Below are 144,179 nucleotides of genomic sequence, written 5' to 3'. Positions count from 1 at the left end.
ATGGTGGAGGAGGAAGGGGAGGGGGTGAGAAAGAAGGTGAGTTCTGCTGCGTTGAACCGGAGGCAATGTATGAGGAAAGTCAGTGATGGTCATTTCACTGCTGCTGTTAGGGTTTTGACTTCGCCGGGGGTTGCACACTTGCACCTGTTACTGAGGAGACTCTGCGGGAGTTAGAGATGAAACACCTAGATGCGCCGTGTCCGGTCCTGCCTCCCTTTTGTGCTGATATCGAGGCGGTCTCGACCCCTAAAGATGTTATTTTAAGCCGGATTCGTAGCTTCCCCAAGGGAACCTCCAGTGGGCGTGATGGTTTACGGGCCCAGCATGTTGTGGATGCGCTTGGTAAGGTTGTTGTTGCAATGGCTGATGACTTAGCCACCTCTTTTACTGCGGTGGTTAATCTGTTACTTGCTGGTAAGTGTCCTGCTTCTTTGGGTGAGTTTATTGCTAGTGCCCCTCTTACGCCTTTGCTTAAGCCTGGAGGGGGTATCCGCCCTATTGCTGTTGGAGGAGACTTGTATCCAAGGTCGTTGCTGTCGTGATCGGGAAGAAGGTTGGTAGTTATGTTGAGGATTTTCAGTTTGGGGTGGGTGTGCCTAACGGGAGTGAGGCTATTCTCCATGTTGTCAACAAGTTAGTCGAGGATAAGGGAGAGCTGAGCAGCATGTCTATGCTTCTGGTTGATTTTAGCAATGCCTTTAACTTGATAGACTGTAGTACTATGCTTAGAGAGGTCCGACGTCGATGTCCTTTGCTCACTCCTTGGGTTGAATTCTGTTATGCCCGGCCGGCTAGGTTGTATTATGAGGGCTCTATCTTGCTTTCTTCCCAGGGGGTTCAGCAGGGTGATACTTTGGGCCCTTTGTTGTTTGCGCTTACCTTGCATCCGCTTGTCCATCTGATCAACGAAAAATGCAATCTCGATTTCATGGCTTGGTACCTCGACGACGGTACCATTATTGGGGACACTGCTTTGGTTTCTTCGGCTTTGAAGGTGATCACTACTGAGGGTCCGGCAATGGGGTTGCATTAAATGTTGAGAAAACAGAAATTTTTTGGCCTACCCCTGATCCGAGGAGCTACGATCCCACACTTTTCCCTCCTAGTATTGCCCGCCCCAGGGATGGAGTCACGCTTCTGGGTGGGCCAGTTAGCTTAAGGGCTGCTTTTGCAGCCGCTTGATAGAGGACAGGGTCGCTAAGACTGTGGGTTTGATGGAGGCCGTGGCTGAGCTTAATGATCCTCAATCGGAACTCCTTCTTCTGCGGTGTTGTGTGGGAGTTAGTCGTTTGTACTTCTCTTTACGGACTTGTCCGCCGCATATGCTCGGGTCTGCTCCTATTTCCTTTGATCTCTCCTTAAGGAGGGTTCTTCAGGATATTATTGTGGATGGTGGTGCGGGCTTTGGAGATTGGCAGTGGCGGTGTGCCACTCTACCTTTTCGGTTGGGTGGTTTTGGGGTCTACACCGCGCAGGATTCTTCCTCATATGCTTTTGTTGCCTCACGTCTTCAGTCTCTTGATCTCCAGAACACACTGCTTGGGCATGGTGGTGACTCTGTTTTGGGCCTTGCTTGTGATTTAGCTTTAAATAACTTTCGGGATTTGTGTCATTTCGATCCTCTCGATCTCTGCCGTGTGGTACCAGCCCCCCCGTTTATGAAAAAGTTGGCTACTTTGTACTTTGATATGGTAGAGAAGAAGATGATGGGACAGCACAACCCGAGTTCCAGAGAAATTGGCTATACTCATTAGCAACCGAGCGGCACACTCCTTAGACTTCTTGAGAGCCCTCCCAATTGAGGGGTTAGGGCAGACGATGCACCCAAGACAATTCAGGTGTGTTCTGTGTTATCGCCTTGCGATTCCTATATTCCCTCCTGACTTTACTTGTCCTTGCTGCTCTTCGAAAATCATAGATCGTTTCGGGGATCACGCAGTGCATTGTGGTAATGATGTTGGCATGAAATTCCGCCATAACTTGGTTCGAGATGTGTTAGGGGATATATGTTCGCAGGCTGGGGTTGTTGTGAAGAAGGAGGTGCCTTTGGGATTTCTGTCTGGAGAAGGGAGAGATCTCCATCCTGCAGACCTTCTTGTCTACTCTTGGGACAAATGGAAAAATGTATGCTTAGATGTCACAGGTATCTCTCCCTTCACCGGGCCAGGAGTTGATGCTTTTGTTCTTGGGGTTGCTGTCGCTAATGCTGTTGCCAGGAAGAAGAAGAAGTATGAAGCGAAGTGCATAGGCAACGGATATGGTTTTATCGCTTTTTCTTTCTCCACCTTTGGAGAACTAGGGAGTGATGTCCTCGAGTTCATGTCTAGGGTCTCACGGGTTGCTCAGAGTAACACGGTTGTTGCTAACATTCGTTCTTTTCTTTTTCATCGTTTGTGTTTTGCTTTGAATAAGGGTGTAGTTGCCCAATTAGTGGCTAGGCTCCCGTCCAACTTTGTGTAATCACTTCTTTATAATAATAATAATAATAATAATAACAATTGTTAAAGAAATTGTGTTTAAGGTTGCTTGCAGATGTAGAGATTCAGACATTGCTTTGTTGCTGTATTAGGCCTGTTGCTGTCAGGTTTTAGTTTAGGTGGTTTTGTTTTGTTCCTGTTGGGGAACTAGTGCTCCAGTTGTTCTGGTGCTTGTAATCTTTGAGCTGTTGCTCTTTCCTTTTGGTTTATAAAATTTTTATTTGCCAAAAAAAAATAAAAATAATAATAATAATAATGAGAGTGATGGAGCTCTTAAGGAGGTTGATGTTGGGCTGACTAGTGAGAGTGATGGAGCTCTTCGTCCTGCAGATATATTGCTTTATTCTTGGGATGGCGGTGTAGATGTGTGTGTTGACTTGACTGGGTCTTCACCTATGACGCAATCAGGGTTGTCAGACTTCGTTCCGGGTCGGGTTGTGGCGGTTGCTGCGCAGCGGAAGCAGGTTAAGTATGCGGCACGTTGTAGGGCTTTGGGTTACGGTTTCTTTCCTTTTTCCTTCTCTTCTTTTGGGGAGTTAGAGAAAGGGGCTGTTTCGTTGCTGAAGCGGGTCCAGTCGTACTCCAGGGCTCAAGACATAGGGGCACGGGCAGCTGCCCACATTTTCAGCAGGATCGGGTTCGCCATAGCTAGAGGAGTGGGGGCCCAGATTGTATCTCGGCTCCCCACCAACTTCTTGTAGTTTACTTGATCTTTGTAGCTTGTTAAGCTTGTTACGTTTTGGTGGTTTCCCATAATAATAATAATAATAATAACAATAATAATAATAATAATAATAATAATAATAATAATAATATTGCTCCTCCTTTGCATGGTGTTAAGTTGCTTGGTGGTCCCGCTAGTTCCAATCCTGTTTTTAGTGGTGAGCTTGTGATGTAGAGGGTAATCAAGACCATTGGGCTTATGGATAAGGTTGCTCAGCTCGATGATACTCAGTGTGAGTTGTTGTTGCTTAGGGCATGTACTGGAGTTTCTAAACTCTACTTTGCTTTGCGTACTTGTCCCCCTGGTATTTTTGAGGCTGCGCAACGCACTTTCGATGAGGCTCTTCGATCTTCTTTGGAGCGTATTGTTACTGCTTCGGGGCCTGGCTTTGGCGATTGGCAGTTGCGACTTGCCACCTTACCTTTTTCTTTTGGTGGACTTGGGGTTTATTCCGCGGGTGATGTTCGGCATTATGCTTTTCTTACCTCTTCGTTGCAGTCTTTTGGTCTGCAGACACAACTTCTACGGCATGCTGATATTGTTGGCCCTGGTCATGCATTTGATGATGCGTTGAGTCTATTTAGTGGAACGGTGGAGTATGAAATTCTGAATAACCCTAGTGAGGTCGCTGCCCCAAAACTTATGAAGAAATTGGCAGATATATATTTCACAAAGGTTACTGCAACTGCCGAATCTACCTTCTCTTTATCGTCTCCGCAGTCGGCGTTGTGGAAATCGCAGCAGAGAGATCACACCTCTGCTTGGCTTCGTGCGGTCCCCATATCAGGTTTGGGACAGACGATGAATGCTAAGGCTTATCGATGTGTGTTGTGTTACCGCTTGGGGGTTCCTTTGTTTTCTGTTACGGTGCCATGTTCAGCTTGCTCTAGGGTCTTTGCGAGAGACATCTTTGGTGATCATGCGGTGTCATGTGCTGGCATCGTGGGTATTAAACATCGACATAATGTGGTTCGGGATACCCTTGTTGATGTTTGTTATCGGTCGCGGAAAGAGGTTGATATTGGTCTATCTGGAGGGAACGATGGAGCTCTCCGACCAGTAGACGTGTTGCTCTATTCTTGGGATCGGGGTTGTGATGTGTGTGTTGACTTGACGGGATCTTCTCCTCTGACACAGTCTGGGTTCACAGGCTTTTCCCCAGGCCGGGTTGTGACTGATGCGGCGATTCGGAAGAGGGCTAAGTACGAAGCACGTTGCAGGGCCATTGGTTATGGATTTCTTCCGTTCTCTTTCTCTTCTTTGGGTGAGCTGGATAAGGATGCTGTTGCGTTGCTAAAGCGGATTCAGAAGTTTTCTAGGACACAAGACATTAAGGCTCGTGCTGCTGCTCATATTTTCACCGGGATAAGGTTTGCTATAACTAGGGGAGTGGGGGCCCAGATTGTATCTCGGCTGCTGTAACACCCCCGATTTACTAACTTTAAATAAATAAGAATAATATAGACTTTATAAAAATTTGCGGAAGCTTACACCTAAATAGGAGGTATCACCGCCACACTTGACCACATTGTCAAGTGCTAAGGCTTACAAAGTCAAACTATTACAACTCAATTACTAGGCGATCTATTTATAACTGTACAACTGTCATAAAAGACTAAACGGTAACACTTGAGCTCCTTTAACTTCTAACTGCAATCCTTCACGATCAATCTGCTCCAGTCATCTTGACTGCTCACCATAGAGGACAAATTCCAAAAGGATCGTCGCAGGGCCACAATAAGAAAAGACATGGCAGCAAACACACATAGCAAATAAACACACACGTCAGCAAAAAGCTGAGTAATCACCTGTTACAAACAGAAACATACTAATATGTTAGGTTATGATACATATGACAAAACATAAATCATGCGGAAAAACTTAATGCTAGGAAACATATTATTTACACATAATCATTTAGCATAATTTAGGTGCATACACTTTGTAGCGTGCCCTCCGTAGCTGCGCCCGAACCGAACAAGAACAAGTCTTTAGGACTCCAAGTGTCGTCCCTCCGTAGATAGTCCACAGCACGTCCGGATCCGCCTTAAGCTTGGCCAACTAGAATCGCCCTTAAGGTTCTAAGAATTTCGGCTAAATAGGTTGCAAGTGTTTGGTTGATTTTTGCTTCAAAATCATACCTTTGAATACTTCAATGTTGTATATAAATTTGTGACCCTAGGCCCCTATTTATAGAGTTATGGAAAAGGACTTATAATCCTATTAGAATACTAATTTAGTTTAATTAGAATCCTGCTTGGACTCTATTAAATAAACTTTATCTATTAGGATTAGAATTTAATCATATGTCGAATCCCGATAGCTTTAGGATTTGTATAGCACGAACACGAGCATTGCACGAGCACCGTACACCCGCGCGCAGGCCTTGCGGCCCACGCTGAGCGCACAGCGCCTCGGCCCAGCTCGCTGCCTGTGATCCGCGCGCGCGCCTAAGGCCTTGGCTGGGCCTGGCCTTGCGATGGGCCTGGTCGAGGCTTGGCGTGTGGTTTGTTGCGTGTGGCTTGCTGGGCGACGGCCTGGCTTCGTGCTGGGCCTTCGTCTAGCGAGCCTCGTCGGATGCTAATTCGTACGATACGCTTCCGATTATATTCCCGATTCCGGAATTCATTTCCGATACGAACAATATTTAATATTTCCGATTCTGGAATTAATTTCCGTTTCGAACAAAAATCTGAGGGATATCTGTCGTGGAAGCACGGAGGATAGGGACCTAAACGTCCATGAGTTGATTGAATCAATGTCTGGTCTCAAGGTTAGTTCTCCTAACAGGTGTTATAGGATGGAGGTCCAAGAAACACATGTTCAGCTCCTTCGCACTAAACAGAGGGTAGGCGTCCCACTGAGGTTCCATGTGGAGCTTATGCTTTCATATTTTGATCGCCTAAGTCTGCTAGGAACACCAATAAGCGAAAGGATGGCAGTCTCTATCTTGCTCAATTCACTGCAAAGTGGGTTTGGTCGCTTCAAGCAACTATACCTAGGTGAACCAAGAGAAGAAACAGTTGCAGAATTTGTTCACCTTGTCAGAAAGGCTGAGATAATACTGGACTGTGAAGCCAAAGATTTACTCAAGGCTAAAAGGAGACCCTTCAAGAAAGGTGGAAAGTCCAAGGGCAATGCTAAATCAAAGCAGGACAAGTCCACATCAAGCTGTCTTTGTTGTGATGGAATAGGCCATTACAAAAGAGAATGTCCAAAGCTAAAGGAAGATCAGAAGAACGGAACAGTCGTTCCATCTTCAGCTATTTTCGTTATAGACTGTATACTTGCTAATTCAACTTCTTGGGAATTAGATACAGGTTGTGGCTCACACTTATGTTCCAATCCACAGGGACTAAGAAGAGGTAGAAGGTTAAGCAAGGGTGAAGTCGACCTACGAGTGGGAAATGGAGCACGGATAGCTGCATTAGCTGTAGGAACTTATTATTTGTCGTTGCCCTCTGGGCTAGTTTTGGAACTGGAAGAGTGTTTCCATGTTCCAAGTCTTACTAAAAACATCATTTCTGTTTCTTGCTTAGATGCTAAGGGATTTTCCTTTTTAATAAAAGACAATAGTTGTTCGTTTTATTTTAAAGAGATGTTTTATGGATCTGCTAGATTAGTCAATGGACTTTATTTATTAGATCACGACAAACAAGTTTATAACATAAATACCAAAAAGGCCAAAAAGGATGATTCAAATCTCACCTATCTGTGGCATTGTCGATTAGGCCATATTAACTTGAAACGCATAGAAAGACTTCAAAAGGAAGGAATTCAAGAACCATTTGACTTAGAGGATTATGGTAAATGCGAATCATGTTTACTTGGAAAAATGACAAAGCAACCTTTCTCTAAAGTTGGAGAAAGTGCAACTGAACTATTGGGTTTAATCCATACAGATGTATGTGGACCAATGAGTACAAATGCTAGAGGTGGTTTCAGCTACTTTATCACTTTCAATGATGACTTCAGTAGATATGGTTATGTCTACCTAATGAAGCATAAGTCTGAATCCTTTGACAAATTCAAGGAATTTTAGAGTGAAGTAGAGAATCAATTAGGCAAGAAGATTAAGGCACTGCGGTCTGATAGAGGCGGTGAATATCTGAGCTATGAATTTGATGACCATCTGAAAGAATGTGGAATTCTATCAGAATTGACTCCTCCTGGAACACCACAATGGAACGGTGTGTCGGAACGGAGAAACAGAACCTTGCTAGACATGGTTAGATCAATGATGGGTCAGGCCGAACTTCCAATAGAACTTTGGGGACATGCAGTAAATACAGCTACACTCACTATAAATAGAGCTCCGTCTAAAGCTGTTGAAAAGACTCCATATGAGTTATGGTTTGGAAAGCCTCCAAATGTGTCTTTTCTTAAGATTTGGGGATGTGAAGTATACGTCAAACGATTAGTTTCAGACAAACTTCATCCAAAATCTGACAAATGTATCCTTGTGGGCTATCCAAAGGAAACAAAGGGGTATTACTTCTACAATACATCTGAGAAAAAGGTTTTTGTTGCTCGAGATGGTATCTTTTTGGAAAAGAATCACATTTCCAAAATGACAAGTGGGAGAAAAGTAGACCTCGAAGAAATTCGAGTCGAACAACAAACTCTAGAGAATGTTTAAGATGACATTCAGGATGAAACTCGGAGATCTTTAGAAGTATCTGGTGAGAATCATGGTCAAACTAGAAATGTTACCCCGCGTAGATCGCATAGATATAGATCTCAACCGGAAAGGTACTTAGGTATTTTGACGAACGAGAGCTATGACGTTCTATTACTTGAAAGTGATGAACCTGCGACTTACAAACAAGCTATGACGAGCCCTAGCTCCAAGCAATGGCAAGAAGCCATGCAATCTGAATTAGACTCCATGTCTGAAAACCAAGTATGGGATTTGGTCGATTTCCAGATGGCTACCAAGCCATAGGAAGCAAATGGGTTTTCAAACTGAAAAAGGACAAGGATGGGAAACTTGAAGTTTTCAAAGCTAGATTGGTTGCAAAAGGTTACAGACAAGTCCACGGTGTGGATTACGATGAAACCTTTTCACCAGTTGCAATGCTAAAGTCTATTCGGATAATGTTAGCAATCGCTGCATATTACGATTACGAAATATGGCAGATGGATGTCAAAACCGCTTTCTTAAACGGCGTTTTAACAGAAACTGTGTTTATGACACAGCCTGAGGGTTTTGAGGATCCAAGGAATATTAAAAAGGTATGCAAGCTAAAGAAATCAATCTACGGATTGAAGCAGGCATCCAGGAGCTGGAATATACGTTTTGATGAAGCAGTCAGTGACTTTGGTTTCATCAAGAACGCAGACGAATCTTGTGTATACAAGAAGGTCAGTGGGAGCAAAATTGCTTTTCTAGTACTATATGTCGACGACATATTAGTTATCGGAAATGACATTCCTATGTTGAACTCTGTCAAGATTTGGCTTGGGAAATGTTTTTCGATGAAGGATCTAGGAGAAGCATAGTACATACTGGGCATCAAGATTTACAGAGATAGATCTAAAATGATGATTGGACTTAGTCAAAGCACTTATATCAATAAGGTGCTTGAAAGGTTTAAGATGGCAGACTCCAAGCAAGGCTACCTACCCATGTCTCATGGAATGACTCTAAGCAAGACTCAGTGCCCAAAAACACTTGATGGGCGTAGACGAATGAATGGGATTCCATATGCATCATTGATTGGTTCAATAATGTATGCTATGATATGTACACGCCCGGATGTTGCGTACGCACTCAGTGCTACGAGCAGATACCAGTCAGATCCAGGAGAGGCACATTGGATTGGTGCCAAGAATATTCTGAAGTACCTGAAAAAGGCACAAAGATGACTTCCTGGTCTATGGTGGAGATGATGAATTAATTGTTAAAGGCTATACGGACGCAAGTTTCCAAACCGACAAAGATGATTTCAGATCACAGTCTGGGTTTGTCTTCTGCCTCAACAGAGGTGCAGTAAGCTGGAAAAGTGCTAAGCAAAGCACCATTGCGGATTCTACAACTGAAGCGGAGTACATTGTTGCACATGAAGCAGCAAAGGAAGCTATATGGCTAAGGAAGTTCATAGGTGAACTTGGTGTAGTCCCCTCCATTGAAGGACTAATAGCCCTATATTGTGATAATAACGGAGCTATTGCACAGGCAAAGGAGCCTAGACACCACCAAAGAGTCAAGCATGTACTTCGTAGATTTCACCTTCTACGAGAGTTCGTTGAAAGAAAAGAAGTCGAGATAAGCAAGATTGGAACTCATGACAACATCTCAGATCCATTGACTAAACCTCTGCCGCAGGCGAACCACAACTCGCACACTGCAGCTATGGGAATCAAGCATATTGGATAATGGCTTTGATGTCCTTGTTTAATGTTTTAAAGTTTTAGAGTTTAATTCTTTGTAAAACATTATTGGTTAATCATTCACAATAAATAAATAGAATTCATTTTTCCATTTAATTTGTGGTTTATTAAATGATGAGTCCCTTCAATTTGACGAAATATTAAAGATAGACTGTCAGGACCAGTCCCGTGACTAAGAAATGTCTATCAAGTGAACTTGAATGTCAAAAGTTGAAAATGGTCCCAGGTTGGAATTTTCTATAAAGATGGACGCATAGAAAACGTTAGACGACTAGAATGCAAGATGACTAGTAGTTATGTTTCTTGAACTATGTGGACATGGTAATGTCGTAATCATTTGCATAGATACTTACTTTGGGAAGACTAGTATCGGACAGACCTATGAAACTTTACTGTAAGAGATGAAAATCTGTCATAAGTAAATTTCATTAAAATTATTAGACACTAAATCCTCAATACCTGAGTGATTTGAGATTACTTGTTTGAGAACTGCTTACTTTGATGTTGACCAACCGTCGCACCGTAAAAGCAGGCTATAAAGGCAACGCTCAGGTAATCACCTATCAAACGAAGTATAATCTCAAGATCGCAAGATTGGGATTGTCCTCCCATAAATCGGGATGAGATGCGGAAAGTTGTACAAGGCCACTCGGAGAGCTAGAAACTGTAAAATGCATGGCCGTGCTCAGATGAATCATAGGCTATGATTATCTGTTTATTTGATCAGTTGAACTCTGAAACCGAGAAACACCTCTGGACGTAATAAGGATGACAACTCTTACCTTATGTTCAAGAGCAAGCATCAAGCGACAAAGGAATTAGGAAATGCACACTTGTCCCTAAGGATAAGTGGGAGACTGGAGGAAATAATGCCCTTGGTCCAAGTATGCATTTAATGATAAGTCTAATAAATGCGGTTCAGTATTAATTGACAAGTTAATAATTCAGTGAGATCAAGTGAGCTGAATGCCTAGCTAGAGGCCGCTTCAGCTCAAGTGAAATTAATGATATTAATCCACACCTTACTCTTGACTGAACCCGTAGGGTCACACAAATAGTACGTAAATGGATCAAGTATTTAATGGCATTAAATACTCCATCTATGGATATTCAGAATCGACGGATCTTGGTTTCAGTGGGAGCTGAGATCGTCAAAGGTAAGAAATGAATACACCGGAAACGATGATATTGCCGGAAACGGAAATATGGATCGTATCGGAAATATAAATATTATCCAAGTCGTAGATGTTGACGGAAACGGAAACATGGTATGTATCGGAAAATATTATCGGAAATGGAAATATTGCCGGAATCGGAAATATTGCCGGAAACGGAAATATTGTCAGAATCGGAAATATTATCGAAATAGGAAAATAATTCCGGAAACGGAAATATTAAATATTTGTTCGAAACGGAAATTAATTTCGGAATCGGAAATATTAAATATTGTTAGTATCAGAAAGAATTCCGGAATCGGGAATTTAATCGGAAGCGTATCGTACGAATTAGCATCTGACGAGGCCCGCCAGACGAAGGCCAAGCACGAAGCCGGGCCATCGCCCAGCAGGCAAAGCGCAACAATCCACACGCCAAACCTCGACCAGACCCAGCGCAAAAGTCAGGCCCAGCCAAGGCTTGGGCGCGCGCACGGATAAGGCAGGCTGCGAGCGTGGGCCTCGCGCTGTGCGCTCGGCGTGGGCCGTAAGGCCTGCGTGCGGTCCTGCGGTGTTTGTGCGCTGCGCATGTGCGTGTTACTCGAATCCTAAAGCTACCGGGATTCGTCATATGATTAAATCTAATCCTAATAGATAAAGTTTATTTAAATAGAGTCCTAGCAGGATTCTAATTAAACTAATTTAGTATTCTAATAGGATTATAATTCCTTTTCCATAACACTATAAATAGGTGCCTAGGGTCACAGATTAATATACACAACATTGAAGTATTCAAAGGTAAGATTTTGAAGCAAAATCAGCCAAACACTTGCAACCTATTTAGCCGAAATTCTTAGAACCTTAAGGGCGATTCTAGTTGGTCAATCTTAAGGAGGATTCGGACGTACTGTGGACTATCTACGGAGGGACGACACTTGGAGTCCTAAAGACTTGTTCTTGTTCGGTTCGGGCGCAGCTAGGGAGGGCACGCTACAAAGTGTATGCACCTAAATTATGCTAAATGATTATGTGTAAATAATATGTTTCCTGACATTAAGGTTTTCCGCATGATTTATGTTTTGTCATATGTATCATAACCTAACAGTGGTATCCAAGCCTCTTATTATTTTCATAATCTAAATTGCATGAACATGGTTAAATTTTACAAATTTGCAAAGAATTAAAAGGGGTGATTAATTTTCGTAATTAATTGAAAATTGCGTTTATTTAATTATATGTACGCAGTTTTTCGGAAGAATATTTGTTACTCAACCAAATCGAGTGATTTTTGTGTCAATTTCGCATGTAAAAGGCATTCTAAAATTTTGACAAAAATTCTAATTTTTGCCGAAACCCAGAATTTCCAAATTCGAAGCCTAACTGTGACTTTTCAGAGGTTTTAGTTTTTCGAACGCAAAAGTTTGTAAATTTAAGATGTTAAATTGAATATTTGCGATTCTTGTTGATAAATCTTGAGTTTTTGATTGACCTACAGTATATGTTTAACAAATTTGAATGCCTAGACTTGTTAATTATACAACCTAATTTGTAATTATGATTAATTTGTTGAAATTCGAATAATTTAGAATTGATTTGATTTTCATAATTAATTAATGATTTAATTAGGTATCCATGATTAAAATCCAGCATAAAAATTGTTAATTTGTGTTAAATTTTAAATTTTTATGACCTAGATTTGAATCCATGTTAATCGGAAATTAATTGATTAATAAATTTTCGATTTTTCGCCCTAAAATTATGAAATTAATATGTTTTATTAATTTGTCATTAATTTTAAATTAAAAATTTTAAATTTTTTATGAAAACGCCCATAAATGTTGCACGCACAAAGCAATGGAACCTACGTGTTACCCTTAAGGGGTGTTGTATAGTGCGGGCACGCGACGACGAGCAAGGGAGCTCGTCGCCGTGCGGTACGAATGCAACGAGCAACGAGCTATGCGGCACGCAAGGCTCTAGGCCTAGGCGTGCGTGCAGGGCGATGGGCGAGCGCAGAGGGCACACAGCGCTGAGCACGATGCGTGTGGGGAGCAGTGCGCTGCGCCACGACGCACCAAGCTCGCCAAGGGGCAGCAGCCACGACGCAACACGAAGCTGCGCGCAGCGTAGCCCGCAAGGCTGCGTGTGTGCGTGGCATGGGGCGTGCGTGCGTATGGCTGTGCAGGCTATGTGCAACGGTCAATGGCACGGGGCATGGGCCTCGTAGCTCGATGGGGCTTGGGCGCAAGCCCAAGTGCCTCATCTTGCAAACTATTGATGCGTTTAAGTTTTAATTTTAAAATTGCAGTTCGGAAATAATTTTAATTAATTTTAAAATTAATAATTTAAATTGTTTTCTCGGATTTTTAATTTTGAATATTATAATTATTATAAATTTTATTTATACTAATTATTTTACTAAAATTAAACCTTGAATTAATTTAAATTTATTCAACTGAAAAATAAATTAAATAAATGGATTCGATTATAATTTTATATGAGCTTTAAATTTTAATTAAATTTGTATGTTTTCAGTTAGACTAGAAATACATTTTTATGTTTAAAATTAGTAAAGCATATAAAGTTATTGGTTTAAGTGGGAGCAATTTTATTCATAAACTCTTGATTAGGTCTACAAATCCTTTAAGGTTAAACAACTTGATTAGAATTAATAAGGACTGAATAATTGGTAGATTATTGGTGCCATTGATTAATTGCTGCAAATATTTATGTGATGCATACAACATGTTTTTACTAACCAGCTATGTGGGCCATTCATGATAATGAATGGGTGAATGGTATATATTGTATATGTACTGTTTTGCAGGTTATGAAGTGACTAGTATGGCCCAAATAGGATAGAAAATATGGTCTGCATACCATTAATTTGAATGTAATTGGTCTAATGCACCAAAGTTTGTTTTTTCAATTCAAATATGGTCTGCGTACCATCAAATAGTTGTAATTAGTTTAATTATAGCTGATCCTATTTGAAGAAAATGGCGCCTCCCACGGAGAAATTCAAGACGGAGTTTCCAATCCATTTTCAAGACGGAGTTTGAAGTTGAAGCTTCAAGATGAAGTCGGGCCATACTAGATCACATTTATCTTATGCATGCTTTAAGTGATTTATTGCTTTAAATATGTCTTAATTATGCATGAGATTATGGCTTGATTATGTTGCATGATTAAGGATTTTAGTTCACTTAAAATCTAACCAACATAGTAAGAGCCTTAAGTTCCAAACTTAAAAATTGAGTTAAAAGGTGCCATGCCAAAATAACACTTACTTGGATAACCTTTACATCAATCTAGCTAGTAATAGTTTTACGCTCAGCGAGGTGTTACTTATTGATCCTAAAGGGGTAAGGTACACAAATAATTGTGAGTACATGTTAGTTTTGGTGAAACTCAACGATATAAGTAAGGAGTCCTTTTATGTCGTGGCAAATTCGATAGGTTTACCTAATAAGCTCTTAGCCGTACCTATCGATCAACCAAGAGTAGTTTCTAGACTATTAGCAAAAGGCTTTTGCTTACCTAAAAGATTTTAGAATTGAGTCTAAATACATAATGTGCTTAATTCTTCAATGGTTTTAGGGTCTTGGAATCATTTTAATCACACCAGCCGGAACAATAAATTCGAATAAAATGCTAATAACTTGTTTGAATTGCATGATTGCTTTAATTTTCAACTTATTATTCATGATAAATGTTCAGACTTTGCATGCTACGAGGCCCATTGCCCCGTGTCATTGATCGTTGCCCATGGCTCGCACAGCGACATCACACACACGCCCCATCGCCACGCACACACGCAACCTTTGAGGGCTACAAATCTTACTCCCAAAATATATGAACCATAACTCAATGGCTGACATTTGCCAAAAGCTACACACGAGTATTCGATTTTGATTTCCCTAAATATGTAAACACTATTCCTCAGAATTCATAAATACTTAAACTAAATACCTAAGGAATCAAAATTACAACGATTATTAGCACCAATTCGGTCGATCGGTTACTAAAACAAATATGCTATCAAACATATCATATACAGAGTACTATCTAACACATAATTAGCATAACAATCATTCTAGTAAACACATAACACATGTTTTCATACAAATCTTAAATATAAAATTAAATATAATTTAACAACTCCAAAATAACGAGTGCGCGTGATTACAATAAACATATACAAATAACTTGAATAGACTAAGTGCGTGTGATTACCTTCCCGGATAATATTACCAAATAGTAAAGTTCAAACGAACGACTAAATTTGTATGGTACGACTGCTGCAAAATATTAATACAATGCGCATGATTGCTCTAATTTGGGCTTGATAAGGAAAATTAAATCCATGGTCATGAGTAATATATCATGCGCGATGTATTTTTTTTTTTTTTTTGACAAGTGCTAAACAAACATTAAGGAAAGAAAGCAAAAGAAATAGAAGTTGCAGCTGCAGAGGTTGCAATGTCGTGAGCACCTTGAACTTGATCTCGACCTACCTTTTGGATGCTGCACCAGTCGAACATTCTTCCCAGACGCTTAATCTCAGTTATGGTCCAAAGCAGGTTAATGTCAATCGTGCTTTGTTGGAGAAGCATTTCAACCAACATATGAGAATCCGTTAGAACAGTAATATGTCGAACTGTAGCTGTAATGCTCCATCTAAGTGCAAACAAACATGCAAGGACCTCCGCTTGAAGAGCTGACTTCGCTGTCCCTACAGAAGCTCCACCTAAGATCCTATCCGATGTTATCAGAGGATTACTAAGCACCCAACCCATTCCAGCTATCCGAGTATTCTTCTTCCAAGATCCATCAACCTGAATGAAAGACATTATTCCTTGTATCTCTGAGTCAGCAAGTATCACTCTAAAAAAACCCGGCGGATAAAGCGGATCATTTTCCGGAGGATGTAGGAAACGTAATGCAGGAAATGGATGATTCCTAAAGATTTCTTACTGCTTCAAACCTTCCCTGATAATAATATACACTGCGAGAACCTCACCCCTTTCATTCCTGAATATTCGGTTATTACGTGATAACCAAAGACCCCAAAGTGTTGCAATGAAATAAATAACCCTAACACTATTCTTCCCATCCTGGCATTGAAAAAGCCGGATAAAGTAGAGAACCCAGTCAATAAAGGAAAGGTTCTCATTGATTTCTGAATGGATCGCAAGTGATCCATACCTCCAAACGCGTTTCGCACAGTCACAAAACCTGAAAATGTGCTGAATATCCTCGTTATCTTTTGCACAAAAATCACAAGTAAGAGACAACTGAACTCCTTTCTTTCCAACATTCACTTTTGAAGCAATTCCATTGTGAAACAATTTCCACAAAAAAACCTTCCATTTTGGGAGGATCTTAAGAGCCCACAAAATCTTAAAAAAATCCAAACCTGGATGGGCCTGTGCCAACCCATAATCCTCCACTGCTAACATTGCATATGTTGTTTTAACAGTAAACTTACCCGACTTGTGAAAACGCCAGTAAAGAAAATCTTCAACACTAGTAGAAGGCAATTCTGTTGCCACAATTTCCCTGGCGTCGTTAAACTCAAAACAAGAATGAACCCGATTAAGATTCCAACCAGAACCATTAGGAAGAATAAAATGATTAACTTTCCATGTCGCTGCATTGAGTAGTGTGACATTTGATTTAAACTCAGGTACTCTTCCATTGACCCACCTATCCTTACCAGCCCAAACTTTCTTACCATTTCCAATTTTCCAATCACAACCCTTGAACAGAAGATTACTAGCTCGAAAGATACCCCTCATACCCCAAGATAACCTCCGAGAAGAAACATTAGTTATCATGCGCGATGTATTCATGTGGAAAAATAGGAATTTGGTGAGTAATGATGAAGATGATTAAAAGGAATAGCTTTTCTTCTTCGTCCAAACTAATGCCCCGCAAATTAACAACAAACGGCTGCCGCTAAAATAATTGGCACTCCGCGAGTATTTATAACTCCTCATAAGAGTCCGACTAATAATAAAATAGATCTTTAAAACTTTTTTAAAATATTAAAAGAGACTAATTAAAAACAAAAAATCATTTATTAATACTTATAACTTTATTTTCTCTATAAAATATATATTATGAAATCATAAAATATTGGAGTATTACAGCTGCCCACTAATCATTTGTAAAATGTTTGACTTTGTTAGCATTTGATAATAATAATAATAATAATAATAATAATAATAATAATAATAATAATAATAATAATAATAATAATAATAATAATAATAATAATAATAATGTCGTGTCTTGTTGCAGCGTGGTTATTCGAGCGAGAGTGGTGCAGTTTGCAGGGGTTTTGTGTACTCCATTTCCTTTGGTTGTCTTATTTATTTAGGATAACCTTTCCACGGTTGAAGTGCTTTGATATGGCGGCTTCCGTGGAGAAGTTTCATTGCCCTTTTGTGGGTCTTAGCGGGTGCCAGGATGGAGGTGGGCGTGGTTTGGTGAGGAGTTCTCTGATCACTCACTTACGGGATCGTCATTGTTGCACTGGTGTGCGGGATGTAACCCGTCATTCCCTTACTACCAATTTGCAGGTTTTTACTACGGCTGAGGTGACCTTTCGTCGTATGGGAATTTGGCTATGTGGAGATTGTTTCAAAACGCATACTCATCGTATTAGGTGTCGACATGGCAGTGGTTCTAGTACTGTTTTTGTGGACCCACCTGATTCTGGGGATGGTACTATTCGTTTTATTCTCTACGGTATTCAAAAACCACAAGCTCCTGCTTCCGAGCTGTCTACTTCTGATGCGCCTCGAGAACATCATTTTTCTTTTGATGTTGCTCTTCTAATCACTTTATGGTCTAAGCGGTTGCGTTCTGTGAAATCCATCCCTCCCAAATGTCGTTTGGGTTTTTCGCGAGTTCTGAAAGGGGCGCTTGAAGGAAATAATGCCCTTGGTCCAAGTATGCATTCAATGTTAAGTCTAATAAATACGGTTCAGTATTAATTAACAAGTTAATAATTCAGTGAGATCAAGTGAGCTGAATGCCTAGCTAGAGGCCGCTTCAGTTCAAGTGGAATTAATGATATTAATCCACAGCTTACTCTTGACTGAACCCGTAGGGTCACACAAATAGTACGTAAACGGATCAAGTATTTAATGGCATTAAATACTCCATCTAAGGATATTCGGAATCGACGGATCATGGTTTCAGTGGGAGCTGAGATCGTCACAGGCAAGAAAAGAATACTCCGGAAACGATGATATTGTCGGAAACGGAAATATGGATCGTATCGGAAATATAAATATTATCCAAGTCGTAGATGTTGCCGGAAACGGAAACATGGTACGTATCGGAAAATATTATCGGAAATAGAAATATTGCCGGAATCGGAAATATTGCCGGAAACGGAAATATTGTCTGAATCGGAAATATTATCGGAATCGGAAAATAATTCCGGAAACGGAAATATTAAATATTTGTTCGAAACGGAAATTAATTCCGGAATCGGAAATGTTAAATATTGTTCGTATCGGAAATGAATTCCGGAATCGGAAAATTAATCGGAAGCGCGTCGTACGAATTAGCATCGGACGAGCTTGCTAGACGAAGGCCCAGCACGAAGCCAGGCCCACGTCCAGCAAGGGAAACGCGCGCCACAACACGCCAGCCCAAGGCTGCGCCAGGCCCACCGCAAGGCAGGCCCAACGCGCGCCCAAGGCTGCGGCAGTCGTGGGCTGCGTTGCTCGAGCTGTGCGCGCGCGCGCATGGGGCCCCTCGTGGGCTGCTGTGCGTGCGTGTGTGTTTGTGTTCACATACGAAACCTAAAACGTACAGGATTCGTTTAATGATTAAATTCCTAATCCTAAAAGATAAATTAATTAAATAAGAGTCTCACTAGGATTCTAATTTAATTAATTCGTATCCTAGTAGGATTCCAATTCTCTTTCCATACCCCTATAAATATGTGGCCTGGGTTCACAATTTATAACGAGTTTTCAAGTATTCAAAGTGAGTTTTTGAGAGAAAAATTCAGTCACATATCTTGCCTAAAAGTGCCGAAAATTATTAGTACCTTAAGGGCGATTCTAGTTGGTCAATCTTAAGGCGGATCCGGACGTGCTGTGGACTATCTACGGAGGGACGACACTTGGAGTCCTAAAGACTTGTTCTTGTTCGGTTCGGGCGCAGCTAGGGAAGGCACGCAACAAAGAGTATGCATCTAAACTATGCTATATGATTATGTGTAAGTAATATGTATTCCTGGCTAAATGGTTTTTCCGCATGATTTATGAATTGTCATATGAATCATAACCTAACAGTGGTATCACGAGCCTCTTATTATTTTCATAATCTAAATTGCATGAACATGGTTAAATATTACAAATTTGCAAGAATTAAAAGGGGTGATTAATTTTCGTAATTGTTAATTAATTGCAAATTGCGTTTATTTAATTATACGTACGCAGTTTTTCGGCAGTTTCTTCGTTACTCATCCAAATCGAGTGATTTTTGTGTCAATTCCGCATGTAAAAGGCATTCTTAAATTTTGACAAAAATAATTTTTTTCTGCCGAACCCAGAATTCTCAATTTCGAAGCCTAACTATGACTTTTCGAAGGTTTTAGTTTTTCGAATGCAAAATTTCGTAAATTTAAGATGTTAAATTAAATATTTGCGATTCTTGTTGATAAATCTTGAATTTTTGATTGACCTACTGTATATGTTTAACAAGTTTGAATGCCTAGCCTTGTTAATTATGCAATCTAATTTGTAATTATGATTAATTTGTTGAAAATTAGAATAATTTAGAATTAATTTGATTTTCATAATTAATTATAATTTAATTAGATACCTATGATTAAAAACCACCATAAAAATTGTAAATTTATGATAAATTTTAAATTTTTATGACCTAGACTTGAATCCATGTTAATCGGAAATCAATTGAATAATAAATTTTCGATTTTTCGCCCTAAAATTATGAAATTAATATTAATTTATTAATTTGTCATTAATTTTAAATATAAATTTTTAAATTTTATGCGATTCGTTCATATAACTTGCACGCACAAAGCAATGGACGCTACGTGTTACCCTTAAGGGGTGTTGTATAGTGCGGGCATGCGACGACGAGCAAGGGAGCTCGTCGCCCATGCGGCACGAATGCAATGAGCAAGGGCATGGTGCACGAGCACAAGGCAGCAGCCCTGCCTTGTGTCGTGGGCTATGAGCAATGGACGAATGGGCATGGGCGAAGGCAAGGCACGACAGTCGCGTGTGGGCAGCAAGCGAGCTGCGCCACAACGCGCACTGCCTCGCGCAAGCGCGCGCAGCCTCCCGCGCAGCGAGCGCAAGCTCGCGTGCCACGAGTGTTGTGCCCAGCGTCGATGCCGCGCGCAGCGAGCGCTGGCTCGCACCAAGCGAGCGCTAGCGAGCGCGCACAGCATGCGCTGACGAGTGCACGAAGCGAGCGCTGGCTCGCTTGCATCGAGCGCTGGCGTGCACGCAGCGAGCGATGACTCGCGTGCATCGAGCGCTGGCGCGCAAGCAGCGAGCACATGCTCGCGTGCGTCGAGCGCTGGCGCGCGCGCAGCGAGCACCAGCTCTCGCGATGGCTTGCGAAGGGTAGAAGCAGCAGCTATGCGACGCAGCGCATGGGCTGCGCGCACATGGCCAGCGATGGCTGTGTGCGTGTGGCCCATGGGCGTGTGATGCGTGAGGTGTTTGCGTTGCGATTAGATCGTTTTGAATGTTTAATTTGAAATTTTCAGTTTACGTAATTTTAAATTTTAAAATTAATAATTTAAATTATTTTCTTGGATTTTAATTTTGAATATTGTAATTATAATAAATTTTATTTATTCTAATTATTTTACTAAAATTAAAATAATGAATTAATTTAAATACGACTGAAATTAAATTAAACTTTTGGATTCAATTATAAATTTATATGAGCTTTAAATTTTAATTAAATTTGTATGTTTCCGGTTAGACTAGAAATACATTTTTATGTTTAAAATTAGTAAAGCATATGAATTTATTGGTTTGAGTGGGAGCCCTTTTTAGTCATAAACTCTTGATTAGGTCTACAAATCCTTAAGGTTAAAACAACTTGATTAGAATTAATAAGGACTGAATAATTGGTAGATTATTGGTGCCCTTGATTAATTGCTGCAAATGTTTACGTGATGCATAATGTGTTTTACTAACCAGCTATGTGGGCCATTCATGATAATGAATGGGTGAATGGTATATATTGTATATGTACTGTTTTGCAGGTTATGAAGTGACTAGTATGGCCCAAATAGGATAGAAAATATGGTCTGCGTACCATTAATTTGAATGTAATTGGTCTAAAGTACCAAAGTCGTTTTTCAATTCAAATATGGTCTGCGTACCATCAAATAGTTGTAATTAGTTTTAATTATAGCTTATCCTATTTGAAGAAAATGGTGCCTCCCACGGAGATTTTCAAGACGGACTTTGAAGTTAAAGCTTCAAGATGAAGTCGGGCCATACTAGATCACATTTATCTTGTGCATGTTTTAAGTTATTTATTGCTTTTAAATATGTCTTAAAATGCATGAGATCAAAAGCTTGATTATGTTGCATGATTAAGGATTTTAGTTCACTTAAAATCTAACCAACATAGTAAGAGCCTTAAGTTCCAAACTTAAAAATTGAGTTAAAAGGTGCCATGCCAAAATATACACTTGCTTGGATATCCTTTACATCAATCTAGTAATAGTTTTCGCTCAGCGAGGTGTTACTTATTGGTCCTAAAGGGGCAAGGTACACAAATAATTGTAAGTACATGTTAGTTTTGGTGAAACTCAACGATATAAGTAAGGAGTCCTTTTATGTCGTGGCAAAATCGATAGGTTTACCTAATAAGTTCTTAGACGTACCTATCAACCAAGAATAGTTTCTAGACTATTAGCAAAAGGCTTTTGCTTACCTAAGATGTTTTAGGATTAAGTCGACAAACTGTGCTTAGTTCTTCAATGATTTTAGGATCTTGGAATCATTTTATTCACACCTGCCGGAACACATAACTTGAATAAAATGCTTAATAAACATTGAATTATGCATGTATGCTAGAATTTAAGTTTATTAAGAGAAACTGTGAATGGTTATTTATTTGTTTATTCTTTTCAATTGTAGTTTTTAATATGGCAAACAACAATTCATTCAACATTCGATCAATTCTCGAAAAGGAGAAGTTGAACGGGAAAAACTTCCTTGACTGGCAAAGGAACTTGCAAATAGTTCTTATGCAGGAAGAAAAGGAGTATGTCCTAGAAGAGGCGATGTCCGAAGCCGCAGGCGACGGGGTCACTCAGGCAGCCCTCAATCGTTGGATTGATGCCAACAAGGATGTGAAATGTCTAATGCTCGCCACCATGAGTGCGGATCTGCAGAAAACGTTCATCAACTCAGATGCTTTCACAATCATCAGTGAGTTGAAGAACATGTTCCAAGATCTGGCTCGAGTCGAAAGATTCGAGACTCATAGGCAAATTCTTGAGACCAAGCTTAAGAAAGGCGAGCCCGTAAGTCCACATGTTCTCAAAATGATTGGACTCATTGAGAATATGAGTCGGCTGGATCAGCAATTTTCTCAGGAAATGGCTATAGACACCATCCTCCATTCTCTTCATAGCGGGTATGATCAGTTCAAACTGAACTACAGTATGAATAGTCTGGACAAAACGCTCACTGAGCTTCACGGTATGCTGAAGATCGCTGAAAAGACGCTCAAAAGTGATAAGCAGGATGTGCTTATGGTGCGTGGGGGCAAGTTCAAGAAATCTGGAAAGAAGAGGAATGCTAAGAAAGGTGGCAACAAGGCCAGCCCAACTAAGCAAACTGGCGCCAAATCTGTAAAGAGGAAGGTCAGTCAACCCACTTCTGAATCCGAATGCTTCTACTGCAAGAAGAAGGGGCATTGGAAGAATGATTGCTTGAAGCTAAAGGAAGATCAGAAGAACGGAACAGTCGTTCCATCTTCAGGTATTTTCGTTATAGACTGTATACTTGCTAATTCAACTTCTTGGGTATTAGATACAGGTTGTGGCTCACACTTATGTTCCAATCCACAGGGACTAAGAAGAAGTAGAAAGTTAAGCAAGGGTGAAGTCGACCTACGAGTGGGAAACCGAGCACGGATTGCTGCATTAGCTGTAGGAACTTACTATTTGTCGTTGCCCTCCGGGCTAGATTTGGAACTGGAAGAATGTTTCCATGTTCCAAGTCTTACTAAAAACATCATTTCAGTTTCTTGCTTAGATGCTAAGGGATTTTCCTTTTTAATAAAAGACAATAGTTGTTCGTTTTATTTTAAAGAGATGTTTTATGGATCTGCTAGATTAGTCAATGGACTTTATTTATTAGATCACGACAAACAAGTATATAACATAAATACCAAAAAGGCCAAAAAGGATGATTCAGATCTCACCTATCTGTGGCATTGTCGATTAGGCCATATAAACTTGAAACGCTTAGAAAGACTTCAAAAGGAAGGAATTCTAGAACCATTTGACTTAGAGGATTATGGTAAATGCGAATCATGTTTACTTGGCAAAATGACAAAGCAACCTTTCTCTAAAGTTGGAGAAAGAGCAAATGAACTATTGGGTTTAATCCATACAGATGTATGTGGACCAATGAGTACAAATGCTAGAGGTGGTTTCAGCTACTTTATCACTTTCACTGATGACTTCAGTAGATATGGTTATGTCTACCTAATGAAGCATAAGTCTGAATCCTTTGACAAATTCAAGGAATTTCAGAGTGAAGTAGAGAATCAATTAGGCAAGAAGATTAAGGCACTGCGGTCTGATAGAGGCGGTGAATATCTGAGCTATGAATTTGATGACCATCTGAAAGAATGTGGAATTCTATCAGAATTGACTCCTCCAGGAACACCACAATGGAACGGTGTGTCGGAACGGAGGAACAGAACCTTGCTAGACATGGTCAGGTCAATGATGGGTCAGGCCAAACTTCCATTAGAATTTTGGGGACATGCACTAAATACAGCTGCACTCACTATAAATAGAGCTCCGTCTAAACCTGTCGAAAAGACTCCATACGAATTATGGTTTGGAAAGCCTCCAAATGTGTCTTTTCTTAAGATTTGGGGATGTGAAGTATACGTCAAACGATTAATTTCAGACAAACTTCATCCAAAATCTGACAAATGTATCCTTGTGGGCTATCCAAAGGAAACAAAGGGGTATTACTTCTACAATACATCTGAGAACAAGGTGTTTGTTGCTCGAGATGGTGTCTTTTTGGAGAAAGATCACATTTCCAAAATGACAAGTGGGAGAAAAGTAGACCTCGAAGAAATTCGAGTCGAACAACAAACTCTAGAGAATGCTCAAGATGACATTCAGGATGAAACTCAGAGATCTTTAGAAGAATCTGGTGAGAATCATGGTCAAACTAGAAATGTTACCCCGCGTAGATCGCATAGATATAGATCTCAACCGGAAAGGTACTTAGGTATTTTGTCGAACGAGAGCTATGACGTTCTATTACTTGAAAGTGATGAACCTGCGACTTACAAACAAGCTATGACGAGCCCTAGCTCCAAGCAATGGCAAGAAGCCATGCAATCTGAATTAGACTCCATGTCTGAAAACCAAGTATGGGATTTGGTCGATTTGCCAGATGGCTACCAAGCCATTGGAAGCAAATGGGTTTTCAAACTGAAAAAGGACAAGGATGGGAAACTTGAAGTTTTCAAAGCTAGATTGGTTGCAAAAGGTTACAGGCAAGTCCACGGTGTGGATTACGATGAAACCTTTTCACCAGTTGCAATGCTAAAGTCTATTCGGATAATGTTAGCAATCGCTGCATATTACGATTACGAAATATGGCAGATGGATGTCAAAACTGCTTTCTTAAACGGCGTTTTAACAGAAACTGTGTTTATGACACAGCCTGAAGGTTTTGAGGATCCAAAGAATGCTAAAAAGGTATGCAAGCTAAAGAAGTCAATCTACGGATTGAAGCAGGCATCCAGGAGCTGGAATATACGTTTTGATGAAGCAGTCAGTGACTTTGGTTTCATCAAGAACGCAGACGAATCTTGTGTATACAAGAATGTCAGTGGGAGCAAAATTGCTTTCCTAGTATTATATGTCGATGACATATTACTTATCGGAAATGACATTCCTATGTTGAACTCTGTCAAGATTTGGCTTGGGAAATGTTTTTCGATGAAAGATCTAGGAGAAGCACAGTACATATTGGGCATCAAGATTTACAGAGATAGATCTAAAAGGATGATTGGACTTAGTCAAAGCACTTATATCAATAAGGTGCTTGATAGGTTCAAGATGGCGGACTCCAAACGAGGCTACCTACCCATGTCTCATGGAATGACTCTAAGCAAGAATCAGTGCCCAAAAAACACTTGATGAGCGTAGACGAATGAATGGGATTCCATATGCATCATTGATTGGTTCAATAATGTATGCTATGATATGTACACGCCCGGATGTTGCGTACGCACTCAGTGCTACGAGCAGATACCAGTCAGACCCAGGAGAGGCGCATTGGACTGCTGCCAAGAATATTCTGAAGTACCTGAAAAGGCACAAAGATGACTTCCTGGTCTATGGTGGAGATGATGAATTAATTGTTAAAGGCTATACGGACGCAAGTTTCCAAACCGACAAAGATGATTTCAGATCACAGTCTGGGTTTGTCTTCTGCCTCAACGGAGGAGCAGTAAGCTGGAAAAGTGCTAAGCAAAGCACCATTGCGGATTCTACAACTGAAGCGGAGTACATTGCTGCACATGAAGCAGCAAAGGAAGCTATATGGCTAAGGAAGTTCATAGGTGAACTTGGTGTAGTCCCCTCCATTAAAGGACCAATAGCCCTGTATTGTGATAATAACGGAGCTATTGCACAGGCAAAGGAGCCTAGACACCACCAGAGAGTCAAGCATGTACTTCGTAGATTTCACCTTCTACGAGAGTTCGTTGAAAGAAAAGAAGTCGAGATAAGCAAAATTGGAACTGATGACAACATATCAGATCCATTGACTAAACCTCTGCCGCAGGCGAAGCACAACTCGCACACTGCAGCTATGGGAATCAAGCATATTGGAGAATGGCTTTGATGTCTCTGTTTAATGTTTTAAAGTTTTAGAGTTTAAATCTTTGTAAAACATTATTGGTTAATCATTCACAATAAATGAAGAGAATTCATTTTTCCATTTAATTTGTGGTTTATTAAATGACGAGTCCCTTCAATTTGACGATATATTCAAGATAGACTGTCAGGACCAGTCCTGTGACTAAGAAATGTCTATCAAGTGAACTAGAATGTCAAAGGTTGAAAATGGTCCCTAGTCGGAGTTTTCTATAAAATTGGACGCATAGAAAACGTTAGACGATTAGAATGCAAGATGACTAGTAGTTCTGTTTCTTGAACTATGTGGACATGGCAATGTCATAATCATTTGCATAGATACTTACTTTGTGAAGACTAGTATCGGACAAGACCTATGAAACTTTACTGTAAGAGATGAAAATCTGTCATAAGTAAATTTCATTAAAATTATTAGACACTAAATCCTCAATACCTGAGTGATTTGAGATTACTTGTTTGAGAACTGGTTGCTTTGACGTTGACCAACCGTCGCACCGTAAAAGGAGGCTATAAAGGCAACGCTCAGGTAATCACCTATCAAACGAAGTCTAATCTCAAGATCGCAAGATTGGGATTGTCCTCCCATAAATCGGGATGAGATGCTTAAAAGTTGTACAAGGCCACTCGGAGAGCTAGAAACTGTGAAATGCATGGCCGTGCTCGGATGAATCATAGGCTATGATTATCTGTTTATTTGATCAGTTGAACTCTGAAACCGAGAAACACCTCTGGACATAATAAGGATGACAACTCTTACCTTATGTTCAAGAGCAAGCATCGAGCGACAAAGGAATTAGGAAATGCACACGACTGAAGGAAATAATGCCCTTGGTCCAAGTATGCATTCAATGTTAAGTCTAATAAATACGGTTCAGTATTAATTAACAAGTTAATAATTCAGTGAGATCAAGTGAGCTGAATGCCTAGCTAGAGGCCGCTTCAGTTCAAGTGGAATTAATGATATTAATCCACAGCTTACTCTTGACTGAACCCGTAGGGTCACACAAATAGTACGTAAACGGATCAAGTATTTAATGGCATTAAATACTCCATCTAAGGATATTCGAAATCGACGGATCATGGTTTCAGTGGGAGCTGAGATCGTCACAGGCAAGAAAAGAATACTCCGGAAACGATGATATTGCCGGAAACGGAAATATGGATCGTATCGGAAATATAAATATTATCCAAGTCGTAGATGTTGCCGGAAACGGAAACATGGTACGTATCGGAAAATATTATCGGAAATAGAAATATTGCCGGAATCGGAAATATTGCCGGAAACGGAAATATTGTCTGAATCGGAAATATTATCGGAATCGGAAAATAATTCCGGAAACGGAAATATTAAATATTTGTTCGAAACGGAAATTAATTCCGGAATCGGAAATGTTAAATATTGTTCGTATCGGAAATGAATTCCGGAATCGGAAAATTAATCGGAAGCGCGTCGTACGAATTAGCATCGGACGAGCTTGCTAGACGAAGGCCCAGCACGAAGCCAGGCCCACGTCCAGCAAGGGAAACGCGCGCCACAACACGCCAGCCCAAGGCTGCGCCAGGCCCACCGCAAGGCAGGCCCAGCGCGCGCCCAAGGCTGCGGCAGTCGTGGGCTGCGTTGCTTGGGCTGTGCGCGCGCGCGCATGGGGCCCCTCGTGGGCTGCTGTGCGTGCGTGTGTGTTTGTGTTCACATACGAAACCTAAAACGTACAGGATTCGTTTAATGATTAAATTCCTAATCCTAAAAGATAAATTAATTCAATAAGAGTTTCACTAGGATTCTAATTTAATTAATTCGTATCCTAGTAGGATTCCAATTCTCTTTCCATACCCCTATAAATATGTGGCCTGGGTTCACAATTTATAACGAGTTTTCAAGTATTCAAAGTGAGTTTTTGAGAGAAAAATTCAGTCACATATCTTGCCTAAAAGTGCCGAAAATTATTAGTACCTTAAGGGCGATTCTAGTTGGTCAATCTTAAGGCGGATCCGGACGTGCTGTGGACTATCTACGGAGGGACGACACTTGGAGTCCTAAAGACTTGTTCTTGTTCGGTTCGGGCGCAGCTAGGGAAGGCACGCAACAAAGAGTATGCATCTAAACTATGCTATATGATTATGTGTAAATAATATGTATTCCTGGCTAAATGGTTTTTCCGCATGATTTATGAATTGTCATATGAATCATAACCTAACAGCGCTTGATAAGGTGATTTGCAGACCAGATGACATCGCTTGTTGGGTTCAGTTGCTCGTGTTACCTCTTTGTGTCCTCAAGACTTTTTCTCCGCGAAGTAATCGTGAGTGTTCCTCCGGTGTTAGGCGGCGACAACAGGAAGAGGGTATCACCTCTGCTATTCGTTCTTGGGGTGTGCCTGGTGGTTCTGAGCAACTTGTCATAGACACATTGGCTAGCATGTCTCCCCCTCTATTGGATGTTGACGAAGACCATGATTTGGCGGAGCGTAATATTAAGCAATGCAAGAGAAATATTTCTGACGGTCATTACACTGCTGCCGTTAGAGTTCTTTCGTCCTCAGGTCTTGCCCCTTACAATGATGCTACTCTTGCAGATTTCCAAGCAAAGCACCCTTCCGTTCCGGTCCCTACCTTACCGGATATCCCTGTTGATCATCACCTTACTGCTTCCTCCGCTGTTGTGTTGGAGCAGATTAGGGGCTTTCCGCGTGGTACTTCATGCGGTAGAGATGGCTTGCGTGCTCAACACCTTTTGGATTGCTTGGGTGGTGCTGCTGTAGCTGTTTCTGATGAGTTGGTGGATGCTATCACTCAGGTAGTTAATCTCTTTCTTGCTGGGAAGTGTCCTGCTGAGCTTGGAGGATATATTACTAGTGCTCCTCTTACGCCACTTGTTAAGCCTGGTGGTGGTATTCGGCCTATTGCTGTGGGCACTATTTGGAGGCGCCTTGTTTCTAAGGTCGGGGCTGCTTTGATTGGTCCGCGTTTAGGAAACTACTTGGGAGGTTTTCAGTTTGGAGTTGGGGTTCCAGCAGGTGGTGAGGCCATTCTCCATGCTGTCAATCGTTTGGTTGAGGCTCGTGGGGCCGATGTTGTCCTCTCTATGTTATTGGTGGATTTTCAGAATGCGTTCAATTTAGTTGATCGATCGGCTTTGTTGCGTGAGGTTCGGCTACATTGTCCTGCTCTTTCGCGTTGGGTTGAATTCTGCTACTCTTCTCCAGCGCGGCTGTATTATGGGGAGCATACCTTGTGGTCTTGTCAAGGTGTGGAACAAGGGGATCCTCTCGGCCCTTTGCTTTTTTCTCTGGTTCTACATCCATTGGTGTGTCGAATCAGAGACTCTTTTGATCTATCTCTTCAGGCTTGGTACTTGGACGATGGCACTATCGTTGGTGACACTTTGGTGGTTGGAAAGGTCTTGGAGTTGATTTTGGAGGAGGGTCCTCATTTAGGTCTCCTGTTAATGTTGAGAAGACAGAGGTTTTCTGGCATTCGGAGGACCCACGCAGTCGTCTAGAGGGTGTCTTTCCTACGGATATTGCTCGTCCTGCGCTTGGTGTTAAGTTGCTTGGTGGTCAAGTCAGTACGGATTCCTCTTTTTGTAAGGAGTTGGTTTCGCAACGTGTGTCGAAGACTGTTGTGTTGATGGATGCTGTAGCTAAGCTTAATGATCCCCAGTGTGAGTTGTTGCTTCTTCGTGCGTGTACTGGAGTTTCTAAACTCTACTTTGCTATGCGCACTTGTGCGCCTCATCTTTTTGAAGCGGCCCAATTATCTTTTGATGTGGCTCTTCGGGCTTCTTTAGAGCGTATCGTGACTGCTTCGGGACCTAGGTTCGGTGACTGGAAATGGCGTCTTGCCACCTTACCTTATTCTTATGGAGGATTGGGTGTTTATTCAGCTGGTGATATTCGGCATTATGCTTTTCTTGCATCCCGTTTGCAGTCTTCTGGTTTGCAGGATTCGCTTCTTCGGCTCTCAGGTGTTGATGGTCCGGGGCCGGCCTTTGATGATGCTCTTGGTCTTTTCAATAGGACCATGGAGACCGACCTTATGAGTAGCCCTACTGAGATCGCTGCCCCCACACTCATGAAGAAATTGGCAGACATATATTTCACGAAGATTACTCCTGATGCGGAATCCGCCTACTCCTTATCTTCACGTCATGTTGCCCTATGGAAATCACAGCAGGGGGATAACTCCTCAGCTTGGTTGCGGGCAGTCCCCAGCTCGGGTTTAGGCCAGACTATGAACGGTAAGACTTATCGTTTGGTTCTTTGCTATCGGTTGGGTATTCCGTTGTTCTCTGGTTCGACGCCGTGTTCTGCTTGCTCTCGGGTTTTCGATGGGGACATTTATGGGGATCATGTCGTGTCTTGTGTTGGCATTGTGGGTATTAAACATCGACATAATGTTGTTCGTGATACCCTTTTGGATATTTGCTATCGGTCGGGGATTTCTGCTCGCAAGGAGGTTGATGTTGGGCTGACTAGTGAGAGTGATGGAGCTCTTTGTCCTGCAGATATATTGTTGTATTCATGGGATGGCGGTCTAGATGTGTGTGTTGACTTGACTGGGTCTTCCCCTATGACGCAATCTGGGTTGTCAGACTTCGTTCCGGGTCGGGTTGTGGCGGTTGCAGCGCAGCGGAAGCAGGATAAGTATGCGGCACGTTGTAGGGCTTTGGGTTACGGTTTCTTTCCTTTTTCCTCCTCTTCTTTTGGGGAATTAGAGAAAGGGGCTGTTTCGTTGCTGAAGCGGGTCCAGACGTACTCCAGGGCTCAAGACATTGGGGCACGGGCAGCTGCCCACATTTTCAGCAGGATCGGGTTCGCCATAGCTAGAGGAGTGGGGGCCCAGATTGTATCTCGGCTCCCCTCCAACTTCTTGTAGTTCACTTGATCTTTGTAGCTTGTTAAGCTTGTAACGTTTTGGTGTTTTTCCATAATAATAATAATAGTAATAATAATAATAATAATAATAATAATAATAATAATAATAAAAAAAAAAAAAAAAAAATAATAATAATAATAATAATAATAATAATAATAATATAGTCATTTCGATAAGAATATTTATTCTATCCAAAGAGTAACTATATCATATAGAAAAGTAACTTTAGTTGTAGAACAATTACTAATATTATAAAATAAACAATATGATATAGACGCTTTAGAGGTCATATAGTAACTTTTTCTAATATATAGTTACTATTGTATATCACATAATTCTTGAAATAAAAAAGAGTAAGTATATCAAAATTAACATTAATTATAACTCTTGAACATTAATAAAGATAACATTAATTATTTTTTTAGTTGTTTTAGCTACGACATTTTAATTATATGCATCTATTAAATAAACCATGTTAAACTCAAACTTTTTTGAACTAAAAAATACTAATCAACACGTCCACGCCTCTTTTACGTCCTTTCCTTCCTCTATCACGTCCTTGGTTTCCATTGTTGTCATGTTTTCTTCTTCTCCTGCTTTTATTTTCCTTGCAGAATTTATTCTTTGCACGACTTCAATTCTAGGTGCATCATCTTTGTATTTCTGAATCAATAATATTTAAATTAAGTGAACATTTAAATATGAAAAATAACATAGTAACTATGTTAAACATATACTTTATATTATGAATCATATAGTAACTCTTAGAATTAACGATGGTAAGAAACTCGCAGAATTGCAGATATAGTTACTGTCATAATATAGTCACTTTTATTACTAATAACATAGAAAGAACATAATGATAACATGGTAACTATTAAAAACATATAGTTACTATATATTATACATGATATAGTATCTTTTAATATTAATGATAGTCATATGAGCAGGGTTGCATATATAGTTATCGTTATGATCATAACATAGTAACTCTTATTATTAATAACATAGAGGACAACAAAGAACGTAAAATAACATTATAATATACATAAAAAACTACCAAACATATAGTTACTATAATACAAGATATAGTACCTATAAATATTATTGGTGGGCATTTAGTCACAGAGTTGCAAGCATGGTTGGTGTGATAATATTATAGTAGCTCGATCCATAATATAGTAACTATATCACTAAAATTATAGAATAAACATAAAAAACATAGGAAAAATTAACAAAGGCAGTCCCAACTATGCACGTTCAACTTTAAAAGGGTCCAACTATGGATTATTCCTAGCAGGTCTCAACTATATGGGGTGTCAACTTCGCGTGGTCCCATTGTGAAAATGACCGGCTGGAGGAGGTAAAAATGATGACGTGTACGGTGAGTACCACGTATCACGTTCCATTTAAAAAAAACCACCCGTTTAATTAAAAAAACCCACCCATTTAATTAAAAAAGAACCCACCCGTCATTCTTTCTTTTCTCCTTTCTCACCCACCTGCTCCTTTCTCTTCCCTCTTCCTACATTTATTCATTATTTGTTCAATCCTAATCATCTTCCCCACTTCGTACAATAATCTTCATCATCTTTAGTTAATTCAATTTATGTTTATGTACATTCAATTTCATCTTGGTTCCTTCAAGCTCTAATTTTGCATATTAATTTCAATTGGGGGTTTGTTCTAATTTTTGGGTTTCCCACTGAAATCATCTTGGGTTAGTTTGTTTTTTGTTTTCCCCCGATAAATTAACTTGGGGTTAGTTAATTTTTTTTGTTTTCCCACACGATGTTGGTGATGGGTAAGCTGCTAGGAACTATGGGTGGGGAAGGCTGGTTAGGATATTGCGGAGGGAAGGTGGGTAGGGCGGCAAGTGGGTGGGAGGGGAGGGAGGACCTGCGGGTGAGAGGAGGCGAGCGGTGGTGGCCGAAAGTTGCGGGTGGTGGTGAGGGTACTTTTTGCAGAGGAGTGAACAGAAGAGGAATGATGGGATGAAGGAGTAATTAATGGAGGGTGAAGAAGGGTGGTGAAAAGGAGAAAACACTTCACTTACTAACTTTCCCTCAAATAATTTGGAAAAAAAGGTAAAATAAAAAAATCTATCATTTTAACTTATTTAGCCGGTTATCGGTTAAAAGACCCACGCAAAGTTGACACCCCATATAGTTGAGACCTGCTAGGAATAATCCGTAGTTCGACCCTTTTAAAGTTGAACGCTCATAGTTGGAACTACCTTTGTCAATTTTTCCAAAAACATACACATAACATAATAAACTAACATAGTACGTGTTTCAAACATATAGTAACTATATAAAACATACAATAACTATTGAAGAAAATAAACATATAGTAACAAATCATGATAAAATAAACATAGTACCTATTTCAAATCTATAGTAACTATATAAAACATATATTGACTATTATTATAATATAGTAACTATTGTACACATATAGTAACCATTATAATCATATAGTCACTATCTAAGAAGCGGACAAAAACGTACTCTAAATAACATAGTAAATAATGTAATTGTATAATAACTATTATGTATCAAAAAGTCACTATGAACTGTTCATAACATAATAACCATCTTAAACACATAGTTACTGTTTTAAACTTATAATAACTTTCTTAAAAATATAGTAACTATTTTAAACAAATAGTTACTGTTTTAAAGTTATAATAACGTTTTAAAAAATATAGTTACTATAAAAACTACTACTAATATAAACACAACGAACATTCTAGTGACTATTAAAAACACTATTTCGCAACATAAATTAAAAGTAACTATATCATTTATATACTAATTATGTGAAACACTAACCCTAATTTCAACAAAACAACAAACATTTCAAATCACTCAACAAATAAACAATAAAATAAGTTCTAAAACATACCAGAAGTAGGCACAACAACTAAATTGTTGTAAAACAATAGATCAGACAATGTAAATGAGATCTTAAGATACCTTCAAAGCCGGGTGGAGGACTGATTGTCACCGGATCTATCGTCACACCGGCAACATCGTCGTTTTTAGGACCGGTAATTACCATTTTTTCCACCATTGTAACACAAATTCGAACTACACAGTGAATTTCGAGTAATTGGTTGACTTGATTTCGCCGCAAAACCTAAAAATTATTGTTGAAACTGAAACAAATACTGAAATTAAGAGAGCAGTTGAGAGAGGAGAGGAGAGAGGAGAGAGAAGTTGAGAGAGGAGTTGAAAGAGGAGAGAGAGAAGTTGAGAGAGAAATTGTAGAAAATGAAACCACAAAAACTGAAGAAAAAAATTTAAATGGTTTATATATACTTGAATAAAGGCACGTGACACTCCCATCATAGGTTATTTACTCCTCTACCTTGGTCCACGCTAAGTTAGCCTGGACCAGGTTTATATTAGTATAAATAAGGGATCTTTTGTTATCTTTTCGGCGTAGTATCAGGTTTTGGGTGGTCCCTTTTTTGTTCATACCACTTTTGTATAAAATAATATTCAAGCCTCGATCGTTAGTATAATATAATTTCTCTGGTTCTGCGTAAAAATATATATATATATATATATATATATATATATATATATATATATATATATATATATAATGGACAAATTTATTTTAAAAAACCCTATTTTGATCAATTTTCGTCAATTATGCTAAATTTCATTGATATTTTACTGAAAACAAAATCCAAATTCAACTCCAACAAAAAAAAAAAAAAAAAAAAGAAAGAAAAAAGACAAGCGTGGACAATCTAATCGTCGGTGCTGAACTGCTGAGTCGCTGACTGCTGCCTCTTTCCTCCCTGTTTCTCTCTCTCTTACACCCTACCACGTTCCTGTTCTTTCCTCAAATCTCCAATTTCACTCCTTTTTCAAACTCTCTCAAATACCCATTTCTCCTTCAATTCCTTACAAACGATCCATCCGACAATCCCCTTTTAGATCATTTTCTCTCTCCTTTTAATCCCCATTTCCGCAAACATGGGCCAAGAGGGTTTCACGGCCCAGAAACGGCCCACAGCCGTCACCGGCGGCGGAACTCTCCCGACCACCACACTTTCCTCTGGTGCCGGTGGGGGTAACAGGTCACGGGTCTTACCCAGAGGGCGGCAAATCGCCAAGACGATGAACAACATAAAGATCACTATTTTATGTGGGTTTGTGACCATTTTGGTTCTTCGAGGAACCATAGGGCTAAATCTGGGAACATCGAAGATTGATGCGGAGCGTCAGCATCTAGAAGAGGAAGCGAGACGGGTAATTGAAGAGATTCGGACTGACGGGGCTGAAGCCGATGATGAACCTGATTATAACCTGAATACCACCTTTGTTTTCGGGCCCAAGATTGCAAATTGGGATCAGCAGAGGAAGGAGTGGCTTGAGTTGAATAAGGAGTATCCGAATATTGTAAATGGGAAACCTCGAATTTTGCTGGTAAGTGGGTCTCCTCCTAATCCTTGTGATAACCCAATTGGGGATCATTATTTGCTTAAGAGTATTAAGAATAAGATTGATTATTGCCGACTTCATGGGATTGAAATTGTGTATAATATGGCTCATTTGGATAAAGATCTTTCTGGGTATTGGTCAAAATTGCCATTGATTCGCCGGTTGATGTTATCACATCCAGAAATTGAGTGGATTTGGTGGATGGATAGTGATGCATTGTTTACTGATATGGTTTTTGAGATTCCTGTGAACAAGTATGAGAATCATAATTTAGTGATCCATGGGTATCCTGATTTGTTGGAGAAGAAGTCTTGGATTGCTTTGAATACTGGGAGTGTTTTGTTTAGGAATTGTCAATGGACATTGGACTTGATGGATACTTGGGCGCCTATGGGTCCGAAAGGGCCTACTAGGGATGAGGCAGGGAAGGTAGTGACTGCATTTTTGAGTGGGAGACCGTCTTTCGAGGCTGATGATCAGTCTGCGTTGATCTACTTGTTGATCTCGCAGAAGGATATTTGGATGAATAAGGTGTTTGTGGAGAATTCGTATTATCTGCACGGGTTTTGGACTGGTTTGGTGGATAAGTATGAAGAGATGGTGGAAAAGTACCACCCGGGTTTGGGTGATGAGAGGTGGCCGTTTGTGACCCATTTCGTGGGTTGTAAACCATGTGGGAGTTACGCCGATTATCCTGTGGAGAAGTGTTTGAAGAGTATGGAGAGAGCATTCAATTTTGCGGATAATCAGGTGTTGAAGTTGTATGGTTTTAGGCATAGGGGTTTATTGAGTCCCAATATTAAGAGGACGAGGAACGAGACTACGACACCTTTGGTGTATGTAGATCAGTTTGATATTAGACATGGTGGATCAAAGTCATGATATTCAACCAGATTTTGGTAATACAAGCTAACCATGTTGGGTTCTGCTGATTATACCCATGACTAGGGTGGCCTTGTATGAGGCTATTCTATTCTGTTTTACATGTTATACGATTGTCCCGGGACTTCAAAATCCCTTGACAGAAAAGAAGAGAAAGTTAAATGCTTACAGAGTTATAGTCCATATATTACTTTCTCTGTCAGGGATATGTGGAATGGAAAATTCATGGTTTTGACTGACGATCGATATTTATTCTCAGTTTCTTATTCTTTACTCAAATTGTATTCATATTTCATGAAACGAAACAGTTTTTGTTACACATTCTTGTAGTTTGCTTATCACTTTTTCCGGAAAGAAATTTATGACTTACTACTTACTTTACTGGGTTAGTAACTTGCTATTTTCTCTTCTTAATGTACAATTCCTGTAATTTGATCTTATCTCGTCAGCTGGTATATTTGGCTCTGCTGTTTTTGTGATCATTGCCTTATGTCTCTGCATTGGTTGATTTTAGGTGCGCCCGCTGTGCCATTGCGATTTGTTTTTCTCTTTGTTTAGCTCTGATCATGAATCTGGCAACATTTGTACTTTTGCTTGCTTTAGTGTAAAATTTTAAGCTGTTCTGTTTTCCCATCAAGGGCTAAAAGATTATTGTTCTTAACAAGTGTAGGGCACGTAGATAATACATGCAGTAGTTACTTTTGAACAGAATATCATTAACTTTTATTGTTTCTCTCATAAATTCAGATTTATATTGCGATTGTTTGTGGAGACAAGATCTACAAACATAATGCTTTGTTTGCTCTCTTTCATACAAATGTGTATATATATGTATTAATGTATATACTGAAGCTGGATGTGGAGAAGTATTCTACAATATTCTACTTATGTATTTCCCTGAATTCTGGACAATAGAAGGCTCAAATCCAGAGAGGTTTCGCTTGCATTCTGCAGCATTGTACATTGTACAGACAGATAACAAATGCCTCTTAAACAAATAGTAGCTGATCTAGTATGTTTGAATGCTGACATTGTTCTAATTTATTCGCAAGACTGGAACCTTGCGTCGTGCTGACAAGATCTCGTTCATGTGAGCTATCTGATGCAAGAGCTGGCTGATTCTCTGCAGCAACAGCAGATCAGTGTGAATTAAAAGGTATTAGTGATAACTGAACACCACAACTAAACTAAAACTATGAAGGAATTGAACGAAGCAATGACCCTAGTAACTCCCAACGTGGCTACGTGTATTTAAGATGGGGTTTTAACTTTTAGAATTGTCAATACATAATCAAAGGTTGAACAAATAAGAGGTTTAATATAGGACGGATGAAGTATTTATTTACCTGATCTTTCTCTCTTACGAGAAGCAAAAAGCGGTTCCGCCACTGCAGAATCTTTACAATAGCAAATAATGCCACCATTAACGCTGCAGCAGGGAATATGGAGAAACACCTAGTGCTATTACTGCAAAGAAAAACCTGAAACAGCCTTGTTCCAAATGTGAACATTCTGGTTCCAATCTCATTCATCATGATAGAAAGTCTCGAATCAGGTTTCATCTTCTCCTCCTCCAGTGCACCTGTGTTAGAGCCTGCAGATGGCAACGGTGACTGCAGCGAATCAGAGTCTTGTTCTCCTACAAGGGGCAAGTCCTCATGCTCACTTGGTGGGAAGATAGAAGAATTATCATCGTAATAGTTATCTCTTATTACTATTTCGTATCCCAGTAGCTGCCCTTGTGGTGGAGGCGAAGACGCCCGATGATCAAATGGATGTTGAATTACTTCCCAATCACTTGATTCTTCTGAAATCTCTGAACTCCCAACCATTTTTCAGATTTCTTCATGTACCAATATAACAGGATGTGTTCTTATTGAACCAAAACTTGCCTTTCTACTTTTTTCTTTTTCTTTTTCTTTTTCTTTCTCTTTTGGATAGAATAGATATTGTTTCTTCTTCCTTTTTCTGCAGAATAATGATTCACAGAATTTGGATAGCCTTTTCATCAGTTAAAAAGGTCGTCAAAAGAGTAAGGATCCTCTCCATTTCCTTTAGAAATGGAAAGATGGTCTATTTCTTAAATCAACGATTGTGAATGCACGGAGAGAAAAATATGAGGAAACACGAGAGATGGAAGGTTCAAGACAGCTAAAAAGAGCATGCTGCCAATTTTGCCATAACTATGTCTTGTTCTGTAAAGATCTTGTACACTCATCTAATCTAAAATATCGTTGGTCAGTCGAGTATTGTCACTTTCTGAGTGTCATTTCCATGGGCCCTTCCTAACCAAAAAAATCTGGCAAATTCTTTTGCTAGCCTTTCAGCATTTTGTTCAGTTATTAAGAGGCGGCAACTAAGTTTTATCCCAAAAGGTTATTGCTAAGGTTACCAAGGAAGTGAAAAACGGAGAAAAAGACGTGCACTACCAGTGCCCAGTGGTAACAGGATCATTTCTCACTGTATTCGCATTTACAAAGGTTTCCTTCTTGACCAACCTGCCCAAGTGTTCCCGCTTTTCCTTGGGGAGATGCCAAGATACTCTTGGGCGATACTGTTTCATACTAATTTATTGCGAGACATAAAAAGTTAATTATCTAAAGATAAAGTAAGAATTAACCTCTAAAATAAGTAAAGTTACCCGGGTTATACAGCATATCATTGTGGTTGTGAGCTCGCCTCATAAGACTACCTAACAAAAACAAAAAGATGACACCGATCACGTATCTACAAGCCTACAACTGTCGGACAAATTATGTACCCACAATTGCAAGTCTGAAGGGAAAATTACAACCGGCTACATTTATACAAAAAAATTACCAGAAACATTAAATATATAACGACATGGAGATATGTAATCAATATAATAGATGTCTTCTACCTCAAAAAATGAGAGGAAGACAAACATAAAAGAGTTTTGACTTTACATGCCATACATGTACACGACACACTTGAACTGAAAACCAGAACAATCACAGTGCATTCGTTAATTCGATTTATTATATACTCCAACTGAGAGGTAAACTACTAAACTGTATACAGAAAGCTGTCAAATTGACATCACATGTGAGTGTGAGGGTTCATATAAGAAAGTGACAGGGAGGAGCTTCAAGTGACTTGTTTGGACTGTTGAAGCTCCTCTATGATATCCTATTAAAGTGGTCCGTTAAAACCCGTTCATAGTCCTGCATTAGAACATGATTAGCTGTTCCTCTTACGAGCTAGATCACGCGCCATTTCTCGCATTTCCTCTGGTGATGGAGGCCTTGGTCCCTCAGGTGGATAGACAACATAATTACGCTGCCCACAGTAAATAAGAAGAAATGTTTAGACTCTAACAGGTACGGAAATAGAAAAGCGGAAAATAAACCAGTCTTCAGAAACCAAAAAATTGCTTCCAAGTGGAAACATAACACACAAGTGACAGAGAGGTCTCAACACAACACAACACTCTCAGTAACCTTAAGACCTTAACAAGTGACATCAACACTCAATAGCTTCCCTCAGTTGATTTATTGTTTCATAAGAGTTTAATCGATTATAAAAACAGTAAAACAATTCATCCGAGTGTCAACTTTAGTATTTGATGAAAAAAGTAGAAGCAAACTTTTACTAGACTTTCCACTTTCAATTTCTGTAGACAGGTTGTTCTAATGAAAAAGAGCTAGTAAAAGCTAATTAGGGGATATGTTATGAACTAGTATAATTGGAATGTAATAGATGGAAGAATTAAAGAAAGAAAATGACAATTGGGATTAATATTCTGAAAAAAAACAGAACAATCGATTGATACACAAGCTTTCAAGTGGCTTGTTTCACTCCCAAATGCTAAAAGAAACTAAGATAACAATTCAATATTCTGGATATCCTCTTCTTTCACTACTCTCTTATTTATAGCATTTCTGATTTTCTCTTCCCAAACTCAACAAATATCTTCCTCTTTAAGCTACCTTTTAACAGACCAATTATGGAATACCTACACTGCCCCTTCCTATTAGGCCAGTTCATTACAGGATTACTAGTCACTGTTGAGTAATATAGTGTTTTGATGATTCTCGATCTAATGTGCGTATTGTTGAGATGTGCATGGACAAGTAATGAAGGTCAATAAGGATCATTTAGTTGGAAGATTGTGAAATATACGCAAGAAGAAGTAAAGTTTCTGAGAGGAACTCCAGAAGTGAAGTTCCGTAGAAGAGAAATCTAATTGTATGAGTTTACTATCAGACTTAGAGTTAGTGTTCTTAACTACTATATACTTGGTTATTAGTTTAGCTTTCTTCATCTTGTTTGTATTGGTTGTCATCAGCAACTTTATGGTTTTGATGATAACTAGCAAATGAGTAACCTATGTTTGAGTTCCAATATATATACGAAGTGAAGATAATGAAGAAACAAACATGAAAAGTTCAAGTCAAAAAATCAAGTAGCAAATCAGCAGCAAAGATCCTTAAACTTTATACTCAGTGTTCCTCTTAGGATCTGCTGAGTTTGTGTTCCTTTAAGTTAAAGGAGCACAAACTCAGCAGATCCTAAGAGGAACACTGAGTATAAAGTTTATGAGTAGGAATAAGCCATGCAGAAGTTCCAGAAGCGGAACAATCAACATAAGGCTCTTGAGTTAGAGCATCATGGAACATAAAGAAGAAAATAAGAGTTTATTTTCTAGAATTCATGTAAGTATGTAGAAACTTGAACAATTTAGAAACATGGTACTAAAAGGAACTTGGCGGGACTTTTGAGTTATAAGGTCAGTTTATTTTCCTAGAATACTCCTACTCTTAAGGTAATTTTTAAGTGTGAAAATGTGGCTTTTAACACACCTAGTAGTTAGGAATTTACCTTTGACTCTGAGTATTTATCTCCTACTAAAACTATATTAAGTTAAGTCTTCAAATTAAAGATAATTTTTATAAAATCTTATTTAGTTTAGGATTCTGATTTTAATATCCCTTACTTATTTATTTATTATTTAAATTTCGTTTTTAATAAAATCCTATTTAATCTAGGATTTGTTTTAAATATCTTTTTGGACTTTTATGTGTTTAAATTTCGTTTTTAATAAATAAATCACAATTATATTTTTTTTAAGAATAAAATCTGATTTCTTAGGTATTTTATTTTCAATAATGTTTATTTTATATTTTATTAAAATCAAATTCAAAAGGTTTAATTTTAGAAAATAAAAACATCGTTTTGTTGTTTTGAAAAACCTAGTGTTGATGGAGAAAGAATAGGATTTCATGGAAAACCTCATTATGCTTAGCCCTCACTCCGATTTACTCTACTAACTAAAGTCATGGGATATTGCCTTAATTCTAGGCCTTGGTGGATGTTAGTGAAGGAGATTGTGGAGGAAGTGGTTAAGGTTCCTACCTCTACAAAAGGAGAGCTTCCTCATTCATTCAAGGGTTTCCTTGTAAAAGCTCTCTTGTATTATTTCTCTACTTGCTTAAGTTCCTTTATAATTCTGCAACATTGGCTAATAGGTTTCATACTACAATTCACCCCCCCCCCCCCTTCTTGTAGTGCCCCATTCGAAAGAAAATACAGAACAAGCTAGTCCTAAACGATTACAGTAAATAAAATATACATCTTCCAAAAAGGTTGCGCGTAAAAAATACTTTTGATTATTTTGATGGAAGGGGGATGCGGTAAGATGCAGCCCATATAAGGCCAATAAAAGTAAAAAAGAGAAATCAGCATGCTAAAGCTTACTATATGACTTCAACAAACAACAAGGCTCTATTTTCGCTTTCCTTAATTTCCTGAGTGAAAACAACAGGAATCACAAGCTTTATTACCCCCTCCCTAAAAAACATGACACTGCATCCTATTAAGACCAAAATGCATTCTCCTTCTGGCCTCAGAATATTTAATACATGTCATAGAAAAAAGAGCACGAGGGAAGGAGAAGGCCACTTAGGCACTTATACTGCTTTTGGCAACAGAAGATACAACCAAACACTGACCAATCTGTAATAGAAATCTATAAATTATAACATATCATGGAGTAAATGTTATTGATCACATTTTATTGCATCTTAGAGAAGTCCAATAATGAAGCGTCAAAATAGAAGCACTCATCAACGTTGTACAATCTACAATTCTAAAACCTCAAAACCAAAAACATTAGTCCACAAACAATTGCTAGTAGGTTGAAATGTCGTAATCAACCTCTTTTCCAACCAAGTCAAATTCCACATGTGAGTGTATGTCTGTGTGACGTTTTGTTCCCTCTTACAGAACCATTATACTTCATCAAACTGATACATCAAAGTGACTCAGAGTTTTGAAATACAACTCTATCCAGTTCTAGCCTTCAAGGGAGGAGCCTATGAATTCACATTTTATAAAGAATACCGGTCTTAAAGCTCATAGTAGCCATCATCTAAAAAGGGTTGGGTTTGCACCACCTTTTCAGGCCTCCATATTGCAAGCATACCTTTTTAGTCATCCAAGAATACCCTAAGTCCCTAACATTCTGCTAAGAAATAGATCATAATTTAAGTAATGGCGCTAATTTGTAGGGAACCTAGGATCAGTTTATTCAACCCAATTAAAAGGTTGCCACTCTTAAAGGGGTAGTTCCTCCCAATACAAAACTACTCAAATTTCCAGAATGATTCTCTCTCACATATGTTTCCCTATTATTACATTCATTTCCTCAGAAGGCATGTTCCTCACTCCTCTTCTAACAAACCATTGAGATAATACCTTCTAAGAAACTTTCTATGTACTGCCCTGCCCTTTATCAGAATCTGCGTAATCAACTCTTTTCACAATTCCTTAATTACCCTCCCTTCTAGAATACAGAATATATGATTGTACACCTACGTGGATGTGTGGCACATTCTCAATATCCCTAGATTTTTCTACAAAAGTACGTTAAAAAAACTCACTAATCAACATCATAAATGTTATAGCCAAACAGGTGCCACAAAGGATTAGGAACAAACCTGTAAATATAATGTAAGAGAAATAGCAAAATAATAATAAAAAAAGAAATGAGGAAATTTGTATTTCCTCCCCTCAAATATTATTAATTTTCTATAAAATAATACAATAAACCCTCAATTGATGATTCCTCTCAACAATGTATTTTCCTTCTTATTTTCTAGCTAGACCTAAACCCACTTTTATAGGCTAAACTAGAAACCCGTATCTACTATGCTTGCTCCTCTAAGACCAAATAATTCTAGAGATTATTACATACCAAATAAACTATCTAGTTTCCTAACAACAATCATAAATCTAAGAAACCATAAAATATCAAACTAAATAAGTTAATTTCCCAAAGGACTATGGAACTTGTCTTTGATACAATGCCACGCATATTATTGACACATGGAAACATGAATTCTATCTCAAGTGCACCACCGTGTAATATACTGTCGTCCAACAAATAAGGTCTCCGTAACCAACTCTTAGCTTGCTTGACTTTAGGAACGACCCGACGGCTTTGACCCCAGACTTCGACACGAACGTTTACCGGTTTAATTAAATTGTGTTTAATTCCTAATGATGAAACTTACCCATTTGAGTCAACCTCTCCCTGTGAACATGATTGAGTAAACCACGTGAAAGTAGAAACAACAATTTGTACAACTGGTACAAAATTCATCAGCTTAAAGAAAATGGAATTACCACGTAACCATTCATACATGGTACAATCCGTAGCATGGAGGGTATGAGAGATGATAGATGATAGAGCACCAGTCAGGTGCTGAAGCAGAAATTTTTGGTTTTCTCTTTCTTGTAAAGAGTACTTGTTCAGTTACTCTCATTCTTCCTTTCATGAAAAATTTCATACACTTTCTCCTTCTTAAAGCTTGGAACAAGGGTAACCTCAGGGAGACTGGAATTTTGAATAAAGTTGGTGTGGTTACAAACAGAAAAACTTTGGGTTTGTTAGGTGAAACTCACCATAGTTCACTTAGGGTTAATCCAGGAAAAATCAGCTCACCAGAAAATTCTAGACATTAGTCCCTACTTATAGCAGAAACTTGGAACCTACGATCACATCAATGAGGTCATACAGCCTATTAGCATTGCGCCATTTGCATAGATATGATAGATCATCAACATTTAAGCTCATTTATATTAAATATAGTAGCAAATTAGCAATACACACGAGAAGCTAAGAACTTAAATCCAGATCATTAGCTATTTAGACTAAGTGATTCAGTTACTATAAACTCATTTTTATTTAAATCATGGGATGACTTAAAAAGTAAAATATGTTCCCTGAAAATCCTTCAATTAATTTTTGGATAAGTTAGTTTGTGAGATACTGCAGCAAGAATTAGAATGTTGACTACTGAGTCCTAAGGTTTGTAACTGTTCATACTAGGAGCAATGAAAAATATATTCCGAGAATATAAATGACTAATATATCACAAAAAGAATGGCTAATATAGTGTTAGCTGTGTAGGCGTAATTCTAAATGGAGGTCCAGAATGAGTTTAACCATATCTGCCAATGAGGAAAAGACCATATTTAATCTTGGCATTATCAACTACGCTACAATCGTTCATTTAAAGATAAAAAATTTCAATCATTAAGCACAAAATGGGAATAATAGCACGCCTAAATTTAAAGTCCTAGGAAAATTTGGTTTTAATAATCCAACCTTTGGGCGTTTCGCTTTTATTAATCCCACATATGAGTATTTTTTTTTATAAATCCTAACTTTTGTAGGTACTTTCTCTAAATGGTCTTTGACCTGTTGCTACTAGTAAATCAGGTAAACCATGTCACGTGTCACTTTTTGATTGGTTTACATTTTTTATTTTTTATTTAAATTAAATAACAATCCCTCTACCCCTTTCTCTCTCCTCCTCTTTAACCTTCAAGCCTTAAACAATGGCGTCAATCAAATGACTCAAGAATCACCTCTACCCCCAGCCACGACAACCCCAAGCCACATTAAGTGTTTCCGTCGACCCTCCTCTACTCTCTTCTCTCTCCCTGCTCCTCTCTCACTCATCTTTCTCTCTCCTCCTCGCTCGAAACCACCACAACCTCCAAGACCGCCGTCCCCCCGCCCAAACATCAACCAACCACCCAGCCCCAAACTGGTAAACCAAGTGCACCTTCAACTCCCTCTGCCCTTAGCAGTTAGCACTTTTGCTCATTTTTCATCTTTTTCTTCCTTCATCAATTGCAAGCACTGTCCCGTTTTCACCACCTACAACCACCCAAAACTAATCCAACGCAACCTCAACTCCCCCTTATTTCTCTCTTTTTTCCTTCGCTGACAAACATGTAAATACTTTTTTTCTTAACTTTTTTTAATTTTGGGTGTAAATAATTAGAGGAAACAATTTGGGGGAAGATGAATAAAGGCACTTGAGATTGATGATGATGATGGATGAGGAAATACGAAGGAGAAAGAGGGCGGTGGTGAGATGGTCATGAATCATGATGATGACCGAATAAGATGAGGGACGAGAAAGAGTAATTATTCTTAATAAAAATGTATCAATGTGACCTTTTAAACCGGTTACCATATGACTGTTAAAGCGAATGACCATAAAAGTTTGGATTTATAAAAAAAAATCATATGTGGGATTAATAAAAGCGAAACGTCCAAAGGTTGGATTATTAAAACTAATTTTTCTAAAGTCCTAACCATAGAATCCTGTGAACCCGTGTATAGATGAAACATTAGAACGTAAGGTATTAGAGATATGAAAGACAACCATAGATAGAAATCCTCTGTTTCTAACCCTCTACATGTGTCTTAGTTAAGACTTTATTTTCATTCTCTATCGTTTCCAGTTGTATATAGCTTGGCACATAATATCTACCAGGAAATTTGATTAACAACAAAAACAGTGGGGAAAATGGGGACCTATCATTTATGAGTCCAGGGAGGTCATGACGTATACAATCGTATCCCTCAGTTAGTTATAGGATGATTTTTTGGGACATTTGTGGATTGTGTACGTGGTTTCATTAATACTTCAAAAAACACTACTAAATAAAATCAGACACCTATAATACAAACATTTTTAGAAAACATTTTGTTTACTATAAGTGAAATTTTTTCAGCTCTCTTGTCTGATTCAATTGCTTAAATTGTTTGTATTTCTCTCAGTAAAGCTACATTTTATGTTACAACAAACAAAATTTTCAGTAACCCGTATAACAACTCCCACAGCTTGTTGCTGAAAATGCTCTTGCTTTCAGACGAGGGGTGTTCCCGATTCGTCTTGTTGCTAGATCCAAAGCCGGAAATTCAAAGGAGGATAACAATCTTCTTTCAGCTTTTCCCAGAGACATTAATCTGGGTTTTAATTTCTATTACGCAAAATGATCAATTGATTTGTGTATGTACAGGAAATTCATTAAGAAATACGAGCATAAACGTCCGGGTTGTTCATGTAACCAATCCTTTTACATAATTATCAAGCCAAAATCAAGCAATAACCAGAATTTGTCAATAAAATTGCATCCGATATTCAACATTAAATTGAAAAACAAAACAGAATGTGAAAATCACACAAAGCTAGGAACCGAAATCAAATTGTAATTTCGAACCCTAATAAAATGAAAGATAGAGATGATTAGAAGACAAAAACAGGAACTTACTCCGCCCATAAATTTCTGGAGATTCTTGGTATTGTTGGCAAAAGCGTACATGAGAACAATGGGAACTGCGACGTAGACGGCGAACTTTCCTACCTCCAAAAGCCCCTTCCCTGCTCCTAGTGATGACATTTTTTTGGACACGACTCAAATTCAGGAAAAGGATATCTGCGTCGTATTGCTAATTTGCTACCGGAGTACCAGGTGTTTCAAAATTATGTGAAAAGTGAAAACAAACAAAGGGGCTCGTAGATAAGTCGGTTGAAGAGAGATTTTTTTGTTGACAGGGGTTGAAGAGGGAGAATAGAGTGTTTTTTTTAATAATCAAATTAATTCATTGATAAAAGTCATACGACATCTACATAACGATTTGAATCTAACAAATACATAATAATTAAGTCAAATAAAAACTTCCTTTTACCATGTTACCATCGTAGTATATCAAACATTATGTATATTTCTTTTATCGCTATGATTTACAGTCTTCATCAACGAGGGGTCTATAGATCTGTTGTAGCCGTGACAAATATGATTTTCGTCTGATTGTAGTCGAAAGATTGATCTCCTCTTTGATCCCGCATGAATCTTTACCAAAGAAACAACTTGAACTAAACTAAACACACAAAACTTAACTAGAATCAAACCCACCATGTAGTTTTATTGAGATTTAACTTGCTACAATGAAACTATGTAGTTTTATTGAGATTTAACGCAAAAAACAAAACAAAATTAAAGAGAAGGGGCGAAAATAATCAAATTTCCGAAGAAATTTGGTTATTTCCGCCCTAGAAAACCCTAATTTTTGTATACCCTAGAATAGAGTGTTTATTAGCGGGTTTCCGCATAATCGGTAGTGAAAGTGTGAAACTAAGGTCCACGGCCCGACTATCGGGTACCCATCTTTTCTGGTATCCGACATTATGAATTTGTGATACCGAAAAAAAATTATAAATCATAATTTTCAATCCTTTTATACTAGTACAAAAGTTGTATTAAGGATCTAAATTAGCCTCTATTCTACTCACCTCATATTCATTTATTTCAGGAAAAATAAGGGTTTTCAAATACAATTTATAACTAATTAAGTTCATATAACTTCAGTTAACTTCAGATAAGATAAATTTAGGAAAAATAAGTGAAAATCGGTTGAATAGAACGCACCCTTACTTAGGATAATACTTCACGTCTTTTTGTTGAAAAGTATCCTCAAATAATAATAGCAGTGTCAAATCGGGTTATCAGAATTTGGGATCAGTTATAATGGTTTGGGTCACGTTGAAATCGGATATTGTCGAGTCAATGTTATGTTCTAGTCGATTCAAATCGGTTCGATAACGTTGAATTCAAATGAACTCAGTCATCTATGGTTTTGCTTCGGGCCGGTTTCAGTTCGATTAATTTATGTTCAGGTCAATCCCGAGCTCGGTTGGAACTGGTTCAGGTTTAAAACGGTTTCTTACTAGTTTGATATGGTTTTGATCGAGTTTGGTACTGGTGTATGTTGTAACACCCTAATAATTCCTTGCTTTTTATAACTATTTTTCTTTAATAAATAAAAGGTGATGTGGCCTTCGTGAAGTCAACCATGGACCAATCACAGAATAACATGTGGCACCTACGAATTTGCTCAAATAGATGTACAAGATGCTCGAACACATCTCTCTTTGTTATTTAGACACCAGAGGCCCAAATCGTTTGGACTGGCCCAACTTTAAAAAAAGGCACCTTAAGCCCTTTTATTCAAAACACACCAGATAAGGACATATGTCCTCATCTCTGAGGTCAGCCAATCATGCGACTAGGATTTTCCGAACACCTGCCAAAAACCCTAGCCCTATATATTTCAAATCCCAAAGTAAAAGGGTAAGGAATTCAGGACTACCTACCTTAAACTATTTTTCTCTACCTTCTCTCTACAAATTACTTCTCTCTCTAGCCAATACTTACTGAGGCATCGGAGGGAATATTCCTACGGGAATATTCTTGTTTTGCAGGTTGAAGGAAGATCGTGCCAGCGCATACTTGATACCTCTGAGGAAAGGGTGACACGACATCACAAACAAAGTTCCCACAACATTTGGCGCCGTCTGTGGGGAGGTATAGCATCATGGCGGAACTGGAATCTGAGGAACATAAGGATTACGCAAGAGGAAGACAACCTACCACCAAAGTAAAGACATCTTCCATAAGGCAAGAAGTTGAGGTGCCTTTCAACGCACCAGCAAGCCAACTGGCCTCCGCAAGATCTCTACGACGCATGTTACTTGGTCTCCATCAGGACATCGCGGCCGGATGACAGGTACAACTTCAATATACCTTCCAAGAAGAAATCACAAAATCCTTCAACAAAGTCATCCCGGTGAAGGAACAAGGCAATACGACCATACAAAAGGAAAATCAGGATGCAGGTGAAATGATAGGAGCCAGCGGCACACCCAAGGAAGCCAGTTCACATAAAACACTGAGCTACCACGTCAGGGAAGAATGCCCCAGGAGGCGGATGAACTCAGCACAATGAGGGTCCCGGCCCAAGCAACAAGGCCATTCCTTCCCGTCCTATGCCACCATCATGCCTGCACCGAAAGAGTGCAAGATAGATCCTTCTTGTAGGGAAACCTGCGATGGTACCACTGACCCCAGAATTCGGACAAAGCGAAGGCGGCCATCGTATAGTAGCCTGTTCGTTTACAACACCGATCTTGGGGACATTCTCCTAAGAAGGACCTGACTTGGGGATAGAACGGTCGTTTCCAAGAAAGTCACCTATGAGAAATCAGAATCCAAGCTCATTTTGCACTTTTCATGAGGGGAAAGGGCATGACACTCAGGATTTCTGAAAACTAAAAAGCACATTGGACAGCTATGCAGCCAGGGGTTATCTAAAACGATATCTTCGCTCGACGAGCAAGGGCAGTACTCAAAGGTGCGCGAGATCACAGACGTCCTTGTCCGACGTCGATGACATTCCTTCAGATGGAGAATTTGTAGCTGTGATCTCATGAGTGTTGGCGTCAGGGGGACCTACCAACGTGGGATGACAAACATATGCGTCTCGTTTCCACCATGGACAAGCAAATATGCCCCATTTGGAAATATCAGAAGACGGCTACCGTAAGTCTGCCACACCACATGATGATGACCCCTTAGTCATAGAAATTAAAGTGGCCAACCTTAGAATGAAGATAGTTCTAGTCGACACAGGGAGGTCGTCCGATATAATCAGTCTACAATGTCTACAAAAGTTGAGGCACGATCCGAAGACAATAGAGGATGTTCATGGGCCACTGATGAGTTTCGGGGGAAGCGTCATCCGTCCCATAGGCTCCATTTCCCTCCCTGTTTCAATTGGCACGACTCCAGTAATTAGAGAAGACGCCATCAGATTCGTAATTATGCCGGGTCTTACCGCCTTTAATATTATATTAGGTCGTCCAGCGCTTTACGATCTGAGATCTGTGATCGCCCCTCATTTGTTACTAAAATTTGTGGGAAGCAACGGAGACGTCGGCACCATATATGGGAACCAACAACTAGCCAAAGATTGCTACCTCTCTACGTTGGATCCCAGAGCTTGGGCCGCGACCCCTAAGAAGAACGGACATACCAGCTGTCAAAAGAAAGAACGAAGGATTAGGGAATTTCCCATGGCCCACAGTGCGGATTGACGACCCGAGCCGGCGGGGGAACACTACGATGTGGTCTAAAGTCTTGAAGAGCTGTCTCGAACTGTTCCAATTGCAATTCCTCCTGATGACCCAATGCCTGCAGAATTTGTACAACTACTACAAGAGTACAAGCAAAAAATTTCCTTCATAGTGGAAGAAATTCCGAGCATTGATCCAGCTGTGGCCATACACAAGCTAAACGTAGATACTGCTGTGAAACTAGTACGTCAGAAGAAAAGAAACCACGGTGACACTAGAAATCTAAAGGTCGTGGCTGAAGTACAAAAGCTGATGGAGGCCGGTTTTATACGTCCTTGTCAGTATCCTGATTGGGTGGCCAATGTGGTTCTTGTACCCAAACCAAATGAAACATGGAGGATGTGCGTCGATTATACCGACTTGAACAAGGCCTGCCCAAAAGACAACTTTCCTTTGCCAACGATAGATCGGCTAGTAGACTCCGCCGCAGGCCATGCAATGATGAGTTTTATAGACGCCTATTCTGGTTTCCACCAAATCCCTCTATGGCTTGAGGATCAGGAGAAAACCTCCTTTGTTACAGAGCAGGGTTTGTACTGCTACAAAGTTATGCCATTTGGCCTGAAAAATGCACCAGCCACCTCCCAACGCTTAGTGAACACAGTCTTTGCTAAACAGCTCGGAAGAAACATAAAGGCCTATATCAATGACATGATAGTGAAAAGCAAGCAGCGAATATCCCACCTCAATGACCTAAGGGAAACTTTCGAGACACTTCGAACATATCAAATGAGACTCAAGCCCAAAAAATGTATCTTCGGAGTCACCTCTGGCAAGTTCCTGGGTTTTCTTATAGACGAAATAGGTATTGAAGCAAACCCCGACAAGGTACAAGCCATCATTACCATGACATCCCCGAAGACAACTAAAGATGTGCAACGCTTAACAGATTGCTTGGCCGCCTTGGGGCATTTTCTTTCAAGAGCTGGAGACAAATGTCTTTATTTCTTCATCACTATCTAAAAGGGCACCCAGTTTGAATGGACCTCAACTGCAGAAGCTGCATTTTTCCAAATAAAGGAGCACTTGCACACTTTGCCTCGTCTCGCCAGTCCTCTCCAAGGAGAAGTATTATGCATGTACTTAGCCATCACAGATCACGCTCTTAGCGCCGTTCTGCACATAGCAAGGGAGGGGATACAGCTGCCCGTCTACTTCATAAGCCACGTGCTACATAATGCTGAACTTAAGTACCCCATTGTGGAGAAATTTGGCTTAGCTCTATTGTTGGCAAGTAAAAAGCTTCGCCCTTACTTCTTGGCTCATCGACTGATTACACAGATCAACCTCTAAAGCGGTCGTTCACCAAACTGGAAGCGTCCGGTAGAATGCTTAATTGGGCAATTGAACTCAATGCGTTTGACATTTTATATGAACCAAGAAAGGCGGTAAAAGGGCAGGCGTTCGCTGATTTTATGTAATACCTCGTATTTTTATAATATTTATAAGTATATTTTATTATATTTTAAAGCATTTTACGATTAATTAGCATTTAAATAATATTTAAATGTATCTTATTTAAATGTATTTTAATTAATTAGAATATTTATTATTTTAATTAATTACGAAACGAATTTAATTCTTGAGTCGGGAAATTAAATGGGTTGCAAATGATTTTTAAAGGCTTCGGGTTTTAAATGAAAAGTCCAATTCGTTTTATTAAACGAGCCCAATCAAAAGAATTTAATTCCAAACTCTTAATTGGCTAGCCCAATCATTTAATTGCTAAGCCCAATCCTATTTTCCTAAGCCTAGCCCATTAAAAATAAGGAGCCAATAAATAGGACTCCTCATCATTAAATGAGCCCCTAAAATTCATAAACCCTAACTCCCTCTTCTCTCTCTCGTCCGCCCGCACGCACGCCCGCACAGCCTCATGCTCGTGCTGCCGTGCCATCGCCCCTGCTCCTCGAGTGCTGCGTGCCTTGTGCCGTGTGCTCGCTCGTCGCCCACACACACACTCTCGCCCTCCCTTTCTCTCGCAGCCCGCCCAGCCAGCACGCATCGCTGCTGGTGCCGTGCTGCTGTGTTGTTGTTGCTTCATGTGCACCGCACACCCCTGCTCTCGTCTCTCTCTTGTGCGCCCTCGCGCCAGCCCCTGTCGCCAGCCCTCGCGCCAGCCCCTGCGCGCAGCCCTGCTCGTCGCCTCTCAATCACGCGCGCGCACACACACGGACGTGTGTGTGTGTGTTGTTCGTGTTCGTAATTCAATTCTTTTCGCCCAATCACCCTAATTCGTGATTGTTCCGTGCTATAGGCCGGATTGGTATAATTCTCTTCTTCCTTACCTATTCTATTTCAATTCCGTATTTTAAATTATAATATTATTATTGTTTTGAGTAATTAAAATGTTGGGAATCGGTTATGAATACCGTGCTTTGAGGATTTACGTGTTGTGATTCATTAGGGTTGTTTTAATTATTAAAGGATGAATTTTCAGATTTGTTTATTTAATAAAGAATTGATTTTTATGATGTTAAATTAGTTTTAATGGGATTCTCAAGTTAGGGTTTAATCTAGACCTAATGAGTCAATTGATTAGCATAATTAGGTGATGATTTTAATTATGATAATCAATTATATTTTCAGATTTGAATAAAGGCTTAAAGTGTTGATTTTTATTGATTTTAAAGGCGAAAAAAGTATGTTTCCGTACTAGGGATTGATTTTGCAAATTGAGACGATTATATTATTGAAAAACGATTGAATTCTAAAGTTTAAATAAGGTTTTAGATTTTATAAAGTTGCTGGAAATTTAATGAACATTGAAATAATTTAAGTTTCATTATTTTGATGATAGGAGTGATTTCTAGTTGAGTGCTCGTTATTGCAAAGTGGCCCCTACGCTTAGTATTCAAGGTACGTACAAGTCTAGGGCGACAACACCTTTTGTCAATGACATTACATGATTGTTGATGATGTGAGTTATATTATGTGGATTCATATATGCTTTGGTGAACGATCATGTGGATTAATGTTATTGGAATTATTGAATTGTTGGTTGAACAAGCATGTTTAGATTATTATGAGTATGGAATTCATTGTCAATCATGTTGTTCAATATTTATGCATGTATGGTTTGTTTCACATGCAAAGGATGATTATTTAATTGTATGCTATTGTACGGGATGTCTAGCATACTTTGAGCCAATTATTCGTACCTCGTTGTACTATTTATTTTACCACATGTGAAGGGTTAGCTCATGTAAGCCACCGCACATGTAGGGTTCATTTGGGAATATTTTGTATGAAATGAATTAGGATTTGTCGTGCAAGGGCACAACCCTCATGTCAATGTGCATGATGTGGAGTCTCACTTTGGTGAGGAGGAACATGGTAGTAATTTCACAAGAGTCTTGCTTGGTTGATCACAAGTCTTAAAGCATTAAAATAAGATTGTTTAATGTACATTGTTGAGTCTTGAGTTCACCTTTAATAAATTATTAATAAACGTAAAGTGCAACCAGAACAAGCTTCAAAACTCTTGGAACGTATATACCTTGAGTATGAACAATGGGAGGAGTCTTGTCGGAAAGCTCGTACTCCTACTAATGATACAAGATGTTGTTTCATTTATGTTATGCGCAGGAATTCCGTCGGTATGGCCCGACACTCGGTATGGCCCGATTTTATTATCTATTATTTTGGTGTATGGTTGGCTCCCATCACCTTTTCTTTATGGAATATTTCTTTGGCCCGTTCGAAGCTTATTCTAATTAAATTGTGAGTCAAGAGTCGAGTCAAGAGTCGAGTCTTGTATTCATGATTGGTTGTTATTTATTATATGGCTTTTGCATGATGGTTAGTACTTAGTGAGTGATGCATGTTTTAGTTTCATTCACTCTATTCTTGTAAGTACTCAGCTTTTGCTGACTACGTGCTTTGTGTGTTTTGGTCATGGCCTTTGCCTTAATGACCCTATTGTAATCCCCCGTAATTTTATAAATTTTATTAATATATTTTAACGTATAGTTAATTATATTTAAATAGAATTTATGAATTTTAGAAATAAACATGTAATTAACGAATATTTATTTTGATACGTTTTAAATATTTCAACGATTTATGAAATTAAAATAATTTTAGAATTTTATGTTGAAAAGAATTTGAATTATGAAAACACGTTCGAAATTGAAAAACAATCCTAATCGATTTTGGATTCAAGTTCTAAAACTAAATCCTAATTCAAAACTCTCTCCTACCTTCATTTTCAATTTTACGTAAAAACAACAAACCAACAAAAACCCTTCTCTCCTTCAAGGATTTTCACGTGAACTGTGAATTGCTCCCCCTTGCTGCTACTGCCCAGCCGCCGCCGCCCTTCCGGCGACCAACCACCCGACCACTAGTCGTCCTCCACTCGGTAACTCTTTCCTCCTTATCTCCTCTGTCGTCTCTTCCTCCCTCTCTGTTTTCGTCTTTCCTCTCAGCCCCTCGTTTTTGCGCAGCAACACCGCGACCCAGGCCAGCCGACCACCGCACGCAGCCACCTGCGATCCCTAACGCCGGTAATCCTTCGATCTCCTTCTTCGTTCCTCTTCTTTTGTTCGTTCTTGATTTTCGTCCTCCCTCGTTCTCTTTTTTTTTCTGTTTCGTTCATGGCTCATTCGTGTTTTGTTTGTGCCGGCAGCAACCTCTGGTCGCAGCCACCTCGCCTAGCCGCGCCACCCTGTCCGCCGGCCAACACTCCCCTCTCCCTCTCGAATTGGTTATTTTCTTAAACCCTAAGTAACTAATTATTTTAATTATAGTTTGTTAATTTAAATTATGTTCTTGAATCAAATTTATAATTTTTATGGGTTGAACATGATTTTCAGATTTGGTTTGAGATTGTAAACGAATTATTTTCAGTTTTGGTTGATTAAAATATAAGTGAGGGCTTAATCATGATTTATTAATTTGGATTATGTTTTCTTAAATTTAAGTTATGGGTTTTGTGATTTAAATTATAAATTTCAGATTATGCAAATTATTTAATAAAGTTATTAATTTTCAGATTATCAAATTACTTTGAAATATTAATTTTGATTCTTTAAAGTAGGAAATTCAAGGTTTTTTATGATTGTAAGTCATGGTAGGACGAGTATGGATTATTAAATTTATTTTTTTGATGTACTAGGAATGTAGATTGACCTTGGTGAAGTCTTTAAATGAGTTTATATTGCTGAAAATTTAAAGTACGATGTTTGCAAAAAGTTTTCAACGAATTTCAATCACTAGTTCATTAATTATGATGCTAGGGAATCAAATGTTTAAGTTTTGTTATTGGGGAAGGTTCTAAATATGTTTAGGACGCATTTAGAACGCTTTATTATGATCACCAATGATTAGAAATTGATGGGGATTATTTGTTGGTTGTTTTAGGCGGAGAATTATCTTTAGGCAACTTTTGAAAGTGTTAAAGTGGCCTATCAGTTTGTTTACACAAGGTACGTACATACCTGTGTGCTTGCAATGTGTGCTAATTGTTGAAACCATGTTGAAATTGTTGATGAACTTGGTTATGTTGAGATTGTTGATGAACTTGGTTATGTTGATATTGTTGATGAACTTGGTCAGGTTGAAATTGCATGTTTAATACTGTTGGATGGACATATTGAACCTATATTGCATTATGAGAATTATAACATGTTAGTATGGATGATTGATGCAAACATGTTTGATTGGGAACACTAGATTACTTTGTATATATTGATTCAGATCGGTTGATTGTCGTTCCCTTTTAGCTTTTCACTACTTTATGAGGGCCGAGGACCTTGTTCAGTAAGTTGAAACCTTATACCCATATAGAGGGGTTGATCAGTATTAAAGGAAAGGTTGGATTTAATTGGAATGAGTCTTGTTTGATACCTTTGTGATCACTTACTTAATTCCAAGATAAAAACAGTTGTGAATAAATGTGGGTTGCATGCCTTATGTGATTGTTGAGTCATAACAGGGTTTCAATTTGTAAATCATGTAAAGTGAAACTGAGTAGCAATAGCTTTAGACTGTGCACGTCTAAAGTGACGGACAAACAGGAGTTGGGGTTCATGGTGGTAGCCCATGGCCTTTATCTCGGACCGGATTGATCACCGTGTCCTATTTTTATTCAAACGTTCCTCGATATCGCAGGTCACTGAGGTTACGGAGTCGCGCCCGTACCTCGTCTTCCTTAGTGAAGCCTCTAGCTAGAAAACTCGGTCCATTGCCTATTTCAATTAAAATAATATTATTGTTATAAAAGTCTAGACCAGTCTAGCCTAGTCTAGTTAAGTGTGGTCGTCAAATTATCATGTCTTGTCTGCCCTTATTTATGTTCATTAGTATCATGTTAGGGTTGTTCGTTTAATAGTATCATGTTAGGATTATTATTGTTTTAGTATGTGGTACTCAGCTTTGCTGATTACGTGCTTGTTTGTGTGTGTCTATCATGGCTATGCCTTATTGATCCTGTGATGACCCATCTTTGGTGAGCAGTCTCTAAGGATCAATAAGCGTTGCCCATCTACAGGTTTGAAGATGATGCATCATTGGGATCGGGATTAGAGAGCTTGTAGTTAGATTTGCTTTGTTAATTTGGATTTGAAATTGTCGTACTATTCGTATTTCCTTATTTCCATTAATTGGTTTTTGGACTTATTATGTAATCGATTATTTATAAACCTAAAAGTTAGTTTTCTGTTTTCCGCTGCAAAATTCTGAATAAGCCGTTACGTTTTTACACGGGCGATAATACTTTGATAATTCTCTATAGTTATATATATAAAATGTTATTTTAGAAAAAGAGAATTGTCTGGGTGTTACAAAGTGGTATCTAGAAGCTAAGGTTTTACTTTAATAAATTTTTAGGCGCCTAACTATCTAGTTATTTAAAATAAATTTCTTAAAAATCGAGCTTCTACGTATTATAGTGTTCAAAAATTGGTACTTTTTTTGGGGGGCCGATTTCCTTTTATCTGGTTTGAAAGTATATAATATTTCTTATTTAAGTTTGAAATCAAATTATTTATTAAGTTAAAATGATACTTTCGACATTTTTATTTTTCTTATTATTTATTATTCAAAAAAATAAATAAATTAAGTACACTTATTCTTAAAGAAGTTCAAATTTTTTTTTTAGTTGTTTCAAGAGTTAGAATTCGTTATTTAGGAAATATAAATCTTTTTCGAATTAATAACTTTATTTTCGAATTTATTCGCTACGCATTTTCTTAATTTATTTTATATTTTTATTTATGTTATTATTTTATATTATAATTTTCTTATATTAACGTCCTTTTACTTTGTTATTTAAATTATTCCAATGCTTTAGTTTGTGAGAGATGGGTAATATAGGAAAGGGCATGTAGGATAGAATTATATGTGCATTAGTAGTAAATTTCTAGCATAAGAAGTTAATTGCTATACGCATGTGTTAAATGTTTAAGTGTTGCATGTAAATGTGCATAGAAATTGTTTGATTCCACCAAACTTATTGTTTTATTAAATTCTGATTATGCTTTGGTTGGAAAATCGTTAATAAGATCTTAAGTTGTTTGTTTCATGAATAAAATGCTTCTTTCCAAGTACACCAACACAGGATCCTTCGAGAACATCGACGAATACTGAGGATCTAGATTTCACTTCACAAATTTCCAAGGAAAGAACAGATAGACAAGATGCCTTAAACTTTTGAAGTTGTAATAGTTAGTTAGTTCTTTTACGTTTTGGGGAATAAGTAGCAAAACTACAACAGTTTAAAGTTAAAGCAATAGAAGTTTGAGTTGTTCTTTATTCCTTTCGAGGATCTAATAAACCTCTATAAAGTTAGTAATAAAAGTTAAAGTATTCTTTTCGTTTTGAGAATTCCATATTACTTCCAAGTTGCACTCTAGGATGACCAACAATAATGACCTAGCTGCTGTTATTCGCCTCTTGACGGAAAAGCTGACCCTACCGTTTTAGAAAACCGGGTTAGAGAGTTTGAGAAATCGTTTGGGGTTGTGAACTGTCCTGAGAATATGAGAGTGGGTCAAGTTGTCATGTATTTGAAAGATGATGCCGATTTATGGTGGAGAGAGAATAGAGTTAGGCTTAGCGCTGCTGAGAGATTCAATTAGGATTCAATTGTTACTGCCTTAAGGGAAAGTTTTACCCTACCTTTTAGAAGAAAGCAAAAAGTTTAGGAATTCATAAACCTTAGTATGGGGAGCACGACCATAGCTGAATACTATGCAGACTTATAGCATGACCGCCTTAGGATTAGGTGGGGAAACCTTTATGTCTTTAGATATTGTGTATAGGAAAGCTGCTCATATTTATGGCCTGTAGTCCAAAAGGGACAAGAAAAATGTTGTTGGGGAGAAAATAAAAGAGTTTAATGCTGGGGAAAACCAAAGGAATTTCAAGAGGAATATGAATGAGAATATCAATGGGAATGGAAACAGAAATAGAAATTTTCAAGGAAGGAACAACCATGGAAATAACCACAACAATAGGAACCAATCTGAGAGAGTGTATCACTGTAAGATGTGCAATAACAACCATCACAAGGCCCCGGGTAAACTGCATGTGATAAGTCGAAATGAAGCTGAACGACCTTCTGACTTAGTTTCTGTTACTTTTCTATTAACTCCATGCTAGTTAGAAAGTTATTTGATTCGGGGAAATCTTATTCTTCTGTTTCGTCATCTCGTATTGAGAGTCTGAAGTTAGTAGATTTTGAAATGATTGATTTACCTGTTAGTATACCTACTGGTGTAACCTTAAGGTGTACCAAGTTATTTAAGAACTCTCCTTTGAAGATTAAAGATTGTGTTTTCTTTCTGACTTGATAGAGTTTAATGGGAAACCTAGATGTAATTATGGGAATGGATTGGCCAAGTTTTTACAAGGCTAAGGTAGATTGTGAAATTCCGAAAGTAAGTTTAAGGAACCCTATGGGAAGGTTGACCTCATGTGGATGTTTTGAGAAGTCCCAGAACCTTTAGTGATTTCTATAATGCAAGTGAGGAAATTGATGAATAGAGAGTAGAGCTGGCAATGGGTTGGGTTGGGTCGAAATCAGGTCGACCCATTTATAAACGGGTTGAGATTTTCCCAACCCAACCCGACCTGTTTAATTAAACGGGTTGAGATTTTCAACCCAACCCAACCCAACTATAAACGGGTTGACCTGAAGTTGACCCGTTTAATTTTTTTTTCCCACTTTTAATTGTAAATTGATTTGACTATAGAATTGCGAGGTGATTTTGTTATGGCATATCTCATTGCAAAAAGTAATTTTTCAATATGTATTTGACATGAATCAAAACGTCAAATAATTATTCAATGTTTGAAGGGAAAATGAGAAATAAAATCTTTCAAATCACATTATACATATATATATTACATACTTGCTTGCACTTAAACGGGTTAGACGGGTTGTTTTCGGGTTGAAAATTTCAACCTGACCCAACCCATTTAATTAAACGGGTTGGGTTGGGTTGACCCATTTAATTAAACGGGTTGAAAATCTTGACCCAACCCTTTATTATTGGGTTGGGTTCGGGTTGGGTTGGTGGGTTGGGTCAATTTTTGCCAGCTCTAATAGAGAGTGTGAACCATTTTTCTGTAGTGCGTTAGAGGTGAGTATGTAGGGGAATACAGTTAAACATAATAACATGTGCGGAACAATCCCCAAAGCCAGGAAACATGTATAAAGCACAGATTAAGCAAACTTACATTCGAAGCGTGTTTTCCACAATAATCTGTCAACGAACACGAACAAAGAACTCCACTTGTCGTTCCTCTACTTGGTTCACCGACACGATCAGATCCGTCTTGATAATCGTAGATTAGACAATTGATCAAGAGATTTGCTTTTGGGATGAACACACTATGGAGGCACAGAGAGAATTAGGGTTCTCTGTTTTCTCCTAGGGTTGTGTGTAATCTGAATTGTGATTGTACTAAGTTGGAAATTAGGTTGTAAGGTTATTTACATAACCTTACTAACCGACCAAGCCAAGAGGCAAGGCCAGCTAGCAATCCCGCAAGCCAAAACACACGGGCACGCACAGCCAGTGGGCCGTGGGCCGCGCTGCTGCTGTGTCGTGGTCTCGGCCCGCATGCACGCGCACAGCTCCGCGCCACAAGGGCCTCGCTGCTGCTGCGTTGCTTTGCTTGCTCGCCTATGCGTGCGCCCATGGGCCTCGAGTGCTTCGTGCACTCGGCTCGTGGGCCGCTCCTTGTATTCGCGATTAAATATATTTCCGGTATATTTATTTATCGTTTCGTATACGACGAATCACCGTCGTACGATACGATTTATTCGTTTCGCCTTGCTTACGAATATTCGCGATACGATATACGATTCCGATGCAAGGTCGTATCGTATAATACGTTTCCAACTTAAATTCCGAAAAGCTATTAAATGAATTTCTGATTCATTTAATCCGGTGATCTGTTACGTGTCATTGGTGTGACCTTGTAGGTTCAGTCAAGAGTAAGTTGTGAGTTCAATATCCATTAGAACTCACTGATCGGAAGCATTGCTCCAGCTAGCTGTTCCGATCACTTGATCTCACTGAATTAATTGTTCGCAATTAATCTGAACCTTGGTATTAGACTTAATGCACCTTGGGTGAAGGACATATTTCCTTCAATCTCCCACTTGTCATTCAGACAAGTGTGCATCCACATTCCTTTGTCGCTTAGTGTTACTTACTGAACATACGGTAAGATCCAAGCCATCCTTATTAGGTCCAGAAGTGTTTCTTGGATTACAGAGTTCAACTGTCAAACTTTTGCAGAAGGTTAAGCCTAACCATTCTGAGCACGACCATGCATTTTACAGTATCTAACTCTTCGAGAGGCCTTGTTACACAACAACACCATATCCTATCAAAGATAGGAGGACAATCCATTCTTGCAATCTATGAACACTCACTTTGATTCATAGTACGCCCAATAATTGCTTTTATAGCCTCCTTTTACGGTGCGACGTTTAGCTAGTATCAAAGCGAACTAATTCTCAAACGAGCAAACATAATCGCTCATGTTCTGAGGAACGGTTTCTAATCACCATTAATGAGAACTACCTATGATATGACTTTAATCTCTTAAAGCGTTCTCATGGTCAATCCGATACAAGATCCAATAAGTATCTATGCAAAAGATTCTGACATCCAGTCACTCTAGTTCAAGAAACAGAACTAAGTAATCTACTTGCAATCTAATCTTCATTAGTCATTGGTCGTCCACCTTTCAATGACCTGGATTAGGGATCCTTTGTGACTTCAATATTCAAGTTCACTTATGGGTGTTTCTTTGTCAAAGAATCCATCTTGACATCCCATTTGAATGATTTGAATCACATGGACTTATCATTTAATTCTAAACCACAATTAAATGAATATGAAATAAATAAATTTCATAAATATGAAATGGTTAAACCAATTGTTTTAAACATAGATCTAACATATGTTCTAAAACAATACTTAGAAAATCAAAGCCATTCTCCAACATGCTTGATTCCCATGGTTGCTACATGTGCGTTGTGTTTCACTTGTGGCAACGGTTTAGTCAATGGATCCGCGACGTTGTTGTCAGTTCCTACCTTGCGAATCTCGATTTCCTTTCTTTCAACGATCTCTCGAAGTATATGAAATCGCCGCAGTACATGCTTGGACTTTCGGTGGCTCCTAGGATCCTTTGCCTGGGCAATGGCGCCGCTATTGTCGCAATACAAAGCCACTGGTCCTTTAATGGAGGGGACAACACCAAGTTCTTCGATGAACTTCCGAATCCAAACAGCTTCCTTTGCTGCTTCTGAGGCAGCAATGTACTCGGCTTCAGTTGTAGAATCCGCAATAGTGCTTTGCTTAGCACTTTTCCAGCTTACTGCTCCGCCGTTGAGGCAGAACACAAACCCAGACTGTGATCTGAAATCATCTCTGTCGGTTTGAAAGCTTGCATCCGTATAGCCCTTAACAATCAACTCATCTGTACCACCATAAACCAGAAACTGATCCTTAGTCCTTTTCAGGTACTTTAGGATGTTCTTGGCAGCAGTCCAATGCGCCTCACCTGGTTCTGACTGGTACCTGCTCGTTGCACTGAGTGCGAACGAAACATCCGGCCTTGTACAAATTATTGCATACATGATGGATCCAATAGCCGGAGCGTATGGAATTCCACTCATCTTTCTACGCTCATCAGATGTTTTGGGACACTGATTCTTGCTTAGATATACGCCATGTGACATGGGTAGATGGCCTTTCTTGGCTTCCATCATATTGAACCTAGCTAGCACTTTGTCAATGTAAGTGCTTTGGCTTAGTCCAATCATCCTCTTAGATCTATCCCTATAGATCTTGATGCCTAATATGTACTGTGCCTCTCCTAAGTCCTTCATTGAGAAACACTTCCCGAGCCAAGTCTTTACAGACTCCAACATAGGAATGTCGTTTCCAATAAGCAGTACGTCGTCAACATACAAGACTAGGAATGCAATTTTACTCCCACTGACCTTCTTGTATACACAAGATTCGTCCTGATTCTTGATGAAGCCAAACTTATTGACTGCTTCATCAAATCGTTTATTCCAACTCCTTGATGCCTGCTTTAGTCCGTAGATGGACTTCTTAAGCTTGCATACCTTTCCTTGGTTCTTTTGATCGACAAAACCCTCCGACTGTGTCATGAACACAGTCTCTTCAAGAACACCGTTCAAGAAGGAAGTTTTGACATCCATTTCCCATATTTCATAGTCATGAAAAGCGGCAATCGCAAGGATTATCCGAATAGACTTAAGCATCGCGACTGGAGAAAAGATTTCATCGTAGTCAACGCCGTGAACTTGCCTGTAACCTTTTGCTATCAATCTAGCCTTGTATATGTATACAATTCCATCTTTGTCTTTCTTCAACTTGAAGACCCATTTGCATCCGATAGGTGTGAATCCATCCGGCAAATCAACCAAATCCGAAACTTGATTTTCAGACATGGAGTCTATTTCAGATTGCATGGCCTCTAACCATTTAATGGAGCTTAGGCTCGTCATAGCTTGCTTGTAAGTCAAAGGTTCATCACTATCCAATATGAGAACGTCTAAGTTTTCAGTCAAGAGGACGCCTGTCCATCTGTCCGGCTGAAAAATAGTTCTATTTGACCTACGAGGGGCAACAACGTTTTGAGGAACTACTCCCACTGGCTCTTCTAAAGACCTTGGAGGTTCATCAACTTTAACTGCTTCTAAAGAGTTCTGCGTTCGTTGTTCGTCTTGAATCTCTTCGAGGTCTATTATTCTCCCACTTGTCAATTTGGAAATATGATTTCTTTCCAAAAAGACACCGTCACGAGCAACGAATACCTTGTTGTCTGACTTGTTGTAGAAGTAATACCCCATAATTTCTTTTGGATACCCAACGAAGAAACATTTGTCAGATTTAGGTTGTAGCTTGTCCGAAATTAATCGCTTGACATATGCTTTGCAACCCCAAATCTTCAGAAAAGACAACGTTGGAAGTTTCCCAGTCCATAATTCGTATGGAGCCTTTTCAACAGCTTTTGACGGAGCACGATTCAGTGTGAGTGCTGCAGTTTGCAACGCATGTCCCCAGAACTGTAAAGGAAGTTCGGCCTGACCCATCATTGACCTGACCATATCGAGTAAGGTCCTATTTCTCCGTTCCGACACTCCATTCCATTGAGGTGTCCCCGGAGCAGTCAATTCAGAAAGAATATCGCATTCTTTTAGATGGTCATCAAACTCGTGGCTAAGATATTCACCTCCTCGATCCGATCTTAGAGCTTTGATTTTCTTGCCATGTTGATTCTCTACTTCATTTTGAAATTCTCTCAATTTCTCAAACGATTCAGACTTGTGCTTCATTAAGTAAATATAGTCATATCTACTGAAGTCGTCAGTAAACGTTATGAAATAGCTGAACTCACCTCTAGCTTTCGTACTCATAGGCCCACAGACGTCCGTATGTATTAGCCCTAGTAGTTCGCTTGCTCTTTCTCCCACCTTTGAGAAAGGCTGCTTTGTCATTTTTCCAAGTAAACACGATTCGCATTGATCAATCTTCTCTAAGTCGAATGATTCTAGAATTCCTTTCCGTTGAAGTAATTCCATGCGCTTTGTGTTTATATGGCCTAATCGACAATGCCACAGAAATGTGAGATCCGAATCACCAGTTTTAGCCTTTTTGGTATTTATGTTATAAATGTGTTTGCTCGTATCTAGCACATAAAGACCGTTTTCTTGTTGTGCTGGACCATAAAACATTCCATTCAAAGAAAAAGAACAACCATTGTCTTTAAATTGAAAACTAAAACCTTTAGAATCCAAACTTGAAACGGAAATGATGTTTCTGGTGATACTAGGAACATAGTAACAGTTTTCTAGTTCCAAAACAAACCCACTAGGCAAAGAAATAAAATAAGATCCTACGGCTAATGCAGCAATCCGTGCTCCATTTCCCACGCGTAGATCCATCTCGCCTTTATCAAGCTTTCTACTTCTCCTTAGTCCCTGTGAATTGGAACATAAGTGTGAGCCACAACCAGTATCTAATACCCAAGAAGTAGAATTAGTAAGATTACAATGTATAACATACATACCTGAAGGAGAAGCAATGTTTCCGTCCTTCTTCTCTTCCTTTAGTTTGGGGAAATCTCGCTTGTAATGACCAATTTCATTACAATTGAAGCATTGCGATGTAGATGGAGAACGATCCTTCTTCATCTTCTTCTTGGATGGCGCCACTTGCCTTCCTGGAGTAGATGGAGATGCACCCTTGCTTTGGATCTTCCCCGGAACCTTTTTCTTGATTTTCTTACTCTTTACTTTTAGCGATGCTTGCTTATCACTTACAAAGTCCAATTCGTACTGATGAAGCAAGTAAATTAGTTCACTAAGAGTATTCTCCCTTTTCTTGGAGAAATAGAGTAGTTTGAATTTCTTATAACCAGGGTGAAGAGAATTCAAAAGTATTCCCGCAGCTGCAGAATCTGGGAATGGATCACCAAGTAATTAAAGCCGGTTGAGAAGCCCAACCATTTTCTTTGTATGAGTTCTAATTGGTGTCCGTTCTGTCATTTCAAGATCAATGACCCTTTCCCTTGCTTTTTGTCTTTCGACGTCCAAGCAACAACCCAGTGGAGCGTTAAGCTTTAGATCCTCAAATGAATTTACCAATTCAAAAACATTTTGGTTGACATGTTGACCACCATGTTGGAATCTACCACAACATATATCCCTAAGATGCCTTAGGAGTGCCCATGGCTCGTATGCAACGAACCTTGCACTTCAATCATTGGGGATAGAGCCAAGAATAAGATCCATCACTAGCAACACGTGGCTTGCCCACGTACAGTGCTTTTCTGGAGTCATATCCTTTGAGTAATAGCTGGGGATGGGATGGTCAACTACATATTCAATGTTGTTCCACCTGAGGACTTGCCGAAGCTTCCTCTCCCAATCAAGAAAGTTTGATAGGTTCAATTTTACATCCAGAATTTCAGTTACTTTGAGTTTTGTTTTGATCGCGGCCATATTGATTACTACAATCGAAAAGAATTTGCAATAAATAACCATTCATACAATTCAATAACTTTGAAATAAAAGCAAAACATGCAATCATTAAAGCTATTAAAACATTTCATTCATGCAAAAAGCAAAAACATGGTCCGAAATGAATGAAACGATTCCAAGACCCCAAAAGTCCTAAATCCTTAAGCAGCTTTAGCATGTCTTAAGTAGTTTAAGATTTTAGGTAAGCAAAACCTATTGCTAGTAATCTCCAAATTAATCTTGGTTAATAAATTAATGCCATAATTTATCCCATTGCCACAACTTAATGCCATTGTTGGTTGAGTTGTAACCACAATCAACGTGCTCCTTTAGGACGCCTTACCACCTAAGTCAACTAAAATAGCACCTCGCTTTAGCGTAAACCTACTATCTTGGATCCCTAGATTTTTGTAAGTGTTGATTCGGAAGGCAATTTTTAAAACTCAATATTACTTGGACCTAGTTGTTTCTATGTTGGTTCGATTATTTAGTGAACTTAAAACTAATCGATTCATAGGAAACAACCTCTTCATGCAAAGCATACATACATTCATACATCCACGCATAATATATATATTAAATTGCATAAATAATTGGTGATCTAGTATGGCCCAAAACTTCTTGTCTTGAAGCATCCAATCTTCATCACCTCCTTGTTAGCTTTGGCATCGTCTTGAATCTTCGTTCAAATGCTAACTTAAAGTTCTAAACTTAGAAATACTTGAAAATAATAAATTACATCAAAATTTCCATGGTACGCAGACCATATTTAAAACTTTACATTCAAAGATAGAACGGTGCGCAGACCGTATTTAACTATCCTAAATTTTGCCATACTAGTCACTTGGTGTACCTGCATTGCATAAAATATATATTCTACGCATTCATCCATTCGTATGCTAAAACGAAACGAATGGCCCATGTTAATATGCAAGTATTTACGTGAATTAATTAAAATTCACGTTCACATAAACGCGTCCTAAAAGATTAATCAATTTCCAAATTATTAATCCTTAGACTTTATTCTAATTAAAATTGAATTTAATTAAAATAATGCGACCTACGAAATAATTAAAATAATTATTTCATTTTAATTTCATTTAGTGGCTCCCACTCAAACCAATAATTATTCCGGATAATTAGTTATGAAATATTAAATTAAAACTCGCGGCCCGGCCCAAGCAAATAAAATATTAAATTAAATATCCCGTTAGCCCAAATTAATGCAAATATACGAAGCCCAACGAATTAAACGATTTAAAAAAAAAGTTCAATTGCCTAATCGGGCTAGGCTTGCGCCCAGCCCCGCCTTGCGTGAAGCCCAAGAGCACACGAGCATTGCCCGCGCACCCCCAGCCCCATCGTGCGTGCGGCCCAAGAGCACACGAGCAATGCCCGCGCGCCCCAGGCCCATCGCACCGCATGCGCACCGCGTACACGCAGCCATGCTGCCCCTGCATTGCGTGTGTTGTGCATCGAGTGTGCTGGACATCGCAAGGCTTGCCCTTGCTTCGTTGCAGCCCCGCAAGCGCCCTCGCATGCCCCTTCCTTGCCTAGCGCGCATGAGGCACGCAGCCTTGCTGCTGCTGCCCGTGTCGCATGGCTCGGCGAGCACAATGGCCTCGTATGGCTCGACGTACGAGCCATACTTCCACCATGCCCATGTTCGTGTTTTTGGTTCGTAATACGGACCAACATAATTAAAAATAAATTTAATTCACGAACTTGCATTAATTTTATTTTTCAAAAAAAAGTTACGATTTAATTTTCGAAAAACAACGATTTTTAACGATTTAATAAACTTTAACGACAATCCAATTTCGTAAAATTAATAAATCAAGGGCTAACAATATTCAAACTTTCAAGAACGATCGAATCAACTTTAAAGTTTGAACTTTTAATTAATAAAATCCGAAACTTTATATCGTTCATAAACAATTAAATTTCAGATTATTAATAATTTGGTTTAAGTGCGATTAAAATTAACGAAACCATTCAAAATTTTAATCCAATAATTTTTAAAATTAGCCACTGACCCATGAAATTATACCCCTTCCCCAATTAACCGAATTATTAAACCAAAATTAATTAAAATTCAATTAGGGTTGTAAATTTGACGAATTGGGGAAAGGCAAAATTAGGGTTTATAATAATCGGAAAGATCTAAAATTCTTACCATAGATTAAGCATGTACCCAGAAACATTGTGTCAAAATTTAAAGCAATTTCGAGTAGTTTAGGTCGACCTTTTAATTGAATTACTGTCCGACACTTTTAATTTTTTATGAAAAATTAACAAAAACGCCCAAAAAAAGATACTTCGAGGCCTGTTTTCGCAATTCTATTCGCATGAGTTGATCTTAGAAAATCGTTTTCCATCAGATTAGGGTTTTAAAAATCGAAAAAGCGAATATTTTTGATTTCGGAACTGCCAATTTCGCAATTAATCCAATAATTCGAAAAAATTCCGAAAAATCAACAAAAATTCCAAAAAATTCGACAATGCAAAAACAATAATAATCATGCTAATTCATACTTTGAATACATATGGCTCATGATACCACTGTAGGGGAATACAGTTAAACATAATAACATGTGCGGAACAATCCCCAAAGCGGGGAAACATGTATAAAGCACAGATTAAGCAAACTTACATTCGAAGCGTGTTTTCCACAATAATCTGTCAACGAACACGAACAAAGAACTCCACTTGTCGTTCCTCTACTTGGTTCACCGACACGATCAGATCCGTCTTGATAATCGTAGCTTAGACAATTGATCAAGAGATTTGCTTTTGGGATGAACACACTATGGAGGCACAGAGAGAATTAGGGTTCTCTGTTTTCTCCTAGGGTTGTGTATAATCCGAATTGTGATTGTACTAAGTTGGAAATTAGGTTGTAAGGTTATTTACATAACCTTACTAACCGACCAAGCCAAGAGGCAAGGCCGGCTAGCAAGCCCGCAAGCCAAAACACACGGACACGCACAACCAGTGGGCCGTGGGCCGCGCTGCTGCTGTGTCGTGGTCTCGGCCCGCATGCACGCGCACAGCTCCGCGCCACAAGGGCCTCGCTGCTGCTGCGTGAAGGAAATAATGCCCTTGGTCCAAGTATGCATTCTATGATAAGTCTAATAAATGCGGTTCAGTATTAATTAACAAGTTAATAATTCATTGAGATCAAGTGAGCTGAATGCCTAGCTAGAGGCCGCTTCAGTTCAAGTGGAATTAATGATATTAATCCACAGCTTACTCTTGACTGAACCCGTAGGGTCACACAAATAGTACGTAAACGGATCAAGTATTTAATGGCATTAAATACTCCATCTATGAATATTCGGAACCGACGGATCTTGGTTTCAGTGGGAGCTAAGATCGTCACAGGCAAGAAATGAATACTCCGGAAACGATGATATTGCCGGAAACGGAAATATGGATCGTATCGGAAATATAAATATTATCCAAGTCGTAGATGTTGCCGGAAACGGAAACATGGTACGTATCGGAAAATATTATCGGAAATGGAAATATTGCCAGAATCGGAAATATTGCCGGAAACGGAAATATTGTCAGAATCGGAAATATTACCGGAATCGGAAAATAAATCCGGAAACGGAAATATTAAATATTTGTTCGAAACGGAAATTAATTCCGGAATCGGAAATATTAAATATTGTTCGTATCGGAAATGAATTCCGGAATCGGAAAATTTAATCGGAAGCGCATCGTACGAATAAGCATCGGACGAGGCCTGCCGGACGAGGCCCAGCACGAAGCCAGGCCATCGCCCAGCAAGCCAAGCGCGCCGCACAAACAGCCTCGCCAGGCCCAGCGCAAGGCCAGGCCCAGCAGGCTGCGCAGCGCGCACAGCACGCGCAGCGCGCAGCGCGCTCGGGCGCTGCGTGGGCTGCTGCTCGCGCGCACGCATGGGGGCCCATCGTGGCTGCCGTGCGTGTGTGTGCAAGTGTTTGTGTTCGTGCACGTTTCCTAAAACATGCAGAGTTCGGTTAATGATTAAATTCCTAATTCTATTTGATAAATTAATTAAATTAGAGTTCTTGTAGGATTCTAGGTTTAATTAATTTGTATCTGAGTAGGATTTCGATTCCCTTTCCATACCCCTATAAATATGAGGCTAGGGCTCACAATTTATAACAAGTTTTCAAAGTATTCAAAGTGAGTTTTTGAGAGAAAAATTCAGTCACACATTTGCTTATAAAGTGCCGAAAATAATAGTACCTTAAGGGCGATTCTAGTTGGTCAATCTTAAGGCGGATCCGGACGTGCTGTGGACTATCTACGGAGGGACGACACTTGGAGTCCTAAAGACTTGTTCTTGTTCGGTTCGGGCGCAGCTAGGGAAGGCACGCAACAAAGAGTATGCATCTAAACTATGCTAAATGATTATGTGTAAATAATATGTTTTCCTGGCTTTATGGTTTTTCCGCATGATTTATGAATTGTCATATGTATCATAACCTAACACTGCGTTGCTTTGCTTGCTCGCCTATGCGCGCGCCCATGGGCCTCGAGTGCTTCGTGCACTCGGCTCGTGGGCCGCTCCTTGTATTCGCGATTAAATATATTTCCGATATATTTATTTATCGTTTCGTATACGACGAATCACCGTCGTACGATACGATTTATTTGTTTCGCCTAGCGTACGAATATTCGCGATACGATATACGATTCCGATGCAAGGTCGTATCGTATAATACGTTTCCAACTTAAATCCCGAAAAGCTATTAAATGAATTTCTGATTCATTTAATCCGGTGATCTATTACTTGTCATTGGTGTGACCTTGTAGGTTCAGTCAAGAGTAAGTTGTGAGTTCAATATCCATTATAACTCACTGACCGGAAGCATTGCTCCAGCTAGCTGTTCCGATCACTTGATCTCACTGAATTAATTATTCGCAATTAATCTGAACCTTGGTATTAGACTTAATGCACCTTGGGTGAAGGACATATTTCCTTCAGAGTAAAGAAGTTGGAGTGAAAATCGAGGATGTTCCCTCTGTGAATGGATTCATTGAAGTGTTTCCGAGTGAAATTGCAGGTATGCCACCTGCTAGAGCCGTTGAGTTCACTATAGACTTAATTCCTGGAATGACACCTATATCTAAAGCACCATATAGAATGACACCTCTTGAAATGAGTGAATTAGGACACAATTGCAAGAGTTGTTTCGTTAAGGGGTATATTAGGCCTAATGCATCACCGTGGGGAGCTCCTGTGTTGTTTGTTAAGGAGAAAGATAAGAGTATGGAATTATGCATCGATTTTAGGGAGCTAAACACCATCAAGAACAAGTATCCCTTGCCTAGAATAGATGACATATTGGACCAATTGAATTGGGCGAGTGTGTTCTCGAAGACTGATTTGGGTTTAACGTACCACGGATTGAGAGTAGCTGATAGGAATATACTTAAGACCTCATTAGGATTCGTTGTTGTCATTAAGGGTTTAGAGTAACGTCTTTTGGGTTAACCAATGCACCTGCATTAATTATGGATTTGATGAATGAGATTTTCTACGAATTCCGAAATAAGTTCTTTATTATGTTATCGATGATATCCCGATTTATTCAAGGAATGAGAAAGAGCATGACAAACACTTGAGGATTACTTGGAGACGCTTGAAAAGAATCTAGTTTTATTAGATGAGGTATACAAATCTTGAAGTCATATGTGTATAAGTGACACCGACGGAAAAGTGAAGGACTAAATTGATTGAGAACTATGTTACGTAAGAGAATAAATTTAAGAGAAGATTTGAGTGGTCCAGGATCGTTAGAAATCGTGTGTTGTCTTGAAAAGATGGGAGGAATTATATGAATTAATGAAAGAACTAAAAGTTAAGCCCAAAAGTTATGCATACATGAAAGGCGTGATGAGGTTCGGTGAAAAGAAAAGTTGAGCAGAAGGAGTCTCTGTAGATCCTGCAAAGATTCAAGCTGTGAGTGAGTAACCTATTCCAAGAACGAGTCTGATATCTGAAGTTTTTTAGGCCAAGATGACCATTATAGGAGGTTGTGAAAGACTTTTGGAAGGAAGAAAAACCAATGACCAACTTGTTGAAAAAGGAATCGAAATTCAAGTGGAGAGAGAAATGTGAGGAAGCTTTCCAGATTTTAAAGGAGCATTTGACCTCCGCACTCGTTGTCGCGTCAGTTGAAACCTTACGAGGCTAATTAACCTACTCATGACTTAAAGCTAGCTGCTATTGTGTTATCTGCAAATATTTGGAGACATTACCTTTATAGGGCAACATGTAAGATCCTTACCGAGCACAAAAGTCTGAAATCTTGGCAATAAGGTCCAATTGAACCTTTGGGACAACATTGAAAATGAGTATTGCTTTCCACCCTGCAAATGATAGACAAACTAAGATTACTAACGGAATATATGTTGAGAACCTGTGTTATGGATTTTAAGGGTAATTGGGAAGACCACCTAGGTTCGATTGAATTTTCGTGCATCAATAGTTACCATGCGAGCATTACGATGTCACATGTTGAGGCATTGTATGGAAAGAATTGTAGAAGTCCTACTTTCTGGAATGAGTATAGTGAGAATATTGTATTGAGGACATAATTCGTCGAGAAAGAAATACCCAAAGTTATGCCCTGAGATGAGTTACGAGGGCGTAACTCGTTTTCTTTAAGAGGGGTAGAATGCGATATAAATTCGCGCTTTTTACCTATTTTTATGGTATTTTTATGCATGTTATGCTCACTTTTAACAAATTATACATGTTAATGCAAGTAAATAGATTCTCCGCATAAGAAAAAGGTGTTCATGAGTAACAAGTAACTTTAAGTTGGCAAAAGAGTGCACATGAGTGGCACAAGTACTTCTCCAGTAATACTAAGTTAAAAACTTTTGAAAAATGTATGAATTTTCGTGTCAAGTTTCGGGACGAAACTTCTTTTAAGAGGGGTAGATTGTAATCCCCCGTAATTTTATAAATTTTATTAATATATTTTAACGTATAGTTAATTATATTAAAATAGAATTTATGAATTTTAGAAATAAACATGTAATTAACGAATATTTATTTTGATACATTTTAAATATGTCAACGATTTATGAAATTAAAATAATTTTAGAATTTTATGTTGAAAATAATTTGAATTACGAAAACACGTTCGAAATTGAAAAACAATCCTAATCGGTTTTGGATTCAAGTTCTAAAACTAAATCATAATTCTAGCCCAATTGGGTGAAGCCCAAAGTAATAAAACCCAAAACTCTCTCCTACCTTCATTTTCAATTTTACGTAAAAACAACAAACCAACAAAAACCCTTCTCTCCTTCAAGGATTTTCACGTGAACTGTGAATTGCTCCCCCTTGCTGCTACTGCCCAGCCGCCGCCGCCCTTCCGGCGACCAACCACCCGACCACTAGTCGTCCTCCACTCGGTAACTCTTTCCTCCTCATCTCCTCTATCGTCTCTTCCTCCCTCTCTGTTTTCGTCTTTCCTCTCAGCCCCTCGTTTTTGCGCAGCAACACCGCGACCCAGGCCAGCCGACCACCGCACGCAGCCACCGGCGATCCCTAACGCCGGTAATCCTTCGATCTCCTTCTTCGTTCCTCTTCTTTTGTTCGTTCTTGATTTTCGTCCTCCCTCAATTTCGTTCTTTTTTTTTTCCTGTTTCGTTCATGGCTCATTCGTGTTTTGTTTGTGCCGGCAGCAACCTCTGGCCGCAGCCACCCCGCCTAGCCGCGCCACCCTGTCCACCGGCCAACACTCCCCTCTCCCTCTCGAATTGGTTATTTTCTTAAACCCTAAGTAACTAATAATTTTAATTATAGTTTGTTAATTTAAATTATGTTCTTGAATTAAAATTATAATTTTTATGGGTTGAACATGATTTTCAGATTTGGTTTGAGATTGTAAACGAATTATTTTCAGTTTTGGTTGATTAAAATATAAGTTAGGGCTTAATCATGATTTATTAATTTGGATTATGTTTTCTTAAATTTAAGTTATGGGTTTTGTGATTTAAATTATAAATTTCAGATGATGCAAATTATATAATAAAGTTATTAATTTTCAGATTATCAAATTACTTTGAAAGATTAATTTTGATTGTTTAAAGTAGGAAATTCAAGGTCTTTTATGATTGTAAGTCATGGTAGGACGAGTATGGATTATTAAATTTATTGTTTTGATGTACTAGGAACGTAGATTGACCTTGGTGAAGTCTTTAAATGAGTTTATATTGCTGAAAATTTAAAGTACGATGTTTGCAAAAAGTTTTCAACGAATTTCAATCACTAGTTCATTAATTATGATGCTAGGAAATCAAATGTTTAAGTTTTGTTATTGGGGAAGGTTCTAAATATGTTTAGGACGCATTTAGAACGCTTTATTATGATCACCAATGATTAGAAATTGATGGGGATTATTTGTTGGTTGTTTTAGGCGGAGAATTATCTTTAGGCAACTTTTGAAAGTGTTAAAGTGGCCTATCAGTTTGTTTACACAAGGTACATACATACCTATGTGCTTGGAATGTGTGCTAATTGTTGAAACCATGTTGAAATTGTTGATGAACTTGGTTATGTTGAGATTGTTGATGAACTTGGTTATGTTGATATTGTTGATGAACTTGGTCAGGTTGAAATTGCATGTTTAATACTGTTGGATGGACATATTGAACCTATATTGCATTATGAGAATTATAACATGTTAGTATGGATGATTGATGCAAACATGTTTGATTGGGAACACTAGATTACTTTGTATATATTGATTCAGATCGATTGATTGTCGTTCCCTTTTAGCTTTTCACTACTTTATGAGGGCCGAGGACCTTGTTCAGTAAGTTGAAACCTTATACCCATATAGAGGGGTTGATCAGTATTAAAGGAAAGGTTGGATTTAATTGGAATGAGTCTTGTTTGATACCTTTGTGATCACTTACTTAATTCCAAGATAAAAACAGTTGTGAATAAATGTGGGTTGTATGTCTTATGTGATTGTTGAGTCATAACAGGGTTTCAATTTGTAAATCATGTAAAGTGAAACTGAGTAGCAACAGCTTTAGACTGTGCACATCTAAAGTGACGGACAAACAGGAGTTGGGGTTCATGGTGGTAGCCCATGGCCTTTATCTCGGACCGGATTGATCACCGTGTCCTATTTTTATTCAAACGTTCCTCGATATCGCAGGTCACTGAGGTTACGGAGTCGCGCCCGTACCTCGTCTTCCTTAGTGAAGCCTCTAGCTAGCAAACTCGGTTCATTGCCTATTTCAATTAAAATAATATTATTGTTATAAAAGTCTAGACCAGTCTAGCCTAGTCTAGTTAAGTGTGGTCGTCAAATTATCATGTCTTGTCTGCCCTTATTTATGTTCATTAGTATCATGTTAGGGTTGTTCGTTTAACCAAGAGAAACAACCACAGCAGCAACAACAACTGCAACAACAACACCAACAACACCAACAGCCCTGGTTCATAAATGATGTGCTTGGAGCACATAAAGGTGCACTAGTGACTCAACTCGGTGATGACAAGGATATGCCACAACAATAGGCACACCCCAGTGAGGAAGCAAAAGTCCCTTCTACAATTGAGGTAAGAATTAAATACACTTAACACAACCATTGTATTTATTTTTTAAACGTTTTTGTTCTAATGTTCTTTTTCATACAACGAATTTTCTTTTACATCCTCAATATGTTCTTTTTTCCTACCATGTTCTTTTGCATTCTTTGTTTATGTTCTTTTTATCAAACACTAGTTCTTTACATTCTTGAACATGTTCTTTTATAAGTTTATTCATGTTATTTAAGCATGTTCTTTTATTTCTTAAAAGATGTTCTTTCTATCAAGCAACTAGTTCTTTACATTCTTGAACATGTTCTTTTATAAGTTTAAGCATGTTATTTAAGCATGTTCTTTTATTTCTTAAAAGATGTTCTTTCGATCTTTAAGAATGTTTTTTAGCTCTTGACGTATGTTCTTTCAACACCCTCCCTTGTTCTTTTGTTTCATTCGAATTTTCTTTTTAATCATTCAGTCCTTTAATGACATTCTTTATTTTTGTTATTGTTAAACATGAATTCCATGCTGAATTCATTAAAACCACTACTGAACTCAGTAGTGTCATGAACAAGTTCAACGACTTATTGTCGTTGTCCAGAAAGTTCTTTGACACTACTAGCGATGTCAAAAAAAGTTTGCCATTCAATATGGCAAAAATGTGGTCAAAATTCTTTGGAACTGAAATTCCAGTTAATCTTGAGAAGGGCAAGTCTACACAAGAGGAGCAAGAAGGAAGGAAGACTGAGGAGATTGGTTCAATCCTCAGTCAAGACAAAGAATTTTTCAGCTCAGACTACTTCACAATACTATTTGATGAAGCAGTACGAAAGGCAACAGTGGGAAATGAAAGAAAGGAAACAGAGGAATCTGAGGATGTTTCATTAGATTTGCCACCATTTTTAACACCTCCGAATATGCCTTCCCAGCCTAATGTGTTTGGTGATTTGACATTGAAGCTTGGAATGCCTTCCGCTTCAAATCCTCCTCCTTAGGCACACGACTATGACGAGGAAATGAATTTGGAAGTAATCTTGGCAAACAAAACTTTAACTGGACGTGATTTGGAGACAATTTCCGGGGACAACAAAGATGATGCTGACAAACAACAACCACCTACAGAAAAAACTGAGTATGCGTTCTTTTAAAACAGTTCACATACACATGTATAATAAATATGTGACTATTTCTTTCATTATTTAGAGTGTTCTTTTATAAACAATTATTTGTTCTTTTATTCGTTTAATTTGTTCTTTTTAATAATTTTGTGTCTTTGTACAAATATTTATGTGATCTTTTGTTTCTTTTATTCAGAATGTTCCTTTTATATATTTCTTTATGTTATTTTCTATCTTTAGTTTAATATCTTTCTACTTTTAAAATTACTTATATGTTTATTTCATTACACTTTTGTTCTTTAAGTCTACTCATAGTGTTCTTTTGTTCCTGCTCATATGTTCTTTTCTTTTTTCTGTAATACACAAAGAGTCTGAAAGTGTGAGATCAGATATGGAAGATTTAAACAAAAGAGCTGAAGATGGAAACCCAATATCTCCAAGCGTTATAACTGAAGAATCCAAGTTTAAGACTCCGACTGCCGTTGAGTCGCAGACTGAAATGGAAACTCCGTCAATGTTCTTGAAGTAAGACTACTGTATTTTATTATTACAAGTTATTTTTCGTTTATTTTTCAAAATGTAATTTTTCATAATCTTTAATTAAATGTTCTTTTCTTTCACTCTTTTGTTCTATTTATCCATAGTAAAATATTATTTTCTTTCCACTCTTTTAGCACTCCGAGCGCGGTTTACTCGCAAACAGAAAATGTAACTCCATCTATGAACATAAAGTAAGACTACTGCATTTTATCATTACAAGTTATTTTTCTTTTATTTTTGAAAATATAGTTTTTCATAATCATTTACAAAATATTCTTTTCTTTTCACTTTGTTGTTCTTTTTATTGTTAGTAAATATTCGTTTTTCCCTCTAATATGTTCTTTTTACTTTATAATGTCTTTGTTTTCATAAGTGAGGAAGGGGATCCAGATATGGTACAAGTACCTGCACTTGTTAAGAGAAAGAAAAATATTCCCATCAAGTTACTGTCACCCTTCTTAACTCAGTATTCACACCTACTGATTGGGGAAGATCAGTTGGATCAAAAAGAAAAGGACATGCGATGCTTACTGAATTATGCATTTGGAGAAGGAAGACCAACGTAAGTATTTTTATACTATTACAAGTCTTTTGATGTAGATGTTCTTTTTATACCGTTTCATGTTCTTATGGCAATATTATTTTCATTCTTAAAACAGTCAGGTGTTGCACACTGATGATTGGAAAATAGTTACTAGAGTAGAGTTTCAAACCCTAGGTATATATTTAATCATTGAAATTTTGCATGTTCTTTTAAATGTTCTTTTAAATGTTGTTGGTGTTCCTTTTACTTATATTTTTGTTCTTTTCCTTTAAAGCAGCTCCGGATGTCTGGGTGATGAATAATGTTATTGACACTTTTGCAAGAATACTGAATGATGATCCAGATCAAAGTGTCAAGAGTAACTTGAAATTCTATTTCTCGACAATTCCTTTAGTAAGTTTTAAGATCGCAAAAAAATTCATTTTTCATATTTCTTCAGTTATTTTTATTATACAAGATATATTTACAATTTTTTTCTGTGCAGAATATGCTATGCCAGAATGATCCGTATGGTGGATCACAGGATAGCCAAGCAACCGAGGAGAAACGGTTGGAAAATTTTATTGTAAGGTGTAAGGCATGAGTATGTAACCGCTGGTGTTAAGTCTTTAAAGGGATTCCATCTGGTAAAATTATAAAATTGTTCTTTTCTTTCTTTACATATGTTCGTTTTCCTTTGTCTAATGTTCTTTTCTCTTCTTGTAGTTGTTCTTTCCGGTGTGGTCTGATGATCATTTTTATTTGATTGTAATCAACCAGAAGGCGAAGAAGGTGGAGATCATTGACAAGCTCACTTTACCTGAAGGAATAACATATGATGATAAATATAAGACATTTGCAGAAAGAACTGTAAGTCTATTTGCAGAAATTCGTCTTATATATTTTATTTTGTACTTTTATACTTTTGTTCTTTTCTTTGTTATTGTTTGTTCTTTTACTAAGTTATATTGTTCTTTTTGCCTTCGGATCATTTCAGTTTGAAGCATGGACGATATTTGCAGCACAAGAGGGACCTCCATTGAGGAAGACACAAATTTCGACATATGAAAAGGTGTTGCTTGAAATGCCATGGAAAGATAGAATAAACAAGACTGATTGTGGGGTATATGCAATGAGGCATATGGAGACCTACAAAGGAAACCAGACTTGGAATTGTCGCTTCAAAAACACAGATGAAGATGTAAGTAAATTTTGAATATATGTACTTATATTATTTTAATATATGATCTTCTAATAATGCACTATTTTTTTGTTTTCAGAAGGACTACATTTGCAAGTCGAGAATGCGGTACGGTGGTGAAATCTTATTATCCGCTCTGAACAAAAGGCATGAGCTAATGTATCTCGCATTGAAGAGAGCTAATCAAGTAGAATAGTTGGTGTGCTTTCATGAAGGCAGGAACATAGTTACTTTTCATTAGAAGTATTCTTTTAAAAACAATGGTTTATTCTATAGATATCAGTGTAGTTATTGTTGAAATTATGGGTTGTTCTTTTGAACATGTGTCGTGTTCTTTTCTAAACAATTAGATGTTCTATTAGTTGCAGATATGAATGTTGTCTAGATAGTTTGGATATTTTAAGCAAGTATTTCAATTAAAGGTTCCAAAGTTGTTCTTTCACTCTTTTAACAAGTTCCTTTTCAATCCAGAAACATGTTCTTCTATATCATGGGACATGTTCTTTCTATTCCAATATTCTTTTATTCTCTTTTAGCATGTTCTTTTCACATTTGAAGCATTTAAGCAAGTACTTGTATGCAATAATTTTGCAATGTAATAATATATATTTTAATTGCACAAAAAGTAAAACAAAAATATATACAACTAAAAATTCTCATTTCAACTATTGATTGAGCGAAACATCAGTAGCCCGTAATAACATAAGCATCACGTAAAAATCTACATCAAAAAAAGTAAAAGAACATTGATGAGAATACAAAAAAAAAATGATAAAAAAAACAAAAAATTAAAACTCAAAATATTACCAATCGTGAAATGAATCTACAAAGGATGTATGTGTATTCCAAAATAATCATTTGGAATAAAAGTTTCCAACTGTGAATTTGAAGATACTGGATGAACCAAAACACCACCAACAAGTAGGTTTATGATACGCTGGATAAAAAAAAGAACAAAAAAGGGGTCAAAAAGAACATTTAAGAGATGAAAAAGAACGTAAAACAATTTCAATATATCATGTTTAACTGAAAGTAAAAGAACATCTAGAACAACAACATAGAAAAAACGAAAAAGGATAACCAAAAAGAACAAATTAGAGAAACAAAAGAACAAATTAAAATATGAAATAGAACACTTCACCTGATCAGAACATTGTTTTATGTCCTTTCATTCCTAAAAGAACTTTTTAAAGATAAAAAAGAACACAAAACAATTTCAATAGAACATGTTAAAATGAAAGTAAAAGAACATCTAGAACAACAACAAAGAAAAAACGAACAAGGAAAACCAAAAAGAACAAATTTGAGAAACAAAAGAACAAATAAATATATGAAATAGAACACTTCACCTGATCAGTAGATTGTTTTATGTTCTTTCATCAATAAAAAAAACATTTTAGAGAACAAAAAGAACATAAAATAATTTCAATAGAACATGTTAAACTGAAAGTAAAAGAACATCTAGAACAACAACAGAGAAAAAAACGAACAAGGAAAACCAAAAAGAACAAATTTGAGAAACAAAATAACAAATTAATATATGAATAGAACACTTCACCCGATTAGTAGGTCGAGTTTCCTCCCTCAAATTATCAACATGTCTTTCTCTTCTCTTGTTCCAACCTTTCAGTTTATTGCGTTTCTTCTCAACAATTCCTTTTGGCCTAACATTCCTCTCATTAGTATTTTCATTCCCTTTCTTGTTCTTCTTTGTTCCCTTTGGTGGATTTTTAATCATTGTTGGAATAACTTCTTCGACATTCTATTCCTCAACAATCGATTCCTGCAAAACTGGTTCGGTTGAAAGCTCAAAAGCATCAAGTAAAGTTTCATTACGCACGAAATTGTTTGATGAATCATCAGCCCCTCCAACTCCACCAATGTACTCCTTAACTTTAGTTGACATATCCAGCACACCCGTATCAATAATTTTCCTTGCAGCCGGACAGTGTTGAGCTTCATTTATAACTTTAATGCAACTCCTTATGGTTTGCATCCTCCACACCAATGCCGAAACAACACTTACTTCATTATATCTATCTTCTCTCTCCTCAACAATTGTATTCATGGCCTCTTTTGTCCATCTCTTCATAATGTATCGATTGGGAAGCCTTTCAACATTATGGGCAATAAAAACTCGAAGGATATGAGAACAAAGAATGCCTATTTCTCCAAATGATTTGCAAGCAAAATCAACAACCATGTCCAACTCATTAAATCTGACATTGTGTCTAATGAAATCCTTTGTAGGATGCCTAATAATATACTCAGAAACAGGATACTCAAAACGAATCCGTTCACTCCTCAAACCAACAGCTTTGATGAATCGTTGCTCAAATATCAAATATATTGCAATAGTGTACACATCCCGGGCATGCAAACATAACATGTTATCCGAACATGCATAATACTTATTACCAGTAGAAGAATTAAAATATCCCGTGTTCTCCTTACTTCTCCACTCATCAATTACATCCAAAAAACACTTATAAAAATCACATAATCCGTTGGTTTTATGCAACCTCCTAGAAATAGAATGACTTATAGTCTCACTCATTTGAGAAGGCAAAACACCCCCTGAAAACCACTCTTTGTTATATGCAGGACACCATTTCTCCTTCAAACTATATAACCTTATTATCCATAAATGTTTAACGCAATTGTAATCAGCCAAAAGACTACAAAAGAACAAATAAGGAGAATAAAAGAACAATCAGGGACACTAAACGAACACCCTGAGTAAAATAAAGAGCAAATGAAGAGAACAAAAGAACAATAACAGAAACATACAGTACAATAAAACTTGAAAAGAACAACAAATAAGATGTCAGGGAAAGAAAAGAACAAACAATCACAGTACAAGAAGTATAGACTCTATTAATCAAAGAAAAGAACATTAAAATACCAGATTAAAAGAACAAGTTTCATCAAGCAAGAAAAATAACATTACCTAACAATAGAAAGAACATGTTCTGGAATGAAAAGAACAAATTAAAATTTCAGGCATAACAGAACTTCTACTAGTAGTTTTAGTACCAAGGAGTTTTTGATAATACTCCAGAAAAGCACTAGACACAGATTTAGGATCACACACCCAATTACCATTCATATCATGAATATCATGCATTGTGTTATGTATAATCCTAGCTCTAATACTCTTCTCATCACCATCTTTGGCCCAAGCTTCCTTGGCCTTCTTTTTTAAGAAAGATATATAATCAGAATGCATGACCTTGTACTTCCTAGCAGCTTCAACTCCTCTATCAGCAAGCTCAATATCATTGGGTTTTGAGTGAAGGTCCTTCTGGCATATCTCCAAATCATGCTTAGCTTTTAGATCAGCAGCATGGATATCATTGAAACCTGTTTTGTTCAGATCCCTAAATACTCCTTTCATTCTTTTTAGCTTCTGAACAACCTGGTACATCAAAGTGCCAACAACATCCTTTGACCAGTTCTCCTTGACTAGATCATTGTAACCTGGATATGCAGAAAGCTTATGACACTATTGAGTGGGATTTCTTGGAAGAAATGCTACTTGATTTAGGCTTCCCTGCCTAGTTTGTTAAATGGCTTATGATTTGTGTTACAACTCCTAAATTCTCCATCATGATCAATGGTCCAGTTCATGGCTTCTTTACTTCTCACAGGGGGTTGAGACAAGGGGATCCCTTATCTCCATTACTGTTTGTGGTATTCATGGAGTATTTGTCAAGAACTTTGCACAAGGTGGGTGAGGATAATATGTTCAAATTCCATCCAAGATGCAGGTCTACAAAGTTACCCATCTTTGCTTTGCAAATGACCTTATTCTTTGTTGAAAGGGTGAGTTTAACTCCATTCATTTGCTTCTCCAAGGGTTTAAATTGTTCTCTGATACTTCCGGGTTGAGGGCTAACATTTAGAAGTCTGCTGTGTATTGTGCTGGCATGAAGTCTGAAATAATGCAGCAGGTGGTGGATATGTCTGGTTTCTCTCTGGGCACTTTTCCTTTTAGGTACCTAGGTGTACCTATCTATTAGAGAATTACTAATGCTGATTATGAAGGGTTGGTGGATAAAATGATGGCTAGGATCAAGACCTGGAGTTCTAGGAATCTGTCTTTTGTAGGGAGGATAACCCTCATAAATGCAGTACTCTTGAGTATCCACTCTTATTGGGCACAAGTGTTTATTCTCCCTAAACATGTGCTTAAAACTGTTGAGGCTATCTGTAGAGCTTTTTTGTGGCAGGGTACCTATTTCTGTACTGAACCTGGTTATGTTGCTTGGGATAGAGTTTGTAGCCCAAAGAAAGAAGGTGGTTTAGGAATCAGAAAGGTTCAAGCATGGAATGTTGCAGCTTTAGGGAAGTATGTTTGGGCAAGCAGGACACCATGTGGGTAAGATGGGTGAATGCTATCTATATTAAGGCTGCTAATTGGCGGGAGTATCAGCCAAAAGCTAATAGTGGATGGTACTAGAGAAAGATCTGTGGTGTGAAGGAGGAACTGAAATTGTTGTTTAGTGAGGCTGAGTTTGCTCAAATGCCTAAATACTCTATTCAGAAGGTATACCAGAAGTTGATCCAACATACTGACAAGGTGCCTTGGGGTTCTGCAGTGTGGAAAAGAGCCTCTATTCCCAAAACTAGAGTGATTTGCTGGCTGATGGTGCAAGGGAGATTGCAGACAAGACTGAGATTGCACAAGATGGGTGTTTGCAATACCACTAAGTGTCTGTTATGTGAGGGGAAGGATGAAACTCACTCACACATTTTCTTTGCTTGTGAATATAGTAGAAGGTGCCTACAAGGGGTTGAAAGTTGGTTGGATATCCCTACCAGTAAGGTGCATTATATGGGGCTGCTAAGGTGGGTTAAATGGAAGAGCAAATGCAGTAAGTCCCAGAAGACAGTAATGCACACTGCTGTCAATGCTACAGTTTATGATCTTTGGAATGCTAGGAATGATGCTCTGTGGAATCAGAAGGTCCCTACACCTTCAACTACTATCAGACTCATACAAAGAAGTGTTATTGATAGATTGAGTCATATAGGTACTAAACAATCTAGCACTAGTGATCAGAATTGGTGGAAGAACAAATGTACAATCTAGGCTTTGTTTTTTTCCTTCTCATGACTGATGTCATGTTAGCTGTTCCATAACTTGTGTGGCTGTGGACTTTGTTTGTAATCTGGTTCTCTTTTGAGCAATGAAATCTACTCTGACTTATCAAAAAAAAAAATGAAAAGACTAAAAGAACAAATATAGAGACTAAAAGAACAAGTCAAGTACCGTGTCCCACAATAGCATATGATTCTGAATAGCATCATTCAGTTATAAATTATCAAGCATATTATTCATAATATCTGAAAAAATAATAAGTTAACATGTATAATAACAGAAAAATAACACTATCAAAAGAACAAAGGATAAATAAAAAGAAACACGAAAAATAACACAAAAAAACTAAAAATAAATTATCAAACGCCAATGAAATTGAAAATAATAAAAAAGAAGAACACAATAAAATAAAAGAACAAATTATGAAACGCAAATGGTCTATTTTTCTACTATAATGAAATTGTTCTTTTGATACGAGCATATGTTCTTTAAATACGTTAAACTCTTCTTTTCTGGAAAAAAATCGTAATTACATTATCAAAATCTTCAAAATCAACGATTTCAACGAAATCAGCGTGTTATTACATAATTTGATTCATTAAAATCACCAAATTCATCAAAACACGATTTTTACAAAATCAAAATCATCAAAAAAGTCAAAATCATCAAAAACACGATTATTACAAAATCAAAATCATCAAAACATACAATTTATTACTACAAAATTGAAAAATTACCTCCAAAACCTGATTACCAGCTGCAGAATTCAGATTTGAAGAAGAAAAATTAATTTAATTTGATGTTGAAGTAGAAAAATCAACGAACTTTTGGAAATTTTCATTACTTTCTCTCTCTAAAAAACCATTTAAGAAAACATAGTTCACACTTTCTCTCTCCTCTTCATAGTTTGAATTCAAAACATAAAACCCAGAAGAATATATATGGCAAAAATAACAACGAATCAAATAAAAACGCAAAAAACATAGTTGAAAAGAACAAAACCTTTAATGTTCTTTTGTTCAAGGGAATTGTTCTTTTGTTTAAGGAAAGTGTTTTTTTTATCTCGGGATTTAATAAAAACGCGCGTTTTGTGTTTAGTGTTAGTCGTTTTGATCCCGATGCACCTAGAGCTACGTGCACACGTCTGCACCATCAAAATTGCTCAGTTCTCCTCATTTTCGATTTAACTTTTGGATTTTCGATTTCGGATTCCATTCGGTTTTACCGGTTTTTTTACAGCACTACGTTCCAGCAAAGACTTTTCTCTTTCTAACTTTCACAGTCGACATTGAGCATGTGTTAGATCTTTTTCAACCATGGAACTTGGCATTAGAAATATTCAAAAGGAAACAGAAAATACCAACAGAAAAAAACAAATCAAAGAAAAAAAAACTTGGTATAAAAAGGGTGGAGTATCCAAAAGTTATTTGAATTGCTGAGTGGTAATTCCATCAACTATCAACAAAACAACTAATCCCCTTTTCTGGGGTACCCATACTTCTTGAATAAGTGCAAATTTTGATGTTCCAAAAAAAAAAAGGTTTGAATTTTGTTATTTTCTGTTAATTAGTTTGTATTTTTTTATTTATAACTGGATATTTTGATTGGAATTGTTTCCTTACTACTAATTAAGTAAATTGCTTAGTTTTTTTCATGTTTTGTTGTTTAATTAATAGTTGACCCTTTTCATTGCATTGTAATTCTGCATAACAGCTGCTTGAAATGATGTTTGCTTGGAATTAATTGTATTTTCGATTATGCTTTGATTTTGGGTATTTGAGATTGGTCCATTAGTTAGTTCTACTCTTGGTCCATCATTAGTTATTGGGTTTGAATTATTGATTGATTGATAATATGTGAGTTAACTTGGTTGGATTGGGGAGTTTGTAAACTGAGGGAGGGGATCATGATTACCTATTAACTCGAGTGCGGTGTAGAAGGAGATCAATGCGTGTTTTTTATTGGAAAGAAAATGATGGGTTTTTATTGATTCTGGAATTACTCTAGATTCACTTACATTTTGTTTTATGTTTAGTTTAAGTTAGCTTATGGGTTATTGACCATGATCAATGAGATAGCTTCGCGGTGTGATGGTTCTTGAGAAGGAGGAAACAAATAGATAGCTTATGGAAGCTATAGGGAGACATGCATAAGCTATCAGAAAAGCTGTCATCTGTATGGAGTATAACCTTACAAAAACAAAAGAAAAACAATGGAAATGATGCAGGTGAGCAACTGTTGAAACTGGATCAATATAGAGTAAATTCTTGACGTAGTTACATCGTTATTTTTGCCACATCCTTGCATATTCACCTTGTGTGGAAGTAACTAAATCCTATTAATATTTAATATCTGGCTTGCAATTGATGTGATATCTATACAAGGTGTATGCGTATCCTCCTAAATCCCATCCCTATAAAAAATTATGTAGACTATGCAAATGAATTTTTCTTGAACATGAATGAAATAAAATGACATGAATATGACTCTTTTATGAGGTGAGCCCGAAGAACGCGGTTTATAAACTTTATTGAGTGTGTTCAATAGTTGAAGTGTTGTTTGCTAAATGTATCAGTGAATTTATACCGCTATCCACAAGGGTACTTGATCTCAAAGGTGATGTGTGTACAGGGAAAGGTAATAAGGATTCCTTAGAGGCGTTGCATAATGGTATAGTATGGTCCTCATATACATGCACACTGCTCAACCTCTTCATCTTCTTTTAAATGCAATTACCTTTGAATGCATTTCCTTTTTGGTTTACGGTATATGCTTTAGGGCAGACTTCCTGTTTTCAGTTTGCTTAAAAGTTTCTCTCCTGAAATCTTTCAGTGATGAAATTGCTGTTCTATGTTGATCAATCTTATTCAATTATGTTGCATGTGTGACTGATGATTTGTTTCTCATGGCAGGTTTGCAAGTTCTTTACAGATAATCAGTGATACGGATACCCTCCAGAAATGATTGTTTCTGCTCTTCTGACATCTGTTGGAATAAACTCCGTTCTCTGTATATTATTCTTTGCACTTTATTCCATCTTAAGAAAACAGCCAGGGTATCTTTATGTATATGTACCGCGCTTATTGGCTGCAAATGGAATTGAAAAGAATCTTCATATCCGCCTAAGACGGATGATACCTTCCCCTGGTTGGGTGAAAAAAGCATGGAATCTTACTGAAGAGGAGTTATTGTCAACTTCAGGCTTGGATGCTGTAGTTTTCACAAGGATTATTGTCCTCTGGTAAATATAGTTGATGAAATTTTGGAACTTCAGTTATTCAAGACAGATGTTTTATGCCTTAAATAAAATTTCTGAATTATTGCCTTCAATAATGGAATCGGTGTCACCGAGAGTCTGGTACAATAGGGGTAAAAAACGACATAATTTGGGACCTAAAAATTAATATTTTTTTGTAAAAAGGTATGATATCATTACAATTTTCCAGCCAGTTATTACCAAGGAAGAACAAAAAAAGGCAATCACAGTGACGGCATCTGTGATTCCCTTTTTATCAGTAAATTTTTGATGGTTTCATTCCAAGGTCCTCCATTATTCGGATTAGGACTTAAATTTATGAATGGAGCATTGGTTGTGTAGCATCAAAGTATGCATCAATCAGCATTGTATCTCAAAAATGGAACCTCAAAGTTGTGGTATCAAGTTCAAGTCATCAGTCTTTTGGAGTGCACTTCATAGGAAACTTTTGATTTTTCCATTTTGTCTCTTTGAACCCTGTTAGCGTCTCAATGTTTAAAACCATTATTGAAAAACCTTATATATGGGTCATTTTAGTTCTATTACCATGACAAATATACAATAGTAGTGCGATGAATTGATAAGGTCAAGGTATATGTTTGTGCTAAGTTGCTAACCATTGTACAAGTCATCATATAATAGATAGTTACAGGAAATTTCGTCACAGTATCAATTTACATTGAATATCTAATAGATGTAAGATCCAGGCTTCACTCCTTATCGCTGATTTACCATTTGTCTGATGCAACTTTCTGAATGAGGTGCTACAAATCCTTTTATTTATTTATTCTTGAGAATGTACGTTATATTACTTGTTATAATGTAGAAATGATCTGTATATTGTTTTCTTGAGGTTTTATTTGGGATCAAGAGTCCTTTTTTCTTCTTGAAGTTTTTAACTTTCTATGCTGCACTTTTTCGCAGTTTGAAAATATTTTCTTTCGCTGGGATTATAGGGCTCTTTGTTCTTCTTCCAATAAATTGTGCTGGGACGCAGCTTGCAGCATTTGATATTACTGCCATCTCCGGTGAAACCCTGGATTTATTTACCATTTCCAATGTCAACAATGGGTCTAAAATGTAATTACATTTAGGAAATTCTACGACTCCTCTTCATTTTCTGAAAAAAATATGCTGATTATGTCGCTCTTATTCTCAGTTAGCTCAGTAAAGTGGAATAATTTACTTATGGAGTTTGTTTCTATGGCAGGTTGTGGGCACACTGTACTGCTGTATACTTGATTACTGTCTTTGTTTGTTTTCTTCTTTATCATGTAAGTTATACTACATACATTTTTTGTGTGTGGATTTTGTAAGAAAAGTCTGTTTGTTGTTCCATGCCCAAGTGTCATAAACACTAGATGTTTTTGTTGTTGGTGTCCACAGTGTTTCTCGTGTTACTCTGTTTGAGGACGACATTGACATCAATGTGAATGTCATCGGAGTCATTTGAAAAGATGCTTTTTGCTGTAATCGGTTCAAGTTAGCCGACCCCAAATCATTTAGGGACTAAGGCTTGGTTGTTGTTGTTGATGATGATGTTTCTTGCTGTTGAGTTCTTCTGAGTTAAGGATTTAATTATTGCTAGTCTCTTCTTTCATTGAGGTTACTAGCATTATGCTTATCAAGTAACTCAAAGAAAAGGCTCTTCTCTGCGGTTTTAGCACATAAGCCAACTACCCACCAATATGTAAATAATCATCAAGCTGCCATCTCTCAGCGACTGCAAATTTACTAGAGCTTATATCTCTAGTGAAAACTCGAGAACAGTCACGTACTCACACTCATGGTATTCACCATAGTCTATTATAAGGAAGCTCACATGCATAAGAGTATGCAAAAGTGCTTTCGTCAAGTACTATATTGAAATCTTTTTGTTGACTCTAGAGGGATGATTTGCAGTTATCGCTGCTAATTACGCTTATTTGCAAGTAGTGGTCAACACTTCTCTGAATTTATACCTTTTCGCTTGGACTGATCATGCTTCGTCATATTCTCCTGTGGATATTGATTGGTGATATCAGATATGTAATGACTTAATGTGATAGATTCTTTGCTAGACAATGATGTTCTGATTGGATCTCAAATACCTGTTTTTCTGCAGGAATATGATTACATTTCTTCGAAGAGGAATGCATATTTTTATTCATCTAAACCTCAGCCACATCAATATACAATATTAGTACGTGGGATCCCTGTAAGTCCAGGGAGCAGTGTGAGTGAGAGTGTTGGCAATTTCTTTAAGGAGTATCATTCGTCTACTTATTTATCTCATGTGGTGATTCATCGGACAAATAGATTATTCTTTCTCATTGTAAGTCCTTTTGCTAAATTTAAATATTCATCCTTTTATTGTTGTCTTCACGTATTTTGAGCCTAAGTCTATTGTCCAATTTCTTTTGTTTACAAATATGATGTCTACTTGACTGCATTGCAATCTATTCATTCCCCCGATCAGCACTTACCTATGTTCTAGTTCTTAATTTTCTTTAAGCATAAAGGAAACTATGGTTTACACATCAAAGGAACATGCAAGTAATGAAGATTTTTAGCCCAGGATAGTATGTAACAAGCCATCATTTTATCTGTTTGAAGGATCTGTTACTAGTAAAATTAGCCTATCAATCACTTGCCCGTTCAGAGGATGCTACATAACAGACCCCGGTGATGGAATGACTATGTATCAAGCCTGATGTTGAAGGAATTTTAGGTTTCATTTTGTTCAGTTTATCTTTGACATCTGTCACATGCTCGTCTTGCTTGAATGATACATGTCATATGATGTCTGTTCGTTATGTCTACTATTTAATGTATACATATCATTCTTTACAGCAAATGGGATATTGCCTGTTTCTTAATTTCTTTGATTTGGGTAATTTGCAAGGAAAAAAGTACATATGGGAGGTTTAAACGCAAATTTATGTTGCTCAGACTCTTTGCGGCTCCGTTTGGTTTGGTGTAAAACGTTTTCATGGAAAACAATTTTCCTCTTTTCAATCTTTTTATGTTGTTGGGTTTGACAAGGGATGAAATTTTTTTTTCCATAACTCCCTCAAAGGTAGGGAAACCACTTTTCCATCTTTCCTCCTTACCCCCTCTTCCTTTTCCCCCTCAATGTTCACTCATCTTCTCCCATTTTCTTTTTTCTATTGATTTTCTTTTAAGGAACCAAACAAAGGAAAACTAGTTTTGAATTGTGTTTTCCTTTGGAAAATGTTTTCCATGGAAAATCATTTTTAACAGAAAATGTTTTACACCAAACCAAACGGAGACTGAGAGTGTCGGATTCTTAAGAGCTACCTGCCATGGATACTGAAAATTTTATATGCTTTCACATTATACTTTAAGGAAAAACATAAAGTACCTCTATCCATTGAGGATTTGAGGTGTGGAGTACATGTCAGACATGGGAATCGCAAGAGTTTTGGAGAACTGGAGGAATAAAGGCATGCATTTGGTAGTTTCTGGGTACAATTGTACCTTATAATTTTTATTTTCTGAGTTATATCTGGAAAAGATTAGGTTATTTAGTTATTATCTCCTGGAAGATGACCTTTTTATGCTTGGGAATGTAATGTGTTGCTTATAGTAGGGCATTGTATTGTTCTTTTTGGTAGTGTGTAGGATATCTCTGAACAAATATTCTACGTTTCTACGTGTAGTTAGAATACAATATAGGTCTGTAGATCTTGGATTACTACTTTGTTATGCTTGGTAAACTAATAACTTCTGTTAGGAGTTTGGGATATTATTCTACAAGTAATTTGTAATTGATGCTTCCCTTGCCCTACTGATCTTGGAACATAATGAAATTGAACAAAGGATGTACACAATGCACAAGCTTCCTGCTATTTAGTGAATTAGCGCACGGTATGGGGAAGGTCCACATTTACGCAGCCTTACCCTTATTTCCATAAAGAGGCTGTTTCCGGGGATTGAACCCATGACCTAACCGATAGCAAGTAGACACTTGACTATCGCGCCAAGGCACGACCTTCAAAACAATGAAATTGAGTATTCAATTTTTTCCCCCCTTTGTGATAGGTTTTCTCCATTTCTCTCTCTTGCTTTTGCATTTATAAATTGAGATAGTGAATGTTGCTTGAGTTGTACTACTATGTGCTTGTATATTTTTTGTTAAGGCAATCGATCTTTTAAGCTTCATACGTCTATTCTGAAATTCGATCTCTGATATATGCTTGTATTTCTTCTTAGGATTACGTGAAGAAAATCTATCGAAGATTCAAGCATAAACAATCAGAACCTGTCAAAGAATATTCCAGATTTGATGATTCCTTTGGAGTGCAAAAATCTAATCTTGAGAACGGGGATCTAGAAGAGAGCCTGATAACAGAGCAGTGGGATGCTTCTTTTTCTGGGCAAGTATGTCGTGAACTACTTTGTTGTCTGACTGCTCAGATTAAGTTTCAATTAGAAATATGGTTTCACATTGGTCTCACCTCATACTTGTTTCCTATTCTTTTGGAGTATGCCATATGATTATATGAGTATCGGACTTCTTCACTAACTTAGATGCATTCGTGACAAAGACCTAGGGGATGATTTGTTCTTGCTTTGGTGAAATGTCATTGTAATTTGCTAAGCCATTTACTATTTTATAAGTCATTAAGTAGAGCTATAATCCAATCTTATGCATGGCGAGAAGCTTTGATGTTGACTGGTGGTATTATTTTTGGCAAAATCCTTCTAGATTCGTCTTTCGCCAAATCATTATATTCTACTAAGCTAGGGGATATCAATTTATTGTAGATTTATTTATCACCCCATAACGTATGATGATGTGATGTGTCTAGGGGCTGCAAATGAGTCAAGTCGAGCCTAGTAATAACGTTATTTAGCTAAGCTTGTTAAGGAATATTGGTGCTCGAGCTTGAACGAGCGTAATTCGAGCTGGGCTCGTTTAATAAAATACTTTCTCGGGCTCGGCTTGAGCTTCCTCGTTTGTATTTCAAGCTCAATCTCAAACTGAACAAGCTTTAAACGAGCTTTAGAAAACGAGCTTTGCAACTCAACCTTTTTATGAAGATAAAATAGAGCTGTTTTAATAGGTAAAAACTTACTTTTTTAACCATACAAAACTTGTACTTTACTATTATACTAAATAATGTATATTGTATAATTAAATTATAAATATAATTTTTAGGGAAACATATTTTTTTATATTATTCTATTAAAAATATTTACTAGCTATAACTAGCAACCAACGAGCTATAAATGAGCTGTTTGTGAACACTAATGAATCGAACATGATGTTGTTCGAGTAAAACTCGTTTAGTAAACAAGCATTAAATATTTGCTCGAGCTTGTTCAACTTCTTGATGAACGAGCTTTAACCGAGCTCGTTAGCTAGCTGTTTGTAAATGTCTTGTCTCATTTGCTGTACACTGGAAATTCAAGAAGTTGAGGAAAGAGGAAATGTATTATTTAAAGCTTGTGTCCTGGTACTGCTTTATACAGCTATGGGTTTCTACAAGATAAGTTATTGGAAAACAAGAGGCTCATTTCCAGTTGCTAGATAGTATTCAGAGCGCCAAGATATTTATAAGAGATAAGTAGAGTAAAGATATACAGAAATCGCATTGCAGGTGACTTGGCGCGTAGGTTCATTAAGGGCTGGCTAAATTTTACATTTTGCAGGATTAAGATTACATCATGTACTCCCTCTGTTCCTTTAAGTTGGTTACGCTTTCCACTTCAGTCAGTTCCTTGAATTGGTTACACTTCCTCCCACCCATTTACTTTACCCACTTACAACATTCTTTCCTACTTTTTTATATAAACCCCATTCACAAATCACAACACTCTATCTCCTACATTTCTTACACATGTCCTACTTTCTACCCTCTATCTCCTACTGTTTTTGGGTTATTGCCAGTGGTGCTCATAACATAGATCTACTTAAAATATACCGGACATGTTAATATAACTCAAGTGTTCATTTGTTGAAGCAACAGTGTAGTATCTCTTCCATTTATATATAAGATATGTTGACAATTTAATTAGATGAAAGCATGAGAGGTGATTGTTTTAGAAATAATAATTTTTTGTTAAGGTTCTTAAGCATTTCCGATGGAGCCAAAGATTCATTTGTTCTTTTGGCTGTGGGATGTAATGGACTAAATCAAAATGGCTCTTAAAACCTCTCCGCTTCCTTTCCATGAAGTAGAAGATGGTCGTCCCGTTGTCGTCCCTTTATCGCTTTTGGGTCAATTGGAAACAACCTCTCCGCAATTTGTAGAGGTAAGGTTGCGTACATCCGACCCCCCCTTACCCCGCTTCTTGCGGGAGCCTCTTTGAGGCTGATGTTCTTAAGCATGACCCTAGAATTGAGATTTTTATTATGCATCTGTGCTTATTTGTGTACAACTACCTACGTTACGCAATACTTACATCGTTTCTTATTTGGGCACTATTTATCAACCAACTTTGACAATCTTTCTTTCACCATTATGTAAGAAAAAAACATAGTCAATTGAGATCTTGTTGAATCCATATCAATGCGAGGATTCCAAATATTAACTTTTTATAATTTTCACTTATACGTAGTTAGAGATATGTCCAAAGAAGCGTGTTGGAATACGTGAAAAAAAAGAAATGATGCATGTGAAACGGAGGTAGTACTAGTTCTGCAAGAATCTGCCACCTTTTCTCTCTTTTTTCGTGAATATGTGACTATGTGCATGAATATGAGTGTATCATGCTGCATAGGGAAGTACATCTTCCTGATGAAATTCTCACTCAACCCATGATTTGGTTTGCCACTCAGGCAGAAAACGTCCCAGTGCATGTTACTAACGGAGAGCTTTGAACTTTAATGTCTTGTGGTGGAGCTTTGAGATTTTATTAGTAGGGTAGTATCCAGATTTTGTGGTGGAGTGGCATTTAATGTCTTCCATCCAGACTTGTGAGGCTTGGTTGCTTAAGACCAAGAATTGGACTTAACTCTCAATCCCTGGACCTTAGACTTCTTTTTAGAACGTGGACTCATTGGTCATTTGGTTGGTGCTTACAATGGATGAAATATGGTAGTCTTAGTTCTTATATATTTCCTGCGATTGTTAGCTTGGGGGAAGATCTTTGAGCCTTGTGAAAATATTAAGGGCTAGAGTGAGAGATCTTGCACACTAGTAGAATTGGAGGCCTGGAGTATAGGCAAATTTGACTTAGCTCCTTTGATAAGACTTCTTCTTACAAGGTTTCAGGGGAAACTAAGAACTCAACCAGATCCTTAGACATGAGTGGACATGACACTTCAGACCTTTTATACAAGAAATTGTTTTCCAAATTGTGACATGGGGTTGGCCTAAGAAAAATCTTGGCCCTTTCCTACATTGGATAACTTGTGCATCCCTTCTAATTATGCCCTGGTTGTTAGCATGGGAGATTTTTTTTTGAGCTTTATGAGAACACCGGAGCTAGAATGGGATGTGGCATTTTTTCCCTTTGCTATGAGTCTATGAGTCATGATGCCACTCCAAGTGCTAAAAGGTTTCAGTTGCCAGGGTTTTGGACGTTGTTGCTTGGATGAAGAAACTGTACATTACTTTTCGATATAGCACCTTCTTTCGGACTTTCATCATCTTGAGTGACCTACCTGGCAACTTAAAAGTATTTTTTGTTCCATATACGGCTACAAAAATAAACAGTTATCAGCAAGGGAATGCTTTCAGTTGCTCTAGTTTTTGTTTATTCCTTAGTTCTAAGTTTCTAATGTCTGGCAAGGGATAGTACAGAATCATGCAATAATCTCCTTTTCCCCTGTTATCAGCATGCAATATTGTTCTAATGTTAAAATATAACCTGAAATGAAAACCTGGTATATTTAATTTCTTTTATTCCCCCACTTTTTGCTGATTAACTATATCTGTTTAATTTTTTGTTCATTCCTGGCATGCAGACCACCAGTCATGATAATTAGGTGAATAGGTTAAGTCAGTGGATGATGTTAATTTGACTTTATCTCCACACAAGTTAATATTGCCAGTCTTCTCAAATAGTGTATAGTGTGTAATAGTCGCATAAGGGCACTTTTGGTATTGCATTATGATTTTGTTATGTGGTAGCTTGGGGAATAAGTTGACTGGGTAGAGTAGAGAGGGAAGAAAAAAGAAGCAGAATATCTGTATATATGGAGGATATAAGTGAGAACCATAATCAGAGAATTGAGACTTTTATTTTGCTTTGTTTGCTTGTAGTTTGGGAATGCCCTGACACTTGAAGGCCTTGGATTGTAAAACCATTGTTGATGATTTAATTGTATCAACACTACAATCAATTATCCATTTCCCCTAGTTTGGTGTCTTCCCCAATATTAGTCTTCTGTCAAGTATATTTATTTTCCAGATTATCATGAAAATCTTCATCTTCTTTTAGATTTTTCACCAAATATTCAGTCTATTACATAGTTACATAATGGTGGTCGTCTGTGATTGCTGACATCTTTGTTTTGTACTTTTGTCAATGGTGAAGGAAGTACGTTCTGCTTTTGTATTCTTCAGATCTAGATTTGGTGCTGCAATTGCTTCACGTTTACAACAATCTGAGAAACCTACAGAATGGGTTACGGAGCAAGCCCCTGAGCCAGATGATGTGTACTGGCCATTTTTCCAAGCAACGTTCTTGCAAAGATGGATGTCTAGAGTGGTGATAATAGTCGCAAGCACACTTCTGACTGTTCTATTTCTTATACCAGTTGTACTAGTGCAAAGTCTTGCCAATCTGTCCCAACTGGAGGTCTGGTTCCCCTTCCTGGCAAGCATTTTAACCGCGTAAGTGATTATGCCATCTCGTGATTTCTGTGAACATTGCTAGTTCAATCTGCCTGTCATAGAAAAACTTCTAGAATCGTAATCTTTTTTCTTCTTTTAATCATCATTATAATTGGACCTTAAACTGTGTTAGAATTTAAGATTTGGAGAGAAGAAATCAAAGAGGAAGAAGGATTGTTGAAGTCGCCATTGAAGGCTACCTTGAAGAGCTCTCAGGCTTTTGTCAGACTACATTTTTGCATATTAATTACTTGAATTGAAGTCTTTCCAAGGAAAGTAATGAACTAATCAAATGTAAAGTCTAATCTACACTATTTATACTAATGAATACATCATAACAACCTAACAAGTAACAAACGTAGTTAGGCTTTAGTCCTCTAACTGCTTCAGTAGACTTGACAGATACAATAGTGAAGTGGGCTTGAATCAAGTCCTGGAGTGAACACGAGGCTCGTATATTCCAATAACTTGCTCAACTTGTAGTGAAAGTTATATCTTAAATGAAACTAATCTACAAGTGCATGAGATTATTTTTGCCAAAAGCTTCTTTCTGACTCCAACTTCATGGTAAAGAAAGTAAACACACAAACACACAAACACACAAAAAGTAGTTGAAAAGAAAGAGTAAGGGTGAGGGTTGTGAGACAAGAAAAACAAGGGACACGAAAACAATGTTGGTTTAAAGAAGAAACAAACTGTTATAAAAACACAATTTGAAACAATATAAAGTAAAAATAAAATAAAAGCGAAGAAAAAAGTGATTAATGATAAAGGTATTTTCCGTCGTTGAATGAGTACACCTCAATCAAACAAAATTTATAAACTCCTAACTAACCGGCTATATTGGCTATAGCGGCAAGCATAGGGATCGTCCCAAGAGAATGAATATGTTTGACTTTTCAATCTAATGTGTTCAAAAGCTAGTTCGAATGGAAAATGAGTTTTGAATTAATCTAATGAAAGCAAGAAAAGTATGAAATAATGAACAACTAAAGAAATTCTAGAGATTTCGGGAATCGGCAATGGAAATTGATTTAAGGGAAGAACAAGGTCAAAACAATCATGATGATGCAAAGACTTGGTGCATAGGGAAATAGAAACTAATGACGTGCTCGCCACCTCTCGGATGGAGCACGCGAAGCATCTAATCTATAGAAAAGCTTTCGCATAGTCCTAGAACTAGACCACTTGCATATAAGAACTACTATTCACTTGCATAAGAGAGGTTCACAATGTCTTGCCAAACCTAAACTATGCTTTCCAATCAATTCTAATCAACTAGCATTTGCAACTACTACTTATTTAGTCATGGACATCCTATCACCAACTCACATTTAATCCCAACATCAACCATGAATTTTCCTACAATTTCCCCAAATTCATTCCCAAGGCTTCACCCCTAACCTCTAGAGTAAGACTACTCAATTAGCATGATTAACATCAAAATTAAACTAAAATTAATCCTAATCATGAAACTAATTGAATTAAAGAAACTAATTGAATTAAAGAAAATCAGAAAATTCAAATATCAAAATTGGGGGAAAAATCAAGAAAATTCAAAACATGAAACTAATTCAAGAATTCAACAATGAAATCTAAGCAAGAACGAAATTAATGAAGCAATTAAAGAATTAAAGAACAAATCAAAAAGAAAAGTAGAATTATACCTTGAATTGTAGAAATTGCATCAAACTTGAAGAACAAAATTGAAGAACAAAACTCAAATGAAAGGGAAAAGAAATCTGAATTTTAATGCTTGAATTCAACTAAGAATTAAGAATTTGAAGCTAAGAATCCTAATCCTAATCTCTAATCTAAGCCCTAAACTAATTCTCTCTCTAGAATTCTAATTATGAAATCTGAAAATGAAAACTAACTAATTACGTAATCTCCACAATGCTGCGAATTTAAGTTTTTATAACAGCAATCCCGCGCACTTGTGCGATCGAACAAAGGGTATGTTCTGTCGCACAAGGGCCTGTTCGGTCGCACAAAATGATGTTTGGTCGCACAGCAAAAACTCAGCAGCTACTGATCTCTCCCTGCCTATCTGTGCGCTCGAGCACTGTTAAACGCTCGCACACCAGGTCCTGTTCGACCGCACAGCACTCCTTGTGCGACTGAACAGAACTGCTGCTGCAGCTGTTCGCGTGCTTGCACTGTGTTGCGCTGCATTCTGCTCAATTCTTGGCTGCTGCTCTTGCGTGCAATACTCAGGGCTGTTGATGCTATCAAGAGGCTGCAAGGGAGCTCATTGGAGGGCATATGAGGCTGCTGCAAAGGCAAGTGTTTGGCTGCTACAAAGGCGAGTGCACAAGGCTGCTGTGTGTGCCTTGTTGCTGCTATTCTGATCTGCCTTTGCTTGGCTGTGCGCGTGCAATGCTGGGCTCTTCGTGCACTTGTGGCTGCTGCTAGGTTGTGGCTTGTTGTTGTTCATTTGCAGCAACTAATGGCTTGCAAGGCTGATGGAAGCACACACACATAAGGCTCGCTGCACATAGAAATCGTAAAGCATATTATTGAAAATCAAAAATCGTATTATTTATTCGTATCGCAATTTTCCAAATCGTAAAATCATTTTAAACATCGTCAAGCATAATGACACATTATAAACACGTCAATGCTCAAAACGACCCTTACGCAATGAGAATGCGCACAAAAGGCACGTTTTAAGCAAAAACGACTAAAATCTACGCAAGATGAGAAAATGTTACGATTAATGCAAAAATGCGATAAACGAACTAAAAACGATAAAACTAAGCAAAAATAATAATAAAATGCTAATAAAATGAACTAAAATCCTAAGCTAAGAGCGACATAAATGTGGCTCATCAATTAACATTTAACAATAACAACAAATGTAAGAGTTTGACAAAACCTTTAAGAAGTGGGTAAAATAAAACAAGCTAAAGGGAGAAAAGTTTGCAAAAACACAAAAGTCATATCATGTCTTCGGCATAAATTCTCTCTCTCAACTCCGCCCTATCAGACGCCATCCCTTCCTCAATCCCCAATAAACTCATACCACTCCCAATCACCCTCTTCCAAGTTTGTTTAGGTGTCCCTCTACGCTTCACAATTCAATCACTTTGCCACTCTTTAAGCCTTTTTTTCTAACCAGCGCATCACTCGGTCTCCGTCTTACATGTCCAAACCACCTTAGTCGATTTCCCTTATCCTATTCTCAATAGGTGTAACACTTACTTTCTTCCTAGTTATTTCTTTTCTCAACCAATCCTGTTCTCATCTTATTCTCAAGTGCATGAGAAGGAGTAGTGTAATATGCAAATTAGTAAGAGGGACTAGACAACCACCAAAAATGGGTGTACAACTCTGGAAGATTAGAAAGTACATTGAGATGGTCATGCTTACGAAAGCTTCAATGACCCCACAAGTCTTAATGGGTTTTTATCCACTATGTGACCTTCATATCATGGTTACATCAATGGTCATTAAAATCTTTCTTCTTTCTTTTTATTGGTAGGTTTTTTGGTTATCTTGGGCAATGCAGTTTATAACTGTAATACTACAACATAAGGATCTCTTTGCAAATGTATCTTTTAGGGGGGAAGGAAATTAGCTGTACTGCCGAAGTTGAATTTCTCTCAAACATCCAGATTCGGATTAGCTCAAAATGGAGCTACCCAGGTTCTCTTGGTCTAGGGATATTCTCTAACTGGGCCTAAAGGTGCCTCTTTGTTTTGTTCTTTTTGATGTTCACTGATCTTGTTCTAACGAAGAGGCCTGGTATGATGTCAATTTAATATGTACATTCCTTCAAGCTTCTTGAATTATAGTACTTCAGTAACACTGTGCAGTTTGGTTTTGATATAATAACAACTTCATATTTCCTTAAACTGGGTCTTGAAATGGGCTGGTGTAAATTGGTTGTTCCCTAATTTAATACATGGTGTCGTGGCTATTGATTAGGTGTATGACGACCACTATGTTAAAGTATGAGTTGATTTTTCTCCAAAAAGAGATATGTTCTCATGGTATATTTATTAGCATAAGAAATATCTTGAAATGGCTTCGGTTGAGTTTCGACCCTATATTCCCGTTGACTTTCTTTCCGTTAATCTGACCAGATAAAGAGAACTCCCTTCCTGCTGTGTTAGTGTGTTACTTTCACTGTCCTTAGTTCTTAGTTGTCCTGAATATTCTTCCTGTCTTCCTCAGCTCCTGAAATTTTGTTGATGTTTATCATTCTTTATTCTCCATGACCTGTCCTTTCAGTGCTGTATGAAAATAATCTTGATATTAGCTTAGCAGCACCACGAAACCTAATTTTAATATGTTGTGTGCTTTTACTTATTCAAAATATTTGTATTTTTTTCCCCGCTTGTCTGAATTACTGTATTGCATACTGTGAATTGTGAAACATGGTTAATTGGTTGCTATCTTGATGTTTCTGTCTTGATTTCTGACATTGTATGTCTAGTATGTCATCCAAATTACTATTTTTTAGAAGTAAAGCAATGCATCTTGTATGTTGTGGCCCATAGTTAAACCTACAATTTTCTTGTAAAACATCATTTAATAAGTTTTGCGTATGGTCTTGCAGAAAAGTGACCCGTCAAATAGTCACAGGCTATCTTCCAAACCTTATTCTTCAGATATTTGTAAAGCTGGTGCCTCCTGTCATGGAGTTCCTTTCATCAATTCAAGGATATATATCTTTCAGTGAGATACAAAGAAGTGCATGTGACAAGTTCCTTTGGTTCATTATATGGAACATCTTTTTTGCTAATGTGCTTTCTGGGTCATTTATCAACCTTTTTTCTGTTCTCCTTGATCTCAGAAACATTCCTTCACATTTAGCAGTCACCGTCCCAGCACAGGTAAGAGCTCTTTATCAAGGATATTGTAGTTCGTACTTTTATTTATTTTATTATTATTGTGAATACCCCCTTCAAAACGTGTTTTTTTGGAAAATGAGTTCGGTCGTGGAAGTTTTCATTGGACACGGACAGAAAAAGTGAATATCCGGTTGGGAAGTGAAAGGTAGAATGGAGGAGAGAGACATTAACGGCCCGTTTGGTAGACGGCCATAAATGGTGTCAATGGGAATGAATTTGTATGCAAACTTGTAAGGAAAATCAATATCTATTCCGATGGTAATGCTAATTCACTCAAAATTATCTCTTTTTCTTTATAAATTTCCATTACCATTTGGGGAGTGGTATTAGATGGGAATGCAAATATATGAAGAAAAACACCAAGCTTGAGACAAAATTTCATTACCATGTACATCATGATCTTAATTTCTTTCCAAATAACACTAGGATTTATTCCCATACCTACCGTTTATTACCGGCTACCAAACGGGCCGTAAGGGGAGGGAAGAGTTTTTTGTTTATTTAATTTTTGTTAATTGTTGAGCTTTTGTGGAGAGTGTATAAGAAGAGTGAAAATGGAGAGTGAATCTAGCATTTCTCAATTGAATTTACCAAAGCCCTTTCTCTCTTACATGGGTCTTACACTTAGATATCTAGTGTATCTTGCTCGGAGTCTTATTATTGACTTTATTCAGAGGCATCAGGATGATATTGATGTTTATAGCCATTTCCACCTTGCTGGATAAAGCAAGATTTTTTAAAAATTTCCGTTTTCCAAGATGTTTTGTTCAATTGATTTAGGCATTTTCCCTTAAAATGTAGTTGTAGATTTGATGTAAGGTTTTTTAACAGATTGCAAAGGCACACACAAGACACAAAAATAAGTAAAGCCATGAATCCAAAATTTGAGACATATCCTGTTCCAGAAATCCCAAAAAGAGGAAAAAACACGGTTCTCATACAGATTCTCATTTAGATGAACTTTTGCATATGGTACAACAGCTACAACCCGAGTTTGTTTTCATAAAATCACTGAATGGAAATGGCCCTTGTATGCTATTTAATAATCCCAAACATGAACAAGAAAAGTGACAGCATGACCATGTGGCATGGTCTAGTAGCTCTACACAGGTAGTCGTGCTTATTAGCTGCATGCCTGCCCGTGGATATCTAGGTAAGCCCAGACAATTTCTTCAAGGACGCTTCCACAGTCAGGCAGTCAGCATGCAGTAGCAAAGTGTGTGGCTGCCTGTCCCAAGGACTTAAAGTTCCAATGGAGCTCTTGGACAGTAAATTCTTGCAAGTTGATTCATCACTAGTGTACTGAGGACTAGAAGTGTATTGAGGAACTTTTAACTTGTCTTTTTTTTTATTCCTTGGGAAAGGGTTCTTTGTATTCTTTTCATTCCAAAATTTCCAAATAATTCCTCTCGTTTCTTTGGTCCCCCAAAATAACTTACTCCCTCTGTTTTTTTTTTTTTTTTTTTTTTTTTTTTAAAATGCATCGCTTGGAACGGAACACTTGCGAGTGCATCATTTAACCATTAAATATCTCTACTTTTCTATTTGTAAAATTATAAAAAGTTAATATTATTAAAATATGTATTGTGAGTTTGTGACTAATCCAACAAAATTTTACATAATAACATTTGATTTTTATATATTGGTTAAAAATTCAAGTCAAACTTAGTATATGAATAGTGCAAAGTCAAAGTGATGCATTTAGAAAAAAGAACGGAGGGAGTATTACCTTATTACCCCACATATTACCTTTCCACACTCTCCCCTACTTTTCCTTATTCTCGCCCACCTTTTTACACTTTCCTACTTTATTCTATCATATCTCATGCAGGCTCACCTTTTTCGTAATTTTCTTAAACAATGTATCTACAGTAATGTCCATTTCCAATGTAGCCAAAGATTCATTTGTTCTTTCGGCCGTGGGATGTAATGGACTAAATCAAAATGGCTCTTAAAACCTCTTCGCTTCCTTTCCATGAAGTAGAAGATGGTCGTCCCGTTATTGCTTTTGGGTCAATTGGAAACAACCTCTCTGCAATTGCAGGGGTAAGGTTGCGTACACCTGACCCCCCCTACTCCACTTCTTGCGGGAGCCTTTTGAGGCAATGGGGTAATGATAATGATAATGAATATATGTATCTACAGTAAGTTAGTTGAACAAAAAAACGGAGGTAGTATAAGTATTACGAATTTACGAGGACAAGTCTCTGACTGTCTCATTTGATATAATCTTGCTGTCCAGCGTCTCCAGCATGTTACTTTATATGCAAGGGAGCTTTTGTAACTCTTCTTTCTTGTAATGAGCTATTGAATGTTGGAATTAACACCCCTCATGATATCATATTACAATTTCTTTTTGTTGGTTTTTTTTTATCTGTAGGCATCTTTCTTTATTGCTTATGTCGTCACTTCGGGATGGACCAGCACATCATCTGATCTCTTTCGTATAATTCAACTTATCCAAAGCTTATTGCGAAAGTGTTGCTGCTGTAATAGAACAGCTTCCGATGAATTTGAACTTCCATATATTTATTACCACAGGGAGATCCCCAAGATTCTGTTTTTTGGACTTTTGGGTATTACATACTTTTTCCTGGCTCCGCTCATCTTGCCGTTCTTGTTGGTGTACTTCCTCCTTGCATACATAATTTTCAAAAATCAGGTAATTTCAGTATCTTTCTTTTTTTAACCACCTTATATAAATCCCAGCAAATTTCTTATAATTTCTGAAGATCGCGATTCACTATTAATTTGTTGTTGGTCTTAGCTTGTCTCTCACTGGTAGAGTTTTGGCTATTTTAAGCTGAATTATTGTCCCTATGTTATGGGAAAGTGTTCTTTCTGTTTTTTGTTGCTTAGTATTGAAGCTGATGGTTGTGACTGTAGCAAAAGTTGGGTGTTTAACCATATTCAATCTGTATAGTACCTACTTGCAAAAAGGGCAAGATGAAATACCCCACAACACGTTTCCAGTCGACCTCCCAGAAAGGAAGAAAGATAGAGACAAGGCCTTAAAGAGGAACTCAAATATGAAAATTTATTTTATACAAACTACTTTTATGAATTTTATCTGATGCTTGGACACCTAGAATGGTATGAACCCTGACCACAATGAGTTAGAGTCCCTGAAAATATGTATGCAAAAAACGAACTTATCTTTACCCCAGAGTCTAAGAAACACAGGGCGAAGGTTGTGTTTTTAAGAAATCACAAGATTAGATATCCCAGTAGGTTTAGACAATTGAGATGAATTGCTGACCCTAACTGTGTGAACATAAAGTTTGCGCTCAAGATTAGTTGTACTCTAATAATATGTGTACCTGTCACTTTTATTCTGAACGCAAACGAAAATAGAGCTAGATGTTTCAGCAGCATTAGCTGATTGCAATTTGCAAATACATAAGTCTTCCTTTATTAACACTAATAGCTAGCATACTCTTTCTTGATACCAGGTATCAATACAATTTTTTTGATTATCTTCACATATCATATCAATCAAGAAAGTTGTAAAAGTTCATTTTTCTGCTGCCTGCATTTTTAGGCGTTTCTGACAAGAAGCCTTGACTAATGCTCTATCCTTTTTTCTTGCAGTTTCTTTATGTATATGCCCCGAAGTTTGAAACTGCTGGTAAATTTTGGCCTACCGTACATAACTGCATGATATTTTCGCTGGTGCTGATGCATGCTATCGCTCTGGGCATCTTTACAGTGAAGAAACTTTCATCAGCATCAACATTAATTTTCCCTCTTCCGGTACTTACACTTCTATTTAATGAGTATTGCCGGAAACGTTTCCTGCCGAACTTTGTCGCATACTCTGCTGAGGTACGCTCTTCCATGCAATGTGCCTATGGTTGTCTAAATATCCCCTATGTCAAATTGTCAATTAGCTTGCCATACACATTTACCTACTTGTGATCTTGACAAAGTAGATCTGGCACTCTGGATAGCAGAAGCTGCTAGCTATCAAAAGGCGCTAATTTGACTTTTGTATTGACCTTTTCAGGCTTCATACACTTGTCTCGTTTCTTCTATATATATTTGCATCCTCATTTTCTGATTGATTTGCTATAAAATGCTTTCGGATGCCCTCTTTTCACATTCCATCTCCATAGTGGAGGATATTATTTGACCTCACCCAAGTGCTAAAATGGCTAGTAATTTTGTAAAATGTGGAATATAACCTCTCTGACCGAGACGATGATTTAAGTCTTAATCTTGCAGTCAGTAACCAGTGAAACACCTTTGATGCTACGTAGGGAAGTTGTCACTTGCAACTTTTTTATCTTGAAAATTAAGTTATTATATACCCGAAAGTAGCTAAAATTCTGTACTATATTTAAAGATCCTGGCATACCTTCCTTATGCAGCTCCCAAGAAAACTCACTTTAGGCAAATAAGCCCAACTCCTATTAGTCCTAAGTCTCCTAACCATCAGACTAAACAAAATTGAGGCATACAGGAAGTCAGGAACAAATGAAACCTCATATTCCTCCAACTCAGGCTTAACATTCTCTAGCAAAGGTACCAATCCTATTTGATAGAGTGTACTTCCATGTTTTCCATTTCCCACCTTTTAGCCTTACAGATCTACAGTGGGAATTTTCTATATATTACCCCTTATTGTAACGTTTGGATCAAAGCTACTACTTCCTTTAAGTATCATATGGTTTCTTGCATGCCTTATGGTTTAAACAGAACCTGCTAAACTTGTTTTTACAATCCTCTTGTGTGTGGCTGCTTTCCTGTCATTCTTGTTTACAATCAACTTGCTTAAACCTGGAAGTATTTATCCATCTGCACAACGGGTTCCAAACTTCCTTTTTTATAGCACATTCCAAAAATAGATAGTTACGAATTTTAATCTGTTCTCCTCAGGAAAAACATTTTGGCATGCCTTCTAGTTCACAGTGGGACCAAATTGTCTTGGTCTCCTGGTCCTGGATGCTTAGCTAGCATTGTTCCGCTAGCCAAGAACAGATATTGTATCGAGGAGAGCAAGAGAAGATTAGAGACATTCAGTTCAACCAGGAACTGAAACATCTGGAAGGAAGCCCAGGATCTTTGATTCTTATCTTCTATCAATTTCAAATTAGTTTGTTAAAAGTCAAAACAGTCCTCTGATCTCGAGTCGACTCCTTTAGTGACCCATGAAGCATAGGATGGGAGAAAGGCATCCCGTTTTTCATGCTTTTAATACACAAGCTAGTGAATATAAGTATGTGCGTTTCTTAGTGAGAAATAATGTGTTCCTTTGGTAGTGAATATTATGAGCTAGTTCATCCTCACACTCTAGATGGGAAAGAAGATTGCACTCTCTCGCAATTGTTCTTTTTGTTACAGGGTCATTCCACGGCCTTTATTTGCGAGAATACCCAAAAGAAATATATACCTGTAAAGAATTGGAGCATTGGTAGTTCAGAGTTTACCTAAGGTCGAAGATTATACACATTGCCCATCTGACAATGATCCTAGTCAGAAGCTCTTTCCCCCTCTTTCACCAAGCTCTGAAACCATTTGTTTACCTTTTGGGGCCTTGTACTAAGTTGTGTTAGAAATTGATGGCAAAAACATAGATGTGTAACAGAAATTGTGATTTTCATGTGGAATATATGATGCACTAGGTTGCATATGGGGGATTCAACTTTAGGAACTACTTTTTGTCATGAATGAAACGAGGTGAAGATGTGGTGTTTCTATAGGCCTCACAAAGCTCCTAAAAAATAAGTTTTTGTCAGAAACTTGTTCTCTCGCAAGTCGCAAATGATGCTCAGATCTTCATAATATTCTTCATTTCCTGGATTCACTAAGCACATATTGCACACTTCAATCACATATATACAGTAGGGCTAAGGGCGAGTTTTGTTCGACTTGTTTTCATTCATTTATTTTAGGCAATAAGTTTAGGATTTTTTCAAAATTACCAACTTATAGAGTCCACTTTTTCAAACTTACCACCTTATAAAATTTTAATTTAAAATTACCAACTTATAAAATCACAAACCTTCAAACTTATATTCTGTCAATTTTTCCGTTAGTTGGGCCCCTTTTTGGGTTATTTTATGTTTTCCCTCCAAAACTTCCACGACTTTACCTTCTTTGTAGCAGAATCACACATTCTCCCTCCTTCCTTCTCCCTCCTTCAATTTTCACCCAAATTCAATCATTTACAGAACCTAGCTTAAAGAGAAGTTATGGGTTGGAAATGGAACACAAGAACAAATCGAACATGATAAGGTGAAGAAAACAGGTACTTAGTTTCAATTTCGGTGGTTTAATTCAATTCGGGGATATCTAATTAATTTGGGGATTTTGTTTACATTGATTAGTTGTACACATTGGGGGTATATGAAAGTGATTCTAGTTATTATAAGCTGAATTCGTATTGAAATTGGGTATTTATTTATGAATTAAGGGTTGTTATTCAATTATTGTGAAATTAGGGTTTTTGAGTTGTAGAATTTGGGGGTTTTTTAATTTCAGACCATTAAACTGATTTAGGGAATGAGATGTGATTGTTGTTGGATTCCATGTGATAGGTTCAACTTTAAGAGTGGTAAATTACCACTTTACCCGATAGAGTTTTCTCCGAGGTGAAACAGTTGTCGACATTCCATATCTTAACTGTATGATCAGACGATGTAGTTGCCAAATATCTGTGGAAACAAAATTTAATCAGCATATAAACAGAATTATACTAAAAAAGAAACACTACATGCTGGTTTTAACTGAGGAACAAGACTCTCCAGAACACGAGCAACTAGGATACACAATGGCAATGAAGACGTAGGACATTAAAATTTCCTGTAAGGATATATAAATGACCAAGGAGTGAATTGATAAAAGAAAAATAAGCAAAGAGAAAAATAATCAGTTTGAATCTTATGATTCTTTCCCCATGATGATTCATTCTCCTTGCCGACTGAACAAATAAGGATTTAGATTTAACTATCCTTTCCCCTCACCCTTTTCTATTCCTTTCTGTAAGATCAGCAGATACAATAGGGAATGTATTCCTTTCTGTAGCCATTTCTTAATGTAGCCTTCCATATCTTGTTTCTGAAGTTGTGGAAGTTTTGGACGGAAAACATAAATAAACCCAAAAGTGGGCCCCACTAACGGAAAAATTGACAGAATCCGTTAACAGGTGGTAACTTTGAAGGTTTGTGATTTTATAAGGTGGTAATTTTAAATTAAAATTCTATAAGGTGGTAATTTTAAATTAAAATTCTATAAGGTGGTAAGTTGTGAATAGGTGGACTTTATAAGGTGGTAATTTTGAAATTTTCCATGAGTTTATGTAAGTTTAAGATATGTTTAGACAAAATAAGTTTAGATAATTCAAGTTTAGGTAAAATAAGTTTCAATAAGTTCAGGTACTCGCAAGTTAAGAAAATGTAAGTTAAGATAAGTCAAAATAAGTTAAAGAGAACACACCCTAAGATGCATCAACACTCGCTACATAACCGGTAAGTAATTTATAACAGTAAACTAGCATTCATAAACAATTTTTTTTTTGAAACATGCATCTAAATAATGCATCACATTATGTTATACTTAAATGTTGATGGATGCTCTTCAGAATTCTTCAAGAGGGCTTGGGGAATAGATTTGATGCTCTCCTTAAGGGCAGAGATGGAGTCTCACCCCAGTGTCCCAAATGGATGCAGAGTCCTTGATTATTTGCCAACAATACTGTTGGTAACCTTATACACAACACTTATTTCATATTCATGAATCATGAGATTGGTGACCTTATAGCTTTCTTTTTCATTTAACTTAAGGCATGTAGGACATTCTCCCAATACGGGACTTGTGGTGTTACAGCTAGAAACTAGAATGTCTAGCAAGTGAATGTGGATGATTATATGTAGTGGCAACCCTTGATTCCTAGGGACTTTTGGAATTTGGATAGTTTCTTTCTTTAATGCCATGCTTCATGAGTTCATCCTATGTTTTATATTCTCAGAGTTTGATAAAGAAGGACAGAGAAGATTTAAATGATTCAGAAATGCCGCAGTTCTTTAGTGAGCTGATTACTGCCTATATGGATCCTGCATTATCTCCATTGCAGTGCTCAGATTTCGATGGTCACGGAGTCCCTAGTTTCTCTGATATCTCCAATGATCATATAGCTCCGCTTCTCTCTCATGCTTGAATACTAAGTATGATCATGCCTGCAACTTGTGTGTTCGTTCTAATCAGCGTTCTCAAGTTAATGGAGGTTTACACAATCTAAGCTTCCCCAGCAAAAAGAAGATTTTCAGTCATTATTACCATTGCATTTCTGCTTCTGAATGTATATATTTGCCGTGAAGGCAAGCTTGTGCATGGATATGATGATGCATGAGCCAAAGCAGCTATAGTATTGTATATTTGTTTGCCTATTTGTACGTAGCGATTTTTTTAGCATATTTCAGCCGATGGTTGAAAATAGTTGGGTGAGTGAGGGGAGCTCAGGTGGTTACTAGTTCGAAACTCACTAACGGCAGGATCATCATCGAATAGATTGTATACAGTATACATGTATCATTGTATATTAGGTATCGTCAGGGCATTTGTTGCACTCTGCATTACAAAAAAAAATTCAAAATAATTGAAAATTTCAAGTTGTTCATTACTTCGCTGCAAATTAAAAGAACTATGTACTTTTATGTAATTGTAAAGAAACAATTTGAATCATCATTTGATTATCATTATGGTGTACCTTTTGTGAATAACAGTATGAAATGATTTTTGCCACTACATATTGTTTAGGCCTTTCTTGGCTCCCTATGCACATTTGAAGATAAAAACCTGATTTCACTTCCACTTGGAATCAACAGAGAGATTTTATTTCACGTTTTACTGTCACTTTAATTTTTTGGCTACTTTTTGTTTCCTTAATAAGTGCTCGTAGCTGACCAACAAGGTTTCAAAGATATTTTTAAGATGCAATTGGTTCAAAATTTTGGAATGCATCTTGGAGTCCCAGTTGATTTGGTAGGGAAGAAGCATACCAATTTTCAGTTCTTAGTTGACAAGATTGCCGGTAAGATTTCAGCTTGGAATTCTTGTCATCTGTCTCAACCTCAAAAGTTGATCCTTATCAATTCTGTTCTTATTGCTATGGTTTCCCATGTTTTTAATTGTATGGAAGTTCCTCTTTCCATATCGACCAAGCTTGATTCCATTTTAACTCGGTTCTTTTGGGCTAGTAAGTCAATTAAAGGGATTCACTGGGTTAGTAAGAAAGTTCTTCAGCTTCCTAAAGGGCTAGGTGGCCTGGCCATTCGAAGTGCTTCATGCTTGAATAAGGCCTTACTTATGAAGCACGTATATGCTAGCTGCTACGGTTGACCGTAAATTCTTGAAACCTTTGCATACTGGGATACAAGCTTTGTTGGTCGGACGACGTCTCTCCTGGGGTATGCGGGGCATGGGAAGAGCTTTCAACAATGTTCTTAGAGGTTGCAGTTGGAAAATTGGTAATGGGAAGAAAGTTTCGGCAGGGGGTAACAAGTGGGTCCTGGGTGGAATTCCTATTTATAGCTCTCACGTTACATTACAACAAGCTAAGGATTGGAAAGTCCATCATTTCATTCATCCTCTGGGTGCGGGTTGGAACCATGAGAGGATCCAGATAGCCTTTGAATTCCAAGATGCTCGTAAAATAGTTGGTCTTGAACTTCCAACTTCGGATACTGAAGATTTTCTTTATTGGGACTTTCATAAATCGGGTAAATTTACGGTTAAGACTGCCTACGCTATGCTAGCAGTTGAGGAATCTTCTGATATGATAAACGTCCCACAAAATAACATTTATAAGATGCTTTGGTCCTCGGGTATCCATCCTAAGTGGAAATTATTCTTGTGGAAACTTCTTCATAATGGATTGGCAACCAAGGTCAATCTGGGGCGAAAAGGTATCCAGGTCTCGATCCTCTGTGATGTTTGTGGGTGTGGCGAAGAAGGCATACAACATCTCTTCCGGTTTTGTAACTTTGCGCAACAGGTTTGGAGGAGTTGATCCCTAGCTATCCACTCGGAATTCAATGAAACTATGTCCTTTTCGGAATGGTTTATGTTTTATATCTGGCAATTTCAACGCCAGGATGGGAACCGCAGCCTGAGAATAGTGTACTTTATTAGTACACTTTGGGGCCTGTGGTTGACTAGGAATAACAGGGTATTTAGGGGAGAGATTTCGACAATTGCAATTGCTCAAGCGCTTATCAATAAGGGGATGAGTGAACATGGTTTTCTTCGGAATCAAAAACACCCATATTTAGGGTTTCTACATCCTCCTGAGGATTCTTTAGGTTTTCCACCAGGTTTTTTCAGGGCTATCATCTCGGGTACGGAAGACCAGGGTGCTCCAGCTATAATCTTGGTGGATGGTTCGTGGCATAAGATTACTGGGAATGCTGGAATGGATTGGGTTCTAGATGGTCAGTATCTGCAGGAGGGGAGAATTCTGGGAGGAGCTCAGCCAGGCACTTCTCATTCGGCTTTGCAATCAGAGGCTAAAGCTTGTCTTCTAGGTTTACGGTGGGCGTCTCAGTCTTTGATAACAAGAGTTAAAATTTTAACTGATTCACATCGGTTAGTTGAACTGTTGCGAGGGGATGCGATGTTAGATGTGCAAATCATGTGGACAGTTGCGGAAATCAAGAAAGTGGGGAAAACCTTTTCTTGGTGTTGTGTCAACAAGGTTGATCGTCAACAAGTGCAGCAGGCTCATGAGCTAGCAACTGCATCGTCTACTTCTCTTTTGTGGTTTAATACTTTTGTGTAGTTTGTTTAGTTTGTTCTTTGAGCATATGTCAAAAAAAAACAAAAATAAGTGCTCGTAATGTTCTTATCTTGGGAAAAGAAAAGCACTTGTAATAAATTTACTGTTAAAAATAAAAAAAAGTGCGTTGATTTTAAATGAGTTTTTGAAAGAAAAAAAAAACTGAAATTTGGCAAAAATACAGTAAAATATTAAGGACAAATGAGTAAATAAAATTGTGAAATAAAGAAATTCAAACAGGATAATATTTTAGAACACTCGATTAGGTAAACATGAAGATCAACAAGAAACGAATAGAGTACTACGAAGTATGTCGTAGAAATGAAGTTAAAGGAGATTCATTATTGTACCGTTTCTGTTCCAAGTATGGAACCGGGATAACGATTCGGAAGCACCTTGTCCTATCAAGCGGAACAAACGTGATCTAACCTTGGGGTTTAACCGAGGAAACCCCCTCTTGTAATACCTCGTATTTTTCTGTATTTATAAAAATATTTTATTATATTTATAATGTATTTTTTTATATTTATAAAGTATTTTTATTAATTTAATTCCATTTAATGAGAATTAAATGTATTTTATTTTTAATTAATTTAATTATTAATTAATTACGAAAATCATATTTTTATTAAATAAATTCAACGAATTTATTTAATCGGGATTTGTTGGGTCGTGTTTTGAAAATGAATTTAATTTAATCAAAACCCAGTTTAAAGTTCAATGATCAAACCCAACAAGGCTTGCAAGGATTAATTCTAGTTAAGCCCGGAAGTAAGCCCAACTCAAAGTACCAAAATCTAGCCCATGTGGGAACACTAGTAGAAAAAACCCCTGTTGCAGCCCCCTTGTTGCAGCGTACATGTATTAATACGCTTCAACAACCAGCCGGTCAACGCGGGTCAAACCCTTTAAAGGGTTGTTGCAGCGTACAATTTAATTGTTCCCTGCAATAAACATTTTTGCAGGGGGCTTTTATTTGTTCGCTGCAATAGCCTTTATCCTGTTGCAGCGTACATCTCTTTGTTCGCTGTGACAGGTCAGTCTAAAATTAATTTGTTCCCTGTAACAGTCTCAAAAATTTACTCGCGTTCAAGGGACTTAATTTTATTTTTCATTTTCAAAATTTTCAATTCTTCCATTCTTCCCTCACCTCAGCTCTACCGGAAACACCACCCTTCTTCTTCTTCTTCTTCTTCGATCTTCCTCTCAACTTTGTTCACCTTCCCATCTACATTGTTCATCTTCCTCTCTACTTTGTTCAACTTTGGGTTTTTTCTCTCTCCTCTGCTTCTCAGTCACTCTCTCTCCTCTACTCCTCTTATCTGGTGCGGTAGAAAAATATTTCGCAAGCAGACCTAACTTGCCGTAATTCAACCACGGAGACCTAGGTTGCCGGGATTTCACAAGCAAACCTAGCACGACGACACCATTCCTTTCTCTTGCCGGGATTTGGATTTTTAATTAAGTTTAAGAAATTAGGGTTTGTGAAGAATTTCGGGATTTGGGAGTTCGAGCGTTTCGTATCGGCAGCAAAGCACTACTCGGAACCACTCCACAGCAGCAGCGGAGTGACGGACGACAGCCCGCGGTGGTGGTTGACGGAGCTTGCTAGGTCTGTTTTTTATTTTTGTATTTTCAATTAAAATTACTAATTAAATTGTATTTGAATTATTTTGTGCAATTATGTTTTATACTTTGTAAATATAAATTGAAGAATCGAGAGCCTTGTGCACTGCGATTGTAGGTTGGTTTGATTTAGTTAATTGGAGTTGGCAAGTTAACCAAAGTATCAGTTTAGTGGTCAGTTGGGAAATTAATGAATTAAGCAATGGATTACCTGGTCTGGCTTTATGGTATGCAGGCTTTAAGTTAATAGACTGATGTCTGGTTGAATCATGAATCAATTTCGATTTAGTCATACTGATTATCCCTCTTTCTTGCCCTGTTTCTTGTTTTAGGATGATTGGTGAATGGTGGTTCCTTCAATGTCAGAAATTAAAGCCATGGTTGCTGACATGCTAGACTTGCGTTTCGCGGATGATTCTTTTGATGTGGTTATTGAGAAAGGAACAATGGTAAGAACACCATTTCTAGTATGGACTTCATTTTTTTCTTTCGAAAGTGCAATTTGGCTTTTAATCTGCCAAGTTTGAATAAACTTGTGATTCAAGGATGTATTGTTCGTGGACAGTGGTGATCCGTGGAACCCAAAACCTGAAACCGTAAGCAAGGTAACGACAATGCTTCAAGGCATCATCGGGTCTTGAAGCCAGATGGTATCTACATATCAATTTCTTTTGGGCAGGTAAATGCATTCGAAATTTTGTTTTCTGAGCTAGTGCATAAGTTTAAAAGGTTTGCCGTTTCTTCTCTTTACTGTTCCTTAACTTTCTGTTATATGTTGCAGCCACACTTCAGGCGTCCGTTATTTGAAGCTCCTAATTTTACATGGTCTATGAAATGGAGTACCTTTGGTGATGGATTCCATTATTTCTTCTACACTCTAAAGAAGGTTAGTTTAATTGCTTATGGTTGTATAAACACTACGTAGAAAGTATAAACTAGGTTAGATTTTAAGCCTGAGAACATGAACAACAATTACTAAAATAAAATCTTTATTGATTCCTATTATCTGCATTTTGAAATTGCTATTAAGTTGCAATTCGAAGTCGTACAAAACGACATTTTCGCTCCCAACTATGAACTAAAGAACCTAAGCACTCATTCTAAACTTACTAAATGTTTTATATGCTTAGTTTTAACTTTCTAGGACTCATTCCAATCCATTTATTCACATTTAAGGCTCATTGTGTCTTTATAGGTCATATTTAGGCTAAAATGACATTTTCGTTCCCAACGTTAACTAAAGAACCTAAGGACTCATTTTAAACTTATTATATGATTAATATGCTTAGTTTTAAGTTTCTAAGACTTATTATAATCTACTTATACATATTTAAAGCTTGTTTGATCGTTATAGGACATATTTAGGCTAAAACGACATTTTCGCTCCCAACTTTGAACTAAAGAACCTAAGGACTCATTTTAAATCTTTTACATGATTAATGTGCTTAGTTTTAAATTGCAACTTTTGATTGAAGTGCCCTCTATGTTAACCTACTTCTTAGAGACTTATAGACCACTATATTTCTCACACTATCTTTTAGGAAAGTACCTTAATCTCCTCTTTCAGCCGCATCCAAGTAAATATTCCCAAGTTCAAATTGAGTTGGTCACCATAATGACATATGCCTTCGTATGATATTCATATTTGCTGCTTATCTTTATATACTGACAATACTTCAAACATTGTTACCCATCTAGGATGAGATATGAAACTCAAAAGTAACCACAAAAGTTCCCCTAAGTTAATTTTTTATTCTTCTTCTGCACCTGCTTAGAAGACTGCAGTATTGAAAAACGTTTTATTTGGCTGCATATGATAATGTATTCTCGTCTGAAAATTATGTATTATGCTTTCTGTTGATTGGATATTGGATGGAGCTTCATATATACTGGGTTTTAGGGAGAAAAACGTGATAGTACAAAAATAGTATCTAGCGGATGTAAAGTAGTTGTTGCCTGTTTTGCTGCCCTCTGCCATAAATTAAGACAATAATAATATCTTCATTTACTGTCTGGGTTTGTTCTGCAACTAATAAAATATTTCCATCTTCTGATTTTAGTCCATTGAGTGAGAGTGCTGGTACTGTTGGTGCTAGAGTAGTAGTGTCCGCTGAACATTCTGGACATATGCCAATGGCTGAGGTCTTCAAGCTTTCTGTTTCCACATAATTGGAGCCTTTTTAACCCTTAAGGATGTTATTCTTGGTAAATAGCAGTGGTGCACCCTAGTTTGGTAGACGATCGAGGTACTCTAATCATATATATCCCTCAATTAATTTGTTCAATGTAGAATTTCCCTACCAGAAAGTTAATACTTGAATTTGTCAATGATTTACTTCACCTCTTGTATTAAAAACTCCATGATAAAAACAAATAAATAGTGATATGTCTGTTACAGATATTGTTTGTCAAGCATTAAATGGAATCAAGATGGGTGATAAAACCCCTTACTGTTCGGCGTGCTAACCAGGGTACTTAACAACCAAAGCCAGAGCAAGAGAGTGTATATATGCATGCCCAACAGCAGATTGCATTGCAGGTTATATATATTGTCCATATTCTATTTGCCACTGTCGTGTTTGAGACCTTGCTAATATTTTTCGCACTTTATCTTCTGTACTCTGTAGTGCCACCAAAGAAGCTTATTTTACAGGTTCTAAGCTAGCTCATACAAGCACAAGCTAGTCATGATTGCACTTGATAACAGCCTTAGGTTCCTAGCCAAGCTAAACCTGTAATTAGCCAACACAGATTTCAAGCAACTTACTCATTTCTAACCTTTTACTTACTGATGTAATGTCTCTTATGTAGTCGTTCGTGCTGTTTTGGACGTATCCTTTCCCCAACTTTGATTCATCTTCCACTTGGTTAGTAGATCTGTTTTTTATTTCTACTTTTGCATGCATAATTCTGGTCGATTGCAGAATTCAGAGTTTGGTTCCCGTGTCCTTTGCTCTCCATCTTATTGTGAGTCGACACTCTATCTTAATACATCCATGTCTATCCCACTATGCTTTTACTACACACATCCCAACAACTGGTAAACAATCTATATGCCCACCTTAGTTCAAGAGGTATAATTTAAGAAAACTTGTGTTGACACCAGAAATATCCGTGCATTGTAGACAAGGTGATATGCATAAATCAGAATAGAATCAGTTAATGCTGAGAAAGATGGGAAACTCTTCATTCCAATCTATTTAAGGCGCATTTAAGGCAATTATAAGCATTGTATTCCTTTTCACTTTGTCCGTACTTCTCATAAGCGCTATTTATAGAAGAACAAAAAAAGTGAAAAACAATATGAAGCTATTAAAGTGAAGTACATAACTGAAACATATGAGCTAATTAATCTTATACTTCAGGCCACCTAAGAACCTAAGGACTTTCGTTCCAATTTTAACCTAAATAACCCAGGGACTCATTTCAAACTTATTACATGAATAATATGCTTAGTTTTAAGTTTTCAATACTCGTTCCAATCTATTTATGCACATTTAAGGATCATTGGATCGTTATAGGTCATATTTAGGCTAAAATGACATTTCCGCTCCCAACTTTGAACTAACGAACTTAAGAACTCATTTCAAACTTACTACATGATTCATATTATTAGTTTTAACTTTTCAAGACTCAATCCAATCTATTTATGCACATTTGAGACTTGTTTGGCCATTATAGGTCATATTTAGGCTAAAATGACATTTTCGCTCACAACTTTGAACTAACGAACCTAAGGACTCACTTCCAACTTATTACATGATTAATATGATTATTTTAAGTTTTCAAGACTCAATCCAATCGATTTATGCACATTTGAGACTTGTTTGGTCATTATAGGTCATATTTAGGCTAAAATGAGGCATTTTCGCTCCCAACTTTGAACTAACGAACCTAATAACTCATTTAAATCTTACTACAAGATTCATATGATTAGTTTTAACTTTCCAAGACTCAATCCAATCTATTTATGCACATTTGAGACTTTTTTGGCCATTATAGGTCATATTTAGGCTAATATTACATTTTCGCTCCCAACTTTGAAGTAACGAACCTAAAAGCTCATTTCAAACTTACTACATGATTCATATGATTATTTTTAACTTTTCAAGACTCAATCCAGTCTATTTATGCACATTTGAGACTTGTTTGGCCGTTATTGGTCATATTTAGGCTAAAATGACATTTTCGCTCACAACTTTTAACTAACGAACTTTAGAACTCATTTCAAACTTATTACATGATTCATATGATAAGTTTTAAGGTTCCAAGACTCAATCCAATATATTTATGCACATTTGAGACTTGTTTGGTCGTTATAGGTCATATTTAGGCTAAAATGAGACATTTTCGCTCCTAATTTTGAACTAAATAACCTAAGGACTCATTTCAAACTTATTACATGATTAATATGATTAGTTTTAAGTTTTCAATACTCCTTCCAATCTATCTATGCACATTTAAGGATCATTGGATCTTTATAGGTCATATTTAGGCTAAAATGACATTTTCGCTCCCAACTTTGAACTAACGAACTTAAGAACTCATTTCAAACTTATTATATGATTCATATGATTGTTTTTAACTTTCCAAGACTCAATTCGATCTGTTTATGCACATTTGAGACTTGTTTGGTCGTTATAGGTCTTATTTAGGCTAAAATGAGACATTTTCGCTCCTAACTTTGAAATAAAGAACCTAAAGACTCATTTTAAACCCTTTACATGATTAATATGCTTATTTTAAGTTTCCAAGACTCTTTCCAATCTATTTATGCACATTTGAGACTTGTTTGGCCATTATAGGTCATATTTAGGCTAAAATGACATTTTCGCTCCCAACTTTAAACTAACGAACCTAAAAACTCATTTCAAACTTACTACATGATTCATAAGATTATTTTGAACTTTTCAAGACTTAATCCAATCTATTTATGCACATTTGAGACTTATTTGGCCGTTATAGTTCATATTTAGGCTAAAATGACATTTTCGTTCACAACTTTGAACTAACGAACTTAAGAACTCATTTCAAACTTATTACATGATTCATATGATTAGTTTGTCCGCTATAGGTCATATTTAGGCTAAAATGAGGCATTTTCGCTCCGAACTATGAACTAAAGAACCTAAACACTCATTTTAAACCAATTACATGATTAATATGCTTAGTTTTAAGTTTCCAAGTCTCATTCCAATCTATTTACGCACATTTAAGGCTAAAATGATATTCTCGCTCCCAACTTTGAACTAACGAACCTAAGAACTCATTTCAAATTCATTACACGATTCATATGCTTAGTTTTAAGTTTTCAAAACGCATTCCAATCTATTTATGCACATTTAAGGCTTATTGGGTCGTTATAGGACATTATTTAATTTGCATTTAATTTAATCTTTTGTTTAATTAAAATTTCTGCTTTTGTGAAGGTCTATACTCCGAGGAATGCGCCTTATGCTAGTGAGGAAATTGATGTGGTTCGTGAGCAATGGGCTAAGTTTTTTACCAGCTAGGAAGTATTTATTATTTAATTTGTCTGAGCGCGCTTGATCGAGTTGGTTTAGATGTCATAGAACAATCTTTTATATTAAAATGTATGCGTACGTTGAAATTGGAACGTATATATATTTAAATGTATGTGGTACGTGCACTTTGATTTTGGAATATATACAAAACAACAGTTATTGTTTTTTATATTTGTTGTACAGGTTGCGATATTCTATCATTGTTGTGACAGGTTTCTATATTTGGTGCAAGGCACTCTAGGTATCCCTAAACAAAACTAAAATTTTCCCGCCAAAAGTGCTTTGTTGCAGCGTACATATATATGTGTACGCTGCAACAAGGGTGTAAAATTTGGCAAAATTTCAGACTTGTTGCAGCGTACAAATAGATGTACCCTGCAACAGGTGGGGTCTTTTGCAGCGTACATGAATTTGTACGCTGCAACAAGTCAAGATTTTGGCCAAAATTTTAATACTTGTTGCAGCGTACATGTATATGTAGCGAACATTGTACGCTGCAACAAGTCTAGACTTATTGCAGGCCCCCCAGTTGCAGCATACGATGTACGCTGCAACAGGGGTCTAAAAGCCCGCTGCAATAAGGGTTTTTTCTACTAGTGGAAAGAAAAACTATAAATACACCCCCTCATTAAACCCTCACAAAATTTTCAGCAATCTCTCTCTCTCTCTCCTCTCTTTCTCTCTCCTTGCGGCACCCACACCCCTTCGTCCGTCCCTTTGCTTGCAGCCCAAGGCACGAGTGTGCTCGTGTGTGCCCAGCCTCGTGCGGGCACCGCACTCCTCGTCGCCCACTCCCTCGCCTCGCCTTCGCAGCCCGCAGCGTCAGCCCACGTGATCGTTGTTGCTGCTGTGTCGCGTGCCCCAACGCCCAGCGCCCACTCCCTCTCTCTCCCCTCGCTGCGCTATTGCGTGCTGCCCGCGCTGCTTGCATGCGGTGTTGTTGCGTGCTGTTGTTGTTGTTGCTCAACGCCCCACACACACACAACACATCAATTGTTGTGTGTGTGTGTTGTTGATTGGTGAAAATCAAGTGTATACTTTTAAACTTTAATTTTCAGTTTTTAAATTGTTTTAATTAGTATGATTATTTAATTATTTGGGTTATTTAAATTGATTGGAACGGTTATGAACACCGTATTTTATTATTGTCGTATTTAAATTGATGAGATTGATTTTAATGATTGAAATTATTATTTTCAGATTTAATGAATTAATAAAGCGTCAATTTTAAGGTCAAAACATGGTTTTTATGATGACTTATTATTAGGGTTTTAATTCCAACTGATTAGGCGATTGATTCACATAATTTAATGACGATTTAAATTATGGGAATCAACTTAAATTTTCAGATTGTTTATAAGCTTTAAAAAGTTGATTTTTAATGGTTTTAAAACTAAAAAGTCAATGTTTTTATACTAGGACTTGAGTTGACTATTTGAGACTATTAATTTAATGAATAACGATTAATTTCTAATTAAAACAAAGGTTTTAGAATCTTAAATAGTTGCTGGAAATTTAGTAAACATGGATAATAATTAAGTTTCTCCTTTGTGTTTATAGGAGGTGATTTCTAGTGAGTCGTGATTCGCACAGTGGCCCCCGTACTTAGGTATTCCAGGTACGTATAAGACTAGGGTGACCACCCATCCCTTGAGGACCTTACGAAGTGAATTGAATGCGAATCATGTGAACTTATGTGTTGAGAATTCATGTTTGATGATTGGGAATGAATATGTTATTATTCTGGATTCATGTTTGATATTGGGAACGAACATGTTATTATTATTATGGAATTAAGCATGTGATTATTATTATTGAATCTATGTGAATGAGCATGTTATGGATTGAATTATGCTTTATAGATTCTGTTGAACTATCATGTTATGGACTTTTATAATCGTTGAATTATGTCAAGCATGTTGTTCAAGTTGGTTTGCATGTATGAGTATTGCGCATGCAAGTTATTATTATTATTATTATTATGCTATAGTACGGGATGTCTAGCATATGTTGAGCCTATTGAATATTGCTGGAGGACATTGTTTATTCTACCAAGGGGTAGAATATGTTTAGAGAGTCTATGTGAATTGAACTAAGGACAATTCGTGCTAAGGGCACACCCCGCTTGTTAATGGGCAATGTCGGATTATCTCAAACAATGTTTTTGAGAAGGAACAATGGGAGTGATTTCACTTGAGTCCTATGTTTGATCACAAAGATTAAAATGAAGTGTAATTGTTGAGTGGTTTCATTTCTTAATTGATTGCATGTTATGCCTTGTGTAGAGTCTTGAGTCGCCTTGAACATAACATACTAATTAACGTAAAGTGTAACCCGAATGAGCTTCAAAACTCTTGGAACGTATATACCTTGAGTATGAACAATAGGGGAGTCTGGTCGGAGAACTTGTACTCCTTGAATGATACAAGACATTGTTTCATTCTTTTGTGTTAGGCCGTTGTGCATTGGAATTCCGTCGGTATGGTCCGACTGTCGGTAGGAGTCCGACTTGTTGTTATTTGGTGTATGGTGGGCTCCCATCACCCTTTTCTTTCCTTTTAAGGATATATACTTTATTTTACCCGTTCGAAGCTACTTTCATTATTAAACTGTGAGTCAAGAGTTGTGTCAAGTGTCGAGTCTTGTCTCCATGTTTACTTGTTTATTAAATGACTTTTGCATGTGGATTATTAATTCGTTGAGTGAAGCGTGTTAGGATAGAATGTTATTCTAGCTTGTTCGTACTCAACTTTTGCTGACTTCGTGCTTCATGTCTTCTGGTCATGGCCTTTGCCTTAATGACCCTATGATGATCCATCAATTGCATTTGCGTTGTTGGGGAGTAGATCTTAATAAAGCAGGTTTGTAGAGATAACTTGCGGGAGAAGTTATCATGGGAACTGTGTTGAGAGACTTTTTAACCTTCCGTATTTTATAAACTCTATTTATAGTCATTACTATTTATAGTCTATTATTACTACTACTTATAGTTAATGGATTTTGAATATTTAATATTTTGGTTTTGGGCCTTGATGGTTCCAGTTTGTTTTAATGACCATTAACTATTTAACGTGTTTTGAAAGTTAGTTAAATTCCACTGCGTAATTCTGGTAAATAGCCTTAGCCGTTATCACGGTGGCGGTAATACCTTGGTAATTCCTGTGTTTTAAGTTGGAAAATGTCTTATAAAAAGCAAGGAATTATTAGGGTGTTACAACGTGGTATTTGCAGAGCTCTAGTTTGAGAGCTGCTTTGCATTAATTAATAGTGCAAAGTGGTAAATCCTTAAACTGCGATTTTGAAAACTACTCGATAGTAATTCATACTATTTGAGTAGAATTTGCAGAACTTTAGGATTTTCGAAAATTATTTTCCTAAAGTCAAAAAGTTATTTTTGAGTACTCAACATTTTGAAAAGCCAAATACCAATTATTTTAAATATTTGAAAACTTATTGATTTTTTTTAATTTGTTCGAATTTACTAAATTCGAAGGAATTCGAATAAATAATTTTTCGAAATTCCGAATTTTTTTTCTCCTCTTTCGGAATTTCCGGATTTTTCAAAAAAAAAATAAATTCGCGAATTATTTATTTATTTATTTATTTATTTTCAGAAAATAATCGAATTAATAAATTAAATTATTCGATTAGTTATTTTAATTTTCGATTTTAATTTTAATAATTTCGTGTATATTTGAAGTTATTTATTTAAATTAATTTCAAAATTTTTTATTTACTCTAAGTGAGAAAAGGGTAGATTAAGAAGGGCATATTTAGACTAAGTATGCATTTAAACTAAGTATGCATTTTAATCAAGTGTTTGTGTGATTACGTATTGATGTGATCTTTTATTTAAAGTTTGATCATGTTTTATGTTGCTTTATGTGATTAATTGCATCACGATTCATGATTAAGCATGTACTTGTGCATTGACATTGTATGGCTCCACGAACTTACTTTGTTTTCGGAACACCTTAGTAAGACTTTGTAGTTGCTAATTTTCAGGATTTAAGATGTTGCTTTCAAAGTACGCAAACCTAGGACACCTAGAGAAGCTAGAGTGTGAAACCCCTCACATCTATGTGAAGAAGATCGAGTTTGCTTGCAACTATTTTGCTACAGTGCAGAATGTGCCCGAACTAAGGAAAAAGGATGTTATGGACGAGATGGTTATTCATTGCTTTCCCTCTAGGAACCCATACATAGAGCTTAAGAATCGGTTTCGTGATATGCATTTGGACAATGGTATTCCTAACTATTACAAGTATGGTACTCCAGATGGTAGATGGAGATATGACTTGGAGATTATGACCACTATTATAGAGCTTGCGGAGGAATTTTTTGAGGATGGTAAAACAGTGGAAAACATCAATCTTACGTACAGGACTAGATAATGAGATGGAAACCCATATGGATGAGGATAGTGATGATGATGTTGTTGAGATTGAAAACCCTAATCCTATCATTCCTGGACCTACTATTGAGATCTCTAGTGACACAGAATTTGAGCCTGAGACTAACAATGATGAAGTGAACAGTGAGCTACAACAGAATAATGAGGATATGGAGTATGAATCTGATCCGGAGGAAGACTTTGATGACTTTGAAGGCCATGAGCACTCTCCACCAGTCTGTAGAGGAGGGTGGATAGTAGAGTAGCATTTTGAAGACTTTTCTAATGTAATAGTGTAGACGCCTACTTTTGTCCCCATTCCTGAAAGGGAAGGTTCGATGATGAGAACATAAATCTCCACTTGACAACGCATCTCCTGTAAAATAACGAATCTCAATTCCCCTTTTCATTTCACCCGAAACCTGCTATTTATAGAAACCTGCTATTTATGGAAACCTGCTAAAAATAGTAACTTCCGTAATGGGTAGTTGTTAAAAGTGGCAAGTCATAAAAGATAGAAACCTGTCAGAATTAGGTGTTGCACTCCAATATAAATCCTAAATGAGATAGAAATTGCGAGAGAATACTATTCCTAATACGATTCGAAAATAAGAGTTACGTATTAATTAAAATCCTAACGAGCCTAGAGTTCGTAACGGGCCCAGATGCATTCCATCATAAAATTAATACGCACTAAAAGACTCGATTAAAGTCTCATACACTCCGGATTCTAAGAATCCTAATCTGACAAAGAAACGGCCCATATCCTATTTTCAACGCCTGGCTCTGGGCGCCGAAATCTTCGGCGCCCAGCCCTGGGCGCTGAAATTACTTGGGACGTGTTCTTTCCTAATTCCTCGTGTATTAGAGTTCTACAATTCTATCTTTCCACGAACTCTTTTCTATAAATAGGGCCCTAAGTTCGACGTGAAAAGAACAACACACAATTATTATTCTGAGTATTGACTCTAAACCCCTAAGCCTAAGCCTCACGCTGCAAAACTGATCACGCGTTCTGTCGCAATCGATCCAAACATCGAACAGAAGGTATCCTGTCCTATAATTTGAGATTCGTTAAATAAAAGGAGAAATAGCAAAGTCAAAGTGGTTAGTTTTCTGAGAACCGTGACGCACCTCTCAAGGGTGCGTCGTAATGTGTCCCTTTTCCATGATTTAATTGCTTTCCTCGCCCTTTTATGAACTGTTAAACTAATTAAATCTGATTGTTCTATCACGCCTAATAAAGATAATATGTTGGGAAATTGGATTATCATGCTAGGTCCCTTAAAACAATCTAAATCAGATAATCGTGTTCGATCTAGTACTATATGTTGCATATTGTTAAAATCAACTCAGATTAGTTTAATAGTTAACGCATGTCCCTTCAATTATTTATGCTGAGCTAGTAAGGATATCCTTCCTCTGGAGTTATCGAAGAGCGAGTACTCCTCTCGGTAGTTACATTCCCCCGAACCCTCAATCTCTACCTTGCGGGTGTATGTTGAGAGATCTCCACACCAGGGATCACAAGGGAACCTACGGCCGTCGTGGTCAAACATAATTGCACTCCCTTTATGTCACGATAACCGGGTTTTGTCAGTTTTTCTCATTGTCGTTAAAAACTGAATGGCGACTCCTATATTACTAGTTAATTGGGTGTAAACTCACAGGAAATCCAATTACACTTGATTTGACAAAAAGAAACGTCACACCCACGAGGGACAAGGTCACGCATTAGCCTCGTGCTTTTTCGACCCCCTCATAGTGGCGACTCCACTTGGGATAGTGAAGGAAATACTCGTGCTCGTAGGTAATCAAAATAGCCGAAGGGTGAAACGATCCTACCCCGTGTTTATTTCCCCATCAAGTTGGGACGACCTGAAAATCAGCATATTAATGTGAACGGACAGAACCGCATAACGAATCTTGGCTCCCTTGGATGTTTCATCTCGGGAGTTGGGACTAAGGATACCCATCGCCAACCGGGGAGTGCATACGCTTCGAATGTTGTCCACTCGGCACTTTTGCTAGTAGTACACCAGTCCCAAACCCAATCGCTCGCCCATTAGGTCCCTCTCATTGGTGCATGCCCCCTTGGCTTACATCGTGATTGGCCTCTTGGGCGAAATTCGTCTGTTGAAGGCACTACCTCGACCGGGGCATGTGTTGGATCTGCGATAGAAGCGGTACCAACTGATAGTGAGAGAACTAAATCCGGGTAAACCGCAATACCTATTACTGGTAAAAAGATAGAAGTTGAAACAAACAACTCTCGCGGACCAGAATAAAAAAAAAAAGAGTTTGAAATGTTAAATAATTTATATCCATGGAACATTTGACGTGACATAGATAGCCACTTACGCCTATTTATTAGGCTCCAGGGCGCAGGGAACTGTAATTGTGAAAAGGTTGGAAGATCTGGCCAAAGAAGGTGATAGCCCTGTAGATTCGTTCCCGTGAAAATAGAGCGAAAGTAGTTGACCAATGATCCGGATAGGCATGGGAGTCCTTGGGCCTCCTGATAGAAAAAAGATTCTGTTACGGAACAGTAAGGCAGGTTTATTTCGCTCACGAAATGTAAAATACTACCCATAGAAGCCTATCATAAACTACATGACATATTATTATTGCCTCATGATGTAATGTTAGGTATGTGTAGCGAAATATGTGATTGTGTGTGACAAACAACGTTAGAAAACCAACGACCTTAAAAGTTTCCCAAACATTCATAAACCAATTGGCCAAAGAGTTATACCAAGATACGTGTTCCGCAAGCCCGGACGATCGCCACAAAAATAAGCGACGCTCGGGATGGCCTGTAATGAATCCCACAAACGCTGCACAACGCGTAAGGACGTTATTAGGCAAGCACTCTTAATCAAAGTCGCATAAACAAAAAATAGTTGTGAACAGAAAACGAGAACCAACCAGGGATGCATTTTCAACGCCCCTGGATGGGCGCCAAAATTTCTCACACCCTACGCTGGGCGCTGAAGTTGCTGCCTGGACTTTTGGTCAGGCGCAGCAGCTTCGGTGCCCGCGCAAAAAAAATATGTAGCAAAAAAATAAACCGTTCGTAAAAATTGCTGCAAGGGCGTATGAAAAGCACTCGATTCTTAAAGCGACTAAAAATATATAAATAACTCTTCGAGTCGTTGTTAGGCCTCCTACGACGACAATGCTCGGCACCAAAACCGAACATGCCAATAACTATGAATTTCACAATGGGCAAGTGTTTCGAAAATCCAAAGAATGACCAAAAAAAGAACTAAAAGTGTACCAACAAAAGAAAGAGCGAAGAAACCAATAGAGAGAGTCAAAGTCTAGACTAAGTAATGCTTGAAACTTTGGGGCCTAAACTTTAGCTGATCTCATGCATAGGACTGGTCCTGCCACTTGGTGCCGATCGGGAAATCAAAGGTTAGTACGTCTCGAAGATACATCGCCAACACCAGGTTTAGTGACTCCAAGCTCCGTCCGTCATCCCTCATTTCAAGGATCTCCGCTTCCCCAACCTCGATTCGCACCCTCAAACATGTCCATCGAAGAATTGCGAGACCAGATGGCCCAAATGACCCAACTCATGGGCCAACTGAAAATGGAAAACGAAGCCTTAGCGGCTGCACAAGCCAAAAATGACCTCGATAACGAGAAGAGGATTGAAAAAATGGTCCTACAGCAAACCATGGGGAGCAAGTACTTCTCCCTCGATCCTGAACCTTTTCCTGGCAAACTACCAGAAAAGTTTAGTTCATCTGACTTACCAAAGTTTAAAGCCACGGACAATCCCCGTGATCATCTATTGAGCTTTGTGAATGCTATGAACTTGAAAGGCGTGGATAAGTCCATGTATTTACCTGCCTTTCCTCTGTCCTTGGAACCTGTGCCGCTCAAATGGTACTACCACCAGGACCCTAAGCTCTTCCCCACTTGGGAAGACTTTGTCAATGTCTTCATCAAGAAATACTCGTCGAACATGGATTTTCAAGTCACCATGCGCGAGCTGGAAGTTCTCTTCCAAAAGAAAAATGAAGGTTTCACAACCTACTTTGCTAGATGGAGGGACCAGGCGGCCCAGCTAATCAATAGGCCTCCCGAAACAGAATTGGTCCAAAAATTCATTGACAACCTGGACCCGGCTTACAGACAACACCTTAGGTACCTGGGACTTGACACTTTCAAAAGAGTTTATGATGTGGGAATAAAGATCGAGGATGACCTCGCAAAAACAATACAAAGTAAACCCGCATACAAAAGCAACGCCTACAACAGGGGCAACACATCCCAAGCCCAAGAGGTCCATGCTGTGGAAGAAACCCCAACCCGAAGGAGCCCGGGAAGGTGGACCCGAGGTCGAAAGTTTGCCCCACTCGGGTCGACTCTAGTACAAGCTTTCCAAAGACTAACCAATCAGGGAAAACTAAGGCCCATAGGCCCCACACCCGACCCTCCAGTCAAAAATAAGTGATGGGTCGAGGGCGCTCGCTGCGAGTTCCATCAAGGGAATGGGAAAGATACTGAAAACTGCTGGAATCTAAAAAACACAATCCAGAATATGATAGAGGATGAAATAACACCTCTCCCCAACGTTGGCAAACCCAACAACAACAAGAGCCCACTCGGTTCTTGTCACATCTCTCTTGACCAACCAGAAAATATGAACTTTGACCCTACGACGTATATTACGCCCCAAGGTGCACCACTCGTCATGGTCCCTATGGATCAAATCGAGAGAGAAGTGTGCAGTGTGTGGGATGATGAGGCTGAAGAGTTTACCTGTCTCAAGTATCGGGCCAGGACCTCTTTACTGAAACTTGGCCCAGATCTGGAATTTTCCATGACTGTCATACTTTGGATGAGGCACCCCACCTCACCAAGACCAAAACAGCTGAAATATTGGACAACCAGGCTCTATGGACATTGTTTAACTAATCGAGGCCTATGGAGGACGAGACTCTAATGACTACCCTAGCTTTACAAGATGAAGGTTTCGATCCGACCCGGTTAATCTCTCCTGCATCAACACTAGAAGAGATCGAGAACGGATGGGTGAAGACATATCAGTGGGTCAACGCAAAAGGAATAGAATTCAGGATGAGTACCGGTGAAGGACCAAAGATTTACGAGACTAAACCCAAGGCTTGAGTCATATAGAGCACCATAGTAAAAAGCGCCTAGTAGTTCTTTAGATTGGTAGAAAAAATAAAGGCTTTAGATGGTCCTAAGACCCCTTAGAATATAGGTTAATTTTATTTCAGTGTGTTTTCCTTACTTTCCAAATTAATAAAGGCGTAATATTCCTCCTAAAAACTTTATTTCTAACACTAAATAAGCACCAAACGTACTTGCAAAGAGGCGGCCCACTCTAGGCCCAATAAACAAGGCCCACTCGGTCTTGAATCGTGACATCGAAATTCATCAAACCCCAAAATGAACCACATTATCATATTACCAAAACATAAGGGTCTAACCCATGCAACCCAAAGAAAGCAAAAGAAACCATGCAAATGTTGCTCAAGAAAAAAACTCATAAAAATAAACACCGCCCCAGGCATCAACACGCACCTCAGCCCACTCAAAAGCCTATACAAAGATATTCATATCCTCCACACACTAACCCCATTCTCAAAACTGTTTCGAGTCACGAATAGAAAAAATTAATCCGGACAAAAATGCGTCTCACGCTAACAGTCAAAAAAGCCTTCGAAATAGCCTCAAAATTGATTTTAATACGAGTGAAAAAGAAAAAGCATAAAATAAAGAGAAAAGAAATAAGTGCAAGAACATGTGAAGCAAAGCGTCGAAAAACGACCGCCCAGAAGTCATTTTCAGCGCCCAGTGCTGGGCGCTGAAATCTTTGACGCCCCAGCCTTGGCGTTGAAACTCTCTACCTACCTAAACCTTTTTCCAGAAAGTGTTCGTCATTTTATCCGCACATAACGGAAAAATAACGAACACTTGGGGGGTACATCATGTATCTAGATATGCATACCAAAAAATAGCCGTACAAAACACATGATTATCTAGATATGCGTACCCAAAAAAAATAGCCGTACAAAAAAAAAAAAAACAATTTCATTTTTATACACGGCTTACGGCAAAAAAAAACAGCACACAAAAATAATGATACTTCACTCATTTGACCGATTAAAATAATATGTTTCCACCTCAGGGCATATCTATTAAGACCCGGCATCCTAGAATTTATTCTAGCTAGAACTACGCGCGACCTGATTCTGACAAGATACGTAGGCAATCCTTACCAAGGATTCGGTCCGATAAAAAAAAAACATATATAAATTGTGCAAAAGTGTTAGACATATATAAAAAAAAGGGGGAGAAGCAAAAACAAAAGTAAAAAATATAATAATAAAATACGCCTTTATTAAAAAAAAAAAATAAGAAGGAAAACAAAAGTGCTAGGAATGAAAAACAAACACAACTGAAATAAATAAAGGGCACCTACACCCTAGCAAGAACTACACTACTCTAGTTCTTCCGGATCATCAAATAAAGTCTTGTAGAGGGCAATGTTCGCAGGGTCCACCCCCACAGGTCTCTGCACTACCCCTATATCAATCTCCATAAGAACCGGCTCCTGGATACTAACTTCCAAAGATGCCGAGGCTTCAGAAACATTCCCAGTTTGAACAGTTACAGCCTGCTCAGCCTCAAGGGCACAGACAATGGTGGGAGAAGGATTATCAACATCAACTAGATTAGTCACTGTTTCTACAGGCGGCTGAGCCTTCCTAACCCACACATTGTTCCGGCGACGATCTCCGCGAGAGCTTGCATTTCTTTTAGCAATGGCAGACCCCTTCATGTTAGGCATCTTCTTAGGCCTAGAACTGGAACGGGGAGGAATTTCCTTTCGCTTTCGATCAGGACGAGCTTTCACAGTCTTAATACCATGGGTGCGAGGATTGGAAGAATCACGGCCCTCATATCTAACCCGAATACGAGGTATCAAAAGCTCAGCCGGCTCCCCATTTCGAGCCTCGGTCCTCACAGCTTTATCATCGGAGCTCATCCACAACTTATAGTTTTCAGAAAGACCCACAAAGCCATTTGTAGTTACGGCCCAACGCGGGAGACCATCATAATACTTAGCCCATGATTGAACCCGTGCTTGTGAAAAGGCCGCTACTTTAGGTGGTACTGTATCAGAAAAGGGGATAGTCTGCCTTAAACCGTATTGACGCATGACTCGGTAAGGGAAGATATAAATGGGCCGGGATAGCCCCAACAAAGAAACATAAACCAATACATCAGAACCCCCCGTCATAGTAGTCAAACCCCACCACGGTACCACCCACTTAATAGAACAGATACCATGAGTTAAAAAGGAGGTCCACTCGGCCTCGTCCTGGCCTCGGTGCAAACACTTCCGGTTACCCAAGGCTATAGGGCGATAGTGTTTAGGATCGGCAAGAATTTCTAAGAGCCTAAGTCGTTCCATGAGCCAAATCTGCAAAAGACGGGTACGATCAGATCAAAAAATAATAAATAAACGAACGAAGCCTGGGGCGCAGTTTCAACGCCTAGGACCAGGCACCGAAAATTCTAACGCCCAGCCCTGGGCACTGAAACTCAGCTCCAGGCAGGACGAGTAAAAAAGAATGCAAAAAAGATGCGCAAAAGATCGAATACCTGCAGTAATAGGGGGATCCCCTTAAAATATTCAGATTTGGTATCCTTCTTCAGTTCATCCGCACTCAGCAAAGTCTCGGCAACAACCAATGGTATGATAGAATAGCAGCTTTCCATCTGGCTAATCAAGGGGATCAACCTTATGTCACCGAACTCACCATTGTTATTCGACAGCAAATAATGATTCAACAAGAAAAATACAAGGGCTCGAATGTTCAATTTTTGTTCGGTCATATTATTACTAGGTCTAAAATGATGTTTTACAAGCTTTGCCAAATTAACCTCATCACCCACAACAATCTCAGCGAGTGTGTTAGCATCTAGTCCTAGGAAATCCCCTATGGTTGTTTTACCCTCTTCAATGGTGCCAGGGGTGGCAGGAGTAGCATTAGTAGGATAACCAAGGATCGCGCAAAATTCATCTGGCAAAGGACATATTTCGTTGCCCCGAAAGACAAAAACATGATGATCGGAATCCCAAAAGCTTAGGGATGCATGCAGAAAGTTATAATCAATATTAATTTGTTGTAAGCCTAAAAGTGCCTCTAAATGGTATTCTTTCAACAAAGACTTTTCTGTAGGAGTAAGGGCTCGTAGCCAACGGCTAACAGCCCGTTGGAGTGAGAAAGGAGGAATCGACATAACGAAAGCAAGGAGTAATTAAAAACGCAGCAGTTACAAGAGAGAAGGAAATTGAGAGTGATGGAAAATAGGGACGTATCTAGCCCCTATATATAGCTGAACACATCAAGTGATATCCTGATCCCATTCGGAAACGCGTTAAAAAATCCGAAAACCAAAAATCGCCAGGAGAGGACTTTCAGCGCCCATGGCTGGGCGCCGAAATAATTAACGCCTTCCCTTGGGCGCTGAAAATGCAGCCCAAGGCTCAGATTTCACAAAACGCGGAACAGGAAAGGACTTAAAACCGTGTCGCTAGACGCAAGGCCCTATTGCAATTAAGATCAAGCCCAAAAGCACCTTTAGCACCCAAATATCAAAAAATGAATGTTAAAACTTGGTCAAAACTTAGACTCGTCTCAAGGAATATATGTGTACACTTTTCAAAACAAATATGAGCAAAATAAATATCAAGGTCATTCTTCGAAACACCAAAAAATATTGTTAAGTCGTTGGTTTCTCAAAATAAAAAATGTTTGTTTGTTAAAAGATTAATCCGGGCCAAGCTAAATCGAATATTATTGAAAAATAAACTTTGTTGCCCGGAAACTGAAGTCGCACTCCACGACTTCGTCAAAATAGCATACCACTATAAAGGTCACTCGCACATACGAGCATGACCCCAGACATGATTAAAAGACGTTATAAGCTACGTACCTCTCTTGGCAAAAAATGACCGATAAGCCCGATTGCTTGGGGGCTCGCGAAAAAATATGTACTCCAACAAAGAGTGTGCAAGGTTAAAATCATGTTCCCGGACTACGCTATACACAGTCCCGTGTTTGGATAATCTAAAAAAAAAACGGTATTTTAAAAAAAAATATATATATATCGTTAACAGAAATATACACAGTGTGGGCCCACTTATAGGACACACTTAATCAGGAAATATTGTCACCCACCAACAGGTTGTAAACACAAAGAGCCCTTCTACATAGGCAAAATGAAAAGAAAGTAAGAAATTCAAAATGGGCTCGCCCACCTTCAACGGGCGGGGTCTGCGTCACTAGCCGCGCACGCCCTCAGTTTTCGAAAAATAAAGTCTTCAAATTTAAAATAGGCTCGCCATCTTCATCCGGCGGGGTCTACGTCACAAACCGTGTAGGTCCTTATTTTCAAAAAGCACAAACAAATTTCAAAACAGATTCGTCCACTTCTATCGGACGGGGCGTCCACCCTCAGCGGACAGGCTCGCCATCTTCAGCTGGCGGGGTCTACGTCACAAACCGCGTAGGTCCTTGTTTTCATAACATCAAAACAGATTCGTCCACTTCTATCGGACGTGGCGTCCACCCTCAACGGACAGGCTCGCCATCTTCAGCCGGCGGGGTCTGCGTCACTAACCGCGCAGGTCCTTAGTCGCTGCAGCAATAACTTTTCTGGTTTTCCCATTTCCAAAAAAAAAATCAAAGGATTGGTTTTTTCGTTTTTTCAAAAAAAAAACGACATGCTGGATTTTCCTTCGTTTTACGTCCCATAAAAACAAGGGGGTTTTCTCGTTTAGCTAACCCTAAAAATAAGGATCTTTAAAAACATTTTTACCTCGTGATTTGGCTTGGCCAGGCCCAATTACACTTTATAGCTTTGATTTCGAAAACATCTGTAGCTACTTCCAATGACAAAGTGAGGGAGTTTATACGCCTCTTTAGATACTTCCAATGACAAAGTGAGGGAGTTTCTATACTATCCGTTGACAAATCCCAATGACACGTGAGGGATATGTCGACACTTCAAGTGATGACCCTTAAGTCAAATGTTATCACTCGGGGGCTCGTGAGACCCTCGCAAAACAGGTCACCATGACTTGTGTGACGCACTCCGTCTAATACTTTGACCATTGTCTTACTCCAAGACTCACTCAAAGTGGCGGCTAACTGTAGACGCCTACTTTTGTCCCCATTCCCGAAAGGGAAGGTTCGATGATGGGAACATAAATCTCCACTTGACAACGCATCTCCTGTAAAATAACGGATCTCAATTCCCCTTTTTATTTCACCCGAAACCTGCTATTTATAGAAACCTGCTATTTATGGAAACCTGCTAAAAATAGTAACTGCCGTAATGGGTAGTTGTTAATAGTGGCAAGTCATAAAAGATAGAAACCTGACAGAATTAGGTGTTGCACTCCAACATAAATCCTAAATGAGATAGAAATTGCGAGAGAATCCTATTCCTAATACGATTCGAAAATAAGAGTTACGTATTAATTAAAATCCTAACGAGCCTAGAGTTCGTAACGGGCCCAGATGCATTCCATCATAAAATTAATACGCACTAAAAGACTCGATTAAAGTCTCATACACTCCGGATTCTAAGAATCCTAATCTGACAAAGAAACGGCCCAGATCCTATTTTCAATGCCTGGCTCTGGGCGCCGAAATCTTCGGCGCCCAGCCCTGGGCGCTGAAATTACCTGGGACGTGTTCTTTCCTAATTCCTCGTGGATTAGAGTTCTACAATTCTATCTTTCAACGAACTCTTTTCTATAAATAGGGCCCTAAGTTCGACGTGAAAAGAACAACACACAATTATTATTCTGAGTATTGACTCTAAACCCCTAAGCCTAAGCCTCACGCTGCAAAACTGATCACGCGTTCTGTCGCAATCGATCCAAACATCGAACAGAACGTATCCTGTCCTATAATTTGAGATTCGTTAAATAAAAGGAGAAATAGCAAAGTCAAAGTGGTTAGTTTTCTGAGAACCGTGACGCACCTCTCAAGGGTGCGTCGTAATGTGTCCCTTTTCCATGATTTAATTGCTTTCCTCCCCCTTTTATGAACTGTTAAACTAATTAAATCTGATTGTTCTATCACGCCTAATAAAGATAATATGTAGGGAAATTGGATTATCATGCTAGGTCCCTTAAAACAATCTAAATCAGATAATCGTGTTCGATCTAGTACTATATGTTGCATATTGTTAAAATTAACTCAGATTAGTTTAATAGTTAACGCATGTCCCTTCAATTATTTATGCTGAGCTAGTAAGGATATCCTGCCTCTGGAGTTATCGAAGAGCGAGTACTCCTCTCGGTAGTTACAGTCCCCCGAACCCTCAATCTCTACCTTGCGGGTGTATGTTGAGAGATCCCCACACCAGGGATCACAAGGGAACCTACGGCCGTCATGGTCAAACATAATTGCACTCCCTTTATGTCACGATAACCGGGTTTTGTCAGTTTTTCTCATTGTCGTTAAAAACTGAATGGCGACTCCTATATTACTAGTCAATTGGGTGTAAACTCACAGGAAATCCAATTACACTTGATTTGACGAAAAGAAACGTCACACCCACGAGGGACAAGGTCACGCATTAGCCTCGTGCTTTTTCGACCCCCTCACAAATAGCTAGTGCTTAAATTTAGTGAAGTAATAAAGTAGCAAGCTACTATTTATGGTTTTAGTAGTTGTAGACACCTACTTTTGTCCCCATTCCCGAAAGGGAAGGTTCGATGATGAAAACGTAAATCTCCACTTGAAAACGCATCTCATATAAAATAAAGAATCTCAATTCCCCTTTTCATTTCACCCGAAACCTGCTATTTATAGAAACCTGCTATTTATGGAAACCTGCTAAAAATAGTAACTGCCGTAATGGGTAGTTGTTAAAAGTGGCAAGTTATAAAAGATAGAAACCTGTCAGAATTAGGTGTTGCACTCCAACATAAATCCTAAATGAGATAGAAATTGCGAGAGAATCCTATTCCTAATACGATTCGAAAATAAGAGTTACGTATTAATTAAAATCCTAACGAGCCTAGAGTTCGTAACGGGCCCAGACGCATACTGTCACAAGGTTAATACGCACTAAAAGACTCAATTAAATCTCAAATACTCCGGATTCTAGGAATCCGAATCTGACTAAGAAAAACAGCCCAGATCCAATTTTCAACGCCTGGCTCTGGGCGCCGAAAACTTCGGCGCCCAGGCCTGGGCGCTGAAAATACCTGGTACGTGTTTTTTCCTAATTCCTCGTGGATTAGAGTTCTGCAATTCTATCTTTCCACGAACTCTTTTCTATAAATAGGGCCTTAAGTTCGACGTGAAAAAGTCAACAACACACAATTATTATTCTGAGTATTGACTCTAAACCCCTAAGCCTAAGCCTCATGCTGCAAAACTGATCACGCGTTCTGTCGCAATCGATCCATAAATCGAACAGAACATATCCCGTCCCATAATTTGAGATTCGTTAAATAAAAGGAGAAATAGCAAAGTCAAAGTGGTTAGTTTTCTGAGAACCGTGACGCACCTCTCAAGGGTGCGTCGTAATGTGTTCCTTTTCCATGGTTTAATTTCTTTCCTCGCCCTTTTATGAACTGTTAAACTAACTAAAATCTGATTGTTCGATCACGCTTAATAAATATGATATTTTTGGGAAAATGGATTATCATGCTAGGTCCCTTAAAACAATCTAAATCAGATAATCGCGCTCGATCTAGTACTATATGTTGCATATTGTTAAAATCAACTCAGATTAGTTTAATAGTTAACGCATGTCCCTTCAATTATTTATGCTGAGCTAGTAAGGATATCCTTCCTCTGGAGTTATCGAAGAGCGAGTACTCCTCTCGGTAGTTACAGTCCCCCGAACCCTCAATCTCTACCCTGCGGGTGTACGTTGAGCGATCCCCACCACCAGGGATCACAAGGGAACCTACGGCCGTCGTGGTCAAACATAATTGCACTCCCTTTATGTCACGATAACCGGGTTTTGTCAGTTTTTCTCATTGTCGTTAAAAACTGAATGGCGACTCCTATATTACTAGTCAATTGGGTGTAAACTCACAGGAAATCCAATTACACTTGATTTGACAAAAAGAAGCGTCACACCCACGAGGGACAAGGTCACGCATTAGCCTCGTGCTTTTTCGACCCGCTCATAGTGGCGACTCCACTTGGGATAGTGAAGGAAATACTCGTGCTCGTAGGTAATCAAAATAGCCGAAGGGTGAAACGATCCTACCCCGTGTTTATTTCCCCATCAAGTTGGGACGACCTGAAAATCAGCATATTAATGTGAACGGACAGAACCGCATAACGAATCTTGGCTCCCTTGGTGTTTCACCTCGGAAGTTGGGACTAAGGATACCCATCGCCAACCGGGGGGTGCATACGCTTCGAATGTTGTCCACTCGGCACTTTCGCTAGTAGTACACCCGTCCCAAACCCAATCGCTCGCTCATTAGGTCCCTCTTGCCTGCATGCCCCTTGACTTGCACTTGCGGGTTGGCCTTCTGGGACGAAATTCGTCTGTTGAAAGCACTACCCCGACCGGGGCATGTGGTGGATCTGCGATAGAAGCGGTACCAAGCCAGGCGCAAATAACTACCCATAGAAGCCTATCATAAACTACATGACATATTATTATTGCCTCATGATGGAATGTTAGTTATGTGTAGCGAAATATATGATTGTGTGTGACAAACTATCCTAGAAAAACCAACGAACTTAAAAATTGCCCAAACATTCATAAACCAATTTGCCAAAGAGTTATACCAAAATACGTGTTCCGCAAACCCGAACGATCGCCACAAAAATAAGCGACGCTCGAGATGGCCTGTAACGAATCCCACAAACGCTGCACAACGCGTAAAGGACGCATTTTCAACGCCCCTGGCTGGGCGCCAAAATTTCTCACGCCCGACGCTGGGCGCTGAAGTTGCTGCCTGGCCTTTTGGTCAGGCACAGCAGCCTCGGTGCCCGCGCAAAAAAAAACACGTAGCAAAAAAAAACTTTTCGTAAAAATTGCTGCAACGGCGTATGAAAAGGCACTCGATTCTAAAGGCGACTAAAAAAATAAAAAATAGATAACTCTTTGTGTCGTTGTTAGGCCTCTTACGACGACAATGCTCGGCACCAAAACCGAGCATGCTAATTAAACGACCTTGAATGTCACATGGGCAAAGTATTCAAAAAATAATGTTCGAATAAAGTTTTCAAAGAAAAAAAATAATGTTCAAATGAAAAATAAGTAAATCCGAGTCTAGACTAGGCTATGCCGAAGTACTATCTAAATCCTAAGTCTTAGTTGTCTTATCCATAGAATCGGTCCTAATACTTGGTGTTGTTCTGCAAGCTAAAAGGTTAAACCATATTGAGTCTCCCTTCCTAACATTTAAATCAATGAGCACCCATATGTAATTTTCATCCCTTGCTAGGAATCCACGGCCTCAATACTCTCTCTCACCAATAAAAAGAATATATTATAGTATTTGCAAAATTGGAACGGTCACATTCTGGAAATCATTCCCCAATAGTCGCACAACCCCCAAAGTGAACCTAAGGTGTTAATACCATTGGGAAAGAAAAAATTAATGGCCCCAAGGCTTATAATCACATTGGGTCACGACTATCATAGTCCTCTCGAGTCACTCGCTCCTTGAAATACTACTAAGTACGGACTAAAAGATTTTCCATGAATGCAACATGACCAACCATGAAAATACCCAAATCGGCATACCATAAGGCTACCATTGGGGTAAAGCAATACACACTAAGAGAGAAGCCGCACTAATGATTCTAGTCTTGCAAAAATAAAAATTCGATCTCCCCAATTAACTACCTTGCCAACATTAAGCAAAATGTCGCATGACAAATGAACACCCAAGGGTTAAAATCTAAAGTGTCAACCAACCAAAGTTATGGTCCAATTAGCCTAGGTCTGAGAGTCGCTTGGACAAGTATTATAGGCTTACGCCATGTCATTATTTTGAGTCTATGCCACCTCCTTGTATTCATACACGGGTTATAATCAGAAAGATTAATGAAAGTTTGAGTCTAAATCACAACTTCCAATTAAATCCCAAAAACTGGAATCTGAAAAGAAGCAAAAAAATTATTTTCGATGTACTTCTTTCGTTAAAATTCAATAAGGTAAAAACAACATTTTGAATCTACGCTATTTGCACATTTTAAGAAACGACTAAATACGCTTGCAAAGTAAGACAATTTAAAGGTCCACCCTAGGCCTACTAAAATTAAAGGTCCACCCTAGGCCTACTAAAATTAAAAGGCCCACTATAGGCCTACCAAACGAGGCTCACTCAGTCTCGCCTCGTGACTCAAAGACCACAACCATCTACCTTTTAGCCCAAATTGATTGAAGGATTTATGTTGGGGAGAAATCCCGAGCAAAAAGAAAAAAATAGAAAGAGAAAAGGGAGAGCGAAAAGAGCGAGCCATGAAATACTTAGCCCGTACCTCCCAAAGTGCAAAATTTACCCAAGTAGACGAAGGAAAAGAATTGAGTCAACCAATCCAAATCATGCCACAAAGACTACATAAAGTTCTACGATGTCTACCCTTTCCAATCCTTATGTTCTTAGACGCCTTCGCTCTGGGGCCCCTGTTCAGCTCATCTAACCCATCCATGTTCTCATTGCCATAACCCAAGAAACCATTACCTCGACTCTTGTTCTTGAACTTATTGTCAACCGCAAACCACGCACGGCCATTGACACGTGCGTCATACCTATTATTTCCAAAGCCCAAACCTGCTCTTACACCACCATTAGCATAATGACCATATAACTTGTTTGGATACATCCTGTTGATATACCCTTGAGCCGTCCCCATGCTACTCATCGGCCTTGGTTGATGTAAAATCATGACACTAGCTTGAGGCTGCAAATTATGAGTCCTAGCAGATATAATCCTCATGCTTGACCAATACCTATACAACTTATCCCAACTCATTCAACTCATCTTTGAAGCTGTCTTGAGTCACGAATAAAAAAGAAGACAAATGAAAAGTACAAAAAATAATAAATAATAAAAAAGCGAACTTCGCAAAGCGCCTCTAAAGTTAGTCTAAAAAGAAAAAAAAGCATTTAGCGCACCAAAAAAGATCCGCCCAGAAATTATTTTTAGCGCCCACAGCTGGGCGCCGAAATCTTTAACGCCCCAGCCTGGGCGCTGAATCTCTCTGCCTGCCAAATTTTGTCCAGAAGTGCTCGTCATTTTATCCGCACATACACGGAAAAATAATGAACACTTGGAGGGGTACAACACGTATTCAGATATACGTACCACCAAGAAATACATGTACTCAAAAAAATATAAAACAAATTTTTGGCTTACGGCAAAGCAGCAGATTAAAATAATAATAAACTTCACTTATTTTACTGTTTCAAATAATATGTTTCCACCTCAGAACGTACTTGTTTAGAATCGGCATTCTAAGAAACCATTTTCTAGGCTAAGAACTACGCAAGACCTGATTCCAAATTAAATCTATTTAAGGCGGATACGTAGGCAATCCATGATTCGGTCCAACCAATTTGCAAAGATGTTAAAGCCTATAGAATAACGAGAATAAAAAGTCCCTTATTGAAATTTAATTACTTGCAATCCAAGTCGAAAGAAAAATTTAAGTCAAAGGAAGAATCCAAGTCATCAAGATGCCAAAATTAATGAGCACACATCGAAAAATAATAAGAGCACGTACCCTTGCCGGAAGGAGCACTCACACTCCTAGGCACTTAGCCAAGACTCAAAAGATCGCTTTGCCTCAGTTGAATGGGGGCTAGCGCAAGCGTCCATGACCTCTAAAGTACTCGACTTGACCCTCCCTAAAGCGAACTAACTCACTTAAAGACCTTCTTTCACCACTAGACATAAGTCGTTCTCTTAAAGACCTTCTTTCACCACTAGACACAGTCATAATCGCCGACAAGTAGTAAAGGCAGTAAGCTTGCAATAAAGAGGATTGTTCTACGGGATCGCCCCATCGTTCCTTCGAACTCAGGGCACCCGTTCATGATAATTCAAATGCTTGCGAATCCCTTTTGAAAAAAAAAATCAGACATTGTCAATAGGACTTGGCACTTAACCAAGGCTCACCCTACGTAGACATATGACACGGGCATCTAAAATCGAAATCTAAAAGCATCATTCATGGGAAGACATAATAGCAACTGGGGGCTAGAAATTGAAATGAAAGAGCAAGGGAAAGAACTAAATATACCTTGACCTTTTGTACAGACATACACCAATTAAATCTAAGTCAATTTGAAAACGGTTTATATTCCCGCAATTCTAGAAAAGATGGCCCTAAAAGCCTAAAGCGTATGCCAAACGGGCACAAGTATATCTTGACGCCTGCACCCTGGCTTCTAGCAAATCCTTAGACAGCATTCCAAAAAACGTAACAGTATTTTGATTCACTCATATAATCCTGTACGAACCCTTCTATAAGTCAACTTACATAGGACACCTCGGATTGTACACAGTAGGACTCGGATTTCAAATAATTTTCAAAAGACTTCTTCGAACATAATAAAGTGTCGTTAGTTTAAGCTTAGTATGCGTCTATATCAACGTTGCAAGTGAGTCAAAAAGATTTTTAAATATGATTATGGGTAAATAAAGGCACCTAGCTTTTGGTCAAGGCACACTTCGACATGTGACTACCTTGACCATGGCAATGTCGCACAATACGACATTTACAAGAGAAGTAGCAGATCACTACTCGAACGTACCTCGCACTAAACAAGTCTAGTTCAAACTATTCATGATCCATGTCACCATGAATGCATAAAAACGTATGCCAAGCATTATAGCACCAAGCCAATCCCGTAGCTACAGTTGGAGGCTTGAGTAAAACACTCTAAAAATGCTCGAAATGACGATTTTATCGCAAATTCTCGACGCTAATGCTATACATACGTCATAGGGGCACAATCCTAAGCTTTAATCGTGTAAAACGAACCTTAGAATGGCTACAACCCCTCCCAAATTCTAAAGCACTACTTAGAATATATAAAGTCACCCCACTATCAAGGGTAACTGAAAATCGCGAGTCAGCAAAACTCCGATCAAACCACTGCACATAACGCTCGCCCTATAAAGCGCCCGTTACACAGTCTACATCGTTCCAAAGCAAAAGCGAAAGAAAAAAATCAAGGATAAGCACTGTCAAAATATACCCGGAAATCATTTTCAACGCCCAGAGCTGGGCGCCGATATCTTTAACGCCCCAGCCTGGGCACTGATTCTTTCTGCTAGCCAAGTTTTGCCCAGATATAAAAATAAGAAAGAAACACCTATGAATCCTCGCATCGAACGAAGTAATAAGCTGTGCAAACCCACGCAGAAGGTGCTACACTTGTTCGAGCACCTGAACAAGGCGTGATGAAGTACTCCAATGCAAAATATAATAATGATATCCCAACACCTGGAGGAATGTTCTAAGACACGCCGCTAGGCCACACAAGCCTACGTTGCACCATAAGTTCAACCGTCCCACGGTACAAGTCTAAAAAAAAGAGAGTAAGGCACATCGCACTAATGCGGGCACGACCAAGAGCATGTGTAAAAGAGGCAAAGACTACTTATCGCCCAAATTCAAAATGCAAGCCACACGACTTCTACATTAAGGATTAAAGGTAGAAAACATTACCTACCACGGAAGGGATACCTCGCACCTACACGAGCGGAACCCCAAGGCATCTTTCTCGAAAGAACCTACAAAAATCGTACGCCAAAAGAAAGCATCCCAACATGCATACTTGGGAGCTCCAAGCTACGAAACGACCATAGCAAAATAAAAAAAATCTCGAAGCAAATGTTTGAACAATCGAAAGGGCACGATGTTTAAGCCCACCTCGTGAATGGGCCTGAACCCTATCAAGCTTCTAAGCAAACTATTCAAAATCAGTCATTGCTCAAAAAAAAATATGATTCAAACAAACTGATTAAAGGACCGCACACAACGGCCATTCTATGAACGCTCGTACGCACATACATATCATCTTTTCTAAGTATCGAACATTTACGAACGCATTCAAAAGAAAAAAAAAAGAAAACGAACGAACGAACAAGAGGCCAACTGTGTCATCAAGAAAGCTCGCCAGGAATTATTATCAGCGCCCAGCGCTAGGCGCCGAAATCTTTAACGCCCAGGCTTGGGCGCCGAAAATGATCCCAGACCCTCTCTGACTTCTATAGGGCCCTGCCATATTCATTTGACTTGAAAGTTGCCGATTTTTTTACTGAAAGTCGCACCTCACGGCTTTGTTAAGAGTAGCACACCACTACAAAGATCGCTCGCACTTACGAGCACAATCCCAAACACGATCAAGGACATTACAGAATGCGTATCCCCAAGGAACCTCTTTGACAAGAAATGACCGTCAAGCACGAGTGCTTGGGGGCTCGAAAGAAAATATAGAGTATACAAAGTTAAAAACAATATTTCCAGACTACGCTGTACGAAGTCCCGTGTTTGGATAATCTCAAAATATAAAACCGGTTTACGACCTCAAGACAAAGGTCGCCATTGACACTTATACATAGTCCCCTAATCAAGGACCCAGGTAGTGGCAAGATTGAGCCATAAAGACTAGCTCAAAACCATGAAAGATGATGACCACAAGACAATGGTCCGTCTAAGCACGTTGTCAACCCACATTCAGGTTAGAACTAAATCCGAGCATCCCTCGAAAGAATTCGCTCTTACAAGAATGAACAAAAAGAAATTCTCAAAAGAAATCACGATGAACAAAAGAAATAGGGACTTTCCCACCTCAATCGGGCAAGATCGCGCCACGAACCACTCGAATCCCAAATCAAAAAGGACGAATTCAGGTTCGCTCACCTCCAGCGAGCGGGGCGTCCACCCTTAGCGGACAGGGCTCGCCCACCTTCAGCGGGCGGGGTCTGCGTCACTAGCCGCGCAGATCCTCAGTTTTCGAAAAATAGAATCTTCAAAAAACAAAATAAAACAGGCTCGCCATCTTCAGCCGGCGGGGTCTACGGCGCAAACCACGTAGGTCCTCATTTTCAAAAAATGAACACAAAACAAATTTCAAAATAGATTCGTCCACTTCTATCGGACGGGGTGTCCACCCTTAGCGGACAGGTTCGCCATCTTTAGCCGGCGGGGTCTACGTCACGAGCCGCGTAGGTCCTTATTTTCAAAATTTTAAAAATAGATTCCTCCACTTCTATCGGATGGGGTGTCCACCCTTAGCGGATAGGTTCGCCATCTTTAGCCGGCGGGGTCTACGTCACAAGCCGCTTAGGTCCTTATTTTCAAATTTCAAAAACAAGATTCGTCCACTTTTTCGGACGGGGCATCCACCCTTAGCGGACAGGCTCGCCATCTTTAGCCGGCGGGGTCTGCGTCACAAGCCGCGCAGGTCCTTAGTCGCTGCAGCGATAACTTTTTCTGGTTTTCCCTTTTCCAAAAATTAAAAGGATTGGTTTTCCGTTTTTTCCAAAAAAGAGCGATATGCTGGATTTTCCTTCGTTTTATATCCTGTAAAAACAAGGGGGTTTTCTCGTTGGGCTAGCCCTGAAAATGAGAATCATTAAAAACATTTTTACCTCGTGGTTGGCTTGGCCAGGCCCAATTACACTTTATAGCTTTGATTTCGAAAACATCTGTAGCTACTCCCATTGACAAGGTGAGGGAGTTTCTACGCCTCTTTAGATACTTCCAATGACAAAGTGAGGGAGTTTCTATACTATCCGTTGACAAATCCCAATGACACGTGAGGGATATGTCGACACTTCAAGTGATGACCCTTAAGTCAAATGTTATCACTCGGGGGCTCGTGAGACCCTCGCCAAAACAGGTCACCATGGCTTGTGCGACGCACTCCGTCTAATACTTTGA

The 144,179-nt window shown here is 38.2% G+C and overlaps 6 protein-coding genes and 1 long non-coding RNA gene across 15 annotated transcripts; 4 read left to right on the top strand and 3 right to left on the bottom strand.

The window, feature by feature from the left end:
* Positions 1–15,181: 15,181 nt before the first annotated feature.
* Positions 15,182–16,588, bottom strand: LOC110785033 (putative ribonuclease H protein At1g65750). Its single transcript, XM_021989473.2, has 2 exons — positions 15,736–16,588; positions 15,182–15,615 (listed from the first exon to the last, which is right to left on the bottom strand). Exons 1-2 carry the CDS (start codon positions 16,586–16,588, stop codon positions 15,182–15,184), a joined length of 1,287 nt encoding a protein of 428 aa, XP_021845165.2.
* A 17,976-nt stretch (positions 16,589–34,564) lies between these two features.
* LOC110785045 (probable xyloglucan 6-xylosyltransferase 5) lies at positions 34,565–36,592 on the top strand. Its single transcript, XM_021989486.2, has one exon. The coding sequence runs from the start codon at positions 34,788–34,790 to the stop codon at positions 36,135–36,137; it is 1,350 nt and encodes a 449-aa protein (XP_021845178.1). The 5' UTR covers positions 34,565–34,787; the 3' UTR covers positions 36,138–36,592.
* A 352-nt stretch (positions 36,593–36,944) lies between these two features.
* Positions 36,945–38,295, bottom strand: LOC110785047 (uncharacterized). The gene is made up of 2 exons (XM_021989493.2): positions 37,484–38,295; positions 36,945–37,260 (listed from the first exon to the last, which is right to left on the bottom strand). The coding sequence occupies exons 1-2, from the start codon at positions 37,967–37,969 to the stop codon at positions 37,174–37,176; spliced, it is 573 nt and encodes a 190-aa protein (XP_021845185.1). The 5' UTR covers positions 37,970–38,295; the 3' UTR covers positions 36,945–37,173.
* A 677-nt stretch (positions 38,296–38,972) lies between these two features.
* On the bottom strand, positions 38,973–47,015 carry LOC110785048 (uncharacterized). Its single transcript, XM_021989494.2, has 2 exons — positions 46,734–47,015; positions 38,973–39,437 (listed from the first exon to the last, which is right to left on the bottom strand). Exons 1-2 carry the CDS (start codon positions 46,860–46,862, stop codon positions 39,339–39,341), a joined length of 228 nt encoding a protein of 75 aa, XP_021845186.1. The 5' UTR covers positions 46,863–47,015; the 3' UTR covers positions 38,973–39,338.
* A 26,226-nt stretch (positions 47,016–73,241) lies between these two features.
* LOC110785046 (uncharacterized) lies at positions 73,242–79,345 on the top strand. 5 transcript variants are annotated; one of them, XM_056833792.1, is made up of 14 exons: positions 73,242–73,382; positions 73,468–73,527; positions 73,656–73,733; positions 75,343–75,546; positions 76,221–76,645; positions 77,000–77,156; positions 77,306–77,362; positions 77,545–77,733; positions 77,831–77,889; positions 77,990–78,108; positions 78,200–78,341; positions 78,421–78,564; positions 78,692–78,895; positions 78,975–79,345. In XM_056833792.1, exons 5-11 carry the CDS (start codon positions 76,606–76,608, stop codon positions 78,296–78,298), a joined length of 720 nt encoding a protein of 239 aa, XP_056689770.1. In that variant the 5' UTR covers positions 73,242–73,382; positions 73,468–73,527; positions 73,656–73,733; positions 75,343–75,546; positions 76,221–76,605; the 3' UTR covers positions 78,299–78,341; positions 78,421–78,564; positions 78,692–78,895; positions 78,975–79,345. The 5 variants fall into 5 exon arrangements, with proteins under 5 accessions (XP_056689770.1, XP_056689771.1, XP_021845182.1 ...); XM_056833793.1 differs by adding an exon at positions 74,390–74,454 and having other exon boundaries at positions 75,343–76,645; XM_021989490.2 differs by having other exon boundaries at positions 75,343–76,645; positions 77,993–78,108.
* A 5,934-nt stretch (positions 79,346–85,279) lies between these two features.
* On the top strand, positions 85,280–109,599 carry LOC110785043 (CSC1-like protein At1g69450). 4 transcript variants are annotated; one of them, XM_021989484.2, is made up of 12 exons: positions 85,310–85,539; positions 86,078–86,226; positions 86,912–87,240; positions 88,180–88,335; positions 88,466–88,529; positions 89,360–89,569; positions 91,471–91,638; positions 95,746–96,044; positions 100,609–100,885; positions 103,284–103,565; positions 104,495–104,728; positions 108,873–109,599. In XM_021989484.2, exons 3-12 carry the CDS (start codon positions 86,960–86,962, stop codon positions 109,059–109,061), a joined length of 2,160 nt encoding a protein of 719 aa, XP_021845176.1. In that variant the 5' UTR covers positions 85,310–85,539; positions 86,078–86,226; positions 86,912–86,959; the 3' UTR covers positions 109,062–109,599. The 4 variants fall into 4 exon arrangements, with proteins under 4 accessions (XP_021845174.1, XP_021845176.1, XP_021845175.1 ...); XM_021989483.2 differs by having other exon boundaries at positions 86,035–86,226; XM_021989482.2 differs by lacking the exon at positions 86,078–86,226 and having other exon boundaries at positions 85,280–85,539.
* A 3,216-nt stretch (positions 109,600–112,815) lies between these two features.
* On the top strand, positions 112,816–118,960 carry LOC130464181 (uncharacterized). 2 transcript variants are annotated; one of them, XR_008924522.1, is made up of 8 exons: positions 112,816–113,289; positions 113,636–113,752; positions 113,869–113,982; positions 114,085–114,189; positions 115,364–115,549; positions 115,702–115,842; positions 116,115–116,170; positions 118,733–118,960. It is a non-coding gene; the product is annotated as an uncharacterized lncRNA (long non-coding RNA). The 2 variants fall into 2 exon arrangements; XR_008924521.1 differs by having other exon boundaries at positions 113,849–113,982.
* Positions 118,961–144,179: the final 25,219 nt, after the last annotated feature.

Source organism: Spinacia oleracea, chromosome 6 (assembly GCF_020520425.1).
Source record: "Spinacia oleracea cultivar Varoflay chromosome 6, BTI_SOV_V1, whole genome shotgun sequence".
NCBI lineage: Eukaryota > Viridiplantae > Streptophyta > Magnoliopsida > Caryophyllales > Amaranthaceae > Spinacia > Spinacia oleracea.
The sequence above is the reverse complement of the archived record's forward strand: the minus strand, read 5'-3'. Positions and strand labels throughout refer to the sequence as shown.

What these genes read in the sequence shown, in the direction of transcription:
- LOC110785043 (XM_021989482.2), top strand. Translation starts at nt 86,960, where the DNA reads ATGATTGTTTCTGCTCTTCTGACATCTGTTGGAATAAACTCCGTTCTC. An exon ending in GTCAACAATGGGTCTAAAAT is followed by an intron (nt 88,336 to 88,465) that starts GTAATTACATTT and finishes TTTCTATGGCAG; the next exon opens with GTTGTGGGCACACTGTACTG. An exon ending in ACATAATTTTCAAAAATCAG is followed by an intron (nt 103,566 to 104,494) that starts GTAATTTCAGTA and finishes TTTTTCTTGCAG; the next exon opens with TTTCTTTATGTATATGCCCC.
- LOC110785045 (XM_021989486.2), top strand. Translation starts at nt 34,788, where the DNA reads ATGGGCCAAGAGGGTTTCACGGCCCAGAAACGGCCCACAGCCGTCACC.
- LOC110785033 (XM_021989473.2), bottom strand. Translation starts at nt 16,588, where the DNA reads ATGATAACTAATGTTTCTTCTCGGAGGTTATCTTGGGGTATGAGGGGT. An exon ending in GTATATTATTATCAGGGAAG is followed by an intron (nt 15,616 to 15,735) that starts GTTTGAAGCAGT and finishes TTGCTGACTCAG; the next exon opens with AGATACAAGGAATAATGTCT.
- LOC110785047 (XM_021989493.2), bottom strand. Translation starts at nt 37,969, where the DNA reads ATGGTTGGGAGTTCAGAGATTTCAGAAGAATCAAGTGATTGGGAAGTA. An exon ending in TCGTAAGAGAGAAAGATCAG is followed by an intron (nt 37,261 to 37,483) that starts GTAAATAAATAC and finishes CTGTTGCTGCAG; the next exon opens with AGAATCAGCCAGCTCTTGCA.
- LOC110785048 (XM_021989494.2), bottom strand. Translation starts at nt 46,862, where the DNA reads ATGTCATCACTAGGAGCAGGGAAGGGGCTTTTGGAGGTAGGAAAGTTC. An exon ending in TCCAGAAATTTATGGGCGGA is followed by an intron (nt 39,438 to 46,733) that starts GTAAGTTCCTGT and finishes TACTGTGGGCAG; the next exon opens with CGTAATTATGTTGTCTATCC.
- LOC110785046 (XM_056833792.1), top strand. Translation starts at nt 76,606, where the DNA reads ATGATGCTGACAAACAACAACCACCTACAGAAAAAACTGA. An exon ending in TTTGGAGAAGGAAGACCAAC is followed by an intron (nt 77,734 to 77,830) that starts GTAAGTATTTTT and finishes TTCTTAAAACAG; the next exon opens with TCAGGTGTTGCACACTGATG. An exon ending in AGTAGAGTTTCAAACCCTAG is followed by an intron (nt 77,890 to 77,989) that starts GTATATATTTAA and finishes TTTCCTTTAAAG; the next exon opens with CAGCTCCGGATGTCTGGGTG.